Below are 144,179 nucleotides of genomic sequence, written 5' to 3'. Positions count from 1 at the left end.
GCAATTTAAATGTAATTAGTTTTGATTATTTCTTGATCATGCTATCACTCACAATGTAGAATACCAGTATTAGTTATCAGCTACACAGATGTTGACATCCACTTCAGGATAGTGCTTTGGCCCATTATTAACTGATTAATAAGAAAATATGCTGTTACAAGCTGTCAGTGGCCCTAAGGATAAGTGTCGAAGCCTCGTGAACAACTGTTTTAAAATACCTTGTTAGCATGTTGGTTAGATTTGCTGCTTTTTGGGATGAGAGCCCCAGGTGCAAATCCCGTATACAGCTCTAGTGCCCACGAGCAAGGTACTTTCCCTAAATTTGCTCCAGAAATGATCCAGTTGTATATATTGGTGAATTATTGTGAGTAGCGTTGGAAGAAAGTCATCTAAATGAATAAATATTGAAGCAAAACAAAGTGCAGCTAAAATCATCAGTAAAAAAAAAAAAAAAGTGCAGGTTTTGTTGTTAGTTTGATGAGCTGATGGGCATATGTTTCATCCATTGTCTAGGCGAACACTTATGTTTTGTCTGTACTTTAGAAAATAGGCTGAATGTTACAGATGGGAGCATAATAGCTGTTGATTCCTTCAGCAGGGTTCTTGGAATTTTCATCAGCAAATATCAAGCTTTAGAAACATAGGTGTTAAGCTGCAGACACAAACTGCACTAGATTCTCAATGCACCCTTTAATTTTCAGCAGGTCTGAGCGCTTGTTTGGTTTTTGTCATTAGACTAGTTCATTTTTGCTGCTGCCTAAAGAGCAGAGACAACAATCTGCAGCTGAGAATTGATGATGGTGTTTCATGCTTATGAAATTTTGCTTTCCCATTTCAAAATGAGGTATATATAACAGCCTTGTTTTCTTTCCTCAATAGCAGTGTATAGATCTTTTGAACGTGGAAATTATAAACAAACACCAAGAGCCATTGATGATCTCTACACCGTAGACTTCAGCATTTAATTTGGACAAAACTACCAACTACTAATTTTATTTAGCTGCAGTTGGTTATAAAACTCTGCATGTGATCCAACAATCTTCCATTAAAATATGATTAATTATGGTGAGCAGTTTATGTCATTTCTGCCACCATTAGGACAGTTACCAGATGTGAATTTCTTCTCATGCTTCAGATACTTGCTTATGACATTTCAGTTCTCTCTAGCTGATTGTCTAATTCCTCTTTGTGGAGAACAAGACAAATAGATGAATCAGAACAGATGTTTAGCAGAATACTTGGGTGTCAACTATGCACTTGCTAGTAATCACATCTATCTGTTGTGTTGGTATTGCTGTTGTACTGTTTACTGGCAAATGAATAAGATTTTAAGGGAGGAGGTAAAACTAAAACTTGGACTCGAATTCAGATAGATCTTTATTGTATCTTGTTTTGCAGCCAGTACCTCAGACTGTAAACCACTGAGGTTTCCTAAGCTTGGGGGAGAATCCATTACAGACAGAGATGAGTTTATTAGAGGTTGGATTGAGATGTTTGGCTCGTTTCTGTAGGCATCTGCACGAATCAAATTAGACCAAATAAAATTTGCTGCAGGCCTTGTCGGAGACCAGATATGCTAATGCGCTCGTACCAGCAAACGGTCCATCTTTGGAATCAGTGAAAATAAAAATTAAAGTTGAACGATTGGAGCTGAGGGCTTAAATACTGGCTCTTTCCTTCCTGCATGCAGCATTCTACAGTGATACATCAGGCCAAGTTGAAAATGAAATTCCAGCACAATTAGACTTGGGCCTGTTTATAGTCAGTGTGTTTTCCAGTTCAATAAAGGCACCCGCATGAGAACTGAAACATCCAGCTGTACCTTCTGAATACTGATCCATACTGTGCCGTAACATAGATTAATATAAATATCCTTAGACAGACTGATACTCTCTATTGAAATGTACCTTGAAATAGATATCTACTTTAATACAAAATATACATATGGTAGTGAGTTTGGTTGTGTGTTTGAATCTGGCATAGTCTCTGAGAAGTTTATACATTCTCACCATGTTTGTATGTTTCTTTTTTTTTTTAGCAGGGCTCCCATTTTCCTGACACAGTTCAAAGATTTCTGTCTCAGAGGAATATTAATAATGATGAGAATTAATGAACGAATCAATGGATGAATGAGTGAATGCTTATAGATATTTTAAAGGCATTTCAAAGTTTCCATTTCCCAATTTCAGTAATAAAAACACCAAGATAGAAACAGACCTGCTTAATGAAGGAATTAGAAACACACACACACACTGACTGAAGCCGCTTGTCCAAAGCTGGGTCGGGAAGAGCGGAAGCCCAACCTGGCAAGGCAGGGCACAAGGCTGGAGGGGGAGGGGACACACCTAGGATGGGACGCCAGCCCATCTCAAGGCACCTCAAGCAGGGCTCGAACCCCAGACCTGCCAGAGAGCAGGGCCCGGCCAAACCCCCCGCGCAGCTGTGCCCCCCCCAAATTAAAAAGAGCACGGGTTAAGGTTAGAAGGAATGTAGAAACAGCTAATTGTTTTATGAGGTGATGGATGCGTTGGTTCTCTTTTATATCCATAGGTAATCCAGTTTCTTTCAGCTCTTTGACCTATGATGCTGTGGTTTGCTGGCCTACTTGCTGTTTTGTTCTCAGGTGCAGGTTGCACCTTAATACTCATCTTTGCGACAGTGGAAAACGGCAAGTCACTTTAGAGAGTCGTCAAACAGCTTGCTGTGTTAAAATAAAAAAATAAAAAAATAAAGACTTTTTGATCTGAAGGTATGCTGGGATGGGAATAATCAATAGTAATATAAAACCTGCCTAAGTGCAATTTCTAAAGAAAAGCTTTGCAACGTTTTTCCAGTGATATCAAAGTCAATACAAATATAAATACACACACACACACACAATTGGCACTAGTCAGGATTAGTTTTTGCTGTATTTGCTCAATGCAAGTGCCAAGATTATGTGGAGCAGGTATGCTAATATGCATAGCAAAATGGGAAAAAGTCAATAGTGGGAATAAAAGATCCTCATTCAGTGCGACTGAGCAAGTTCTATTGATCTCGCACAAGTTAAAAGACAATATGCAGAAGATTGGATCCTTCGCATTCCAGAGAAGAGCTGCCTGCGGTAGAAAATAATTGAAATGTGCATCATAGAGTTCCATCCTCTGGCCTGTTTCGCAAGCGCACTTTGCAGCCAATCCAGTGACACAATTGTGCCTTAACATTCACACAAGCAAATGGAGTCTGCTGATTTTTCCATCTACTCTGGCGGCCTTCTTGGAGGGGGGTCCATGGTAATAGCCTGCATGGATTATCAAGTTCAAAACTCTCACTACGTTATTATTCATACACAGCGAATTGGCAGAAGGCCCACCGGTAACTCGATTCCTGCGTAGTTACAAAATGAATGACACGCAGACATACACCTGTGCTGTCCATGGGTGGCAGAGAGCTCCTCGTGCAGTAAGAGGTGACTGTGTTCTTATTTAATGATCTCTCATCTTATTTCAGAATGATTGCATTAGGGTCTATGTCAGAGAATTACTTCGTAAAGATGCACAAATGTCCAAGGGCAGAAAAAAGACTGTGCGTAGTCAAAGTTGAATGAATGAATAATTGAATAAATTCAAAGTAATTTATGTAAATGACATAAATCTATGCTGAAACGCAGAAACTACCTGCTTCCACCCAATGTGTCAAACACTGATCATAACATAAAATAATTAAAAGTCTAAATGCTAGATTTCTGAAAGACATATTAATTTAACAATACAGCAAAATGTTTATTTATTCTTAGCAGTTCTACAACAAACCATTCCACACCTGACATCATCTGCTAAAGGGAACACTCCTGGACGAAAGAGAAAGTAAAAAAAAAAAATGTGATAATGAACTTTGCACATTTTTAACACTTGGAACATAATTTTACTGTTGCTGTGTCTTTATTGGTTCTGTCACAATACATTTCTTGGAGTAATGAAACTATGCAACCTTCGTCATATTGCTCCATGATCAAGATTCCACTTTGGTTACACCCCACTAATCACGGGCACATATTTCTTTATTGAATGTATTGCCACTTGCAAAAGTTAAGTGCCTCTTGGACACTTAACATGAATCATACAATAAAGAACTAGGAGATGACCTATTCAGCTGGTACCTTTATAGTTTGGCTGGACTAAAAAACCTTGAATATGAAACCCTATTAATGAACAAGACAAAAGAAATACAGACAAGCATGCATAAATACATAAATAAATATATTTATAGTGAGAAATATAGGCAACTTCTTCATGATGGCTGGTCCCAAAAGCCCTGATGAAATTTTTTGGGACGTGCCTTGTCAGTAGAAGATACTGTTCAGATGCTAAATTTATCTGATCTGATATGTGTCCACTTCGCTCTTTTATTTTATGTGATTTCCACACCTTATTTTTTGCACAATAAACATTTATTACTGAGCTGATCTTGACTTTGTGTCCACATACCCAGACTGCTTCCTGACTCTTCTGTCCTCCACTTGTACAATAAAGTGTGAAAAATATCATTTTCATTGAGTCCATATATCTTTCTTCTGGTCTATCCAGTTTTACTTCCATATATTTTTTTGTGTCTTATGGAGGTTTGCTGCAACATGGTTCCACGTCTGAATCATAACTCTGATCAGTGCTGCTCATAACTATTGCAACGAAGGGGTTTGACACCTTCCTTTAGACATTTTCCAACCTTTTTCATTCTACTTAAAAAAAATATTCACTTTACTTCTGTCAATCAGATTTGAATAAACTCCATCTAGCTGTTGGTACAGCAATATAACCTGCTATCTAACCGTCCTTTTGTGTGGTAATTATTTATATCTGTTCTTCCCCCTTCGAACAACCCCTGTCTGCTCAGCAGATTCAGATGTGCCAACTCTCACCCTGATCTGCTGACGATCACCTGCCGACCAGATGGCAGGTGTTCGGACACCTGACTGCTACAAGACCTGCTTACACAGAATTAGCAGTTTCACTTAATTGCATAATATTAGGGTGGGCTGCCAGTTCACCTTGGACCCCCGTAGTTTTTTTGCCTTATGCCTTTATTTCACACTGGTCTTATCTGTGCGTTGTTGTCATTTTTAAATGTCACTTGTTGCATGCCCTTCTATACTTTTTCATTAATAAGATACACAAAAATGATTTCTCTTGATCTGACCTGAATAAATGTTAGGTTTGATAGAATAACTGTTGAACTGGTGATGCACATTTTTCCATACAAGCTACAATGTGTGAAAGCACCTTTTCACTGATTAAGATAAGGATGAAGGCGACAATATGAAATGTGTGATATACGTATTAGCGTAGAATATCACACCAGAGATTGCTGTTCATCTCCTCCTCCTTGCATGAATTTCATTCTGACTGCACCCTACAGCGCACGCAGTAAAGGATCTAAAGCCTGTTTTACAGGAGAAATACAAAAAAAAAATGTGAGAACAGAAGTTGGAAGGAAATTTGTGTTGCAACTGACTATTAAATGTGGAATTTAAATCAGTATCACAACCATTGTCATTGTAGTCTGACTACTAACTGCTGCTGCCTGTCAAGGTACCCTGCGGAAGGTTCGCAACAGGTGCGAATCGGTTTGGGCGGAGGCGGGTGCAGTATGTTAGCCCAAATGGAAGGACAAAGGGAGGCTGACAAACACACTCGCAGTTCCTTTGCTGTCGATCCTACCGCTGAGTGCTCCTCTCACAGTTTTGATTAAATCTTCTGAGACTGGCAATCTTCTCTCTGCCACCCTCGCACGCAAACACACACACCCTGTCTCTCTCACTCTCGCGGGGGGAGAAAAAGAGGAATAAATTCCCTGCTGCGATCACAGCTTTTCCCTTTCATTTGCCTTGACGCTGGCCAGGCCGACACCTCTCTGGTTGTCACCTCCTCGAGGGAGGCCCAACAGGAGCCATGAGTGAGCTCCAGAACATCTTGACCTCGTTGTGTATCCGGGTGAAGGCCTCTCTCTGCGACAGTATGACCTCCGCTGATGTTTTCTCCCTCATGGACATGTAAGGAAATATATAAATAAATGGACTTCTCATGGAAGATTGTTGCCTGTATCCTCAATGCCCATAATAACCCTAATCCACTCAAAGAAAGGATGGCATGCGCCAAAATTAGATTTCTCAATAGAATAAAAGGCACACAGACTACTCAGCTACTGGGTCTTGAGTTTTTTCTTCTTTCTTTGGCGTCTTAAAATGACATCTCACTGCCAAATCGCTCCTGGAGTTGTTGTTGTTTGCTCTACAGGGTGTTTGGGCGAACGAACACGTGGAAGTGTGCTCCTGCTGCGGCTGATCGAGGGGAATTGCTACAAAAAAGCCCGAGCTGGAAAATGTTATCAGAGAGCAGTCCCTGGATCAGTGTTAAGGTGTCAGTGTTATTGTCAAATCCTCACTCACATCAACCTCTCTCTCCTGGTGTGCCATTGGAGCGTGGAGTTACACAAGCTCCTTGAGGCTTCTTGATGACATCTGAGTAGCAACATTATGTGAAAACACAGTGCTTCCAGTGATGGTGTACAAGCTTACTGGAACAATGTTCATTTGGTTATTCAGAAGAACATCAACAAAAACTATGTCTGCTTCTAAATTCACAAAGAAGATTTTTTCTTTTTTTAATAGAGCTGTGGATTGTATGTTGTTTATTCATGCATATCTGCCGTGAAAATGTAGTCTACTGCTGTGGTCTACACCAGAACCTGCCTCTACAAATGTGTGGTTGACATAAATGTCTAACTTACTTACACTAGAAAATTTTTAATTTGAGCTGTATCATAGAATTTTACAAGATTTTTCTTTTTTAACTTAGTTGTTATATGGCCACTAGTGCTAAATAACCTTATGCTCTTTTGCTTTATATACCTGTATCTGTATGTAATTGCATTTACTATGTACAGTATATGGATTATGCCTGTTGAGGCCTAGTTCTGTTTTATTCTGTTGCTGAATAAAATAAGATAAAATAAAATAAAATAAAATAAAATAAGCACTTTGTTGCACCGTATTTAATATAAAAATAAATAAACAATAAAATAAATCAATCTACACTGGCCTGAAATGACTGTGGTCATCCTTTCTGAAGGGTTAGTATCTCAAGATCACATCATGGCTGTTCATTGACTAAAATTCATTTATATTTAAGTCGAAGGATTATGCTCAGTTTCCACCTTTGGGAGTGTGCTAGTAAGAATACACCTCTCCACCATCACTAATTATGATTAACACGTACAATATTGCCACTTGGCTTTTACATTAAATGCTACCTGGCTTCCTTAATACATTGATGCAATTGATGGACATATGCTTTGTACTACAGTACAATATACTCCAAAATGGTTCTGTTGCCTGAATTCAAACACTACATAATACAGCACTTAGTATTTCTCACAAAATAATTTAAATCTGAGTTGAAAGGAATGTGCCTTTTGGCTTCCTTTTTTTTACCTAAATGGACAATAAATTTGGAGGAGAATCGAGCAGAATTTAATTGAACTTTGACAAAGTACCTAATGTTTACTGTCATTAAGGTACATATTTCACTTATGGCATTCATTTAAATTACCCCATTAGCAATAAAATACAAGCAATCGTACCCATCCATGAATTACCACAATCTATTCTCTTGTTATTTCACTGTAACTTTACTGCAGACTTTCAGAGCTTCATATTGTTTTACAAGATTGTGTTCCTGGGTTAAAATCCATGCCCTTGTCTTCTCTCTTTTACTGGCTTTTGAGTGCATTGTCTTAATAACCTGCAACCCTGCTACATTTCACGGAGAAACAGGAGACAACAGATCATAGGCAAAACATTCCTTGTTGACTTTGGATTATAAGAAACAAGATGGACAGCCAGTGAACTGAATTTTAACTAGCTGGGGGGTTAAGGGAGCCGCGGAGCTCATCCCTTCTAATATGTATAGTGTGGGTGAACCTAAATGCTCAGATCTGCAAGGTTTTCCTGACCTTCTGAAACATCTCCAAGGCCCCAGCTGACTTGGCAAACATATGTTCACTTATTAGCTACCGTCATGGCTGCAGCACCCAACCAGAGGAATGCAGAGATTTATGCTCTGACATTGCATACACTCTATGCCTGTGACTCAAGGATCAGCATTTACTGATGGCAAAAGCCATATGATAAGCTGAATTGGTCCCTGTAAGTCTTTTTACTTGTTGCTGTCGATGTTAATCAACTGGTAAAAAATTAACTCAAAAGTTCTGTTGATGATGCCTGAAATCGTTTAGCTCTCTTTAAAGATTTTTATCAGACAGTCATCTGTATAGAAGACTGCTGATTCTATACAAGAGCGAGCTACCGCTATTACTGTTAGTTATTATTCCTTAGAGTGAATTACAAAAGTTTTTTGTTATTATTATGTTAAAATCAGCCTTGAGAGAAAATAACATGAAAACAAAACATCAGCCTTGGGGTATATTCATTAATTTTGAGAAACTCCCAAAAAAATGTAGCAACCATCTGTTACTATCCAGGGCACTGTTCCCAAGCCTACCAGTCGCCAATGTCAAGTTTCCTCACAGCTCTATAAAAAAGTCTTTAACTGTTACCCTACGCCTTCCAGTGGAATCTGGCTAACACTTTCCTGGCAGTCTCACACTCACACCAGACTGCAAGACACTGATCACGATTTCTTCGGTAGTCTTGGCTTCCGCTGAAACCCGGCTCTCAAGGCCTCATAGCTGACCGTGATGATGCTGCCAGCTCAGTCGTTCAGCAAGGAGTCCAAAACCTGACCTCCCTTGGTAATCGCAAAGCTTCCTTAGGGTCCATCATAGCTTTTCGATGACCTTTAATCGGAGCGGTTAAGTTGATTGCTGTTAATTTTTGCTCGGTGCCAGGAATAATGGCATTGTGGACATTAATCAGGAAAGTTGCAGTATCATCGGTTCTCCAGGGAGTTCAGTTACACAACCAGCAACACAGCGACGATATTTAGAAACTGCTTTCCATTCTTCCTGGAAGCTAATTTAGGAGCTGCAAGATGTGCAAGAGTCTGTTAAACCTCAACTTTTTAATTAAAGGGAGCATTTATATTTATGACTTAATTTACAAATGCAAATTACTGTTGGAAGCTTCACCGTTGTTATGTCTTTAAAATGAGTACAGTGTAAAAATTATTCAAACAAAATAAGATTAATTACATAAACCAGTTATCAGAAAAATTAAAATGTTCTTTTTAAAAAGACTGTTTAAAAACAAATAACTGAAACACCAAGTGTTTTAAAATATACTTTCCTTTATTTTTATTGATTAACATGCCTTAATATGTGCACTTCTTACCAAAATTAAAATGTTATTGAGCCAGGAACTTGGAACTGGAAGATTTCCACTTGTGAGTTATTACTGGTACATTTACAGTGTTGACTTCTTCAGTTTTTTTCTTTAAAGCTGATTATGGAAATAGAGCAGTAGTGAATAAACTGACTGCACTAAAAAAATAATCTTAATTGTACACAGGAGAACTTAAAATATGAGTTGTATAACACCAAGTTTTTAGCATCCCTTCTCAATTTTGTGATTTGAAAAATTTCTTTTTATTAATAGCGTGTGCCTCACGAAGGACAAACTGTAAATACAGAAAGTTGAATATTGGATTTTTAGTAATATAATGTTCCTTAAAGGTGGGGCTGCTAGGTGCAAGTGCATCATAGTATTTGTATGTGTTTCTGACCCTACCAAGGCCTATGGAAACCTCCATCATGTTTCCTTAATGAAGTTTTGTCTTAGATAGATGGCAACAGTAACGTTGTGTAATTTTCCCCTTTCCTGAACAGATAATCACATTTTTTATTTATAATGTCCCATTTACAATAACATTTTTCATACAGTAAACCTCCTTTATTCAAATCATAATTGCTGCTGTTAAAGGTTTCATCGGGATATTTTAATATCTTTCAAAATCTGTGTCCATACATAATGCTGTTCTAAATGCATTTTTTAACCGTACAACAATTGCTTTTAGTCATCTAAATTCATACATAAACAAAAAATGTGGCGTTTTTAAATTTGGGAAACTGACATTTTCCGCATATTCAAGCTTGGCTGGTGCTGTGAAACTGTTCTAAACCGAACTGGGGAATACAGTCTCTGAGCTCAGGCATCTACACCACCAACGGAAAACAAGGGAAGGTGAACTCTCTCTTGGCCTGTGGTCTGTACACATGAAAACTTTCACCTCTTTTCAGGAAATGGTCTCATTGAATATATGTCTTTAGGTGCCCTGGTGTTTTAAGGAATTGGGCTTCCTATTGGAGAGGGGTATGGTGGCATGGTGGGTTCACCTGGTGCCCACTGTGTGACAGGTCTGGAGTTGGAGCCCTGCTTGGGGTGCCTTGCAATGGACTCACATCCCGTCCTAGGTGTGTCCCCTCCCCTTTTAGCCTTGTGCCCTGTGTTGCTGGGTTAGACTCCGGCTCGCTGGGGCAAGTGGTTGTTGACGATGGATGGATTGAGGGTTCCTACTGGTGATCAAAAGTTGTCTATTCTAAATTTTATGCAGCTACTTGTGTGATGAACAATGGTGCATATAGTGGAAAGAAACAAACTAACCACTTAAAAATCGCACGTCTGCAACAATGTCTCTCACTCTGCTAATGTAATGCACACATTATATTCTCTGAGATGTACATCGTTTGGAGAAAAGCATCTGCTAAATGAGTAAATGTAAATGTGTGCTGCAGACTGCGGCTCTAGAGCGGGCCCTGCTGTTGTACATTTGACTCGGATACTTAATCTGAATTACTTCACTGAAAAATACCCAGCTGATCAAATGGGTACAAGAGTTAAATTGAAAAAGCTTGTTGCTTTATGAAAAATACATGTGCTGAACTATTTAACCAAAACCCAGATTTCTTCTGTTACAAATCATACATTTTTTTTGATAATATATGCATTTGTATGAGTTACTTCTTATTAATAAAATTAAAAAAAAAATACATTTTTCATAAAGTTTACATTTCTTATGATTACTGTATACACCAGTGGAGGACTGCATTGACGTTGTGTTGTCATGATTAGAGAGGGATGTAAAATAATGAAAACCTACAGTGCAATTGATATTGCTCTCCTGGGGGCATGTGCTAAATTCCCTGATTATTATGTTAAAATTCTGGTAAGTGTTTAAATGACAAAGCTGGGGGCTCAACTGTTTTATTGAATTAATTGCTTTGCACGTGAATTGTGTAATCAATCTGTGAATTTTATATATATACACACACACACACATTTTCAGAACCGCTTGTCCCATACGGGGTCACGGGGAACCGGAGCCTACCCGGTGACACAGGGCGTAAGGCCGGAGGGGTAGGGGACACACCCAGGACGGGACGCCAGTCCGTCACAAGGCACCCCAAGCGGGACTCGAACCCCAGACCCCGCGGAAAGCAGGACTGTGGCCCAACCCACTGCGCCACTGCACTCCCTTTATGTATATATTTTATATATATTTTATGTATGTGTATATATATATATATATATACACACACACATAAAATTCACAGATTGGTATATATATATATATATATATATATATATATATATATATATATATACATATTTCAGCACAGGTCCAGTTTCTTATTGATTATGGCATAGTTTCAGTGATTTTGTCAGGAAAGTATCTGTCTACCATAACAATATTTGCTGCATAATTTAATATGTCAGTTAAAATGTTTAATCACTGTCTGTCCATAGATTTACATTAATATTTCAGTAGAAAGCCCTTAAATCCTCTTTGGAATTTTTATGGTGATGCATCACATCTGCTTACCATACATGTGTAATTAATCAGGCTTAAAAAAATCCTAAAAAAGGATAAAAAAAAATGAATAATGAATTTTTTCAGAAGACACCTTTTCAGTAGCAATACAAGATATAAAATTAATCTAAAAATTCTAAAAATTCTTTTTTCTTCTGGTGTTTGTGCATCTGTATGTGCCTCACTTGGGCCTCACTTGTCAGACAAACAATATGAAACATTTTAGGGGCCTGTTAGTCTGAAAAATGTGTTTCGTGGCAAGCTGAGAGAGAGAAAAAAAACACTGAACAACAGGTTTTTAATCCTCAAGGCATTGTGCAAAAGATTAGCTGCCTAAAAATTACTGTTGTTTTATTTCCTCCAATAGATATAAACTAAAGTTAAATAAATAAATAAATAAATACACACACACACACACACACACACACACATTTTCAGAGCCGCTTGTCCCATACGGGGTCACGGGGGAACCGGAGCCTACCCGGCAACACAGGGCGTAAGGCCGGAGGGGGAGGGGACACACCCAGGACGGGACGCCAGTCCGTCGCAAGGTACCCCAAGCGGGACTCGAACCCCAGACCCACCGGACAGCAGGACTGTGGTCCAACCCACTGCGCCACCGCACCCCCTAAATAAATAAATAAATAAATAAATAAATAAATAAATAAATAAAAAAATCATGCACAAACAGAACATGATGCCAGGATTAAATATCATTGCATCAAAAAAAAAAAAAAAAAAAACTAACAAACAAACAAATAGAAGACAGATTAATAAATGGATAACTTTAGCTTCAGGTTTGTACAATTCACAAGGAATTTCAAGGTTATCCATTTATGTGATGACTTATATGATTGAGTTACTGTGAAAGGGGGTTGTAGGCTAGCTTCATCTGTAGTTCGGTTATACGTTTAATCGGTAGCTATATGTTCCTGTCAGGTATGTGGTCCTCCCAGTAGATTACAGCTGTTCTTACTCTAAATAGCTGGTGCAGTAATTAAGATAAATTTCTTCCCCGAGATTCAAAAGGTCGACAGTTTTTGTCTCATGCATGCAGTCTGTAGTAATTACAGCGAGAACCATGGGACGGAAAGATTACCGCTGAGTTTCTTGACTATCAGAAAATCCTCCAGTGCATTCTCAGGATGTTGTTACATGTCCAATGGGCTTACTTAAAGATTTATTATGTCTTAATAGGAAACAGTTTCTCATACATTTTTAATTCCATTTCCATGTCATAAACATGTTTCATTGAAGTATAGTGAATGAATTAAAACAGGTACATCTGTTTTTAAATGGCTTTACACTACCCATTAAGCATATGTTTTATAAGTGGACATCGAGTAATAACTGATGTGCATTTCTCAAAAATATATGTCAGCTTCATCTACTAATCACATTTGAAAAAAATGCATTCCACTTCTATGGCTAAAATTTCAATGAATTATGTAAATTATGATTCAATCATTCAATGTGCATAACTCCGTGATATAATAATTTGACAGAAGATTTAGTTTATCTATGTTGGGGTAGTAACTACCTTTTGAACAATAAGAGCTTGTGCTCTTTTGTTAAACACTATTCTCATAACAGCACAGTACTCTTCAGATCTCATTGCACGGTGTAGTAATTTTTATTGGATAAAACAGCAAGAAAAAAAGATGCCATATGAAAAGCAATGTAAATGTAAATTTCCAAATGCAAATTATAGATTGGGGACAGGCACATTACACAAAGCGCCTATTGCATGAGCAAACAAATTTAATTGGGTGCAGACAACATAGTCAGCATATGAAAGAGGGTAAAAAATGCAACCCTGTCTTTTTTTCTGGAAAATATAATTATTAGCTGCTGTGAAATCTATAAAACACCCTCCTAGATACAAGAGCAAGTCTGTTTTTTAATTAGTTTTTTGTTTGTTAGTTTATGTAAGTTTGTACGTATGCCTGTATGTATGTATTTTTCTTTGTGAAAAAAATTGTAATTTTTTCTCGCAGTGGTCAGGATAGATTCAAGTGTGCATATGACATGTAGATTTTCTTCTGACAGTAATAAACTGCCCCATTAAACATCTGTAACCACTAATTTCTTATACCCGTTACAATTAATATGGCATTATTCTGACCGTCAATGTATAAGTCACTTGTCTGATGATAGGTTTTCTTTGTTTGTGTGTTTGTTCACAGGGAGATGCAGAATAGATTGCAATATTCATAAACCCATGGTACTAAACTAATGGTACTAATGTTATTACTCCATCATAGCTGTATAATCTGTGTCATCATTTCCCAATTATATATTATATTAGCTAAGGAATAAGCAATAATTTTAAAAGAAGAGAGCTATAAATTAAAAGAACCATTTCATATTTCCAATTCAGGTATTTTATACCATTTGCATTATGTATAAATAGCACCATTGTGATGGACCAAAAACTGCATGCATTGTGATTTACGAAGACACCGTTTATTTATTTTAAATTTGAAAAGTAAAATATCAGGTAATTAAAACAGTGTTCCCTAATTTTTATAAACTGACACTGAAACCAGAACCAGTTCTTAAAGCATATTGCAGTAATGAGTGTTACTGATGAATATCTGTATTTATTATCAGCAAGAAGTTAAAAGCAGGGGCATGATGGTGCAGTGGGCTTAACTGGGTCCTGCTTTCCAGTGGGTCTGGGGTTCGAGTCCTGCTTCCGGTGCCTTGTGAGAGACTGGCATCTCATCCTTGGTGTGTCCCCTCCCCCTCCAGCCTTATGTCCTGTGTTGCTGGGCCAGGTTCTGGCTCCCCGCAACCCCATATAGGACAAGCGGTTTCAGAGGATGTGTGTGTGTGAAGAAGTTAAAAAGCCAAATAATTTAAAGTTTTATTATTTATTAGTAACATTTTATTAATCTGAAGTAAAATTAGGGGGGTGCGGTGGCGCAGTGAGTTGGACCGGGTCCTGCTCTTTGGTGGGTCTGGGGTTCAAGTCCCGCTTGGGGTGCCTTGCGATGGACTGGCGTCCCGTCCTGGGTGTGTCCCCTCCCCGTCCGGCCTTACGCCCTGTGTTGCCGGGTAGGCTCCGGTTCCCCGTGACCCCGTATGGGACAAGCGGTTCTGAAAATGTGTGTGTGTGTGTGTGTGTGTGTGTGTGTGTGTGTGTGTGTGTGAAGTAAAATTATATATAGTTATGTGATGTCACATTTTTTTTTTTCTTTTCTGGGTTTCGCTTCTTTTGGCTTCACTTTCACAACAGCAACTTTCTCTAAGTTGACTTTCTACAGTCAGGGATCAATACTGCTCTTGAACAGGTGATATGAGCACCGCAGCAATACCTATTTTATGGGGATGATTGACCGCTTGACCAGGTCAATCAATCGTGTGCTGTGGAAGTCTACTGAGAAATGTCTCAATTACACGATAAGGGAAGCGAGCACTGCACCAATCAATGGGTGTTTTATGCATCCGTCAGATGCGACTTCCAGGAGGCAAGGAGCTTAGCCGTCTGTGCCACGCAGGAGCATGGCCGTGTCCACCTCTGGGATTATTGTCTGCACCTGGCTGATGAGGGTCAGGTGAGGTGATGCCATTTAAATGGACAAACGGAGGACAGGAGGGTCTGCATTGCGGAGCTCGGTCCTCACTTAGACTTGAGTGCTGCTGCCCAGTAGCTCCTGTTTCGTTTATGTGTCTGTTTCACGGTTTGTCTAAAGCTTTGTAATGAAAAGAACTCTTAGTCATCCCGTACATGTTGGTGACTCCCTGAACTGGGCACAGACGGCACCATCATTGACGCCTCCTCAAAGATGCAGTGAATTACTATCAGAAAATATGTACCACTTAGATGTTTGTTTGCCAGGAGACCTGTAAGCAAATGAGGTTATGGGTTACTTGATCCAAAAGAGATCACTGTGGAGTCAGCTAAAACAAATGGCTGTATGGTTCAAATCATTGAAATCCTCCTGAATCATCAAGTTTGTGTTGATGACTCTGATCTGTAGAGATAAATTGCTGACCTTATTATAACTTTTTACAGTAATTATTTCACATTTCAGCCCACCTGGGGCTTTCCTTCAGAGCTGTCAATACCACTGCACTCTAGGTTGCTGTAAAGTTATGGATATGGGAATTTACTTACCTCCCCTCCCTTGTAACCCTCTCAGTAAATCACTGGTTGCGTCATGAATGACGCAAATGCACACGTCTGGAATACTTGTGAAATCATTTCATGACACTGGTCATCTTATCATACGTGTACGTCAAAATGGCTTCATCATGAGTATGAGATGACATGCATCCTTGAGATCGCACATTGTGCACAAAAGCATAAATTAGTGTTCCGCCTCTCTCCTTGCTATTTTACATCAGCTGAATCACCCTTATATAGTTGGTTTGCATTATTTATGCCCTGTTATTATTCATCTGTCAGCGTGCTGTGTGTTATTGCTGTATCGACTGAACTCTTAACAAATCCTCTCTCACTCTTTCTCCTCTCATTTATATATATAAAATGGAGAAGGACAGGTTTGTCTCACTTTCAGCACAAATAATACCTTATTTTGTTTTCTTTTTTGTGTTATTTCATTCCCACGTAGTTGAACAGATTAATTACAAGGGCAAAAAGAAAAAAAAAAGACCATTTGCTGTGGTATTCAGGGGTTTCTAAAGGAAACTGTAAAATTATGCTTATGTTTTGGACAATAAATATTGTAACTGTGATGATTGCTTGCCACTTCCAGGTTTAATGAGTGAAACTATCAAATACAGTGCTGATGATGGTCCAAAACCTGTACCTTAGTTGTCTGCTTCTAGATGAGGTTTCCTGATGAACGCCACAATATCTTTCCAGTTGAACTGAATACTTCTGATCTCTGTCCAACCAAGAAGCAGCCATTAACAAGTTTATCTGGGAATATTTTAGACTATTTGCATCTGGAGTCTGAACACAAACAGCCTGTGTGTTGAGAGTGATTTTGTCCAGTGATAGAAGGTATAGGTTCCTACTGTGAATCTTACAAGCACTTACAACCCACTTGAAGGCAAACGATGGTTTAAGAACCTGTCATGGCAGAAAAACTCACATGACCAGATGTTCCCAAGTGAGACCCAGTTTAGAAATTCCTGAGCACCATCAATATGATCAATGATAAAAGCTTTGAGAAGCAACCAAGCGTGGACCTGAAGATCTAAACCACAGTTGGGCACATGCATCAGTGTTCTGGAGAAACACGGATTACAAAAGTACAAGAACTGCCAGTTAACATGACTGCGGCAGGTGTGGGTAATATTATCACATAAGGTTCTGTCAGTGGATCACTGTTGTGAAACGACAAAGGATGGTCTAAACAAGGAGAACTGTATCAAGCATTCCATCCTTACAAACCAACCCAGGATGTCAAAGGATGAAGGTTAACAGATCTTTAAGCCACTGCCCTTGGAAATGACAGCCAAGAATTCCACAAATTCTGCACGTCCATGGAGCTTTGGGATGATATCTTAATCAGCGGCAGCAAATGAAATAACATATATCGCCAAGGAAATGGAATTGCATTTGGTTAGCAGTCAAGTCAGCAGCTATGATGCCAATAAATACTAACACCATATTTATATCTGAAAGTGTCACTGCGAGTAAGTGTAAAAAAGAACTACTAAATCACACGCAATGAAAGTGAAATTTAAGCTTTATTTATTGTAAAGCTGCGGGGGGGGGGGGGGGACAATATTTACTTATATTATTTATATATCTTTACTTAAAAAAAAAGAGCCCTAGTAACATGAATTGCATGTCATTCAACTGTAAGAGGAAACCCACACAGACAGAACATACAAACACTATGACCTGGATTCAAACCTATGCCCAAACAACCCAGGTACTAGGAGGCAGCAGTGTTACTTGTTGTGCCACCATTCCACCTAGTTTTTCACCCAAAAATATCTAAATAGACCACGTTTACAGCTCTACTGCCAAATTTCCTCTGGATTCTGTCTTCTACAAACACAAGTGAAATTGTCAGTGAAGAGGGTAGGAGACTGAGCAATGTGTGTGGATCCAGTTGCGGGATCTTTATTGTTGACACCCAAGGGAGCAGGCAAGAGTCGATCTTGGGACGAATCCGGAGTCGAGATCAAGGAGGCGATGTCCGAGTCGGGAGCCATGGACGTCGGGAACAAGGAACGCACCTGCTCTGATTTTGGGCAGGTACGGGCATTTGGAGCAAGGCTGTGGGCGTGACAGAAAGGAATGAAAGATTATGTACAGCGTGATATTTTCTTTTGTGTTTACCTGCTTTCAGTCCCTACTTTGAAGGATTTAACCAAAGAATTTTTCAAGGTCTGAGTGTATCCTACTTTACAGTCATTTTCCACTTTAGAAATCACATGTGGAGTTAGCATCTGTTAGTCTAGTTTTGCAATGACAATACTTGAGATATTGTTGATGCCAGAAGCTTTTCAAAGTTTCCAATTGTTCAATCACTTACAGTATTCCAAGCCAGTAGTGTAAAACTGTGTTACAGCTATTCCACTTCTGATAAAAAAAGGAAAGGAAAGTCATTTTAGTTATTATGAAGGAATGGCTCACCTCAGATTTTCTGGGACTCTCTATCTGATATCATTTTGCTGAAAATTAAAAAAAGAAAAACTTTTTCATTGGACAGCTTGTACATGTTTAATTCTTAAAAGTGGCCTCTATTGCATTAAACTAGAGCTATTGAATTATGAAGTAATCATGAATTAATTCTGACAGTCTCTGAGACAGGTTGTGTTAAATACATGTAATCATAAGTCAGAGAACAGCAGCGCCGTACATTTTTTATGTTTGGTTGCATTTGGATAAACAGCTTTGAACTGCTTGTAAGGCATGCATGTGCACAAATCCAAATGTAATTTCAATAAATTGAGTTTAGATTTATTCATTTAGCTGACACTTTTCTACAAAGTAACTTACAGTGTTAGGGTTACAATTATTTACCCATTTATACAGCCAGGTAATTTTACTGGAGCAATTCAAGTTAAGTACCTTGCTCAAAGGTACTACAGCAGGAGGTGAGGCTCAAACCTATGAGCTTTGGATCTAAAGGCAGTTGGTCTGACCCCTACACTACCAGCTGTCCCTCATTCCCTGGGCTCCAGGCAAGCACTGTCCAGGCAGGCACTGACAGCTACACCTGATAAATGAGCAGTAGGTGTGGCCACTTGAGAACTCCATTAGAGAGCACTAACTATGGTGATTGTGTAGTTTTTTTTTATTATTATTATTGCCATTCATAGTTGTTTTTCTTTTCTGTAGATTCTTCAGTATCTGATCAGACAGTACACACTTATCCTCCATTATCCAGTCTCCCAGCATTCACTTTTTCACTTATCTGGTTTGCAGTTATCAATAGCACTTATTTTTCCTCGGTCCAGATTTCCATTTATTCCAATCTGTGATATCCAGTCCAGGATGGCAGCATTATGTCTGATGTGATATATAGAGACCGCAGTTGTAAATTGCCCCAAGTGGGTGAATGAGAGAGACTGTGAAACACAATGCATTGTGGGAAAGGGGTACCCACACTCACAGTCTGGCACTCTGTGGTTTCACCTGCATACTCACGTGTTTGTGTTGGCATCCTCTGTTTTGTTTCAGACAAATTTGACTTCTTGTTTTCATCTTCCTCAAGCCATCTCACACACTATCACATGAAGTGTAATTTGTGAAATTATTATTTTCAATTTATTTTATATATGCATCCCTTCATGTTAACACAGTTTCCATAAATAGCTAATTGTTATCCTCTCAACCCTGTAAATCTCTTAATAAACACATACACACAATGTCTACAACCACCGTCCCTATGAGGGGGTGACAGCAAATCAGAGCCTAACCTGGCAACATAAGGCAGAAGGCTGGAGAAGAACAGGGCGCCAGCCCACTGCGAGGCACCCGGAGCAGGGCTCAAACTCCAGACCCACCACACAGCAGCCCCTGGCCAGCCCTGCTGTGCCACTGCACCCCTTCTTAATAAATAGCAACTATAAATATAAACTCTCTGAATTTATTTTACAAGTTAAAGTAGAAGAAAAAAGTTAAATATAATGAGTTAACAATAATTTTTTTTTTTTTTTTTAACATATATTTCAGTTATAGTCTTTAAAAAAAACCTGTCAGATTTACAGGCACACATGGTTCAAAAAAGCTTTGTGGATGCAATTGTATTGCAAGAAAAAAAGTGAGAAGTTTGAAAAAGTAATTGAAAAAGTAAAAAAGTAAAAGTGCTGTAATTGTTATTGTTTCTAATTTAATGTGTTGTACTGCTATCTCTTTATGATATTAGGCATCATTGAGAGTGATTTTGGATTTAACTTTGGACTTTGGATGGGCTTGGAAGGATCTGCAATTTTTCTTCATAAGAAATAATAGGAGAAGTAGTACTGTTTCCCTTTTTTTTTTTCATATCTGGTCCATTTCCCAGAACAAATCATTGCCAAATAATGGAAGATGTGTATTTTCTTATTTTATTGATTTGGGTTGTTTTCCTCTATCTTTAGTTTGGGTTTTTATGGGATATGACAGTAGTGAAAACCATAGTAAGTTCACCTGTCACCAGCTGAGTGGGTCCAGATGTATCACAGTACATTTTCATGCACGTGCGTAGCTCTGTAGGGTTTATTTAAAGTACAAACTATGCACTGCTGGCCCCACCGGACAAATTCTGTGTCTTCGATGAGTCAGGTGGGCTGAAGTCAAGCTAGAACCAGGACTGTGAGAAAAGGTCCAATAGTAGAATCCTGTGCATATTTTTAATTTTTAATTTATAAGCAAAACTATCTCTGTTGCATTGTTATTTGTGTTTGGTTGTTTGAAGGGCAATGTTTTTGTGTTTGTGTTCAGTTAATTTTTTGGTCTTTGAAACCCCGTGGTCTGTGTCACCTTTGGTGTACCCGGTAATGCCATTTATACAGACAGATTGGAAATAGTGCATTACTGATGTGCTCAACCTAAATAAAAAGTTTCTCTGTATTTCACACACAAAGTGAATTTAAAAGCAGCATTTTTTCAGAAACACCAGCCTCATGAAACACCCGTTTTTCTATTCCACCTACTGTTTTTGCATTACACTGTCTTTGTTTGATTACTTCTTAATTGCATGGTTTTTTTTAAAATTATTATCATTATTTTCATTTTATAATTTTCATGTACTTGATCTGCTTGAAAAGTGTCACTTCTTGAAACAAATAACACACAGCCTTCAACTCTTTGTCACAGCATGAAACTATCACCACCCAAGCTCTAAGAACGAGCGTTGTTTTTAAATGGCAAATTATTGTTTTCTGTGGTTCTGTGCTCAGATGTTTGTTTGTGCTCTGTGGGTAGTGCCATATTATTCAAGGCCTTTCCCTCTGTCTTTGCAGTAAGGTCATATTATAACACTGCAATACAGGGACACAAGAAAATAGCCCTTTAGTCACAGGGAACCAAGAGAGAATTCTGACCACAGAGGAAGCAGTAGAACCGAAAAGAGTGAGATTCAAGCCCCGAGGTGTGAGTGACATTGTGCTTGGTGGTCAACTTTAAGTGTGGAGGATTTTTCAAAATAAAATCAGTCCTGCCATTAATTCCCTTTTGCCTCTTTCGCAATGTGATATAAAGCAAAAAAACCTAGACTTAAAAGCTCTGGCTATGTTCCTTGTTGTTTCCAACGATGCTGCTGAGAACTAACATCTACCCAGTTTCTCTTCAAAGATCATTTGGGGACCAACATGTTTAACCTCAGAATACAGCAAGGCTACAACAGATGTGTCATTTTTTTAGATTCTTTTAGTCGTGCTTATGAACATTCCTTAGTCCTTGCACACATCCACTGCATTATGTGCCATCATGAAACTGATGGACAGTATTTATTGATGATTTCAGACGTATTCCGTCTTTGTAATCCCGCAGTTGCGTGCCTGACAGATGCTTGCTTGTTAGCATATAGCCACAGGATTTGAGCTTGTTATTTTCAGTTGTCATGGCGACCTTTCTCGGTTTCACCTTGAAAGCTGTCAGTCTACCATGAAGCTGCAGCAGCTTTATAGAAACTCCTGCACTTATTTATTAATGTGTTTAGTTTTACATCTTTCCACATCTTCATCATGGCCAACAGGTAAAAAAAGACAACAAATGATTCTTTACAGGAATGAAGGAGAACATACATGTGAAAGAAAACAAGTTCTTCCTTCAGCAAATAATTCCAATGAGAGCAGATTACAATGTGGCTGAAATTACATGCACTGTTTCTTGCTGTTTAGAATTGACAACAGTAAGTGCATTTGCTGCCTCTTCTCTGTTTCATTAATTCTGACTGTCCACCATCATTTTTTAAAACCAGTTTTGACGAGTTTATGAAATGCAGAATTAATCTGTAACTGTATGGCTTTCATACTATATTAGTTTTCACACCTTTAACTGTTTGTTGCATCAACCATATTCAGCCTAATGGACATACCTTGTTGATAAGAGTAATGCATCAGATATCAATTCCATATTATCAATATTTTTATGCTGTGTGGACACGCCATACTTTTAAAATATCTAAACTGATCTTTTAACCTGGCCTTTCCGTTTTTCACATGTTGCTCTTATACATAAATGATCAATGCACTGAAAGTCAAAACAAATCCTGTGAGATCTTCAGTTTGCTTTCCAGGGCAGAAATGATTTCCATCTCTTTCAGCTCCTCAGTAGTCCCGCTGTCAGCATCAGATCACTCCCAGCAGTATCTTCCTCTGGTTTTCAAAGAAGCTTCTCTGGTGAACTGCAGCCGTTAGAACTCTTCTAACTGTACGGGAGAAAAGTCATGCAGAACTGTACAGGAGCCACTGCTATTCAACCGAACACTTCTCCATGGTGTCAGCCTGGTGTTCTGGCTCCTCTTTTGCCCCTGCTTCGATTTGGATGTCAGGTTCCTAAACTCAAACTTGTGTAGGAAACTAAATTTGTGACCAGTAACCTACAGGTGTTAAAACCCCAGAAGGTATGCTCTGTGATACCTCAGTTCCTCATCCTTTCCCCACCACCGCTGCCCATCACTCAGTCAAGGAGGACTTTAGAAGAGAACCTACACAGGTGGTCATTGCAGAATCTTGTTTTGTGAGTTCAGGCTCTAAATAAAATCTCTGCAGTTGGGTTCATCACTGTTCAGTGTGTCTATGTCTTTGACAGCATGCTAAAGTCCTTGGAGGGATCCTTCTGTTGTAACCCTTAGATGAAGCAGTCTGAATATGCTCAGTATAAAAATATCCTGCTATAACCTGTATCCTATGCGCTGAACGTCTCTTGGGCCTCTGAGGATCTTCTGAGCAAATGAAATAGTAATGTTCACATTTGCACTAAAAGAAGCCCCAGTTTTCACTGACGTGGAGACGGGTTCCTCTGTGGCCTGTTGGTACTTAGCTTGCACTCCATAAGGAGGGAAAAAAATGCAGTAACCAGGGCAAACAGTGCTGCAGGTTAGCAGTTAACATGCACACCACATGGGGCTTAACGGGAATGTGCCAGCTACCAGCCAATTATTGATGCAGCTGCAGCCATGCATATCAATAATTGATCACGCCACAGACAATATGGGCAAGACTGCTCCTTTCCACTACAATAACCCCAAAACCTATTTTTATAAAATCTGAACAGGAAGATCTGTTGCAGCTCCTATTATAGATCGTCATTTTCAAATTTCAGTTCAAGAACTCAAGAAGAGTTCAACAATGAGAGCATTATTTGTAATATTAAGCAATCTCGTTGTAATGCTGCATGTTGCAATGATTGCCGCCCCTGATAAACAGACTGAAGAAGACCTTGTGGTTATTATTCAGTTGTGCAAAGTACAGGTCTGAAATACTTTTTTCTAGATGTCCAGCATGCAAAAGCTTGCTGATTTTCAGGGGTTCTTTTTTTCCCCGTGTTCATGCACATGAGTGAAAGTCAACGTTGCTCTGTCCACACTCCGCTGACACACAGAGGCAGAATCGGTGTGTCTGACGTTCTGCAGCATAACGATGCATGCTCATCACATGTGGGATGAGGGCGCCTGTCAGAACTGTCTGCACTGCGGTGCCCTCCTCTCGCTGCCACCGTCTGACATGGTCAGAAGCTGAATGCAGCCTCTCCAAAGAGACCTGGGGTTAGTAATTGCATCCCTTCTGTGGCCGAGCCTGGCAGCCTTGGATGGACTGATCAGCACAGACACGGACACCAGCAGCTGTCATAATTTGTCAAAACCCTTATTATTATACGTCTGCTTCCTGTTCAGGTGAATGCAATTGTCAGAGACAATGGCAGCCAAAGCAGACACCCTTAAAGGCATTCTGCGTCATGTTTTTACAATTTCTCCTGTCTTCTGACCATCGCTATCTGTAATCCATTGACCATCTTACATTCTGTAATTGGATTCCACTTTGTGATAATACCTCGGGCCATTTCCAATTACAATTTATGAGTTTGTACCGAATACTCTTATGACTTCCATAGGACAGCGTGCAGTTTGGAATTTTATTTAAGGATATAGAAACAAACTGTCTGGGATAATGTAATAAGTGGAAGATAAAGGCAATAAACTCAAAAATAATGACAATATTCAGGGATTCTTTGAATACTGCTTTATGTAAGACTAAGAGGTTAAGTCATTTACAGTATAAACAGAAAGTCTGCACAGATAAATTTCATTGGGTGTCATGAATAGCAGTTTTCATGGCTGTTGCGAAGCACAGCAATCCGTTACATTACTTATTTACGCAGCAGATGTCTTCATCCAGGGTGATTTGCACAGTGAGAGGTGCCCCAAGGTCTGTATCTGGATACGCACTGAGCTACTGAACATGCGCTGAATAAGTTGCTCAACATCAAAATAGTCAGTCTGAAGTTCCAACCTTCAGACATAAGGCTGAAAGGCTGTTATTTAAGTAATATGTCACTTGTTACCCCTTCATTTATTTTTAGAACCATTTCCATATCAAGTTTCCAGGTTACACATAGAAAGAAAAAAGTTCAGTGCCTTTACTTGATGCTTCTGTTCTTACAAGTGCATGGAGTTCTGCTGCTGTTTGAGCCTGCAACATCTCAGCAGGAGAAAAATGGCCAAGAATCTATAAATGTTGTCTTATTCAAAATCTCTAATTCAATACGGCTTTTGTATGAGCTCTCAGGAAATCCAAAATTACAGGTGCGCTTCCTGTACATAGAGTCACAACTAAAGTTAATATTGGCGGAGCCAGAAGCAAACTTGTGCTGCAAGTGTACAAGAATTCATTTAGAACTCCTTAACACTTCCCTAAACACACCCTGTGTTGTTTTTCTGTCCTCTGTTGCAACTTTATTGTTTCTTTTCTGATTAGGGTAAAAAATTAAAGGGTGGCATAGTGATGTAGCAGGTAGCACCAGTTCCCCAAAAGCTGCTTCGAATTTGGTTCAGTCTGTGCAGAGCTTGTGTGTTCTTACAGTGTTAACAAAGTTTTTCTCCATGTGCTGCAGTTTTTTTGCCAAATAGAAAGATGTGTTTCAGGTGAACTGATGTCTAAATTGACATTAGTGTTTCTCTGTGTATGCTGTACTGGGATGAACTAGTATCCAATCCAGGGTAGATCTGTCACCGTTGTGCTTCTGAGATGGGTTTCAGATCATTATGACCCTGCACTGGACAAGCAGTTGATGGGAAAAGAAAAAAGAATAAAAAGCAAACTGATGATATACAGGTGGTTCCCGACTTACGATGGGATTATGTTCTGCGTAACCCATCGTAAATTCAAAATATCGTAAGTCAAAACGCATTTAATACACCTAATACACACCTCTGCATGATAAAATTCAAAATTTGAAGTACGGTTTCTACTGAATGTGTATCGCCAGCTCACCATCGTGAAGTCAAAAAATTGTAAGTCAAACCATCGTAAGTCGAGGAACATCTGCAGTGTAAATGCACATTTATACACACTTCTTAAAAAGTCTTTAGAAGATTTACATTTAATGATGCACATTCATAAGAGCCACAAAACACAGTGAATTCAGGTCAAACATGCCAATGTTTGCCAACAAGCCAACAAGCTGAAGTATAATTACTGTGTTTTAACTATATGAGTTCTGCGTCATAGTAAGAAAGTTTTATGATAAAGAACCATGGGATTTAACAGGGACATTGTACTTTATATGTATAATGCCTCCTGAAAGAAAACAGCTGAAGGCATTCCCAGGGACACTTTGGATGCTGATGGGGCATCTCTTCAGCGATGGGTTTTCATACATATATAATATAAATATATACAGGATATAGTGGCACAATGGGTAAAGCTCCTTAGTGGAGGTTCGGTAGGTGTGGGTTTTGCATGTTTCTTCCCATGTTTGCATCTCAGAGAAGGTACTGTCAAACCACTTCCATCCATGATATATAAAATTTACGTTTAAATTTATTAATTTATCAAGTGCTTTTCTCCAAAGCGACATACATCTCATAGAAAACTACAGTGAGTGCATTACAGCAACAGAAAGAGAGACTTTATAATTTAAAATATAATATTTAAGTGAGGTGGGGGTGCGGTGGCGCAGTGGGTTGGACCGCAGTCCTGCTTTCTGGTGGGTCTGGGGTTCGAGTCCCGCTTGGGGTGCCTTGCGACGGACTGGCGTCCCGTCCTGGGTGTGTCCCCTTCCCCCTCCGGCCTTACGCCCTGTGTTGCCGGGTAGGCTCCGGTTCCCCGTGACCCCGTAAGGGACAAGCGGTTCTGAAAATGTGTGTGTGTGTGTGTGTATTTAAGTGAGTTGTTATTATTAGTGTCATTTGCACGGAGTAAAAGCTAGTAATTCGTGCACACCTCAATGGAACATGAGATGAAAATACATTTGGCTTTTGCAGCTGATGCTCATGAATTATTTCCCGCATCCCACATGCCATCAATCTTCGGGTGTCAAGCCTCACCAAACTGACTGATGTAACCATTTCCTTCAGTTTCATCCAACCAAATACAAGATTTCTACGGACTAAGTGCTGCATATTAGTTTTAGTAGATTGCTTCCCAACTGTGTGGTGAATTTTTGAATATGCCCACACGTCAATGCAATTTTATATTGTTTTGATACAGATTCCTACTAAATAAAACACTGTGAGACAGAGAATAAAGAACACATTATTAAAATTCCTTTTACTGATACAGTCTTGTTTTTGCATTTGGCAATGGAAAAACCATGTAGCTTAGATAAAGCAAATTGTACTCCAGATTACCTTCGGGCTATCTGTCATAATTGCATTGTTTTTTCTGCATTCGTATTGCTGTTCATAGAAAATTTTGTTTATTTTTCATTATAGTACAACTGGAGTTTTGTGATTCAGAGTAGCCAGAAGTCCACAAATTTATCACCCAATACACATCTTTTTCACCTTGATTCACATTTGTCTATGTATTGTGCCACATCTAGGAGGAGAAAAAAAAATTAAATAGTAAAACACTAACCAATGCCTGCAACCACTTGTCCTGAGTGGGGTCGCGGTGAGCCAGAACCTCCCAAAGACTGAAGGGGGAAAGGACACGCCTAGGATGGGATGCCAGTCTGCAGCAAGGCACCCAAAGCAGTGCTCAAACCACAGACCCACCACACAGCAGGCACTGGCCAAACCTGCTGCACCACCATGCTGTTTCAGTAAAACAATTTGTAGTCAATGAATTGAGATCAATTGGACTATTGTCCTATGGTCAGGAGGTCCAGGGAAAATAAACTGGGTGGTGTTTCCCTGGGTGAATCAGATGGTTTGGGTTCTCATGTCCTCATCACACTTGGTGACACCCATGGTCAGCCGGGCAACTACAGGGCTGAGGGCAAAATCGGGTGAATGGCTCTGTCCTCCAAGCAAGCTGCAGAGGATTGCCTGGAAAAACCTACAACCCGTACACTGAGAAGCAGTAGTTAGTTCACAGCAAGCACATCAGTGGAGATGGGGGACCACTGTTCGCCCACCCTGACTTTGTATGGGGTTCTTGCTTCGAGTGGGAGACACAACATTTCATTAAAAGATAAACAGGAAGATCTAAAGATTTAACAGAGTATTATAATCACCTGTCCTGCCTTGTCTTGTTCTTTTTATGCTTCATGCATAACTGACAGCTTAAAGCATTGCAATGGCTTAAAATGCATTATTTATTTCTTTATGGGTAGTGAAAATGTTGGCATCCACCTCTCAACCAGCATATTTATTGAAGCCATTAGTCCATCCAGACACATTTCTCATAGATTTCTCAAAGTTTAAAGTTATCATTTTTGTTTCGCTCAGCTAAAACGTATGCGGATGTTCAGACAGTCACAGATATCCCCACCTTCTTTGTTTTCACATTGACTGAATATGTTTCTTGCTCTTTATTTCTAAAAAACCTTTTATATTGAATCTGTTGAATCAGATGCCATTGCCATCACTTTTAGGTAACACCAAGGCAAAACAGGCAGTGTCAGGCATATGCACGACTGCTTGTGTCACAGACACGCCGACATTTGCCATTCAGACACGCCGGCAATGATGCAACAACCACGGATGGAATGAAATTAAACAAATCCTGTTCCAGGCAGAGACCCCTAAGGTGCATTGACTGCATAAGAGCACAATGTTTGATTAAAAGACAATTGCAATAGTTGCACAATGTGACATCAGATTTTAAGAATTTGTATTCAAATGCGTAAGCATGGCAAGAAGAGATAAACAGGATAAACAGGTCAAAAAGCAAGTGAATAATGATCCTTTTGAAAGCAGTGTTTGTGCACTGCAGACAAAAGCTGCATACTTAGTTAAGATCTGAAAGCATTTGACAATGACATCTTATAAGCATGATGGTTCAAATCAAAATAGCAATATTATCTGGACTTTAAGAATGATAAAAAAGACACTGTCAGGTTGGATAGTGGCCAAATCCACATTACAAAGAGACTGTCACAATGGGAGGCAGGTCATTAAATAGGAACAAGCCAAAGGTGTGGACAAGTCAGCAATTAAAGTCCATAAAAAAAACTTTTTTTTTAAAACAGTGAAGAGTGGAAATTTTTCTGTTTTAGAGGAAAGATTTTGTTGTTGGTGGTCTGGTGCGAGAACAAATAATGGCTGGTTTAGTGAATTCTTGACTTTTGTGTTGTTCACTGTGTTTTGTTTTTTTTCATTTGTGTTAATTCTCAGGAATTGTTATTCTCTTAAAGTTCAGCGAAAAAAACTCGTTGTTGCAGATTAATACTTTGACTCCAAATCTTTATGAAAAAGTGAGGTGGCTGAAATCGCAAAAAAAGAAAGTGAGCAAAACGGTGGGTGAGGAAAGCTGTCAGGAGGCCATGATAAACACATGTCCAAAGAAGCACAGGGGAAAAAACAAACAGTGGCGGTGAAGCTAATGATCAACACCCCACAAACCTGGATAAGGATTCTGGAGGGACATTGAGCTGCAGAAGGAAACTGGTAAAGTTAACTGACAAACACAGGAACAAGAAAAGGTGAGGAGTGATGGGGTCATGAAAGGAAGAAAGGAACTTTGTACCTGCAGAGAAAGACGTTGAGAGGAAGGAAGCTCACTGTCCACAGAATGGCGGTAATGAAGGCAGAAGAATTGCTCAGAACCATGAGGATGAGACCAGTCCCACAGTCCCAATGAGATGTGATGGTGAGTTAAGAGAAGGGCATGGAGGGCTCTTGGGTGGCTTCAACAGAGTTGCAAAAGGAGAATGATAGACCCTCAGGAAATGAAAATCAAAAGAGAATCAATGAAGATGCAAGAAGAGGGCAAAAAGTATTTCCAACAGCAGCGGGAACTTATAGTGTTTCTTGCCTGCAGTTTTTCTAAGTTGTCTTGCAACACTGCACATATGCCGAAGCTCACGTTCCTAAGGCAAAAACAGCTCTGTTTTTGTGAAACCTAAAATATGCCCTATGGAAAAACTGTGTTTTGCATCTGTCCAGAACTAATGGCTCCACAGAACTGATAGATCCAAGTCTGAATGTTCAACCCTGAGGGCATCTACAAACATAATTTTCATTGTTACTTTTTCTTTCTGCAAAGCATGTTTTCTTTAAAAATGTAAGAAAGTGCTGCATCACAATGTAAAGTGGTTACAGAGATAAATATGCAATGTCCACACATGTCATAGGGTCACAGGGAATAGCTTGACTAGTAAACAATCCCATAAAGTGTGTCTAAGTGGGTCTAAAAGAAAAGCAGAAGTAGCTTGAAATGAACCCCTGGGGTAGGCACAGCTGATGGAGTAGAATGGGCCTTGGGGACGGCTTCCTAGGTAATGTGATGAGGGCAATCAGCATCATAAGAGCTGAGCCACGAAAGAGTGAAAAGTGGGGGGGAGAAAAAAAATAAATCGGCATTTTCTACAACCAGCTGGAGAAAAAGCACCAGGAGCAAGTGATCCACAGGAAAGTGACAATCAGTGAGAAGGGGGTGTTCATGAGTCCTCACTGATTTGTAGCTGAGTGAGGGGAATGAAATCTAATGTAAAGAGGCTCAAGCAGAGAGAATGCGGAGGAAGAAAGAAAACACACAGGCACACCTGTTAGAGCGACACAACTGTTTCTTTTTTCTTTCTTTTTTTTTAATGCTTGTTGTGAGAGTGTGATTTTGTCTGAGAAAAGTCATAAATGCAAACCAGAATGAAAGCAGTAGATAAATGCAGTCTGAATCAAGGGATGTGTTAATAAAGGCAGAAATGAAAGCAATGGGATAATAAAGTGAAAATTAAACCATAATGAGGCAGACGATTGTCTATGCTAATGGAAGGACTGGTGACTTCAGTGGGAGGAGAATCGGAAAAGGAGACAGGTCAAATGATATGACCGAGAGAACGGAAAAACATTCTGTCAGAATAAACTCAGAGAGAAAATGGAAGGAAAAAAAAACTCTCGGGGGTAGATGCCTACCAACCTAAAAGATTTAATCATTCATGAGATTTTTTTCTGACTTCCAAAGAGTCCGTTATGTATCCTACAGCAAAAGAATACACACTCATCAAATAAAACAGATGGAAAAATTGGGAAAAATTTTAATAATCCAGTTTTTGTATTAAACATAAAGTAGCTAGTGTGGTAGTTAAGACACGTTCTGTTGACCTAAAGGTATTAAGAAATTGTGTTACATCTAGGTAGGAGAGTAATTAAGACAAGATACTAGAATAAAGAATATACAGTTTTATGCATAAAGAGATCAATAAGACATAAATAGATAAAACCAAAGCCTATGATGTCATACCTGAGCACTACTGTCATGCATGTAAGAAGAGAATGTAAATATCATTGAAAGGGTTAAGGGAAGAGTTTGGGCAAAGGTTGGGGTATCAATTCAATTCAATTTATTTTTATAGAGTGCTCTTGTCACGTAGTGACACAGACCGCTTTAACACAGGCATAAGGCAAGAAAAACAGATACAAACAAGGAAGACAGTCAACTAATGGCTACCATAATGAAGTACTTTTTATAGAGCTATAAGTATGCCTACTGGCCACCGTGGAAAGGAACAAAAACTCCCAACTGAAGTCTGAGGGAGAAAAAAACCTCTTGGGGTCCACGGGCCAGTGGTTGCCCACCCATTCTGGGCATTCTAGAAAGTAACAATTGTAAGACAGTGTGTAACAAGTAATAATAATTATGTTACTAAATGGCATCTTGGATCCCCAGCTCAGCATGGAACGTCTCGTTCGTCAAGGCAGATGGACATCATCCTCTGTCAGCACGGGATTCGTCTATCGTTGACAGATTGTAAATAAATTCAAAACGGTGGGGCCAACCACTCCTTTTACATCACTTTCAGACATTCTGTTTCACAGTCAGTTTTAGAAGCACAAAGTCTCCTTATAGTAGGGAGAGGATGAGCTATTGCGCTCCATGGGAATCATCCCTGAGCTCGAGTGTGTGTACGGTGGATCCCCGAAAGCGGCAAAGATGTCTGTCTTAGTGAGGACAGCCTTGCACATCTGTTGCAGAGTGTATTACTCTAAATCCAGCAGTTCTGTCACAGGCGGTGGATTTTAAGGACTCAGCGTTGTCCTTTCAGTGGCGTTTCAACAAATCCTGTTATTTTTCAGACCGTGGAAGCTTCCTGCGCTGAGTTACACCGTCGTTCTCAGCACGGCACTGTATATCTATGGATGCGACTGCAGATAAAAGTGTAGCAGTTTGTCCACCTGTGAGGAAATTGAAGAGACATTCTAGTTCTGTTTGCCAGGTCACACAATGGGTTCACAATGACCTGCACACTACGCTCACACCGATTCTGACAGCACGCTTGTTTGTAAACCAGCTGCCAACCTCTACTGACCCTCTAGAGAAAATTAGATTTTGTGGTTGATCAGCATTTTATGTTTGCCTGTAATCTGTGGCCGCACTGGAATCATGGTTCGGTCCCCTTTACTTTAGGGTGACAGAGTTGTGCAGGCTCCCTCAGTGTAAACCCTAGAAATGCTAGTATATTGCAATAACTTTTTTATTCTTTGGTGGTAAGTTTAAATTCTGCCCATGTCACATTCATTCTGCTAAATGTCATGGATAGTTCCTCACGAAGAAGTTTTAGAAATTTAATATCCTGTGTTCTCAGAGTTAACCCTTTCGAACCTTCCCAATTCTTCTTTCGCACTCATCCTAGGGCACACTTTCATAAGAGGAGCATGCGAACATCCTGGAAATATTTTCCGGGTAGAACCATCAGATGTCCCAGATAAATCGAATAGATTTAACGTTTTTGGGTGCACGTGGATGTGGCTGGTGCACGCTGCTTGGCGGGTCGGGCGTTTGAGTCCTGCTTGGGGTGCCTTACGATGGACTGGCGTCCTGTCCAGGGTGTTTCCCGTCCCCTTTCAGCTTTGAGCCCTGTGTTTCCGAGATAGGCTCTAGCTCTGAGCCGCAACCCCACTCGGGACAAGCGGTTGTTGACATTGGTTTGATAGTTGGTTCACATTTTTGGTCTCTGATCAGGGTGAGATGGTGATACATTGGGTATTACTGGTGCCTCAGCGCTCCTGGGTTCAGCGTTCAGGCATTGGTTCAAATCTGACTCAGTCTATATGGAGTTTGATTTTTCTCTCCATTTTCCCATGGGATTCCTTCAATAGTCCAGAGTTGTGCTTCTGGTTAACTAGTGACCCTATACTGTCTCTAGTGTGTGTGTGTGATTATCCTGTGATGGACCGACATCCTGTCTGGCGTGAACCCCATTTCACCCTATGCTTTCGGGATAGGCTCTGGATCACAGTGACCCTGCACCCGACATGTGGTAATTGATAAAAAATAGATAGATGGTTTGTGGTGGCATTTGTGAGGTATCTCCTCAAGGTGTTGTTCACTGGCCTTCACTGCTTCTTTTTGGGGAGAACAGGAACACCATTTCTTAATGCTTCACATGCATCTCTTTGCCTGGGAAATAACTGTTTTGTTTCATCCCAGAGCCAGAAGAATTGCAGTGTGTGCTCATCGCTTTTTGGATTTGTCCTTGTGTGAATCGCCTGTCAATGATTGATTAGTCCTCAGTCTGCGATGAGCACCTCTCATCAGGCCCCAAAAAGACAGCAGATTAGTTATTCTTGAGAGCTGTGAAAGAGCCAAGATTTGATTAATTAGTCATTAAAAACGGTGCTCCCCTCAATCCTGAAATGTGGTCCTGCTCCAGCCGAGCTTCTGATGAGAGAAGGTCACCAAAATTTTAGCCCTAATGGTGAATTTTGTGATTAATTCCAGCAGCAGTAAGAATTCCTAACTGGAGCACAGTAGTGGAGTCACAACATCGGAAGAAATATCCGTAGAGTACTCCATCACATTTACTTTGTAGTTTTATGTATTAAGTAAGCTCTTTAGCTAGATGGAGACCTAGAGGTGTCCAATTTTATGGTGGAAAGGGATAGAAAATAAAAGGCTGTACAGATTAAAAAATAAAATCTAGTAGAACAAGCAAAAGTAAAACATTTTATCAGGAATCCTTTAAATACTGCAACTATAGTATAGGGTCAAAGTACCATTTAATTATATACAGCAGGTAGCTTAGTCGTTAGATTACAGGTTTGAATTCGGCCTCCTGCCGTAAAACCTTTGATCATGGTACTTATCTTGAATTGCTCCAGTAAAAATTACCCTACTGTATAAATGGCTAAATTATTCTTGCTTAACTGTTGGTTGTTTTGGATAAAAATGTCAGTTAAATGAACATATGTAAATAAACTTAATGATTGGCAAAATAAAAACACACACAGTCTGAAACCACTTGTCCCGAGCGGGGTTGCGGCGAACCAGAGCCTAACCCAGCAACACAGGGCACAAGGCTGGAGGGGGAGGGGACACATCCAGGACGGGATGCCAGTCCGTCACAAGACACCCCAAGCAGAACTTGAACCCCAGACCCACCAGAGAGCCGGACCCGGCCAAACCCGCTATGCCACCGCACCCCCTATGCAAAATAAACAAGTAATTATTATTATTTTCTACACTGTCATACTTTGTTATTAATTCATTTATCATGTACATTTTTGCCATTTTTACTGTATGAGCTTAGGGTAAATAGCTTATGAAGGGTATTTCAGCAGGAGAGAGATTCAAACCCAGGTTATACTTTGCAAGACAGTCAGCTGAATTCATTTCAGTTGAATGGAAATGGCTGTAACCTCTATGTTACCTGCTGCTCCATGAACATACTGGAAAATAAGTGCATTCATCAAACACACTATAAAAATATCAACATAATGAAGATAATGAAGCTAATTAAGTAATTAAGCTCTGAAGTTGCAAAGGAAAACTTGGCCGCACAAAGCCTGCCAGGAATTCAGTGTGAGACCCCTAAATTACTCAATTAAAGAAAATCAGTGACATGTTTTTATTCCAACGTATAATTTTTATGCTAATTACTCATACTGCAGGTACCTATGTAAATGTTTTTAGATTGGACTTAATAAGGGGAAATAATGAAAATAATTGAGGCAAGGCAATGCTCAGAGGGTGAGGGAAATGAAAAAGGATACCAGGGGGTATCATTGTCTTATGGTTGTTATAAACTCCAAAATATGGTGCACAACAGAATCCATAAACAGAACTGTCTGTACAGCAGCACTACAGATGATGAAGAATTGGATTTTCTCTCCAGTCGACAGACGGACTAGCATGCATTATCGACAATAAGGTTTTTTTCTTCTTTTTTTTTTTTTTTCTAATTGAACAATTGCTGCCTGGGCGACAATAAATGAAGACTTTTGCTCGTCTCTCGGGCTGTTATTCAAAGCTCTGAGAATGATCCTCCTCGGTTCACTTCTTCTCAGTCTGTTTCTTTTTCACAAGAAGGAATTGCTGAACTCCAGTACAACAGGATATGTCCTTTTTTAAGGTCATCATCTTCACATTGTTAGTGTGCTGCTATCATCAGCAAGATGCATCCACGCTTTACTTATACATTTGAGCAAATCCTTATGAATGTTTCATTTTGCACAGAGAACCCCTGCATTTCAACTATGATTTCACTCAAATAAATTTGCTGCCATAAGCGAAAGGGCTTCTTGTTCTGTTACTGGATAAGTGTTCTTTCAGTTCCCACCTGTAATGGTGTGCATGAATGTGTATATATATATATATATATATATATATATATATATATATATATATATATATATATATGTATGTTAGAGTGAAATTATGATTGAAAGCACAGTTATTCTGTAACAGAACATGAAGCCCTTTCACTTATAGCAGCAAATTTATCTCAAAGTGAAATCATGGTTGAAAGCACAAGTACACACAGACACTTTCAGAACTGCTTGTCCCATACGGGGTCACGGGGAACCAGAGCCTACCCGGCAATACAGGGCATAAGGCTGGAGAGAGGGAGGGGACACACCCCGGACGGGACGCCAGTCCGTCGCAAGGCACCCCAAGCAGGACTTGAACCCCAGACCTACCGGAGAACAGGACTGCGGTCCAACCCACTGCACCACCGCCCCCCTCCGTACACATACCCATACGTATATATACATGCTGAAGCATCTTTCTCTTGGCACCTGGGGCAATTTCCAGCCTGGAAGTGATTGTAAATTGTGTATAAACTGACATCCTCACCACTGCTGTGATTTATGAATTTCAGACACTGAACTTTAAACCTTTATGTAAACTCTAAACAACGTGTAATAACTATTTCTTTTTGCCTTGCAGCTGCATTCCATTATATTCTGGCATATGACAGATGACAAACTTCATAAAATAGACAATACCTTAAAGACTTGCAAATCTCTCTTTATGATATGCCACAGCTTAACCAATAGTCTGAATAAGCTCTGGTCCTTATTAATACCAAATTGTAACTAATAGACATTTTGACAGAATTTATGAAGTTGCAACCAGTTTTTCTCAGTTTTTAGTACCAGTAATATTCATTTACTAATCCGTGTTTTATGGGTTGCATTATACTTTTCCAGTTACCTCTCAGTCAATGTAATAATGGCAGGTTTAATCTTTTAAAATCATTTCGCCTCCTAGCAGGTATGCAGTAATTCTCACAGACAGTGAATGCATAATGAGTAATTTGGTGTGTGTGTGTGTGTGTGTGTGTGTGTGTGTGTGTGTGTGTGTGTGTGTGTGTGTGTATATATACAGTATATATATAAATTTGACCATGAAATTTGTTCAGAGCAGAAAACATATTAATTAAGGTGCATTTGCGAAACCGCTAACCTTGCCACAAGGCACTATCGGGACGATTAAAAAACGATGCAGAGACATGTAGGTTGCAACCACACTCCGCCAGACTAACCTTGGTAATTTATTTGTAAGTGCTAAGATCTTATTAATTAGCATATGGTTCAAGCAGAAGGCAGTCCTATGAGAGTTTGCTCTGGCCCAACCTGGAGAGCTAAAGGTGAAGAATATGTGAGAGTTCATGTATAAAGCATATTATAAGGCCACCAGCAGAATAACATAAAAACTAACATAAAATTCTAAAAGTATTTTGCAGAAGATTTATTTTGGATTCTGCTTTCCACTTCACTGAAAAGATAAGTGTGATTAGATATGAATACATAGCGAAAATCAACCCAACGAAACAGCTGCTTTAAACTTACATTTATTCATTTAGCTGTAGCTTTTCTCCAAAGCAACTTACAATGCTAAGCTCCTTATAGTTATTTACTCATTTACAAGGCTGGTCAATTTTTCGTTAGTACATAGTTCAAGGGAACTTCAGCAGGAGGGGGAATTCAGAACTGCAACCTGTGGATCTAAAGGCAGTACAATTTTACCACTATGCTACCATATATAGGAATAATATAATGCATATTATATTTCTGTAGCTTGTTTCCTGGATTTTTTCTCAATTTTGTTGTAGTTTGGGTCTTTAGAAAGGTACCTTTTTGCACCCTTGAAAAGGATACTATACCCAAGATAATTCAGTTAAAAAGGAAATGTTCTATGTCAGTAATGCTGAACTAAGTCTCTTTTAATTAGATCACTGAATATTGATTATTGAACATTGATCACTGAACCTAGTAAAACAGGATCTTTTGCAGATGCTGGGTTCAGCATTTCAGAATTGTCTTGCATTGTTAATATGAGCAATTTTCAGATTCAGAATTCATTTTTAGCCAAATCCCACTAGTTGATGCTTTTCTCCATTAAACAGATAACAGAGTGGGTTGATACAAAGGTCTTGGCTTAATTATTTTGCAGGAGACAGACGCGTGATTCATTAGCAACCATTCCGTTTTAGGGCAAAAGAGCTGTTGGGAAATGTGAGTTTTCTCTGTTTAGAAGACTGATGCCCAGGCAGCTAGAATAATACAGTCACTCAGCTGTGCGAAGTGTCTTCATTTTAAGGAACATTACGCTCCAAGTCCTTCATTTATCTTTGCAAAAAGGGAATTCAAAAGTAGTCTTTCCTCTCTCTTTTTCCAGACTGTTCCAGGTGCCGCTTGATGTTCTGCAAAAACAAGAAATTACTCAGCATTTCAGTCTGCTTTAACTACAACGTTAAATGAACAAATAAATAAATAAAGAAAATACTCTTTTACAAACCATTGGACTGTTTTCCTGAATGAAATGGTGTGTGGATTATGGACAATGTGCAGCAGTCCAAATAAAAACTGACCACAAATCAACATTTTTAACATCTGTGCCATAAGAAAGGTTGAATGCTTAAAAGAGTGTGATTCAGCTTCACAATCATTTGGTGATTACAGAAAGATACATATGCACTGTATGCAAGTTTGTAAGAATGAAAACATTTTACTCATAAATAAGATAAATATAGTTTCATTTGATTTTTGTTGTCTTCCACTTGATGTTGACACTTGGAGCCCAAGAGTCCTCTTGCCAGGAAGTTTTGCCCTCCATTTATGTCCCTAGTTTTGAAAGGTGTTTATCCATTGGCACTGTGATTAACTCTGTCCATTTCATTGGTAGTCGTCCTCTTCTTCATTGGCCTCCAACTTTTCCAAGCATTACTGTCTTTTCAAGAGAATCCAGTTGTCACGTAATGCGTTCAAAGTATGAAAACTTTAGTGTCATCACTTGTGCCTGCAGTATCATACCATAAAGTGTTTCTGACTATACTGCAGCTTAAATATATTTACATATTTGTAAGTGCCCTGCTGGGAACCACTGGCGATATATATAAATATATATGTATCAGATGAAGGCAGGAAGTAGCGTAGTAGTTAGAACTACTGCCTTTGCACCCAAGGGTCAGAAGTTCAACTTCCACCTTGAGTTGTTACACCCTTGAGCACAGTATTTACCCTGAATTGTTCCAGTAAAATTAGCCACTTCTATAAATGGGTAAATAATTGTTGCTATCTTAATGTTGTAAGATGCTTTAGGGAAAGAGTCAGCTAAGTAAATAAATGTACATGCTAAACTTCTCAAAGTTCACCAGAGACAATCCATGTACCCACATTTAATTACCGCTAGTCTTGAGCAAGGCTGAGGTGAAACAGAATCTATCCCAGAAGCACTGGGTGCAAGACTGAGGGGTGTTACTTTCTAGAAAGGAATGGCAGTCCATCACAGAGTATTCTCAAAGACCAGTCTTACGGTGTAAACATGGTCGCGGTGTAAACATGAACAAGCCTGCGGTTAATTACTGATTCGTGAAAATGGTCTCAACAAAAACAGTATATCTATAAAATATTCTGTTCTTTTGCTCTGGTATTTGTAGGCTAACAATTTTCAAGTGTTAACCAATGCATGCAGAAGAAATTTCCTTGGCGTTCTCACGGAAGGCTCAGGTTACTTTTCTTACATTTCAGGTTACAGTATTCCGACCTGCATTGTCAACAGGGCTGCCTTTGTCACTTTTAATATCCACCTGGTTCCTCCACACGAGTTACCCTTTCATGCAGGTTAGGGGAAGGTGAAGCACAACATTTATACGAATCCGCACTGTGAAAATAATGACATCCATTAGAAGCGGTGGGTCTCTAGCGATCTCTTTCAATGCAAGGAGTGTGGACATGGCTTTTGCAGTCAGTAGTCATTTAACCGGTTACACCTGTATATAAGAAAAGCATTATATTAGTCCCAGTACATGAGCTGGGCACACATGGTGTACAGATAACAATGATTGTGACCATTCAGGTACAAGTCATACTGTGGAAAGTAGTTATTCCCATGATGGCGATGAATCGGGACCGGAGGCTCAGCTTGAAAGAGAAAAAAAAACTAACTGTTTTTTTAAGATCCATTTGTAACCCGTGGTGCAGGACTTTTTATGATTTTGTTTTGTTTCTTTTTATTAAAAGAACCAGACAGCAACCTAGCCAATTACCTGCAATTGGATAACTGGTCCCAGGCTAGCCTGTGCATTTAAATCGATTGCATCTGCACTTAGGCACACGTGTGATACCATCATCCTACAGCAAATTAAGTACAGTGCATAATTTATCATGTACACCTTACCATAAAGGTATCAGTCAGACAAGCCCAGTATTGCTCTGAGCAGTTTAGCCAAATTATCCCCTTGTCTAATTGGCTTTTCTTTGAGGCCCATATTTCCATTGAACCAAGACTTATTCCATGAAGATTTTCAAACTTTTTTAGTTTTATTTTTACTTTTATTGGATAATTTTTAATTGACAAGCCATATAGGAAACTCTATTCTTGGAAATATTCCTGGCAAATTAATGGTATGAAGTGAGATATCAGTGACAGTCAGACAATGTAATACAAAATGATAGGGTGACAGTTGAGTGTTGGAATTATACTGGAATCATACTTTATATATCAACCTAAGAGACACATCAGGTCTTTGCTGTTTCTTCCTAATTCTCAAACGGATACTGTGCAAACTGTTTTAGTGCAGACAAATAGTGACTGTGTACTGACCTTTCAGTGTTCCCTCTGGTCTAAACTACCAATAAAAGGAAAAACCATTAAAAATCCAATAGTTGGAAATGAACCTCTGAACACACTTGCCAGGAGCTTTAAAGCAAATTCTCATGATGGCACAGTTTCTCCAAGCGTTGTGCATTAATTCAGCCCAAATGGATGTGGGATCTGAACAAGGACGTTCTAACCAGTGCACTCATTGTAATCACAAAATTCCTGCGATGAATTAAACATCTTATTTGATTAGGAAGTAGCGATTTGGGCGATCTTTTTTCCTTTTCTTTTTTCAGTTCAGCTGCCGTAATTTAATTTTCCATTCAAGTAAGGAAGATCTTTTTATCTCAGGGTTCCTTTTGGGTCTCTTATATCTGTGCAACAAACCAAGTGAAAGCATGTATTGTGCATGAACATGACTGGAAATGCTACAGTGTTGTATGTCCTGTGGCACATGCAAAAGTAAGCATCTTACATGCATTTTGTAATCCTGCCACTGTTTTCTTGAAGCACATATGTGTTTAGATGTCATCATTAAGTGCTTTAGTCTGAGTGAGAATAAAAAGAAAAAAGAAAAAAATCTCAGTCTGTCAATGTACTGCATTCAGTGGAATACATGTCAGAGTCAAGTCAATGCAACATAAATTTAAATGTTTTTTATTATCCCCCCTCAGCTCCACCCCACCACACAAGAATGGAACTAAAAGGCTCAGTCTCCAGGAAACCAGCATCACTGTCTAATGGAAAGTATCTGTTAGTACCTATGTCTTTCGACAAAGTAGTCCATGTCATCCAAGAGCTCTCATTGGTATAATTTGCTCACGGACATCCATTTTCTAGTGTGTTTCTATGGTTCTATTGTGAATGTGAGCACCGGACCACAGAATAGGGCCCAATCTCGTCTGATGGTGTGGGAATGCATTTATTTGACTGATGGGATGCTATTTTAGTGGCACACCAAGTATCCTTTTCATTCTGTTTTCGCGTGTGTGGGTTTGTGCATATGGAGGCTGAGTGATAGGGATAAAAACAGTTTCAGATAATTATAGAGAACGGGAGCCAAAATGTACACTTATATCAACAGCAGGGCACTGCGGAAGAATCAGTCATCAAATTATAGCATAAATCAGGACTCTCTCAAATCATTGTTCCAAAGTAAACAGAGACAGGTGTGTTCTTTCACACACAGCAGGAGACATGATCACAGGTAATCTGTTTGTGGTGATTATCGCTTTGCTTAGCTGTTGATTTACACAAAAGCCGCAAACAATTTCACTTATTTTTACGGGTCAGATATGTTACCACTGAAGTCTGACTTAAGCATTTAGTTCAAATGTGCTCATCTTGCTCAGATTTGCCGGAATAAGGTTATTTATTCCATGAACTTGACACTGCAGACTTAAAAAAGCTTATTACCTTAATTACTCTACTGATATGTTTGTTTGGGTGTTGAGAAACCACAAGTTCCTGCAAGGTGATTCTCATTAAATGATTTATCGCAGTAGAGCCAAAGAAACGTCACAATGCAGCAGGGTAAGTAACAATATCTAATTGTTTCTAGCTTGTATATAACATGTACATGGAGAGGCCACCAGGTAGTATTGGGATTAATGGTCCTCCTGTTGTAATACTCTTGTTCAAGGTACTGTCCCTGAACTGAAACAGGTGAGTCATTGTAAAGTTGACTATATAACCACTTCACACTTCTCCACTTACCTTCCCTCCTAAGCACCTTGCCATATTAAGCTACTTACAGTTATTTAGCCACTGAAACATTCAGGTAATTTTCATAATATCAGTACCTTTGCTCAAGTTTAATAAACTGGGAGATGAGACTCAAACCTCGGTCTTTCAACTGCAACGCAGTAGTTCCAGCCACTGGGTCACCAGCTGAGATACATTTCGTTTTCAGCTAAAAACACTTTGTAAAGTGGTGGATTTCAATATTTTTCAAAGGTTAACGATCAATAGCATTAATGATTGCTAAGGTTAATGTTTTTTTTTTTTTTGTATTTAAGAAAAATGAATCAGCATCACCGTATATTGTCCTTGGAATTGTATGAAAAGTATTTATGAGACATGGTAGATGAAATGGAACTATGGAAGAAAATAATCCTGTCAAAACACAAAACACAGCAGAGTGGTTTCACAGAAACATGAATGTCCTTGAATGACCCAGGCAAAGTTACACCTCGAATCCCACTGAGCATCTGAAAAGTCTTCAAAACTTCTGTCTGCAAGTCATCCCTAAGCACCAAGAAAGCTTGAGCTAATCTGATCAGAACAATGGGCAAAACCTTAGTCTGTGTTCAAAGCTGGGCAGAAAGTTCCCAAAAGACTGCATTTGCTAAAAATAATCAAATGATGCAGCGATGCCATACATGCATTCAAATTTGAAAAATTGAAATGTTATTTGTGTTGAAATTAATGACCATCACCAACTGACCATAACCAAAAAACAAAAAGGAAGAAAGAGAAAGGATGATGCTAAACGACACTTGCATTGGGAGCATCGCTGTGTTAAACTTTTAGTTTTTTTTTTATTGTTTTGATGTAATGAGGTATGTTTGACAAACGTATTTGAATTATTTTCTTTGCGCTCAGCAGTTCTTGGAATTAAGTGAAATTAGCTTAGTGTGGTGGTGCATTGGGTTAGACCACAGTCCTCCTCTCTGGTGGGTCTGGGGTTCAAGTCCTGCTTGGGGTGCCTTACGATGGACTGGTGTCTTGTCCTGGGTGTGTCCCCTCCCCCTCCGGCCTTATGCCCTGTGTTACCGGGTAGGCTCTGGTTCCCTGTGACCCCGTATGGGAGAAGCGGTTCTGAAAATGTGTGTGTGTTATTTGTATAAATTTTAAGTATATTATTATTATTACAGCAGTATGCTGCACTGTGGGTCTGGACGGGGCAAAGAAAAACACACGGATGGTTCATCATGAACATTTATTGGAACACCGGCACACAGTGACAGGTTTCGCTGCAAACCAATGGAATTAATGTTCTCTGTCCAAGGACCCCTTTCCCTCAAGGACCTGCACCTCAAGCCAGCCTTCCCATCCTCCATAGCCCTTCTCAAGCTTTTCTGAACCCTTCTGACTGTCCAACAGACATCTCATCATAATCCCTGTAAGCCCCCACAGCGGTTGAACAACTATTTCACATTTTACCCACAATTCTCAACTATTTACAATAAACATCTTTTCCCACTCAAACACAACACCACTCAGTAATGCAGGTTGTTACATTAGTATTATTATTATTATTATTATTATTATTATTATTATTATTATTATTATGGGGGCGCGGTGGTGCAGTGGGTTGGACCGGGTCCTGCTCTCCAGTGGGTCTGGGGTTTGAGCTCTACTTGGGGTGTATGGTGATGGACTGGTGTCCTGTCCTGGGGGTGTCCCTTGTGCCCTATGTTGCTGGGTTAGGCTCTGGTTTGCTGCGACCCTATTAGGACAAGCAGTTTTGGACTGTGTGTGTGTGTGTGTGTGTTTCTGTAGCCAGACCTGAATGCACTAATGTATATTGGTGTAGTGCCTGTAAATTTTATCGTCATTCCATTTTGCAGAAGTAAATAAATATTGGGAAAAAAAAGAAACAGACAGAGTTAAGTTGCTCCAAAAACACTGTCAGAGTTGGTGGAAAATCATAAATGCCAAATAGGCCCCGTTAATTATTCAATACGGGTTGCGTAACACAGCATATGTACCAGATTCTGCATTTATTGTATACTGTATGTGTAAGGATACACAGACACATACGCACAAATATAATTACATACACAGCTTGCGGCCAAATTTAAACTGTATCTTCCACTGAACAGATTACATACTTGTAAAAAGATTTAACAGTGTAGAATAATAATGTTAACATTTCTATACTGATAGAAATTTTATTGAAGTACATCTAATTACTAGGGGAACACAGATTACATTACTGCCTATGAAGCTGAACGGAAATCAAATGATTCTCAGACAACATGAATAATTTAGTTTGTTTAGTATTTTTTTTTCTTAAAAAAGGGTACTTTGTAACCTCTGACAACTATGAGAAGGAATGAAAGATAATATATTGGTTTCGTTCTCAATTAGATTTTTTTCTTGAAGATCTGTAGATAATTTTTTTTTCATTTAATTAATTCAATTTCATTAGTGCTTTAACTGCATGTGTCTTCATCCTCCAGTCAAGACATTTAAACATGTCATCATATGCTAAGCAAAATATTTGCACTCCGAAGAACCTAGAATAACATATGGAAAAATTACCTGGAAAATACATTGCTAAGAAAGCTTGTCAGTACCCAACAAAGAAATAAACAGTACCAGAGTATAATAAAGCAATAAATTGTGACTCACTGTGGAGCTGGTTACCCAGGCCAGATGTGATACTATTCTGCCAGTGGAGGATGGGTAGGTCTGCACCTCCACATGAGAAGGCACAGATGCCCTCTTCACAGCACACTGACTGGAGCAATCTGAGAGTCATGCTGTTTGCACAGCACCATTCCCCCGCAGGTCAGTTTTAACTTCCAGAGTCTCGTGGTGACACCTCCCTGCAGCATCGGTGACTTACTCTGCAGCTGATGAGGCAAAAGAAATCAGTTTTTTTTTTTTTAGTTTGTTTTTTTTTTTTCTTAAAAAGTAAACACACAAATATGTTTTAGTAGTATTTATTGTGTATCTTTGCATTATTCCCTGTGTTTCTGTGTATGGGTAACATCTCTGGCTCAGAGGAAATTTTGAGAATATAGAAAAATTCTGTTTTTGTCCTGGGCGCTGTAGTCCATGAATGTGTGTGTGTGTGTGTGTGAGCACAGATAACTACAGAGTGATACATTGTTATGATTGTTACTATTCATATAAAGACAGAGATCTTTTTTCTGTAGTCTGAATATCTGTTCATATGCACATCATTCCTTGTTTTGTTCATGATTCGGCATCAATATTTGATTTTTAATTGCAACCGTGATTTTTAATTGCAACCGTTGATTCTTTCTCATAACAACCTTGTCCTTCTACTCAGGTTGCCTTGTAGCTAAGTCAAGGAAAGGTCTTCCTAAAACTGTCCATCATTCCTTTAAAAAAAAAAAAAAATCAATTTGCAGTCTTACAGCACTATCATTGTGACCTTTACCAAATATGACACACAAAAAAACAAGAGTTCATCATCTTCCTCTTCTGAGATGACATTAAGCAGAGCGGAGCTCTGACAGGACACCCCGCCCACCACCCCCTGCCAAGCTCCACATTTACTTCTGCTCAGATCCAATTTGTCCCAGTTTCCTTGTCATGGATTTTGGATTTGACACATGTCCCTAATAGACAGTAGAACTGAGTCTGTGTCTGGTGGAGGCATAATGATGCTGAGGCTGGCTGATTTTATCAAGAATAATGCCACCCAGTGTAGCAGGAAGCTGAGGCTATTGCAGGGAAATTTATCAGGATATTTCACTTCACGGGTCACAGGGCAACGCCATCCACTATGTCTACACTCTAAAGCACCTTGCCTTGACTTACTTCTGAATGAGAAAGAGCACTGTTGATATCTACATATCATTGTAATGTAAGGTGGTCATGAGTCTGCAAAAAAATAATTATTTATTTACTTACTTATTTATGTCATGTTTCTACAAATTCAGAAACTAATTTGGTTTTCAAAATCGAGAGCTGTATCTCAGTCGCATCTTTCCCCAACCTCTGGATGATAGCTGGAGTCAGAAACACAAATTCGCTATCATGCCATTTCAAATAGTCTCCATGTTGGAAGCAGCAGCAGATCTTATACTCAGATTCAACAGCAGACAGAACGCTCGTTTAGCTTCCTCGCTCATCAGAACACGGGAGGCCAACCTCATCCACGTGTTGGCGCTTACGAAATTACTCCGCATTACTCATTTTCTTAGAACGTGCCGTCGAAATCCTGCTCGCGTCTTAAAGTGATTTGTGCGCCAGCTAAGCTGTTTAGCAGCGGAGACGTGATAGCTGAGTAGCATGAAATTGGCTTCCCTAGACATAGCGGCTCACTTAATGCAGGGCACCTGCACAAATAATTCCGAGTGAGTCTGGGTAGAACACTTATCAAGTGATCATGAGAACTAAATATGTCACCGTGTCTGTGATGAAACTGGCGCACGCATGACGCACACCCACCGTCTTGCTGTGTGCAAGGTGTACTTGCTGGGCCCGTACACTGGAAAAAGTTTGGTGCGAGAGAAAGAAATAAACTTGAAAATAATAATTGTGACCAAATGCATAAAGAAGCAGAGATCAACTTTCCTAACCTCTGAAAGTTAAATACAATTTTTTCTTATTTAGTGCTGTCTTGGAGAGGGACCCATAGCACATTGACAGGGTTACAAATAAAGCAAAATAAAAACCATTTTATGCAACACATTTTTTTCATTCTGTTATAAATTAGTATGTGTAACTACGATGATCAGAACAAAAGGAAACTAACAAAGGACAGTTGACAAATTTCAGTAAATGCAGTACACAAGGTTATATTTCTGTTAAAAATCCCTGTAATGATGAAGAAGTGGCCAGCTGGCAATAAAGGGGAGGAAAACTAAAATTCTACACTGATGGGAAAGTCGATTATGCTGTTTCAACTTACGCTCACCTTTGTCCAAGGTGACTTACAGGGACATGTTATACAAGACAAACCAATGCTTTCATGGTCAGAGTTCACACTTATTCATTTAGGTGATAGCTTTATCCAAAGCAGCTTGAATCTACCTAGAATTATTTACTAATTTATACACCTTAATAACCTTTACTGGAGTAATTTATATTATTTTATTTATATATTTAAGTTCTATGTATAACAGCAGGACTTGGGATTTTAACCTGCAACCCTCAAGTCCAAAGGACTCTAATATGTTTATTTCCTGTTTCTATTTTTATAATTATAGTATAGCAATATAAAATTATTGTTAGGTGCCATCCAGCTGATGTAGAGTCTTGGTGACCACATAAAGTGCTTTGAATGATCTCTCTTCCATTTAATTAATATTAATGATCACTATACAAATTGAAATTAAATTAATTGTCATACTCATTGGTACATTGGAAAGGTTTAACCTTGTTTCCCATTTAGAAACAAGGTTAAATGTTTTTTTAATGACTGTGCGGGCTTGGTGTGACATGAGAAATTATTCTTGTATCTGAATTCAACTTTTATCATGCATCTGACCCTTAGTATATTCAAATCATATTTTAATTGGTTCTGGCCATTTTGGGAGTGGTGATAATATTGTCTGCAACATTCATTTGTTGTTCTTGCACAAACAGCCTCTTTTCATTTTCACTTCCCTCCGGCTTTCCCTTTCCCAGGCTTCCATAATTATTTATTCCTGTGCAGTTTTGTTAATCGTGTTTTTTCTTTTCTTTTTTTTCTCCGCTTTTTTCTTTCTTCTACTCAAAGCGGAGCTTCTTTGCATTTTTGCCAGATCAGCATTTTTCATGAGCAGGAAATAAAAACCTTTCAATTTCCCCGTTGAAATCTTAAGAATCAGAGTGACACACTATCTTTGTTGTGAAAAAAAACAAATGGATTTGTATTTTATTTTAACATTGTAAACAGCTACATTGGCTTTTGTGGTATAAGACCTTATTTTGGAAGTATTGAGTCACACAGAAATTTACATTGTATTTAATAGTAGATGTCAGCTGTGTGCTTCATTCATGGTTGGTGGCTTTTCCAAAAGCCGAATGCAGTCCTCAGTATAAAGAGAGAAAGTCTAGACATGGAAAATAATGAGCCATGATCTTTGTGTGTTGGGCTATTTGGCGCCGCCACTCAGAAAAACCCGAAAAACACACCAAGAAAGTGCAAAAATGTGTGTGGTGGCCATTTTATTTATTTATGATTCCATTTGGACAAGGTGGCAGAGATGGAGAGAGGTTATTTATGTTGCCTCTGAGGTGGACGGGTGCAAATACATGGCCATCATGTCGCAGTAACAGCAACCTTTCAGCGGATTGCCACGAGCAAGGCATACGTCACATTGCATGAAAAAAATGCTGAAGATTTCTGCCTAAAAGCCTCCATTCTTACATGTGCCATTTAATGATCTAGGGCATCACCATCTCCACTCTGATAGGAAGAAAGGACAAGATGTCAATCTTTTCCTCTTCTCGGGAGCAATATGAAGCACTCTTTATGATGTTAAAGCATAAAGTAGGAAAAAAATTATTGATTCCTTAATGAGTACGCTCGATATTTCACTGCTCAAAGGCCATCTATACAGATAAATACAAGACTTAAAGGGAAAGTGAATCACATATCAAGTACACATATCAAGAAAAAGACAAATGTTATCACTGTTTAGGGTGGTGTTGCTTAGCCTGCAGAAACAGCAATTGCTTTAAATTGAGCTTAAAGTGAAACAAAAATTCTGTATAAGTCACACAGATGCAACTTTCCCTTGGAGGCATTACTGAACTGCAAGGCCACTGTTGTTTCACTGAGTCAAGATCCTAGCTCAGTTAGAGAAAAGGGATCTTCTTGTGTCAACATCAGCTTGAAAAATCACTGTCAGAGAGATATAATGATGCAAACAATCAGTGATACACCCCTTATAACTCTCATTCATTTCATCATAGCAACGTACATACAGCTGGAACAATTTAGGATAAGTACCTTCCTCAAGGGTACTACAACCAGAGATGGGAATCAAACCTGCAACCTTTAGATCCAAAGGGAGTAGCACCAACCACTACACTACCACCTGTCTACATGGCTTTACACAGTAGGGTGACTTTTATTGCACTAGATCAGGGTAAATAACTTGATAAAGGGTACTGTAGCAAGAACAGGAGTCTGAACCCAAGATTTTCAATTGCAATGTGACCATTCTAGTCACTATGCCATTTCATGCCCCTTGACATACTCCATCAAGAGTGATGTAAGTGTGTGTGAATTACTTCCAACAGGAAGAATGGCTTTAAGCCATTAAGTTCCTTTTGGATAAAAACATGTTAATTTTAATCATCACAGAGCACAGAATATAAATTCATTATATACTTTTATCAGTGAGCTTAAAGGGTATTTAATCTAGGGTATTTAATTAGATTTTAATGAGAAATATGTTTATAAAGTACCTCTGGGAAACAAACACTAATATTAATTTAATAACTCCATTGGGTGAATATAACAGCTTTTTTTACACCAACATTTTTATTTTTTTTTCTGTAAAGGACCACGACAGCCAAAACTCATAACAGTGGAAAGAAGGTCTGTACTCCAGGTATGATTCCGAAATTAATACAATAAAAATAACAAGTCCTTTGTCTCTGAATTAATGCATTTTGACATATTACAATTTACTTGCTCATGTATCATTACCAATTACAAAGAATGAGCTCATTATTTCTGATTAAATAAACAATTGTTTCAAGCTCCAAATTCTCCTTGATGGAAAATTCAGTAATGCCAAGCATTGATAAATACAACATTGCAGATATTAGCACATTGAAATGGAAAAGAAATGGTTCTGCATATCACTGAATATTACTGATAATATCTCATCGAGACTTCTGACATTTTTTTCTTCATGGATGCTATTAATATATATCCTATTAATTTTCATATATGTATGTAACTTCCTCTACATTAGAAAATGCAGTTCCATTAGAAAACCCATCTATTATCACAGAGTAGTTGTTATGGATGTATGAATGGTTCAAAAAAATATTTTAGGCGCCACATGATATCACATTAGAAACACTCTTTCATATAAAGAGCTTGCATTTTCACTGTTCATTTAAACATAACTTAATCTGCTGTCCCTTTTCTCTTATCCAAGAATCAGTTCTGCTGAAAGCTTGCTCTTTCTGTTTCATTTTTCATCTATCTTTTATTCTCTCTTTTTCTTCAAGCTTGCCTGGCTTGGGGGCATAAGTATCATAATGCTTTATGACCACATCTGACACTCCCATAAACCATTTCCTGAGCGTGACAATTGATGCCACTTAACATTCAGTGCATTGACATTATTCATAAATCCATCACAGGTGTTTTAAAATGCTTAATATCAACCTGTTAAAGTCATAGCTCTGCTACATGATGCTGCAAAGAGGTGTAAGCCAACTTAAGGCAAGACTTACACATCTGCAGATAGGCATCAGTTGCACTTATGGAAGAGAAGCCACTTCTGCATTCTTATGATTTGTGCTTGACCAAGTCGCCACTTATGTTCAAAAGACTCACTTGCCTCATATCATAGTCCAGTGCTGGTGAGTAACTTACTGCAGTACTAAAAAATACAACTGTGATTCTAAAGAAACACTTATAAACCAATTAAACTATTCATCAAACATTCACAAATTAAGTGAAAAAAAAGAGAAAATATTCTAGATTTTTAGAAATTATGTAAATCTGTTATTCCACTTACAGAACTATTATTGCCTGGCACTTTGTCATCTTTCCATTCTACAGTAAACAATTTGATTTACTAGCACACCTGGTTTTTGATACACACTGGAATGGGAATATTTATGAAAATGCATTTTCCAGACAGCCAATTATATGAAATTACAAAAGAAGTTCCTCACAAAGGAGAAAAATCTCATCATAACCAATATTTGAAGCATGTAGACTTGGAAGACTAGGACTTTTTTCACTGATGCTAAAAGGTATATTCAGTTCAATTATGAGAGAAGTTCTAATATGTCCAGTTTGTCAGTGTTTAATAACATACCAATGTGGTCATATTTTCATTGCTAATCATAAGTGTAATTGTTCAGCTACTAGAACCAGTGCACAATTATCGCTCTGTGCATTAAGATTGCCCAGATAATTAGCATTTCTTAATCAGCAACCCCAGGATATCTATATGAGTAGCCTGTGCAGTGTCTTAATTAGCTCCATTAAATCACATTTCCATAGAGAACTTAGTGCATGTGTGCAACATGGGAACAGGAAAAAATAAAGCACAATGGAAACAAGAAGATAAGCATAAGGGAGCATTACCAGTACATGAATATACTGAATTGCCACTGGTAAACAATAATCTTTTCAGGTAACAACTATGACACAAAAGAGAATTACTATATTATTGTTTTCACGCACCAATGAGCTTTTTTACTGAATGTTATATTAAACAAATTAACTACCGTAAATTTAACCAAATGAAAATGATAGCACAAGACGACATGGCAGACACTGTATATTATTTTACAACAAATCGAATTTTAAACCTCTGCTATGGACCTGTCAAGGAAATATATAAAAAGGAGCCAGGGACCATTAAGTTACTTGAAATTAGCTCAGCCAACACTAAGGGCAGTCTTTTTCAGAGCAAAGGACTGTTTACCCTCCAGCTATAAAAAATTTTAGTTTTGGCAGAAGTGTTTCCCGTAAAGATGATTTTTCTTAGGTGGGTCGATAAAACAAGGTTGAGTGTTTTCCTCAATAAATAAATAAATAAATAAATGAATAAGGAAAAAGAAAGAAAAAAATTAAACCCCCCCCCCGACAGTTATTTAAAAATTCTGAAGCCAACAGGGAGGTTCATATACTGTACCTCAGGGGCAAATTCCATACAGCAGCTGGGTTTTATGTCTATCTAAAGTAGCTAATAGGGCACCGGGCTTCATTTAGCCCTTAAACAGCCATGGCAGGAATTTGAGGATTCATTCTCACGGGAAACCAGACACTTTGAAGAAGACAGGCATTTGCATCTTCAATTAATGAGAGGAGGCTGGAGGAATTTATGGATGCTCCACAGTAGCTCAGGCCATGGATCTTAAATGGGTGAACCTGTCAAAGGTGAACTCCATTCCAAAGATCAGCATCACAAAGAGTTTTTGCAATGTGTTTTGTGTCTTTCCTTGATCCCACCCTGACTTTCCTCCCATGTAAAAGTTGCATGAGTTCCCAGCAGTCCATGGGGTCTTGATTAACTCTACCTGTTATACACTTCCAAATACAATTCTGTTAAAAACAGTAATATAATAACTGGCATATTTGTTTATTATTATTTTTTTATGTTTCACCTTATAGTACAGTTTAACTCAAACAGTGGTACAACAGTAGGTTCCCTTCTTGAGCGTAATGACTTAATCTTGGTTGTCCATTTTTTTGACAGATTCCTTTTGTCTGCTTCAGCATCCTGGCTAATTTAGGAGAGGGAAAAGGTCCTATTAGTTGTGGCTTTAAGAGGAAACAGGTGCATGGTCAATAAAGGATGGAGACACACAGGTAATGGATCCTACAGAAAATTGTTTAATTTGTAGCTCATGTGAAGCAGCTTTTCGGCAAAGAGAAGGCTGAGGAAATTTGGCCGTCTAGGTGCTGGATTAATCTGAATCAATTCCACTCCTTCGTGTTTTTAGTCACCAAATAGGTATTAGGTAGCTTTCTTACAATTAGCAATGAATTAAATATGAAATCATATGCTTCTGCCAGCACAGTCCTGGTTAACCAAATCTGTTTTTTGGCACGGTAAGATACGCTGGCAAAAGAAACGTGTCTTCACATGCTTTGTTGCATCAATTTTTGAAAACACCAAAGAAAAAAAAAATTCAATGTAATTTGTATTTGAAAAATATTTTCACTGAACAAGAAAAAAAAAACTTTGTTGAAGGTGCCATTTTTTTAATTAAATCCTGTTGAGCTTCTAACAGCACACACACGCTTTCTGAACTGTCTGTCCCATACAGGGTCACGGGGAACCGGAGCTGACCCGGCAACACAGGGCATAAGGCCAGAGGGGGAGGGGACACACCCAGGACGGGATGCCAGTCCGTCGCAAGGCACCCCAAGCGGGACTCGAACCCCAGACCCACCAGAGAGCAGAACCCGGTCCAACCCACTGTGCCACCGCACCCCCTGCTTCTACCAGCATTGGGGTAAAATACCACAAGCCACAGATATGGCCAAAGAAGGTGGATCCCTGCACTTCCTTGGCGAAACCGAGAACCATCAGGAGGTAGGAGGATGTCTGGTGAGCAGACCAGAGGAAACTTGTGGAGTCCTCTCATCAGGCACAGTGCCAGCTACCGTGAGGCTCCAGGAACGTGTGTCCAGGAAACAGATGCCAAGCTCAACAGGGGGGTCTGGGCAAGCCTGGCCCCAGGAGCAGCCCATCTGGCTCTTGTGCTGCATATTCGTAATGAGGGCATTGGAGACACTTTCTGCTCTGCTAAAGGCAAGGTATCGCTGTGTCATTTGCTACCTCTATTGATCTTTTAATCCTGATCATGCCCTACCTTCACCCATGCATTTTACTGTAACCATATCATGTCACAAATATGGTTTTAAAACAAAGTATCACACTTACATAAGAATGTTGGAATCGAGTAACATTTTTAAAAAGCTTCATAATGAGATAATGATTTATTGATCCGATAAATGTTTTACCAGACTGATTAACATTTAAATTACAGTAAGCTTTTCCCAGTTATTATTTCAGCGTTATTTACTATTGCCAGACATTTACCCATTAATTGTCGACCTGCAAGAACTACTGTGTCTCAGTATTTTTCTCCTTCTGATTGTGGGTAGATTATCTTTCCTTGTTGGCCACACAGATATTGTTGGCTAATTTTTATAAATGTATGTTTGTGTGTGGAGCAAATCTTCTAGGAGAAATTCAGGACAATTGTTGTTATTCTCCTCTTTATGTGATATGCTCAGGAAGAACCAAATTTCAGCTCTCAGGGCAACTGCAATTTGCCATGGCTGCTTCAAATTATATAAAGCTCCTGTAAAGAAACTAAACAGCAGACAGAGAAAAATATGCATATTATATATCCGGCACAGTTCCAAGCCAATGCTCTTATGATTGTACCGAAATTTAATAAAAATTTAGCGCTAATTGCATTATGGCATGACTGTGTTAATTTCAGATACCAACACAGTTGATGCACTTTAATAAATTAAGTCTATAATGATTTAAGATGGAAAAAAAAAATCAGGCAACTCTGAATCCACAAAACTTTATATTTTAATTGAAAAATAAATGAGAAAAACATTACTAATAAAAGACACGATAATTATAAGTCCAGGAACTGAACTGAGCACTACACATTCAAAACAATACCACGGTCCTCTTTATAATCTTCATGAGGTCTTTGTACATCATATGAGATTTACGTTTTGCATCACCAGTAACGTTGATGACAGTGATTTCTTTGCTTAGTAAATGTCAAAACAATGCATCTGTACAGATATATTTATAATTTTTACAATGCCATGACTTGTTTCCACCACAAAGCACTTTATGACAACATTTGTAAATGTCTAAATACACAATACCCCTTGTATTGTCACTGATGCATGAATCTTATTTTTATTTGATTTAAGTAGAAATACATACAGACCCTCCATAATTTCTAAAGCTTCTTAAACAAGGATTTCCTTATTGTTATTTTATTTACATATTCACTTCTGCTGCATGTGAGTATGAATATATACGCACATACAGACAAATATACTCTTTTTCATCTCAACACATTCTGAAATTTCAAAAAGAGCTTCAATATGAAACAGATTAAACATCTTGTCACTGGTTAACTTCATAATCTTTACTTCTATGACACACATTGCCAGTTTTAAAATAAAAACTTTGTTATAAGTTGTTGGGTATGTTGCTGGCTATGACCATTTAAAGTATCGACTACAGGATAGCAGTTGGCATTTTACAAAAGTGATTTGATTTAGTGGTCAGCAACCCTTTCACAGTATTTGGAAGAGTTTATTGCAAAGTTCATGGCCTTTCATCTCATCTTGCGCAGCCTTAGTCTGTTCTCTTTGTCACGTTTTTTCAGCGCGTTGACAAATTGATTGAAGAAATGTTCTTGATCTTTCCGTTTCTGAACCAGCTTGAACCTCTGGTCTCTACCGTGCTTCTCAGAGAACTCCTTAAATGTCGACCTGCCCGGGCGAAAACGCCCATTGAGAAAGAATAAACAGGGTTATTTTTTCTGGATTTCTTGACATTTGCATGCTTTTACTTTACTTGCACTGTACTTAACATGGAACGAGAAACTGTGCTGTAGGGGAAGTATTCACATATTCATTAAGCGTTCCATACATGAAATACCTGCAGCTCACCTCCCTCTCCAGAGCCCTGGAATTTTAATCACACTATCATTTGGTCTAAAGAGTCTGCCGAAAGCAACCGAGGTTCAGCACTCTGCTGGAAGAGGAGCTCACACACAAAGACCAAAGAAAGCCCTCAGTGAGGAGGAGGAGGGGATCAAGTGGCAAGTGAGGACCTTGAACAATATTTTTGATGATTTTCACTTAAAGCAACTGACATAAAGACCAAAGAACTGAGTGTAATCTACAGGAATTTAGATATTCTTACTGCATATTCTTATGACCAAATGTTTAAACATTGGAACTGTAGCACAACAGCACCATTATATAATAGAATTATTACTCTGAACAGTCTATTTATACGAGCAGCAGATGGCATAGTGGCTAGAGCCTTCGCCTTGCAGTCAAAGATCACAGGTCCGAATCCTTGCTCCCAGTGTCGTGCCTCTGAACAACATCCTTACGCTGAGTTGATGCAGTAAAAATTACTCTGCTGTATAAATGTGTAGCTCCTTCTAAGTGGCAAATGTGTGTGTGTGTCGCTACTCTATGATGGACTGGTGTTCCATCCAGGCTGTACATTACTTGCACTCTGAGCTTCTGGGAAAGGCTCAAAGACTAACACGACCCTGTCTTGGACAAGCAATTAATGATAGTGAGCAGGGAATGAGTGAATTGTAAGCAGCTTAGTACACAAACCTAACACTGCAAAGCTGCTTTGTGAGGACTAAGACTAATGAGTTAATATTAATTTTGAGATAAGAGTCCTGAATCCAGGTCATACATTTTTAGCTTAAGCATAATAATTGATGGAATTCTACATGTACAAAAAATGATGCCTACAGCCTACAGGAAGAGAGAATATTGTACACTTCTGAGAATTCAGCTTGTCTTGTCCCATCCCTGCTCCATGTCAAGTACTGTTAAACCCATTTCAAGATGACAACACAGCATTCTGTTTTGGTATGTATCTCCCATCCCATGGAGCATTCCCCTTTTTGATCCTTTAACAACTGTGTGTACCACGGTTCCACACACCGGCCTCAGAAAAGTACTGCAGGAACTCAGAACCCAAGGCAAGTTCAGTAAAAGCAGGCCAGTACTTCAGAAGAAGACAAACTAAATTTATACTTGCATTTTTCTACCGTCTCTGAAGGGTCTCAACGCCACTGTTTTCCAACAAATCCACGCAAACAGCAAGCAAAGCGACATCTGTACTGTAGTGTTTTTTTGTTTGCTTTGATCATATTTCATCTTTTTAATCGTTTGTCTAACAGCCTGCAAAATTTCCCAGAATCTCTCTTATGTAAAATCAGTCTCTTTTACTTTTTATTTTGTTTATGTTTTAATCGGTTGTGTTTGATTTCCAGTGACTTGCTGTTTAATATTTTTGGCTCTGGAAAGGCGCTATGTAAATAAAATGCATTATTACTATTATCATTTCAGTTAAATGACAACTCCTGGTAATTTTCTTTCACCACTGGAATAAAAATCATAATGAAATATTTAAAATATGCAGGTGGATAGATTCTTTCTACCTGGATGTGATCTTAGATTCCTCAAGAAGTTTGCGAAATTCCTCCTTGGCCTGTTGCAATTTGCTCTTTTTTTCTTTATATTCTTCTTTTATTCTGGCCTTAACAAACTGGTCAAAAATCTGGAAAGGGAAACACACATAATTGTAAATTCATACTCCAAAAAGACCTTGAAGGTTTACAGCCCTTCAATATGTCTACATAAAAGCCAATAAAAAATTTAAGTGAATTGCTTCAGCAAACTGCTGTTACTGAAACACGTGCAATACAGCGAAGACCTTGGAGAAGGAAATCTAACCTGCTTTCGTTCGTCTGAACTGAGCAAGAGATAGCGTGGATCGAAGACTATTTTGTGCAATTCTTTTTCCCAGGTAGAAAATGCGGACACCTACATTAAAAAGAGAAGGATAAATTAATTAGTAAATATAGAGTAGGACTAGGTTTTCACATTAAAAATAAAAAATGAAATAAATAAATAAAAAATACATTTGAAAAAATAAGGTAGGAATAAGTGATCTCCTTCTTTTGAAAGAGAGCTGAATTCTTGATGTGAAGATTGTGTCTTGCAGGCATGGTGTATGCATGGTTTGCAGATGCAGTGATCATCATTCGACACACTGCGGGACTTAATGTATGTTACCTTCCCCAGGCCATTGCAGTCATACAAGGAAAAAAAAAAAAAAAGTCTCTTTTATAGTAAATGTTACTCACTGAAGAAAAAAAAAAGAAAAGAAAAAAAAACGAACTGTTGTTTCTTTACTCCATTTTTTGGCCAAAATTTCGGTGACCTTGGTTGGACAGTGGGCCCCCAGCAAAGTGCACTATGAAGTCCAGAGTGGTATTACCCCTCGCTCCAAAAGCATGTCCCTGAAATGTGCGATCCGCAGTTCCAGTGGGAGAATCGTAAGATGGCGGGCGGTTTTGGTACACTTCTCCTCATTTTTGTTCTTCTCTTGATCAGAGGAAAGAGAGTCTTCCATTCTTTTCCCAAAAAAATAAAAAAAAACAGTCAGACCTCACAGACCAGAGTCAACACACCAAATTATCCCTCTTCATTTTTTTTTGGATTGGGATTAACAATAATTTACCTAGGTAAACTGTACATTGAAAACGTACGTGTGTGTGTGTGTGTAAGATTGTGCTTGTATATATTTTGTATTAAGGTACCAAGCAGTTGTTCAGTGGGACTTGAAGGACCTGCACTTTCCACAAATAATTCCTATTCAAGCGTTAACATTCAAATTGCTCTCTGCCTTCACCTCAGTCCTTTGCCACTGGTCCCACAAATAAATAAATAAAGGTTAACTGTTTTGGTGAAGGGAAAGTTTGTGGAAGTAACATTTCATAATTATCTGTTTCATAACTGCAGACATCAACTAACGCACGGCACATGTTAACCTTTCACAGCTTGTCATCTATATCACTTTGCCAGGCCGACTGGCAGGAGTTTAATGGGCCGCGTCTAAGGCCATGGGCCTTCCTCAAGTAATCATCCCTCATTTCCTGCTGTGGTACCTTTAAAGACTCAACACATTCGGTTCAGGCTGCTTCAGGCTGAAATACCACAAACGCTGCTGTGGGCAGCATAGTGAAAAGCATGACCCCAGAGACAGAAATACACATGATGTATGCAGTTTTATAGCTTTCCTCTAAATTGTCTGCAAACCGAAACCTGGCTTTCAAAAAATCCAAGTGGTCTACTCTGTGGAGTGTGTCTTCAGCAACAAACTGGGGGGAAGCACTTCTGTGACAGTATAGCCTTACAGGCCCCAAACGCTCCAACAGGTATATAAAAGCGTGTCCATACTTGTTCCTTTTGGTCTTGCCATTGTGTCCCTCTGCATCGTCCTCATCAGCTGAGAGGGAATTTAAACCTTCTTCTGCTGAAAGAAACGATATGGCAAACAGTCGACATCAACAACAGAAATGAATTACTCAGAGTCCTTCTAGCTGTGAAGTACATTCAGCAGAATTCAATCAACTCTGAACGAGTGCATTTCACATGGGGAGGATCAAATTAACACTTTCAAAGTTGTTTTAATTCCAGCGATAACATTTTATGTATCTTTTTGTGTATAGATAAATATTTTGTAGATACATACATAGATAGAAAGACTGAATTACCTGTCCTGCTTTTAGAGAAACGTTCTCATGCAACCATTTTATTGAAGGTTTCAAAGTGTCTATTAACAACTTTGAGCAGAATGCATTTGTTTTCTGTGATATTCATCAGTACCCAATAAATTACTGGCTGGGTAACATCAATCGGCAACACTACCAGAGTATTAATTATTTATTTGCTAAAATATGTTTAGATTACTGTGAAGTTTCTGAGATTACAGGAAAATGACAGTCAATGTGTATTAGCGGGACTAGAATGAGCACCATGCATTGACCTTCATCAAGCAATTGCTGGAATTTCATTTCATGTGTCAGTTCGCTTAGGTTAGGATGATCAACACTGGCACGTAACTGTCTGACTTCTTGTGTCATTGCTTTCACTAAGATTAAAAAGCTCTCAACAGTTTATTTAAAAAATTTTGACCAAAAAGACCTTGTTGGAAAGAATCTACACAGTAATGGTCTGTGGATCTACATTCAAACGACTGGATGACTGGCTGCTCATAAACCACACTTGGTGCCTCATGTCGAGTCAGTCACAAACTAATTTGAAATATTACAAGACGAAAAATCAGAAACATTAAAGATTGAATAGCTGCAATGTCTGAGCTGTGAAGTTCAAACGGTGTAGGTCATCAATATGTAATCTCTTAGTAACTGCAATGAAGCTAAATCAATAAAGACAAAAGAACCTTTAGGGAAATCTAGTATACCAGATAATAACTTGCCAACAAGATCAAGTGTAATTCAATATTTACACAGCTAGTCACACTGTGAGTTCTTCCGATCAAATCTTTACGAACAAATATTAAGTACTTTGAATAGCTTCACAGATTAACCATTATCATTAGTATGGAAATAACATAGGCAGGTCATGAAAGTTTCAAACATTTAAAATAGATTAAAACTGATGGACTAGAAATTACAATGAACAGGCTGACACTGTAAATCACAAAACTTCATTAACAGAGAACTTATAACCTTAAATACTAACACCACTAAAATTAGACTCAGGAAGAAATGTCTCTGTTTTATTTCCATGCTTTACTGGAAAAGGAATATTATTTTCTTACGGGATAATGAGCCCTTCTTCCGCTTGTGCGGCGGATCTTCGATAATTCTGTTGAGGTCTCCACGGCCTTTTAAATCAAGGGGCTTCTCCCAAACAGAGAGTTGCATTGTGGGATTGAAGAAGAACACCCTGTCATCCCCTGTCCAAACTACGCACCTGTGAGCCAAAGAGAAGAAGGGACAGAGAAAGAAAGTCACGATGCAAAACGTCAAAGGTGTTTTAATGAAATCCCAATAGCTTTTTCACTTTGCCTCCCTGTATTCAAATACAAACTGGTGAAATTCTGAATTTATGCTTTTCTTGCTTATTTTCAGTGTTGGGTCATTTGTATTTCTATGAACAGGTTGAATGCTTCCTTCACTGGTAATGATATAGGCTAGGTTCTGGCCATGGTTGTTCTGAAACATCAGTTTTCTTTGCTGTTCATGGGGCTTCTGATGTTAGAATAGTTAATTGAGAAAAGGGTTCTTTTTGTTTGTTAATTCTATGTGGGGGGGATTGCACTTGTTCCTCTGTAGAAGAACAGGCTACATTTAAAAAAAAGAGAGAAAACCCTATAGGCTTTACAACTGCAACAAAGGTTTAATTTTTTTTTTTTTTCTTTAAATAGTGAGCTGACTTTTTCAAGGGACTTACAAGCTAGGGAAAAAACTATGAAAGTCGTTGTAGACTGCATTCACACTCATTTGTCTCTTTTTTCCAAAACAACTTAAAATGTTAAGCTCCTTACAATCATTTATCCATTTATACAGCTCAGTAATTTTACTGCTGCACTTTAAGGGTAAACTGTGGAAGTTGGAGTTCAAACCTGCAACCTTGGGGTCCAAAAGCAGCAGTTCTAACCACTGTGCTACCCTCATACAGGAGCACAGACCACACCCACCTCCTGAATTATGAGTTGCCAGGTGTGCCCATAGCAAAGGACTCATGTATATTAATAATCCATGTCATACAAGTATGGATATATTAAAGAAAAAAAAAAAAAAACTTGAGCCACCCATTGCCTTCATAACAGCTTAAATCTTTCTTTAAAAGTGGTAATACAACCACTGAACCGTGTATAGTTTGATACTGAACCATTCTTCAAGACTGACACCCTGCAGTTCTTTGAGGGATGAACTTTGTGGAAATCAGCTCTGCATTCTGCACTCCAAAATGAGAAGCTCAGTGATATCCGGTTACTGAGGAGGCCACAGAATTGTTTGCCATGGTCCTGGTGTTCCACTCCTGAATCCATTTAGCTGTGTTCAGGGGGGCGTTGAATTATTGTTTCAAATTATGGAAAAATCACAAAGAAGCAGAGTTTACACCATAAGGGACACCGGCTCGCCAAAGATAGTTTATTTGTTGGCCATTACAAATGACCATATATTGAGAAATTACTGGATCCAAAGACTCCCACAGGACTCCTACAGCCTATACTGTACAACCAGTTTAGTAGTCAACAACAGACGTTGTTGATTGAAGGCATTCTTTGGCTTTCTCAAAACACAAACCCATCCATTGGTAGCAAGACAGAGTAAAAGATGACTCATCAGACCATGCAATGTTTTCTACAGCTCAGGGGTGCAAGTTCTGCAATCATTACTCCAGGTTATGCCTTTTTGTACCTTGGCCTTGTATACAAGCAATCACTAAACAGTACCAACACCATAAATTCCAGCTCATAGCCTAGTTTTTCCTTCAGTTTGGGGCAGCAGTGTTGATTCAGTTCTGCTGTAAATTTAGAGCTTGCTGTTTTGTACGTTTTAACACCTGTCCTGTTAAGTGTGTGCATATCCGTCTCGGTGGGCTTTGACTGCTTGTTTTTTTTTTGCAGCACAGTTTTTACTCACTCATCAGACAATGTCATAATTTGACACAATGTTCTTCTTGCTGCATTAAATAGTTTTGCAGTTGCTGTAAGTGCGGCGGCAGCAATTCAGATGCCGGTGTTTTCTCTTTCTCGCCATCTCACCGTGTTGCTTTGGAAACTGTCATATTAAAGTGTCAGAACTCTTTTATAGTGGACACACTGGCCATTTTTATTCCAGTTAATAAGACTCACCTTGAGTGGCTCCCTTTGTAACTGCGCTTTAGTTGGAATTGCTCATCATGTCATGGTCATGTTATTTCAAATACTCTCCATATGTGTGTCTCTTTATCTGCACATTCATTTTAATAACATACATTTAACAGCCAATGAAATGTCTGCCTGGAGCCACTATGCTTCCCATCTATACAGTTTTGAGAAAGGTTGTTTTTTCTTCTTCTTCTTCTTATTATTATTATTATTATTATTATTATTATTATTATTATTATTTAGTGGCACAGTGAATTCTGCTGCCACCTCACAGTCCATGGATGGTGAGAGAGGATATTTCTTCCCAAGTCTACATGGGTTCCTCCTAGGTGCAACAGTTTCCTGCCACAGTCCAAAGACATGCAGTTCAGGTCGATTGTTCACTCTTACATTGGCCATTTGTGTGTGTGTGTGTGTGTGTGTGTGTGTGTGTGTGTGTGTGTGTGTGTGTGTGTGTGTGTGTGTGGCTACCTTGCAATGGACTCGTGTCCCATCCGGGGTGTGCCCCCTTCAGCATTGCATTAATGCTTCTGGGATGGGCTTTGGATCACCGCAACCCTGCTCATGACAAAGTGGCTATTGAAATTGCATGGGTGGATGGATTATTATTTAATAATGATCTCTTACTTTTAAGATAATGAAAACTAAGCTCCTTGCAAGGCACTCCACCAATCCCACAGAGAACAACAAAGCAAATTCTTGGGTGGGCTCACCACTCATGAAAAATCACAAATAATTCAAAGTGACTTCACTCCTACCACTGGAAACCAGTTGTGACATTTCATTTAGAATTAGTTTCCCTGCATCACCCACTTCCGATCCAGCTTCCTGTGGGATTGCTATATATCCACTGTATGATCTTAGAGGTTTTGTAATCATAGTCCTTATAATCCAATATTCACACATAGACAGATGGCCAATAGAACTGAAATTCTTTAGCTCCAGGCAATATAAGCTTTGTGTCTTGCTCGGTGTCCTAATAAAATAAACATAAAGTATAAAATCTCATATTTTCTTGATTTCCAGTACCAAGAAATATTTTTCATATCACTACATCAAATGGTTTTTTTATCTACCGAGAACAATTGAATGTGGATTTCCACTTGGTGTTACAAATATGTAGACTGTGTTCTTCTGTTTCCAATGTGTGTTTTGGTGTTTTTTTTCCATATTTATTTTTTCAAGGCCTTTCATGCCGAGTCGAGAGCAGCTGACAAACGTATAGCTATTACCTGTGAAGGAGAACCAAATACGTCGGATGGGTCCTGGAAACAAACATGTCGGGGTTTCAATAAAGCAATGATCCTTAAAGAGATTGTATATTAGGTGGAGAGAATGCTTGTTGTATCAATAAGGACTTCCAGGCCATATTTCAGGTCCACAGTCACCTGTCTTTCCATACCTTCTGTTTATACCAAGATGTCAGTTTGTGAGGTCATCTTATAAAAAAGTCTCCCACATATCAAGTGGCGTAAAGTTAAAAGAACTAGACTTTGAGTAGGAGACTTTTAGGATCAAACCTCTGAATGGGGTATTTATGCAATAGAAAGACACTCAAGCTAATCATCCTAAATGGAGAATGAAGCAATAACTGACGCAGGGCATCTTCTCTCTGTAAAAGATTTGATAAAAAAAAACATTTATCATTAAGAAACCACTGGTGATGATTACAGTGGTGAAGTGTTGTATTATACTCTGCACTGGCAAGAGCTGCAAACCGTCATTTTATACATAATTTTGCATCATGAACACAGTGGAAAATTGGCTATAGAAGAAATGGTTAAGAAATGATGAACTCACCTATATTTATATTTGTGTTGTCTGAGGACGGTTATGTAAAAAATGTTACATAAACACGTTGCAAACAAATTACCCAGCATTTCAACCCAATGTGTTCAAATGGTACGTCTGGAGAAATTTACCATGGCGATCCAGGAACGGGGGTGGATGCAACTGGCCGTTTGTCCTTTGGGGCACTTTCTTCCTCTATGGTGATCTTGAGTGGCTCTTCCTTTAGGAGCACAGTTGCACAGAAGGTCCATTTAGTCAAAAGAATCAAGTCAATCATTTTCGGACTACACCTTTTTGAACAACATCCCTGTCCTGTCAACCTCACTGGACCAGCCCGCGTTGTACTAATACGGATTTTTGCTTAGTTACTCTTAACTTCAACCACTTGCACTTTATGGTCTTATGAATCAATAAGTGATTATTGGGGTACAGTACATTTAAGCTGTGGTCTGATTTCTGTTACTACAGCTACTCTGAGGACAGTGTTTCAATGTACTGTTTGCTGTCGGTGTAACTTGTCTTTAATACACGTCTTAAGATGTATTAAGATGTGAGAAAAAAATGCAAGATAACAAGAGAAATAATAATACCAAAATTCTCACTAAATAACAGTACATACAACGATCACTTGGAATCTATCTCTCCTTTTACAGAAATGCTCTGTATGAAAAATCTGAAAGTGAGGTCCATTTCAGAAAAAAAGGCAGTTCCTTCAGCTGTTTCGCAATTGCACAGTTTCTCACTCCACTTTGCGTTTGTACTGTTTCCCTCATGTTGCCTCATCAACAGGGGCGGTTCAAACAATAAAATATTCATCAAAGCGTGAAGCACAAATGTCAATATGCCTATGGGACCAACTTGTGAACTGGAAATATGATTACCTTTTGAATACAGTCGATCACACTATAGACACATAAGCGCTTATCAGCTATAGAAGCAGGCAGAAGCACTGAGTAAATAATCCTAATAAGGTAGGTCTGAACAACAGAACAAGAGAATAAATAAAAATAGTTAACACAAAAGTGCATGCGTTGGTAAAATACCAAACACGTATCTTACTTGAAGGGGTTTGCTTTTACTCCTACTGATGTGTAAAACCGCTGAGAATATAACAATTTCTGGAATATTCATTTTTATGCATCCCCAATAATTTCATAAAAAAGCACAGATTGTTGCAAGATAGCCGGTTTAAACCAGTAAAGCCTCTAACTCACAGACTGAAAAAAATAAATAAATAAACTGAATTACAGCACCAGTGCATGGCCAACCACAGAGATCACCGTCTGTGCTCTGAAAGGACTGATGGGTAACAATTTAGAGGCATCTTGCATTCATAGTCATATGGATGAAACTTCTGGGAAGTTTTTGGCTAATTAGGATTCCAGGCTTTTTTCTACAGTTACTGAAAGGGGATCAGACTTTATGTACAACATATGCTAAAATATCCTACATTTTCCCTTGTCTTCTCTGCCCATCGCTCTGCCTATCCAGCTGTATAAATCCACCAAGTGGAAAAGAAGATAGAGCTCCGCTTTTTGATTTTGTTTGCTTTTCATTTTGAAAAAGTAGGATTCGAGTCACGGAGAAGATGACATTGATATAAACTGGCGGGATGTGATACAAACCTCATTTTTGTTTTCAGGCGATGGATCAGCGTGCAGGACCACTGTCCCCGTACAAGACGTTTTCCTCCTATCTAAGCTTTTATCTGCAGGCACAAAGACAGACAGTTTAATATGTGTTTGACATTGAGGCTCAGTCTCAAATCTTTCTTTTTTCTTTTTATCCTGTATAATTTCATATAATCCATCAGCGGGGGAAAGAAAAAAAAAAAAAAAAGAGTTTGAGTCACCCGGCAGAGAACCAAAAGTGTGTGACCGCATTAGTCGTGACTAGAAATTTTGAAACATCGTGAAGGGCTCAAACACTGTTTGTCGCTCCTGGATTCAGGTAAATGGCTGTCATTTTTTACATTCCCTAGAGCTGAAATGTCTGAAGACACTGCTGCCTCACTGCAGCAGTTAAGACTTGACGTAATGAATTTTCAGTGAAAATTGACAGCTGCCCTTGTATTTATCTGGAAGAATAGCGAAAAAGGTTATGACCTTCTCACTTCATGGCTGCAAGTTCGAATCCCACACCTACTTCTGGCACCGAGTCTAAAATTTAGGATCCAACAGTTATTCTCCGGAAGGACTTTCCAAAAATGTAATATAATGTTTTGAATGTCGGCCTTGTGGACAAACTCCCAAATCTGGACTTCGGGAGTTTTTTTGCTTTGATGAATTCTGGCAGGCTTTGACCACTTTTATATAGCTGCACGCATCAAATGGATTCACAGAATATATTTTAAATGGGCATGTATGGTTTTCAACTCACTCTACTGGCTTTAGAAATTGCCTTCAGAACACTATGTGCAGTGCCCTCAAGCTGTAAGTTAATATGGTTTATATGTAATTGCTCCACTCTGTATCACACTGTGAAATAAATGTAATATTAGACTCTGGGGTAATGCTGGCAAGAGGAAGCATCATCAAAACTGCAAAAGCCAGTATTGGCACTCATGACTGCATCACTTTAAGGCGGTGTGTGGGGAGGGTTATGTGTGTGTTGTCACGTCACTGGGGAGAACACTAGCAGTAAAGGTAAATTACAAATGCGTGTTTTCTCCATCAGGAAGTCATTTTTTTACTGCATCTTCACCACAGTTTAACAACAAATGCGCATAACATACAAATGTATTAGTTTCTTTTTTGGAATGCTGTAAATTATTTTTTTTAAAAAAATATATATATATATAAGATCAGGCCCCATGAGAACAATACCAAGAATCTGAAATATGAACTATAATAAAACATAGTGTAGGTTCAAACATCCAAACTTTACCTGCTGCCATTTGTTCTGTCAAGTCTCCGGCCATGACGGTCACTGCAGGTGCTGACAGGGACGTCACCTTGGCGATGGGCACAACAGGACCTGCCAATCCCTCCCAGGGTGTCCGGGCTCCAGAGGTAAAAGAACACAGGACCACAATACAATACGACGCAGTTAAATTGCACTTCACACTAAATTTCCCACAGTGTGTGACTGTGTGCATGTGTGGCTAACCTGTGATGGTCTGGCATCCCATCCATAAAACTGAAGTTAAATGACTTTTCAAGGCCAGAGTATCAGCTCTGCCACCCCATCCCCATCACTTCGAAAGATGCTCGCTTTACGTCTACGTCCGTAACCCCCACTCTCCCTATTGCTCATTTTTTCTCATCTCAACAAGTTCTCTGGCCATGGAAGGAGAAGGAGAGACTTTTTTGTTAGTTAAACAAATTTATGTCAGCCAGAGACTGAGATGGACCTTGACGACTCTGAACACACACGGCTTATTGCACTGGCTGTCTGGCAAAACTGCCTCACTCGATTTTCTCTAAGCAGTAAAAAGCCCAGCAGTACATAATGCTCTCCCCTTCACAACATTCATTCCTCCCAGCATCAAGCTTGCGAGCACTGCATTATTTTTTAATTGCCCTTTTATTTTCCAGATCAGCAAATGTGCACCAGAAGACATCATTTCCCTTTGATAATTGTCATTGCTTCCAATGGATTCTTTTACTCTCATTAACTGTTTTTGAACAACAGAATAACTTTTCAGACAGCTGTAAAATCTCAGGTGGTGCGGCGGGCTTGGCCAGGTCCTGCTCTCTGGAGGGTCTGTGGTTTGAGTCCTGCGTGGGGTGCCTTGCGATGGACTAGCGTCCTGTCCTAGGTGTGTCCCCTCCCCCTCCAGCCTTGCGCCTCATATTGCTGGGTTATGCTCTGGCTCACTGTGACCTGTGTGTGTGTGTGTGTGTGTGTGTGTGTGTGTGTGTGTGTGTGTAAAATCTTAGGTGACCAGATAATTAGCAATCCGGTTACTCAGGTCCTACACAGTTCTTGATGAAAAATGTAAAAGATCACAGAAGCAAAGGGTTAAAATGATATAAATGTGATATGCAGTCAGAATAATAAAGGAAGAAACTGCTCATTTCCTGTGCTTGAAAAATCTGTATTGTGATCAGTAAGTGACCATCTGAAATAAGAGCAATGCAGAGTCCTGCCATTTCACTGCAATAAATATCACATTAATTAAACATTAATTTCCTAATGAGTGCTGCACGACTCAATGGAAACTCAAAATCGTGAGTGGTTTTTATGTGATCGTTCTGCTGCTGAACTATTACCAAATCAGCTCATGGTGTGTTCAGCATCTCTGAGTGCTGTTACCATTTTGAGTTCAAGGACTATGGTTAAAATAAGGTAGTGATGTTTGTGTTTCAGGCAGTCAGTTGGAAATGTTACCCAGTCTCTTGAAATCACCATGATCTAGTACTGCTAGCTAATTTACAAAAATATTTACAGAAAATAGTGTTTAACCCAAACAGCCCAGTCTCTAACATATAATATCACTCATTTGTACACTAAGTTCAAAGGTAGGAGGATACGGTACATCCTGGACAGAATGCCAGTCCATCACAGGGTAGCCACACACAGTGCATGCAACTTACAATACCCAGTTTACCTGCACTGCATATCTTTGGACTGTGGGAGGAAACCAGAGCAAAAGACAAGTAAATTTCACACAGACTGAGCTGGATTGAGCAGCACTATCCACTGAACCTCCATGGTGCTCCAATCTTGGGATAGTTTCTATAAATTTTTGTAAGTAAAATTTCATTTTTCTGTCATAGGTCAGAATTAATAGAAGAAATTTGCAACATATATGTTATCAAATTACATGGACCACATACACTACAGTACCCGCATTTGTTCAGTTTGACTTAGTTTCATAGCTTTAATTCCAAGTTTAAAACTTCAGCTGAAATCTGAAAAAAAGAAAAAAATATATATATGAAAACAAGTTTGGGGGTATATTCTAATTCTTAACCTCGAAAATGGTTCTGATACAGAAAAAAATTTGATTGGGTTATGCATTTTGACTACTGTAGTACAACTGATGTGTATTCAGGCACCGTTGGAATTTTCAAAGTGATTTTTTCCCAGCCCTGAGAATTCAGGATTATAAACAAAATGAACATTAAACATGATAACAACCATTTTTTTATGGTTTTCAGACAAATCCTATGGGCTGTAGCTGACTAAAATGTTTATGGTGGATTAAAATAACTGCACTGAAAATGCCTAGAGGCAAAGCACCTTGAGTTCTAATTATATCAGTCACTGCAAAGGAAAAACAACAAAGGAGGGGGAAAAAATCATATATTTTATTTTTTATGGTCAACTGTTCAGTCTCACGTTTGCACCTAGTGGAACTAATGTCATATAGCTTGTGATAGCAGTAATGGCATTCTTAAAAAGTCTGAAAGTGAGGAATAAATATTTCATTGGCAGAAATTAGTCATGTATTTTCTCACACTGTTAATAATAATAATAATAATAATAATAATAATAATAATAATAATAATCATCTGTTGGACTGTTTTTCTCCAAAGTTACAACGTTAAGGTACTTAAAAAATACAAACCTATTTAGAATATATAGCTGGGTAATTTTTTACTGTATCAAATGGTTAGTGCCTTCAAGGACAGTACAGCAGGAGTCAGGGATCAAGCCTAGGCTGTTTAAGTGAAGGGTGTGGCTTTAACTACTGTGACACCCATTACCCATCCATCCATTTTCAATAACCGGTACCCGTTCGGGGGTCCAGAACCTCTCCCAGAATCACTGAGCGCAAGGCAGAATGGAAAACGTCCTAGACGGGACATCAATCCATCACAGAGTAACCACTCACGCACCCTCCTCTTCACACTCTACAGACTGTTTGGCATCAGCAGTGCACCTGAACTCCATGTCTTTATACTGTGGCGGTAAAACAGAGCCACGAGAGAACATGTAAATCGCACATAGACTGAGCCAGATTCAAGCCTATACCCCAAAGAGCTCAGGTGGTGTGAGGCAGCTGGGCCATCCTTATACCTGCAACTACTATCCTTACAATTAAAATCAAAGTGACACAAAAGTAATAAACATTCCCAAAAATGTGCAAAATGAATAAATAGATAAACAAAAATGTCAGCACTGCAGGTGTTTCATTATTGGGCTGCATGATGCATCACAACCTATATTTTCCTATTGGAATGTGGAATGCTTTCAGATTAAATACAGTTTGTTCTAGAAAGGTTAACTGTGTTTGACATCATTGCAGGGAGGCAGGCAGTTACCTTTAAGTGTGTTAATCCACTCTCTCACTGACATGAATATGCGTTTGTTGTGTTTAATTGATTTTCAAATAAAAGTACGACTTTGGCATGTCACAATGCATGCATAAAGAGCTTATTAACTGCAAAGTCATCAGCGGTAAAGGCATGTATTCCAGGATGTGGTTCTCACCAGCATAGTTGTTTTTTTTTTTTTTTTTAAGTAAACATTCTGTGTGTTCAATAACTGAATTTTGCTTTTGCCATTTTGATAGCAGTTAGGAACTGAAAGTGCAAGTGTTGTTTATTCAGAGGCTTTTATGTCCCTTTTAGGAGTATAAAATTTGACTGAAATTGCAGAGAAGATATGCAGAATTTGGCTGCGCATTTCCTGAAGGATAACACGACTCATATTGTGGTCTGTAGGCGGGTTTTCAAAGATGCTGGACCGTGAATGGTGCCGGAGGAAAGGATTTGTATCAGATTGACCCCATTTTTAATGAAATGACAGCTACAACTGCCTAAGATGAATCTCTGCTACTTTGGTCACTGAATGTACACCCCCATCACTTCCACCCCCACTCACCCACTTCAGAAAAATTCATCTCAGAAATCCGTTTGCCAGAACACATTTAAAAACATGGAAGATCTGTGAGACTCAGCAAATGAAAATGAGTGAAAAAAAGAGAATCGATGTGCAAAGACATTTTATAAGAGGAAATCAATTCATCAGTTGTGTGTGTAATACACTTCACAGAGGCTTTGATAGAATAGTCTAAACATTTGCAAATAAGCAGCTGTATCACATAACAACCAAAACAAAAATGTTGACTTTTTTCACACAGACGTTCTGCAAATTTTAAATATCACTTAAACAATCATTTATAGTTATAATAATTATGAATTAATTAACTAAACAGCTTTCAACTTTAATAGCATGAGTGGGTTTCGTACACAAAAGAAAAGAAAAAATCTGAAGGCATTATTATGGGATTTGGTGATATTTTAGCATAAATCAGTGTTAATGTTGGGTGTCAGAGATGCATGAAAATTTTTACCATTGAAACTAATGGTAATTACTTTTTCAATTAATAATTCACCATCAAAAGATTTTTTTCAGGAGTAAATTATGTTCATAAGCCAAGGGAAGGCTACTTTTTTATGTCTTTAGAAATGTAAGAAAATTAAAAATCTTTCGGCAATGCTAAATCGATTACAAAAAAATAATACAATCTTCAGGTGGAAGTATAGTACAGGTAGAAATAGACAAGACTTTTAAGTAGAAGTGTATTTCATTTAAATATATATGGCAGCACTGTAAACTGGCAATGCAATGTACACAGTTTGGCTCCCACATTAGTCAAACAGTTAGTATTGCATAGTAGACATGTCTTTGTGTGATGTGCGACTGGGGACGTACCTATCTTCCCCATACCGTGGTAGTCGCATTGGTTACTCAAGAGTTGTCACCCCACCTATAGTTCCTGCATTTTTAGGTGGTGGATGATGTTAGATTTAATTTTCTATGTCATCAGCTTTTCCTGCTCCTTTTTTTCACTTGCTTTAGCCTCCCTGCTGGCTTCGATAGTTTTCTGACTATGGATCTATGCTTCTTCTTCCAACATTTCAAAACCAGCTCACACCAGCCTAGGTCCTCCCTCACTGAGCCTATTCATCAAACTTTTCTTTCAACTTTACAAGATGATCACTATGAAATGACCTATCCTGTGGAAAGTCATCCCTTCTATTTTCTCTGCCCATGTATTCCAGTTAGATATCTGGGAAATTGCGATAATTGCGATACATAAAACATGCACAAGTGCCCCATTCTGGCAAGCGTGCGGTGTGAGAATGACAATTTTCCATTCTGTTGCACACATGTCACAGATAGATTGCTGAGCACCATCAGAGAAGACAGGTGTAGTGTTCGAGAGTTACAGGGTTATGGTGCTAGCTTTAGAGTGCTACGTGTTACTAATCCAAAAACTCCTATATTTATTATTAGAGCTCGCAACACATTATTGGTAATGTTGACCCAACACGTCATGCCACTCGATTTCTTTTCTCTAGGACTTTGCAGGCCAGATGGGAAAAAGTTCATGATTATGACTGCCTTAAATGACGCATAATCGACTGTTTCATTCAAAAAGCTGTTGCTCAGAATGACAAGGAATGTTGGGAAAATAACGTTTTTTAAGGCAGAATCTCCCCCACCCCTTCGTCGCACTCACACTGGCATTAATTGGATTACATAAATTGGACACCTGTTAGCTTTTAGCGCCGCAACAGTGAATCTGCAAGACAGGGTGTCAGGGTCCTCATGCAGTTGTGCCACTGCACACTTTGTGCAGTTTATACATTTCTATGGGTTCTTACGAAATGGCATGACTGCATCTGCCCATGGGTTTGACATCGGGACAGATGAAGTGCATGGAGCTTCAGGCAGCTGTCAAAACTGGAGAGCGAAAAGAGCGGTGTTTAGAGCCTTGATGGCAACACATTGGTATTCCAGAAGGGCCCTTGGATGTTGCGCTAGGAAAAATGCTACTGTTTAAATATGTAAATTTAATCTGTGTGTGTGTGTGTGTGTGTGTGTGTGTGTGTGTGTGTGTGTGTGTGTGAGAGAGAGAGAGAGAGAGAGAGAGAGAGAGAGAGAGAGAGAGAAAACTGATGCTCCATGGACCCTCAGTATTACTGAATAGCAAATCTCAATAGTCACTCCATCAAGTTCCCTAAGGGATGTTTATCCTGAATTACATCTCTAAACATATGCAGCTGTTTAAATGTGTCCAGTGGGTAAGCCTTTCCTGATGATGGCAAAATAAGAAGGAATACTAATAAATTTGTCAGTTTATATCAATTTATTGTCCACTAACTGTCTTAAATGTCAAAACATTTTTTCATTGAATGAAACGGCCTCTGAGAGATTATGAGTAGCATAGTATCTGCAGCAAACACTTTGCAATTAAATGACCTGGGTTCAAATCTCCACTCTTACTGCAGTAGCCTTGATCTAAGTACTTACCCTGAAATGATAGCAGAAAAAGTTCACCCTGCTGTGTAAATCATTTTAAGTAGCTTAGTGTACAAAACAAATGCTGTAAGCTGTCTTGCACAAAGGTTAAACCAACTAATATCAGTCTCATGAACTGAACAATCAGTAGACAATGATAAATCAATATGTGCTTCATATAGATGTCTTTAAGTCGTTAAAGCACAGGACAATTGTGCATATGTCTTGAAATGTGCAGTTGCATGAACTGAAGACTTGAAGTGAATGGTCTTAGGTTTCAAGTTGATTACAAGCTGCCTATCTTGTCATAATATCTGCACGCCAGTGTTGACCTTGCTATAGAAGCACTCATACACACACACACACACACACACACATTTTCAGAACCGCTTGTCCCATACAGGGTCGTGGGGAACCGGAGCCTACCCGGTAATACAGGGCGTAAGGCCGGAGGGGGAAGGGGACACACCCAGGACGGGACGCCAGTCCGTCGCAAGGCACCCCAAGCAGGACTCGAACCCCAGACCCACCGGAGAGCGGGACCTTGTCCAACCCACTGCGCCACCGCACCCCCCATAGAAGCACTCTTTCTTCACAATTTAACATCCATTAAGCATTCCAAGTTGCAATGTCTCAGCATCTCTTCTGCCTTGAGGCCATATGACACATGAGCCCATGACAAGAGCCAGACCAATAGGGAGGGTGGAGAAACACCTGGAATTACTCAAAGGACGGTTTTGAGAGTCAACGAGGTCTGAAATGATGAAGGTAATTTGATTCAAGACAAGACAAGGTCATTATGTGTACACTTTTGTTATGATAGCATTAAAAAGACAGCCTGTTTCTGTAATATCTGGCCGAGTAAACCGAGGCCAAGGAAGACAGCTATGGTTAAGAAACACTTAGGGTTACAAGTATCTGGGTATGATGGTTAAATGATGTAAACACATTACGTGTATCTAAGTCAATTGCTGTTTGGCATGTCACAGACCTTAATCAATCCTTTCGACTTGTGTGTTTTGCTGTTCTAAATGCCAAGAAGCTTCACTCACCTGCAACTCCGAAAGTCGGAAAAAAAATCTCCCTCTCCTAAACTGGTCAGCAGAATTAGGCCATAAGTTTGGAGACATTGGCCAAAAACAATTCCCCCAAATTAGTATTCAAAAATTCGCACTTGGTCAGTATCGACCTGGAACTTCACTGACCTTAGAGCTGGGTCATTAGCAGCAAAACAGCATCAGAGGCAAAAAAAAGTAATTGCATGAAGAGATGATGCCGCTATTTCATGCGATACATACATACTCAGTTGATTTTGACGTAAAAGACACACCTGATGAGATCACACTCAGTCACATGAAACTATCAACTAATGTCTTGGTCAGTGTCTCTGGGCAATTCTGCCCTGATTACATGTGAATGGGGCACTGGAGTGTCCCTCATTTTGCTCGGGTTTATTACCACGGCAAAGGTTAAATGAGTTTCCATTTAGATTAAGACACAACATTTCGGCCACTGCATTGTGAACATTATTCTTCGTAACGGAATAATAAATCTGATCAGTTTAAATCTAAATGTAATGTTTTTCTCAATGTATTATGAATACTTCATTTTTGATCTTTTAAATGACAGTTTTCTCCTTATCACCATCTACAAAATTAATTCTGATTCAACTTTTGATTTTTACCATAATTCCATGGTAAAACAATTCCAATTATGGTCACAATGTAATTAATATCACCTCATTTACAATGAAGATCAACTCAGTGAGGATGGACTTTGCACGGAAGCATTACATTTTAGCGTCGTCTATCACAGTGACACACTGTCTGTCATGTACCATCAGGTTCCAAGGAGTAGGAATTTTGCAGTCACTTATTTTTGAATGCAACAGTTTTCAGAACTGAGGGAAGAATGCTCTGACAGTACTGATTGCTTAAAGCACCAACTTGGACATTTTAAGAGGACATCTGGCCTCCCTGCCGTACTGCTGGGTCGATGAAAGTTCACTTCATTTCTCCACGTCCTTCCCATGTTCCACATTTTAAACCTGATCATAAGCATTGTAATTCTGATTTGTCCTCGACCCAAGAGCAACTATTCACTTTGATTTAACATTAGCTTTCATGTGAAAACATGCAAATTAGGCTGTATAATTAGCCCAGTTTGATTATTCAGGTGTTACATTTTCTGTTCTTGCTTGGGGAAAAAAAAATGAAAAAAGAAACTTGGAAAGGGTCATGGAAGCTTGCACATCAGTTCGCGTCATGATTCAAGCTAAGCCTTATCCAGAGGGTTTTAACGTCAGCTATAAGTAAATAAAAATATATATTTTTCTGTTAATGGTTATTTAGCTGACACGTTTATCCAAGGGGAATTACAATGTTAGATAAGCAGTATTATAATGATTTATCCATTTATACGGTAGGACATTCTTACTCTGCAGTAGACTGGTGTCCCATCTAGGGTGCACCCCCCCAGCCTTGCACCCCCATGGTTCTGAAATAGGTTCTAGATAACCACAACCCTTTTAGGATGAGCAGTTATTGAAATTGGATGGATGCATGGAATTCTTACTGCATCAATTCAGGGTGAGCACCTTAATCAAAACACTGTCATCCATAACCCTTTTATTCCAATCACACGTATGAAGCATCTAAAAGAGTCAAAAGCATGATATGCAGGAAGAAGTGTCATAGATAAATAAATTGGCTTAAGACTTTTCCATCTGACCACTTCACAACCTACTGCAACAAATATTCTTCTAAGGAACAACAATATGTGTATATATTAATTGTATATCAGCTACAGATTCAACTAGGAAGGGGAATCTCTCTGGTTTTTTTCTATACACCTTTTGAATAGGCTGAAATGTGCTCAACATCAGCAACCTCTGCTGCATTAGAACAATCGCAACCATACAATGACATGTTCTCACTTCTAGTTGACTCAAAAGGGGTTTAGAGAGCAATGCTCTAACCCCATCTCTCATACCATGAGCAGTTCACCAGTTTAAGCCAATTAGCACTTCAGATCCCAATGTGGTAATTCTGTGCCCTTGAGTTTATTTTTTCTTTTCCTCGACTGTTCTTAGAGTCTCACAGTCTACTGAAGTTCTCATTCCCAGCATCTCAGCTTGCAGTTTTCCTGTCCTTCCATGCACTTCAAACCCATTTCATGCCAAAGAAACAAAGGGAATCAAATGTGACCTATTTAAGCCTGGCGATGTAGCAGACTAAAGAGGAGCTGTGCACCAGAGTCAGTGGGCAGAGACGTGCAGGGAATTTGCAGCAGCATCCACTCCTTGGTTCCAGACCTTCATCAAACTATAGCAAAAATTAGTCTTTGCTCTTTGAAAGAGACAGCATCAAGAACTATATGGAAATCAGGCCTATGGGTATACGTCTGTCTGCAGGGGTGAAACGGAGTGCTAAAGGAATTAGGTGGTTCTTTAAACACACTTTGGGTGTGTTCGGTTGGGAAGCACTTTGAAAGCCAGAGCAGGTCTTCAGTCCCATTGTGGACATGAGAGGCATACTGCCTGCTCTGGGCTTCTCTTTTATTCAATTACACATTAATTCAGTACTGGGTTATTTATAGTTTTGTAAGAAGAATGAACCTCCCTTTCGATATTGTATCATTAAAAATCATTCCTGAAAATGTAATGCAGTGAATAAGGACATTATTTTCTATATGCATAAACGTTTTTGGGTGGCGTGGTGGCACAGTGGGTAGTGCTGGAGCCTCACAACTTCATTTGTGGGTTTGGACATGGATACAGTCTGTGACAAGTTTGACGTTCTCTCATGTTCTTGTCGGTTTCTGCCACAGCTCCTGTTTCCTCCCACAAACATGTTTCCAATTAATTGCTGATTCTAATGTTTGTCTGAGAGTGAATGAGTGTGGATGTACCCTGCCTCACACCCTATGTTTCCAGGGTATGTTTTGGACCTCTGCCACCCTACACTGGACAAAAGGTTAATGATGAAGGAGGAATGAGTGTTTTCGGCTTATCATTTTCCTCAGGGGCACAGCAGAATTTCAACTCAACTACCTCTTCTTGGCTAGTTTCTACAAGAAAAAGTGAAATATGTGGACAATGCAGAAATCTTCAAACAGAAATCCCCAAAAAGAACATCTTGAACAAAATGTTCAAGTCATCTTTAGATAAACAATAATAACACCCCCATCACTCAGATATGGATCGCTTGTTTGCAATCCGAGGAAGGATAACAGAGCATCTGCAATTTTGCAGCACTTGATATTTATCTCCTTGCAAATGGGCACTCAAAACTATAAGACAAATAAAAAGATCAATACTTTGGTCATAGCACCGAGAAGCTGCAGTTCAAAATAGAATAGAGAAGTACTTCAGTATTGAATGGAACAGAAGGAGTACTTTTCTGGTGCTTCAAAGCAATAAACAAACCATTACCATCTTTGTTGTTTGTTTAATGATATAACGCACGGAGACTTAAAATTGCTTTCAAATGCTAAACAGCTGAGTTATGTTTTTGAAAGGGCTCCATTGTATCATGATCTCCATTATTCACCGTAAAAAGCAGAAGCCTGCAAACAGAAATATAAACACACACACACACACACACACACACACACACACACACACACACACACACACGTTTCGTCACAAACCAGATTCTCTCAAATTCTGCCCTTTCAAGTCCGGACTGAGTTGCACTACTCAGGGGCACAATGGACCACCATGCGTGAAAGGGGCCCTGTAGGGACCCAGTGGAGGCATCTCACAACACTACAAGGGTTGTATGACCCAAGGAAGACATGGGCTAAACAAAGAGAAGTGCACTGTGGGTAACTCCTACTGCAGAATTTAGGCTTTAATTCTTCTAGAAAATTCTAGAACTTTACAGCGTACATCATATTGGTTCACAGCACTTCACATGACTGATCACTAAAACACAATGTCACAAGACATTTGAATTTTGGCACACAGAGTGGTGATCAATGAAGCATGCAAGATGTATCTGTGATTGAAAAGGTTCATCTGAAATATTTCATCCTTTATACAGTAAAACATGGAAAAATAATAGAAGATTAAGAGGTCTAAAATGTGTACCATGGTGAATGTATAAAAGATGGTAAATGGATTAGTACCCTGACAACTACAGGATCTGATCAGTCCAAGAAGAGCACTGCACTCCTTCACCTTGGGCTGCTTTATGGTCCCTTTCCTGAGCCTGCTTTCATTCTAGGTCCACTGCAGTGGAAGAAACACATTGTATACCTCAGACCTGCTGAATCCCTCTCAGCTTTCAAGAAAGGTGTCAAACCCATCTCTTTCACAGCCATGTCTATATCTCCTGTCAGCTCCACAAATGACTCCAAAACCATCTGTTATGATGTATTTGTTATCTGAATGTCACTTCTATAGGAGCTACCGGAGGGATGTGAACTAGAACCATGATGGTATCAGACAGACAAACTGCTTTGACAACTGCATGACTGTATCTAAGTATCTTTGTCTGTTGTTGATGCACTTTTGTTTAGTTAAAATTGCACAATGCCTTGGAGAAAAGAATCTGCTAAATACATTGAATTAAATGTATACCTGCCATCATACGCAGGGACTAGCCAAAAAACACATAATGCTAGTACAAAACAGCGATCACCGTGGCATGATTTTGATAAAATACAAAAGCAGAAGAGTCTGGTATTATACATGTTCACAAGGAACAAAACAAGTAAACCAACAGAAAAATTGAGTTGGTGGTAAAACTGTCAAAGATTTTATGTTCTTATACTTTCATAGCTCAACACTTGCAATAAACTGCAAGACAGAAAGTAAAACAGATGTGGGGATCATGGTATGTTCTGAGAGAAATGGATCAGTCACTAGCAGACTTGCCTGAACCATGGTGAGTTGAAATTTGATTTTGAGACAGAGACCATATTTCAAAATTATTTTAAGCAGATTCACAGCTGTGAAATTGCAATTTTAATTTCTCTTTAAGTCTATTATACGATAACGAGGGTAGACAAGCTGACTTCATTGTAGTTTTATCCAATGTAACTGACAGGTTCTGCTCTAATCAAACTAACAGCATTCATTATAAACATGGTTTTATGATAGATAGATAGATAGATAGATAGATAGATAGATGACAACAGCACTGAGCGAGTTATTTATATACCTCTCATAATAGTTTGGACGTATGTGTGGCTGACTTAATGAGCTCACACTCAGCTGAGAGAGTCCGAGTTGCTAAGAGCTCCTGCTTAGCTCACACAAAAATGCACGTTTTACACTTGAAAAATGTGTTTATAGTCCACTTGTTAAATGCATAAATGGATGCATGGGCCTGTAAACAATCTGCATGCAATCACATTTGAATAGAAACCACTTGGAACGATATATTTCTCATATCTATGTCTTGCTGTTCCTACTTATCGGATAATGCAACCAACAAAAAAAAAAAGGAGTTTTATTAAAAGCTAGGAAGCGATTTCCAGAACAACGTGAGATCATCACAGTAAACAATCATATTCCATGTTCAAAGGGATCTTATTATTTAAGCAAGACACCTAATGTCTAAGATTATTATTTACGAATATATATATATACTTTTTTCAGTTTTCTCTTCATTTTACTCAATCACTTGTCCAGTGCAGGACTGAAGTGTTCAGAGCCTGTTTTTGAAGTGGAGGAGATAAGGTAGGGTACAGCCTGGACAGGACATGCATAACACACATTCATGTTCACACACTACTGGCAATAAAGAGTTTTCAGTATTTTTGTCATTTAAGGTGAAAATAAATTGCTACACCAGTGCCATTGCTATGCCTGGATAAAGAATAACTTACAGAATGTTATGGAGCAAACGTATGTTTGTATATTTGTCAGTTTTTTTTTTCTTTTAATAATCCCTTTTTCATATTCAGGAATAAAATATTTACAACACATACAGTTGCAAAAGAAAGTTTCTGAATACTTTGGAATTACTTGAATTTCTGCATTACTCATAAAATGCGGTCTGATTAAACTGTGTTTTTAAACTAATAACACAGACAATTGTATTTCTTGTGATTGCTGATTATGTCATTTCGCTTTTCACTATCCAGGCTGGAAAAAGTATGTGAACCCTTGTATTTAGTAACTGTTGGAACGTCCTTTATCAGCAATAACCTCAGCCAGATGTTTCCTGTAACTGTGGACCAGACCTGCACAACAGTTAGGAGGAATTTTAAACCTTTTATCCTTACAAAATCGTTTCAGTTCAATGATATTTCTGGGATTCTTTGTGTGAACAGATCTCTTCAGCTTGTGGCATAGCATGTCAATTAGGTTGAGGTCTACACTCTGGTTGTGAATTTTCCTCTGTTTAAGCCACTCTGTTGTTGATTTACTCCTCTGTTTCAGGTCATTGTCATTTTGCTTCACTCAATTTCTATTAAGCTTCATGTGACGGACTGCTCCTCTGACATTCTCCTGTAAAATGTCTTGGTACAGTTTTGAATTCATTGTTCCTTATGTGATAGCCAGCTCTTCAAGCCCTGAGGTATCAAAGCAGTCTCAAAGCATGATGCTCCCTCCACCATATGTCATGGCTTGGATGAGGCTTTAGTGTCAATATATAGTGTGTTTTCCCACCTGAGCACAACACTATCCATTTTTGTTAGAGTTTAACTTTAGTCTTATCCTTTCACAGGACTTTGTCCCAGAAGCATCATGAAACATCAAAGTGGTCAACTGCAAACTTAAGTTTCCATGAGAGGTGCAGTACAGTGGTTTCCTCCATGGTGTCCTATGAAAACCCTTCTTGTTCAGTACTTCTCTTATAGTGGGAACAAGAACAGAGAATTCAGTAAGTTCAAGAGATTTCTGCAGGTTCTTAGCTGTTACTCCAGGGTTCTTTTCCACCTCCTTCAGGATTGCATGCTGTGCACTGGCTGTGATCTTTGCAGGACACCCACTTCTTGGGTGAGTAGCAACAGTGCTGAATTTCCTCCATTTGCGGACAGTTTGTTTGACTGTGGATTAATGAACACCCAGGCCTTTAGAAATGCGTCCATGGCCTTTTCTAGCTTCATGCAGCTCTCCAATTCTTCTTCTAAGGTCCCCTGAAATTTCATTTTATCTAGGCATAGTTCAGATGAACAGATCTTTCTTGAGAAAAGCAGACTGTCAGTAAGCAAACTTTGTGTGCCTTTTTGAGAGAAAAGGGCACCTCCTAACTCGTCTCATTGATTGGACAACCTGACTCAAATTACATTTTAAGGATGTCATTAGCTAAGAGGTTCAGATAGTTTATTTTCTTTTTTTTTCCAAACTGGACTGTAATTGTTGAAATAATACATTCACTGGAATAAATACAGCTGTTTGTGTGTTATGAGTTTAAGTACATTGTGTGTATATTTTTAATCGTGACAGTTAAAATTTAAACACATGTAAAGTAAGTAATGGTAAATCCAAGAAAGGTTTAGAATCTATTTTGCAACTGTATATACTAATATAAGCAAATATCCCATGTATGCACACTAATCTAATTTAGAAAATAGTCCTTAATAAGTACCAGAATTTCACAGGAAAATATCACACAAGGTCAGTATAGATTAAAGAGGTCACAGCAGTCAATTAAAATTAAATGTCAGAGTGTTCCCCAACAGTGAAGATCACCTTTCTGTAAAGGTCAACAGGTGTGTGTTATGAGTGAGTCCACAACTCTGAGTACTGAACAAAGGAGAAGAAAAACTAAGGGGTGAAGTTGAAAATTCTGGAATATTTCTAAATACAAGTAGAAAAATTCTTTCTAATGTTTTGATCAGTTGAGGCTGTCATTGCCTACCTGGCCACATTTTGTGTGTGTGCGTGTGCGTGTGCGTGTGTGTGTGTGTGTGTGTGTGTGTGTGTGTGTGTGCCTCCATCATCATCATCATCATCATCATCATCACTCTAATCTACTTACATTTACATTTACATTTATTCATTTAGCAGATGCTTTTCTCCAAAGTGACGTAAAACTCATCCAAAATACATGTTGTGCATTACCATTACTACTTTAAAAATCATTTAAATTGAACCTGCCTAGGAAACTTTCTCAGATAAACATATCTCTATTCAGATGTAAAAAATGTTGGATAAGCCATCAGGTTACTTTTTTTTTTTTCCTTATTTGAGCTAGAAGAAATGAAACAGTAGGTCACAGCTGACAGACATTGAAATTATTAAGATCAAATAAATTAGACATCCAAATACACTGAATATTCCCACACATCATGCTTTGAAGAAAGCGCCGAAAGCATCTCAATTTTCACGTTTTTAATCAATTCAGGTTTATAATAAGAGGTGCCCAGAAAGGATTCCATCGAGCTGAATTTCTGCAATTCACAGTTTCACTCTGAATAATTAGGAATCTGTCACAGTCCCTTCGAAAGTGAGAAGAGTTTCCAAAATAGAGAACACACTGTTTGACTCAAAGGTAAGTTCAACATGGTTCACATTTAATCAAAACAACAAACTCATATTGTCAATGAAAATTATTTCTGGAAAATTATACGCACACACCCCTCCGTGAACCGCCACCTTACCGTGGTGGAGGGGTTTGAGTGCCTGAATGAGTCCAGGAGCTATGTTGCCTGGGGCTATACGCCCCTGGTAGGGTCTCCCATGGCAAACAGGTCCTGGATGACAGACAAGACAAAGTGCGGTTGAAAAACCCCTTATGAAGAAAAAATCAAGGCTTCCGTTTACCCCGCCCAGTATGGGGTCACCGGGGCCCCACCCTGGAGCCAGGCCTCGGGGGGGGGCTCGCATGCGAGCGCCTGGTGGCCAGGACTATGCCCACGGGGCCTGGCCGGGCTCAGCCCGAAGCCAAGACGTGGAGCCGCTCTTCGGTGGGCTCACCACCTGCCGGAGAGACCGTAAGGAGCCGGTGCATTGTGATTTGGGCGGTGGTCGGGGCCGAGTACCTGGCCGACCCAAACCTCGGGCGCCAACTCTGGTTTTTGGGACTTGGAATGTCACCTCACTGGCAGGGAAGGAGCCTGAGCTGGTGCGGGAAGTTGAGAGATACCATCTAGATATAGTCGGGCTCACTTTCACTCACAGCTTGGGTTCTGGAACCACTCTTCTCGACCAAGGGTGGACTCTCCACTATTTTGGCGTTGCCCAGGGTGAGAGGCGGCGGGCGGGTGTGGGCTTATTAATAGCCCCCCAGTTTAACCGCCATGTGTTGGAGTTTACCCCGGTGAATGAGAGGGTCATCTCCTTGCGCCTTTGGGTCAGGGAACGGTCTCTCACTGTCATTTGTGCTTATGTGCCTAGTGGCAGTGTAGAGTACCCGGCCTTCTTGGAGTCCCTGGAGGGCGTGCTGGAAAGCGCTCCCACTGGGGACTCTGTCGTTCTACTGGGGGACTTTAACGCCCACGTGGGTAGCGACAGTGACACCTGGAGGGGCGTGATTGAGAGGAACGGCCTCCCTGATCTGAACCAGAGCGGTGAGTTGTTATTGGATTTCTGTGCTAGTCACGGTTTATCCATAACGAACACCATGTTCATGCATAAGGGTGTCCATCAGTGCACTTGGCACCAGGACACCCTAGGTCGGAGGTCGATGATCGACTTTGTAGTCGTTTCTTCTGACCTTCGACCATATGTCTTGGACACTCGGGTGAAGAGAGGAACTGAGCTGTCAACTGATCACCACCTGGTGGTGAGTTGGATTCGATGGCGGGGGAAAAAGCTGGACAGACCTGGCAGGCCCAAACGCATAGTGAGGGTCTGTTGGGAACGTTTGGCGGAGGCCCCTGTCAGAGAGGTCTTCAACTCCCACCTCCGACAGAGCTTCAACCAGGTCCCGAGGGAGGTGGGGGACATTGAGTCTGAATGGACTATGTTCCACGCCTCCATTGTCGGGGCGTTGGTTCGGAGCTGCGGCCATAAGGTCTCCGGCGCCTGTCGCGGCGGCAATCCCCGAACACGGTGGTGGACACCAGAGGTAAGGGATGCCGTCAAGCTGAAGAAGGAGTTCTATTGTGCCTGGCTGGCTCATGGGACTCCTGAAGCAGCTGACGGGTACCGACGGGCCAAACGGACCGCGGCTCTGGCAGTCGCCGCGGCAAAAACTCGGGCTTGGGAGGAGTTCGGTGAGGCCATGGAGGAAGACTTTCGGTCGGCCTCAAAGAGATTCTGGCAAACCGTCCGGCGGCTCAGAGGGGGGAAGCGGTGTTCCACAAACACTGTTTACAGTGGAAGTGGTGCGCTGCTGACCTCAGCTGAGGATGTCCTCGGGTGGTGGAAGGAGTACTTTGAGGATCTCCTCAATCCCTCCGACACGCCTTCCATAGAGGAAGCTGAGGCTGGGGACTCGGAGGGGGACTCGTCCATTACCCTGGCTGAAGTTGCTGAGGTAGTCAAAAAACTCCTCGTGGCAAGGCTCCGGGGGTGGATGAGTTCCGCCCCGAGTTTCTCAAGTCTCTGGATGTTGTGGGGCTGTCTTGGCTGACACGCCTCTGCAGCATCGCGTGGAGTTTGGGAACAGTGCCTCTGGACTGGCAGACCGGGGTGGTGGTCCCTCTTTTTAAGATGGGGGACCGGAGATTGTGTTCCAACTACAGGGGGATCACACTGCTTAGCCTCCCTGGGAAAGTCTATGCCAGGGTACTGGAAAGGAGAATCCGACCGATAGTCGAACCTCGGATTCAGGAGGAGCAATGCGGTTTTCGCCCTGGCTGTGGAACACTGGACCAGCTCTATACCCTCACTAGGGTGCTGGAGGGTTTGTGGGAGTTTGCCCAAGCAGTCCATATGTGTTTTGTGGACCTGGAGAAGGCATTCAACCATGTCCCTCGTGGCATCCTGTGGGAGGTACTTCGGGATTATGGGGTTCGGGGCTCGCTGCTGCGGGCTATTCGTTCCCTGTATGACCGGAGCAGGAGCTTGGTTCGCATTGCTGGCAGTAAATCAGACCTGTTCCCGGTGCATGTTGGACTCCGCCAGGGCTGCCCTTTGTCACCGAATCTGTTGATTATCTTCATGAACAGAATTTCTAGGCACAGCCAGGGAACAGAGGGTGTCTGTTTTGGTGGCCGCGAGATCTCGTCTCTGCTTTTTGCGGATGATGTGGTCCTGTTGGCTTCATCAAGTCAAGACTTGCAGCGTGCACTGGGGGGGTTTGCAGCCGAGTGCGAAGCGGCGGGGATGAGAATCAGCACCTCCAAATCCGAGGCCATGGTTCTCAGTCGGAAAAAGGTGGATTGCCCCCTCCGGGTTAGGGGGGAGTTGCTCCCTCAAGTGGAGGAGTTTAAGTATCTCGGGGTCTTGTTCACGAGTGAGGGAAAAATGGAGCGGCAGGTTGACAGACGGATCGGTGCGGCATCCGCAGTAATGCGGTCATTGTACCGGTCTGTTGTGGTGAAGAGGGAGCTGAGGCGTAAGGCGAAGCTCTCAATTTACCGGTCGATCTACGTTCCTACCCTCACCTATGGTCATGAACTCTGGATCATGACCGAAAGAATGAGATCGCGGATACAAGCGGTAGAAATGAGTTTCCTCCGCAGAGTGGTTGGGCGCACCCTTAGGGATAGGGTGAGGAGCTCAGTCACCCGGGAGGAGCTCGGAGTAGAGCCGCTGCTCCTCCGCATCGAGAGGAGCCAATTGAGGTGGCTCGGGCATCTGTTCCGGATGCCTCCTGGACGCCTCCCTGGGGAGGTGTTCCGGGCTTGTCCCACTGGGAGGAGGCCTCGGGGCAGACCCAGGACACGTTGGAGAGACTATGTCTCCCGGGTGGCCTGGGAACGCCTTGGGGTTTCCCCAGAGGAACAGGAGGAGGTGTGCGGGGAGTGGGAAGTCTGGAGGACTCTGCTCGGACTGCTGCCCCCGCGACCCGGCCCCGGATAAAGCGGAGGAAGTTGGATGGATGGATGGATGGATGGATGGATGGATGGATGGATGGATGGATGAATGGATGGATGGATGGATATACGCACACATCTTGTTCATATGACAGTTAATAACACATGTACTGCAAAAATTTCCACATATAGCAATATATAGGTATTTTCTCTTCGTTTTTGTGACTGCACTTGCAAATGGGGAAACATTTTAGTTGCAGATAAAACAAATGCACAACCTGGGAGGCAGCTGATTTAGAATCTGTTACTAAGGCTTGTCTGTTGATAATTATAATATGCAGTTACAGCAATGAGAAATTATTTATGGAGTGATATGCCTACCATGAAAAGAGTTATTTGGACCCTTAGCTTCTTTTATATTCTTTTCAACAGCCATTTTAACAATTAATCTTATTCATGCAACCTGGCTTCCAGCAAAACCTTCAGTACTTTTCCCATTGATTTTCTGATAGTTATTTGATCTCAGTGAAGAATAAAGGAATCTCTTGCATTTTTAAAGTGTTTCATTACCAAGACAAAGTAATTTTGCCAAATTTGCCCTTGAACAAATAAAAAAAGTAATAAATAATTAAAACAAAGAGGCATTTCTTAGCCAGGAAGGGGGTTGCAAATATTGCTGATTTGTAAATAGAAGTAAAGAAATTGCAATGACGGTAGTCTGATTGAACATATTAAGTTTTACAGTATTATTCCTTCAAACAGTAAATCAGTAAATTTGTTGAAATAATAACCTTGTGAAACAATACTGTATCTGTTTGTTGTGAACATGTGGAGATACTGAATCAGACTTTTTTTGATTTGGATGTTGCCTTCGGATGGATGAAAAGGATTTAATGGCGCTTTTCACCTTATCACTGACTCTCTCCCTGACAGTAAAAATTTAATAAGCAATTTACGCCAGAGGAATTAACATCAATGACCCAGCAGAACCGGAATGCTACACGGCAAATTTCCTTTGTGCCATCTAATTACTTGATCACCATCCTTGTCCTATCCCCTGGGTTACACTCTGCCGCTACAAAAAAGACTTAATAGCCCTCTGCATTTCTACTGGAATGACTCTTCACATTGTTTACAAATGGCATTACTCCAGCATACTTTATTTAGATTATTGATTGTTATGTTCCAAGACATGGTCTTTGCCCATTGGATGTGCGTTACCTTAAAGTAACTGTAATTAATGAGATCTCAGTAGGAGGGCATTCCTTTAGCTACAGAACACTTAAATTTTGGAATAGTCTGCCAGTTACTGTCAGGAGTTCCCGGTCTCTCAGCCTTTAAATCCAAGCTTAACACTTTTATGTTCACTCTGACATATCAATGACCAATGCAATTCCTCTTTGCTGTGTTGTTTTTCTTTTTTTTTTTTTTTTTTTGATACTGTATAAAACTCTCTGATATCATTATGTCATCAGTTACTAACCCTTTCTTTCTTGTTAAGCATTGTTTCCCTATGATGAGACCCAAGGAGGCTTGGCCGTGATTCCAGCATCCTACACTGACAGAAGCTGATACTGCCTGTCATGGTGGACGAGATGAATAGTAGATAAATAGGTGTAAATTGACTCAAAAGTCTTTTTTACTCAAGAATTCCCAGGAGAGATGGCAACCAGAGGCACTTGGACCCCTAGAGGTTTATTTTCTCCCTTGCCTTTCAGTTGGGAGTTGTTAGTTTTTCCCCCCATGGCCAGTAATCTTACAGATTTAACAACTGCACGATTATTGTAGTAATTTAATGTATAGCCAGCTATACATTTGTCTTATGCCTTTCTTCAACACTCTGTGTTACTGTGTGAGAAGAGCACTCTGTAAAAATTAATTGAACTTAATTGAATATAGACCACCGCACTTTTTCTATTTTTGCATTTATGCATATTTAATGTTTCTCTGCATCTATGATGCTTGAATAAATATCTATGAAGACTGCTCTTGTGCCAGGAAACATTTCAACACAGCATAAAAACTGTCTACTCTGTTGCTGTAAAAAGTAGTGTTGCTTATAATGCTTCTCTCAGAGTAAACAAACAGGTGGGAAAAACAATTACTCCTGAAGTAAACAAACCAATTAAATACAACAGCTCACACCACATGGATTTATCCAAGCAACATTACGCATTTTCCGGTGTATACTTTTTTACTACTGAACTTTAATGAGTTAACCTCATTAGCTCCCCCTTGAGATGGATAGCTTAGCAGGGCGACTTTTACATGCAATCGGCAGATGTCTTTAAATCAGATTTTGACTAGGAGATGTCATTCATGGTCCTTAGATGAGATTTCACATGAAACCACAATGCAAGCAGTCATCCCAAGACTGCGATCTATGTTGGTTCTGACAGTCTGCTAATTCAGGGTGACAGTAGCTCAGGGCAGCCAGTGCACTTATTTTTTTGAAAAAGGGCTTAGATCTTAGGCAAAAAGGGCATTGTCTCAGCGAGAATCCGTGCTGCTGAGCTTTTTTACCAGGATTCAAAGCTGCCATCAGTGTTGGAGATCTAGAGCTAAAAGCCTATCAGTGATTCATTAAATTTTAATGAGGTACAGTTCCATCTCACAAGGGAGGTATGTGTGTGTGTGTCTGGGGGGGATTAGACACATTCTTAGGTGAAAAGCTAAGGGTGGAACAAGTGTAGAAAATGCCTAGTATAATCTTTCCAGAACTGTCACACATACACACCTTCTTCATATCAAGAAGATAATCTTTTTTAGAAAAATCCACAGTTTGTGATGAACAGTGTAATGGGTAGCAAATACAACTAAAGCAAAAGATAAACTGTCAGGTTTGTTTATTTATTTATTTATTTTAAAGCTTTTTTTTTTTTCTTTTGGACACTTAAATAGTAATAAATTAACTTAAAAGAACTTGAAAGATTTATTAATCCAAATTTATTGATATATGATAGATTGCAATCATGAAATTAGCATAAATCAGGGCCACAGTCTTTTACAAGAAAATCAGAAAGTATAGAGTTGTAAAATTTAATAATTCACTTTGACAGATTGAAACCTTGCGGTTTTGCTTCTTTTTTTTTGGATCAGGGTTGTCAGCAAGTAAAATTTTGGGAACTGGGGGTAATTCCCGAGAGACTTAAGATGTCTGCCTCAAACTATATATCATTTCATCAGTTGTCTGTCATTAATACAATCTGTCCTAAATCCTAATTCCAGTCCTTCTGGTTTACATGGTTTCAACCAATGGAAGGCTAATTCCAGTCAATAATGGCAAATTAATAATAAGGTCAGAGCAAACAAGGAGCAGCCCTGGGGTCCACTTCACTGCTGTGCATTAGATGAGTAATGCTTTCCAGTTAATGTCAGAAAGAGATCTGGTTTGGAGCCTATGAATGTTATAAATGTCAGCTCTCATTTTTTTCCCCGAGTCTCTCACTGCCAATTTGATGGCTGTTCAAGCTGTTTGCATGAGGACCTCTTTCTCGTGCATCAAAAAAGTGGTATACAGTGGAGATGACTAACACCTAAATAACCTTTATACAACCACTAGAGCAAATATTTAACACCGACAAATGCTTACCCCTGCTCAAACTCTCACTGAGGTTCAATGTGTCACTTGTTGTATCAAAGTGACATCAGACTGTATATGGAATGAGGTAGCTTTAAACTCTCAAGCTCTTCTATATGTGTACCTAGCGAGAAAAATTTCAGATCTATCTTTACTCATTGACAGTGGTATGTAGTGTATGGAACTCAGACTGGTATTCAGTTTACCTATTAACCAAGTGCAAAACCAGTATTTTTAATCACAAAGTGGTAGATACTAACATAACCCATATATGCTCCACACCTGGATCAATAGCTGACCCTGGTAGGAACTCAGTAAGAAGTTAAGTGAAACCAGTGAACCTAAATGTCTCTCACACACACATGCACACTCACACACACATATTTTTGTAGGTTTGTCACTTCTTGAGGGGTGGGGTGTGTGAATGTTTGAGGTTGTTTGGAAATTGACTTTTTGTTGGTTGAGCTTGTATGCTTTTGACATTCCTGTTTTCTGTCTCCTAACAGGGTACAGGCGGTCCCCGATTTACGATGGTTCAATTTACAATTGTTTCCACTCTACAATGGTGAGCTGGCAATAAACATTCAGTAGAAACTGTACTTTGAATTTTGAACTTTGATTTTTCCCCAGACAAGCGATACGCGGTGCAATACTCTCTTGCGATGTTGGGCAGTGACAGCTATCCGCATCTCCCATTCTGTCACGCAGAGCTGTGTATTAGGTGTATTAAATGCATTTTCGACTTAGGAAATGTTCGACTTATGATGGGTTTCCCAGTTTTCAATCCAGACCTGGCCTGGCATGTATCACAGAATTACTCTATATACTGAGTCCTATTTTGGAATTTTTCAGATTTTTTTTTCAAACAATTATAAGTGATCATTGTATTCTTATCACAACTGTACCATTAATTCAAAATTTTGAAGTGCAACATGAATGAATTCTTAGAATTAGCAGCTGCCTTCCCAAGTCAAGCCAAAATACTTCAGACACATGGTTATAGATTGTCTGTCAAAGAAGATCCAAGTTGTGTTGACTGAATTGAAAAACCTTTTTTCACATGGTAAATAATTTAACAGCAACTGCCTCTTGAGGTCAACTATAAATGGTGAGGAGATGTTCCTCTGCATCTTCTTATATGTTGTGAGGTCCTAGATGTGCCATTAGCACAGGGAGTTTTAAGAAAAGTGTTCACAGCAGCAAATATGGCAGTAAAATGAGTCACAGATGCTGATCTTGGCCAACATAAGTATTCTTAGCCCTTGGAGAGTTACTGCTGTTTACCCTGTGAAATATGTCCAATATGTGTAAACGGAGTCATCTAACCTGCCACAAATCACATTTGCCCAGTCACTTTATACTGGGTTACCCCTGCTTCCTACAAAGAAGTTCTCATTTTGTAAAAGTCACAAATGGTCCTTTTCAAACCAGCGCAAGGTTTGCTGCACAGCCCCAAGAATTACAGGCACAAAGTTCAGCCTTTGATGCCAAAAACAAGAGATGGCACCCTTTTCTTAAACACATGGATTTAATATTCCATTTCATCCCTTAATCCTTCTGATATATTGAAGGAAGGTAATGATAGGTATTGAAATATGTTTCTGTAGTTTCTTCCCATTTGTGTCAGTAGCAGAATATTGACATGATTTCAACAATTACATCTCTTACATGTTTATACATAATATATATTTGTATATACACATATTCATCTCAACAATAATCATTAAGTAATTTTTATTACTGTCTGTTCCGTAGGTATTCTATTACCTGTATGCTATAGTATTTAGATGTTATCATTTCTGTAGTATTTTATCTATTACTAGCTGTAGACAGCTGGTAGTGTAGTGGTTAGTACTGTTCTCTTTATTTCTAAAGATTGCAGGTTCAAATCCTACCTTTATCTGTAGCACTATTGAGCAAGGTACTTACCCCAAACTGTTCTGCTGAAATTGTTCACCTGTATAACTGGGTAAATAAGTGTAAGCTGTTTTGGAGAAAACCAACAGCTAAATGAGTGAATGCTTGCATGTTAAAGAAACTTTTTTTTTTTTTTTAGTATCAATATCAATATCAGGATTTCAATAAATCAACAGAAATCAGCATGAGCATATATATCAGTACATTTGACATCTAGACATGCAGTGAACCAGCATACACAAGGACCTCCACAACCAAGAAATCTAGGATCACACTTTTAGCATCCACTAGTTGGTCACTGAGGAAATTACTCTCCAGACATTTAAAGATCCAAGACAATAAATTAACTTTACTGCACATACTGAATAAAACATTCAGCAACCTTACTGCGGTTGTAAATAGAAGGTTCTGCCATGTTCTACTGAACACTTGGTCATCTTTGTTGTTGGGTTGCTCCACCTGATATTTACACATAGAGACTAGAGTGCTCAGATATCACAACTTTCCATGTAAAACAATAATAGGACGTTTAAAGTGGTCTAAGAATTGAGAGCGTCACATCTGACTGTAGCGTAGTGGTTATGGGATGCGATCACAGTCTCTGCTGTTGCACCACCGTTGTAAACTGGTTTTGGACATTGCTGTGTGGTGAACAAAAGATGAGTGTAATAAAGAGATCTGGGATTCTCCTAGCTTCTTGGTGTCACAAAGAAGAACCCTAACCCTAACCTCAACTCCTAACCCAAGTCTCAGACTGACCACCAGAGCCCCGTGCAGGACTCCTACTGCTAGAATCCAGCACAGCTGTGTTCAAATAAGCCTATAAAAGAGCATGCTTCAGCACAAGCCTTGCAGAATCTCTTTAGAAAACACACACTGTTCTAGTAACTCCATGACCTTGAGCCTTGGTTTAACCCCCTGTTCTGACCAGGACCTTGGCTTTGACTCCCACTTTGACCAGAACCCTGGCTTTGACCGTCCATCACTGATGATCACGACCTTGTCTAATACCACAAACACAGCAGCTTACCTCATGTCTGTCCTCCGCATAACCGTCTCTTTAAAGTTCTGCCCCCTCATGCCCTCATCTCCTGTAGTCCACAGTGGCATCCAGTCCAATAACTTCTGTAACTGGGTTCACATTTATAATCGCTACATGAACATGATACTTGGGCTACAGTGGGTGGTTGGGCAGGACAGCAGATGGTGTGATTGTTACCACCACTGCCTTGCATTTGGAGGATCCATGTTCAAAGCTTGTTGTACTACCCTTAGTAAAGGTACTTACCCTGAATTAATATAGTAAACAAATTACCAAGCTGTGTAAATAGTTACAGTTTTGCATTGTGAGTTGCTTTGAAAAAAGTGTCAGCAAAATAAGGGTGAGCAGGGTTTCTGAAAGCACCTGTACATATTTTGTTTGTGTTGTGTCACAAAAAGGAAATACCAAATTATATTATTGACTTTTAGCTGATGTTTTTTTTTTTTTTCCAAAGAAGCTTACAGTGTTAGTCTACTCACAATTATTTATCAAGCTGTACACCTGGGTAATGTTACTGGAGCAATTTTAGGGTAAGTACCTTGCTCAGGGGTACTACTGTCAGAGGTGGGGATTGAAGCTGCAGCCTTTGGGTCCAAAGGTAGTAGCACTAACCTCTACACTACCAGGTGTCCCCACTTCTTTTAAGTACAGTGTATTAAGAAATAATGCATTTCTATTACTAATGAAACGTGTTAATTGGCACTTTGAGAAATTTATCTTCAAGGACCAATGCATTGGTTAGTATAGAGATGAGTACTGACGAATATGAAACACATGTACAGAAGAGTTAAAATAAGTGCAAAAGAATCATACAACAGAAATCTGTCCACGGATTCACCACTTTTGAAATGAAACCCGTGTTCAAAAGCAAACTGGTTGAATTGTGGTCTTTGAAGTGCTCCCTGTCCTCAAACTAAGAGGAATTGAAATGACTGACAAGTAAAGGCCTTAAAGAAATGTTTATTCTGGTTGGGTCTGTTTTTAACTGAAACATTAATGTATCCCCTTTACTTCTATGCCATAGTTAAAAAAAAAATAATAATAATAAAAATAATAACAAATTTTGGAACTGTGTTTGTCCAAAACAGAATGTTTGGTCCATGCCTCTTCCAAAGTGTCTTGCCTACATTGCACCAAGCTACGTTTGTTGTGTGCTGAATAAATAAATAAACAAATAAACAGGATGAAGGTGACATTCTCCAACGCAAGCTGTTTACTTGGACCAACATCATGTATAAACAACCTATTTTTGTACTTGTCACATTCCGGCCCAAACAACATCCGCAAACATTTTGAAGTTCTTTATCTTCGTCCTCTGATATTTATCATTAGATTTCGACATTGAGCTCAGTGTCTGTCATCTCCACCTAAAATCCCTCTGTGTTCTGTTTGAAAAACCGAATCAGCGCAACTCAGTTCCGTTGCGGTGCTCAAATTTAGTACTTATAGAAATTTTCAAGCATGGTAACTGGTCATATTTTTGTACTTTAGGGTTTAAGACTGTGCTCTGTGCTGTGGAATGTAAGATCATTGCGTGAGAAGCAGGCTATACCAGGCACTAGGTCAGAGGTTATCTGATAAAGGCAGGCTGCGGACACCAAGAGCATGTCACAAAAGGCCGGTGGTCCTCCTTTGCCTGGAGCGAGGTCAGTTTAAGGCTAGCTGCATGATGGGGTTGGGATGATTCAGCTTTAGGGTGAAGAGTTTTAAGAACAGAGGAGCAGAAAGTTACCAAGCAAAAAGGCGGGACAACACTGAACACACCTGTTTTAACGCCCTGGAATGGATTATGTATGAGCCTGGCAAATAAAAGCAGGCAATAAAGACTGATTGGGGAGACACTCAATTTTAGGCGATCTCCCATTGGCCGATGTTGTCAGGAAAAGTCTTTGCGTGTCTGAGTGTATTTCTTTCAATGTCCCCGACGGCTGAAATGGGAAAGGGAAAGATTTCTTTCACGCCGTCAGTCATAATATTCTGCTGTACTTTTTGGTCCAATAAATGGTAGCACAATGACAAAATTATTCAAAACCCTGGTTGAAGAGCATTTGCAGCACTAATCTTTTTTTCTCTGCTTGAAGGCTAAAATGTAGAACTCCAGAGATGCCGGATGGTGCAGCAACGGTTGCATTTGGTGGGAATCAAAAGGTGGTCTGTGGATTATCCTGTAATCTCTTATGTTCATAAGCAGCCTATGCTATTTTACAAGAGCCTCTCAAAACTGAGCTCTGTTAGAAGAGTCTGACCACTTTGCCAACTCCTCTGTATTTACAGACAAAGTAATGTAATACTGCACGCTTATCATCCGTCTCTCATCCAAAAGTCCTGTGTAAATTACGCATCCAAATTTAATCAGCTCAGCAAAGCTATGGATCTAGGAAAGAGCTAATTTTTGAGACATGAAACAATTCGTGGAACACGACACCACATTGATCCCAAATGATATGTTTCACTTTGGTCTTAAATCAACCTTTAAATAATTCACAGTCAATTACCTCTGTTGAATGGCAGCAGGGAAGTCTGGGAAACTTACCCTGTGTCTGTGTGGAATTGCTGGCTGGTTCCATCCATTTCTGTGTGTGCCCCTATGTCATGAGGATGAGCCTACAGCTCTGTGTTTGATGCTCATTAAGTCAAGACCACATAAAGGATTTACATGCAGGGCAAAGATTGTGCCTGGTGAGCCGGCTACTTTGAAATGGTCTGGTTATGTCACAGCAGTGCAAATTTATGGCAGTGGAGTATAGGCCTATCTGACAGCTTCATGAGTCTCCTGTCCTCTGGCCAAAATGTTACAGTTTGGACGAAGTCAAATCAGCTAGTGAAGAGTGAGAGCAGATCTTCAACCGTTTTCAGCATTTTTATAATGCATTAGTTCATAACTTATAAAGTAGACTCAATTCATTTGTGAGACGCTGGTTTGTTTGTTTATTTGTTTATATGTATGAGCCAGGTTTTCTTTGGAATGTGTTAAATACTTAGATGCAGTACTGGGAACAATTAAGACGCTGATTTAAAAATAACACCGGAATGATGTGATCTATTTATAGTGGATATCAAAAGTCTAACCGCCTGTATTAAAAATTTCTGATTTTGTTGACGTACAGAGAGAGTCCTGACCTCAGCTCTATTGAGAATATTTGGACTGACCTAAAGATATCGTCTCGCAATTCAAATGAACTTGAACTAAGTGGATAGAGACCCATCCAAACAGACTTACAGCTGTAATCAAAGCAAAAGGTGCTTCCAGAAAGTATTAGTTAAAGGCACACTTATGCCATTAAAGCGTCGGAGGTTTTTTTATTATTACTATTCTAAATTTCTTCCCAGAAGACATCCTTTCATTTCTCTCTTAAATGTTGCTGATTTTCAGATCTTATAAAAGGTTAAAAATACATCAAATTCTGAAAATTTAGTAAAGGTGTGCAGATTTCTGATATCCTCTGTAGTTGGGTTAGGTGTGCTTTGGTTTGACTTGAGTTTAAAAAAAAAATTCTAAGGCTTGGGCTAACTCATGCCTGAATTACTAGCGGCAGTGGAAATGCCACAGTGGTGTAACGGTGACTAAAACTGTACAAATCAACAATGAAAGCGCAGTAAAAATTTTTTAAAAATCGACAAAATACTGGTTTTCTATTAAAATTTAAGCTATCAATCGGCAGTGACATGGTCTCTGTCCTCCAGGTGCATAGAAAATTCTCAAAGAAAGCAAGTGTTCTGTGAGTTAAATTTGAGTTAATGTAGATGCTCTGTATATTGAAAAACATATTAATGCACATTATTGAATATGGATATGCTTTAGGAATACTTAACATTTCTGGAAGTAAACAGTGGCAGCAGGTAATGTATCAATGAAAGAAAGTCCATGGTTCTGTTGTAGTACCCCTGAGTAGGGTACTTACCCAGAACTGCATAAGTAAAAGGACCCAGCTTGTACATATGGGTCAAATCCAATGCCACTTTGGACTAGAGCATCAGCAGGTAATTAACCAATGAATATCATATTCAGGGCAACAAGAATAAATTTTTATTTCAGTTGATTTTGAGTGCCTCAAAAGTATTACTAATTTTCTCTGACTCAATATCTTTTTATCAGTGCAGCCTGCACTCTGCTATGACAGGTAGTCCCTTCTGTAAACTAAATATTAGAAAATAGCTGAGCAGATATCTTCTGGGTGGGCAGGTGATGTGTAAACAACTCAGCATTTCTGCTTTTCTGCCAGCTATTCCTCCAGATACTGGAAAGCTGAAATACAAGAGATGCATTAATGATTTTACACCTGCCACACAGAGACATTTTGATTTTGTGAGATGCTTGTTTGGAGAATGAATTTGCAGTTACTCGTGATTAATTTTTGGTCACATGCATGTTTGGGTTTAAAACTTTGCTGTATCTAGCCGACTATGACCTAATAGAGAAGAGCTTAAGAACACTTTCAGGAACACCATCACCCGGAAGCGGAATACAATGGAATAGAATAGAATAGAATAAATTATTAAAAAGAAAACATTGTTTGTGCTGATTATTTCTTCGCAGAGTAGATGCTCCAAATATTCCATCTTTGCCTACCTGAAGTACAATGTAGTGATTAAGAAGTATAATCATTTATAGGTAGACATGACTGAACCTCAGATGATTACCCATATAATATAAGAAAAAACAAAGTTGAATAGGATGGATTACGTTGTTACACAAAAGAATGGAGCCTCATGCATTCTGACAGCAGATCAGAGGAACAGCCGAAGAGCTGAGTGCAAGGTGCTCTTTTTCTAATTCATCCTGATTAAAATTTAAAAGAGAATTTTTAAGTGAATTGGGCAGAGGAAGAAAAAAATATGAGAAAAACAGTACGAGAAAGGGTTAGGTGACCTTTATGAGGAGTCTTGGAGATACAGCCAATAGCTCTTTCTTATGCACTTTCAAGTAGATGTAAAGTCACACTCGTGCGGCCGCACAGCAATAAAGTGTGCTGCTGTCAGGACTGGTAATGAGCAGCGGTACGAATACCCCTATTTGGTCAGAACTGTGCGCCACTGGTGAAATATTAATTGACTGAGTTCACAAAGTTGTCCAACCAACTTTATGGGAAGACAGGACAGTGTATTGAAGAAGAGCTCCATGTGGTGCTGAATGTCTGGCAGACTGTCCTTTACATTAAAAAAAACACTATTACTTATTTACTTGTACGTTGTACGTTGTTTCTAGTCAAACCCTCCATATTCTCCACAGGTCCCACATTTCACAGTCTAGGTGGAGCATGCATGAAGAACACACAAAAGCATTATTGTAATGTTAGTGCATGGTTGTCATGTGATGGACAGGTATCCCACCCAGGGTTAACCATGTCTTATGCCCTGTGATTCCAGTACAGGATCTGGACCACCACAACCCTGATATTTAATAAGTGGTCATTGTTAACAAATGACTGGAGGAATAGTGCATGATAACTAATGAAGAAATATGTGGGAAATGCATGTAGAACATAGAATCATTATTCATTTAAGACCATCCGCCAAAGGCCCCCAGTTTGACGATAGCAGAGACAAATGGGAGACGAAATGTAGGTCTTTGCACATATCCCAATCGAAAGGGAGGTGGACTCAAAAGGCTTGGAATATCCAAGGCGATATGGTATCCTTTAATAATGGCTCCAAAAAAACACCACCTTTTTTACATTGTTTCATGGGGTAGCAGGTGACATGCTAGCAGTGGTTAGAGTCTTGCAGCTAGAAAGACCCGGATTTGAAACCCCTTCCTCCTATTCAACCCTTGACCAAGGTATTTACCCTTCACTGACACAGTAAAAATCACTCACCTGTATAAATGCCGAAATCATTTTAAGTATCTTATTATACAAACTCCTGTAAGTCACTTTGTTGAAATTATTATTATTATTATTAATAACATCAAAAGCTGGCGATTCGTGATAGTGGCAACAAGAAAGCCTTAAACTTTTCCAAGTATTTCTCTACCCAAATATTCATTTTCAGAAATTTACGCAAACTGAAGAAAAAGCATATTACTCTGTAGGCACATTTCAGTTTCATGGCTATGTGGTCCAAGCAACGCATTTTTTGGACAATTACGCGGTGGTAGTGTTCCCCCCTTTGCTGTTATTCCCACACACTGATGAAGAACACAGTACATGGGAGTTCTCCTAGGAATGTGTATATGGCTTACAAATATTATGGTTTGTAATACTGTATTTTGCCTTAAGGCATGATAATATTCAATTTTATACACTGTAATAAAGGGAAGTGATTTTCCAGCTTTCACAACAATACCTTTGAAGCTCTCGCTAGTCTCATGCAAACTTCACAGGGTAATGAAAACGGCACATTCTGCAGTTTTTAAAGAACGCACTCCTTTCGAGGTTTTCTGTTTCGAACATTTGGGAATTCTCCTCTGCCTTTCAAAATGCATTTACACATGGCAGAAATGTCATGGGGATTCACAAAATCTAGTTCAGGCAGCACATTGGTGTGTCCTGAATTGGTAACACCGTGGAACAAAACATGGTACCGCGAGGGCTTACACTGGAAAACATAATCTAAACCCACGGCCACTGTGCAGAGACAGCAAGAAAATGTGAACTGCAGGCCCGGTGTAATTAAAATTCGGTGCTGCCTGATTCAGGTCCCTTCTACTTGCAAATTTGCAGCCGTCAATACTGAGTGAAGTGTTAAACAAACAGTCCTTGGCTTTGTGCAGTTGCTGTATGGATATCAGTCATCCTGAGTCTTGCTCAGTGTGGATCGATGGAAATTGCACTTTAAAGGGCATTGGAGTGGGGCGCTGGAAATGAGCTGTCCTAGTTCTGTCTCAAGGTTTTGGCAATGATCACCTCCAAAGCATCGCTACATGTGGACTAATTCTGAGATGAATAGTCTCATCCCCCACCCCTCTTACAAAGAACATATGGAAAAACTTAAATTTAAAGTAATAATCCTATTTACACGTATGTAATTAATGTTGAATTATTTAGCCAGCAAGTTTATGCACACTGGTTTTTTTTTAACCTATTTATCATTCATCACACATCAGCTAAAGAAAAAAAAAAACACATAGGAGCACATTTCATACGAGTAATTCAGGTCAAGTACCGTGCTCAAGGGTTCAACAGCAAGGTGAAACTTGGTTATAAAAGCTTGCCCTGAACGGTAGCACAACCTGTAGTCGCTGTTCAGTTATTCACACTTTCTCCAGAGTATCTCGCATCATGCCATTTCATAACTCCATGTCTATAAATTAAATCTAAGTAACCTTTCAAAAAAAAATGTATGGGTGTACCATGGACTAATTAGCTGTTTTACATGGCTTTGGTATTGGCATTAATGGACTCTAGACTCAAAGGGTTTTGGGGTCAAAATCCCAGCTGGGACGCAACGGAAAAAACACGCCCTTGAGCAAAGCACTTTTCAACCTTTAAATAATTCACAGACCGTTACCTCCCACGAATCTTAATAGGGGAGATTTGAAAGGTTTTCCTTGAGCTCGCAACATGCTCGGGCACTGACCTCCTCGCCGGCCTCTGTCCTTTCCTCAGGTTGCTCCACTCGTCTGTCATGCAACACTCAGCCATCGCCCCCCCCCACCTCATACTGTTTTTTGTTTGGCCAAGATCGAATGAAGCACTTACGCTAAAGTGCAAACATTAAGGGTGATTGCGAAATGACAACGCTCATCATCACGTTTGGAGTTTTACAGGTGGCACGGCGGTCTACGCACTGAAATTAAGCAAGCTGGTAGGCCATCGGTTCTTGTCGCACACTTCAACTCATGGTGCATCTTTTCTTTCAAAGTCCTGCATTACTCCATGGGTTCTGTTTGATGGGCCAAAGCGAGGCAGACGGTGGAAGTCGATACTGCTCAAGTTACAAGCGGTTTGTCTGCCTAACGTGTGAGGTAGCCACACTTAGGTTTCATGCTCTTGTTTACCTAACTACCGTCATTTTTGCTCAGTTTTAAATGTTTGCTTTTCCAGGTCTTTTCTTCACTTCAAATTCTGTGTTTGTTTTCAGGTTAGGAGTATACTGAAGCATTACAATACCACCCCTCACCCCCCAGACAGATCTCCCAGTGCTTCGAAAGCATGTTGAGCACCTTTCCAGTGGAACACTAGAGTAAACACAGTATTATGAACTCAGTACTGAGACACTCTGAAGATAGACCCCTGCTGTGGAATCTCAGGGTCCCTGTATCACACTTGGCTCATGAGGAGGCATATTTCTCAAGCGTCAGACTTCGAACGGCGGATATCCTCACAATCGTTTGCCTGTCACGCTTTCAGACCTGTTTTGTCTTATAAATAAATACATTCAAATAAACTCCAGCCAAGGCCAGGAATGTAGAAACACTCATTATGAGCTGTAGAGAACTTCCACAAATCAACCACAGAGGACAAAATCCCTGGGTACATACCACAGTAGTAAAAGACCAGAGCGACCCGTTTCCGGAAAGGCCGAGTTCAATCAAATAATATTCCTGCGGCAGACAAACACCTAGAATCACAGTGTAAGGCTATCTTCATTAAACATGTTCCCATACTTTAATCACGCCATACATGGGAATTCTGAGCCCTGCAGGCAAGCCGTATTCATAAGGGTTTCTTTGAACCTGATTCTTTGAAATCTGATGAATTGCTGGCAGAAGATTATCTGGTAGCTGCTGCTGTATACTAATGCTTCTGAAAGCAAAAATGGAAAATTAAATATTAGATATGTTTAAAAAAATCTGGAATACACACACTGAAAACATGTCAAAGAAAGTGATGGTGTTTTCCATGTAATTCCCTTTTCCCTTTAATGTGAAAGAGATCATGTGTCATAATCTTCTTGCACTGGTTACATGGTCAGGCCAGACAGTATCAGATTCAGGCTTAAATGTACTTTATTGATCGCTAACTCCTGGACTGTACATTGCATTAATACTACTGTAGCACAAGTAGACTGAGTCCGGTTTAAGCAACTCCACAGTGATCGATAGCCATGGCGCAGAAGTAAAATCACATGAGCGTCACCCTAGTGTTCAGAACACCCCAAGTAATGAATATACAATTTCTCAGCTCTGTATGATTTACAGACCATGTTTATTATATACTATCATGACTACTATATAATCATGAAGATGAAATATAATGTAATATAATAACAGAGGCTGCTGTCAGTATTTGTTTCTGAAAGTTTTATCATGGGGGGTGTGTGGTGGAGCAGCAGGTTCAGCCAGTGCCCCCTGTGTGGTGGGCGTGGGGTTCAAACCCTGCTTGGGGTGACTTGTGGCAGACTGGCTTCCCGCCCTGGGTGTGTCCCCCCCCTCCTCCAGCCTTGTGCCCTGTGTTGCCAAGCCAGGATCTGGCTCACCGCAACCCCACTCAGGAGAAGCGGTTGTTGACGATGGATGGAATTTTTGTCATGATAATGATGAGAAATGGGCCGAAACTTACTGTGGTATTAGCCTGAAGTGTCTGCAAACATTTATTTAAACTCTGTCTGTGAATCTCACCTGAAGTCCTTAATGTCATGTCCTGATACACACACTACTCACACACACGCACCGAAGCATCCCTGCCCTGCAGCTTCCAGGAGAAAGGCCTCTTCCTCTCCTTTTCTCGCTTTCTGCCAACGTAATGAACTATTGACACACGGCTTTCGGCGAGCCGGCTCCCTGTGCCCGGGCCGTGCCAGCGCATCTGGCCAGAGGTGCTTGCTGACTGTTTGTAAAGCAGATGGGAAGTGCCAGTGAATGGGGCAGCAGCCAGGCGGTCCCACATGTGTTCGGGGGAAGGCAGCTGGCGGGGGGGTGGGGGTGGCTCCAGCCGCATGTTCCATAAATAATCCCATCAGCTCAGTGGCTCGGCAGGGGGTTGCCGTAGGTCGAGGTCGTGACCACGCAGAGGATGCCTGTCTTTAATTATGAAAGATGACAAGCAGCAATCCGAACCTCTCCAATTATAAAGCCCTCTACTCCTCCCATTAAACCAGCCGCAGGGTCAGCATTAAACAGATAGAAGGGAGTAAAAAACTGTGACATAAAAAATTGGAATACTTGTAACCTGAAGGTGGTTTGTTCAAGTCCTAGGACGGTCCCTTCTGTTGTACTTTTGAATAGGCACTTATTACGAACTGCTCTTGTAATATACGCCGCTGTTGTAATGACTTATCTTGTCGGATAAAAGCATAGGCCAGATAAAAGAAATAATAAAATGTGTCAGAGTATAAGACACACAGTTAGACTGTCAGATCATATATATCTTCATTCCACAATTCACTTAATTTCAAGTGAACCATTTAATTAGCCGGAGTCTACTCATTTCGTCTTTAAATACGGGATCAAAAGCATATCAAAACTGTAGAGACTTTTGTCAGCATGAAAGCTATCAAAATATCACGGTACCAAAGAGCATAACAGAAAAAGAAAAAAAAAAAACTGAAATAAATGAGAGGAAAAATATGAGTCACGTAAACAGCCTTGCCTTATTCAAGGCTCAAAAATGGTTGTGAAAAACATGAACAAATAGATGATATTTTTTCCTTAAAACAACCTTTGAGATAGCAATGCGCCAAAGGATCTTAAAGAATGTCTTTGTTTTGTTTTGGTAGCATATTTTTTTAGCAAATTGCTGAAAATATACAGTAGATGAGGATGCCTATTATAGCATATTGGATTCCTGCGGCATCACAATGTCATGAAGGGTAATGAGAATCCAGGGCCACGCCACCGCTTCTGCACTTTTAAATGATTGTTTTCACTTTCTCTTTTCCCCTTTCCAGATCTTTCCCAACAAACAGTGCACAGGTCCATTTGTTTTGAGGCTGTAACCCTACTTTTTATGCAAATTTTAAGAGCTGACACCATTTCAAAGTACACTTCATGCGCTGGAAATGGTACAGCGGATTTGATTTAAGGCACTTAAAGAGTGTTATTTTAAGCAATTTATGTCACTTAATGCATGTTGTTAGTGCCCTGGCCCCTGATCAGGATGGGGGGAATGGGGCTCTAGTGCTACGAAGGCATTGGAGGTCCTAATGAAACTTTAAAAATGAACCACCTGACAAAGAAACAAAAGTAAAATGCGACCATCTATATTCAATTCACTGCTCATTTTAAGTTTTCTTGTTTCGTTAAAAAGTTTTTTGTAATCTTATAAAAAAAAATGCAAAAAGTTGTAGCTTCCTGCTTCCAGGCTGTTGCTCATACCCGTTACACAAGGACATGAAAGCAATCTATGGCCCAGCAGGTGATGCCCTGCAGGGATCAGTCAGCTGCATTGTGACCCTGCAGGGCTCTTGCTTCCCTGAATATTTTTGCACAAACAGCCCAGAACCATGAAGCTAGTGGGGCTGTGGGTGGTCTTCATTCTACCCAGTGCCTGGGACAATCTGTCAACTGACACTGCATGAAGAAGACCTTCCAAGGGCTGCTAGTCTCCCATTGCCAAAAGAGCAACAGATTGACTCATGGTCGGAGGGTCTTCCCAAATCAATCCATGCTACCCAAAACACACAGTGTGTCTTGGGGCACCTTTGAGGAAAACGCAAGGTTGCACCTGTTTCAGGAGGTGGATGTGGGTGGCATTAAGGAGTAGTGAGTCAATAAGATAGACACGCTACCAGTAGAGGCTAGAGATAGAGCAGCACCCTAATTTTTAACACACTGTTCTATCAAATGTTCTATCAATGATCTTATATGGGTAAAAATCTGGTGGGATGTTTCCCATAAGAGTCTTTCATCAGGAAACTAAAATGGGAGGTAACATTTCAAGACTCAAAGATCAACAGCTGGCTAATGCTGATTTGCATAATCAAGGCAGAGAATGCAGCAGTCAGAATTGAGGAAAAGCAAACATGTTCAGACATGCAGAACAAATGCTTGTGCTGTGATTCAACAAAGGTCACTTGAGATCATCAGAAGGGCTGTGAAAATTAGCTTGCACCCTCACAAGGTGCATCATTTACCTGAGCCTCTGGTTGATAGAAAAGGGATCTTGATTGGTGACAAGGAGAGAAGGTGGAACGGCTGGGCCGAGGCCCCCAGCGGTCCTTGAGCTGTCTCTGATTCCATCGCCATCATGGCAGCCGCCGCTAGGGCAATCCTCTTGTTGCTGCCAACTCGCTTGATGGCCACAGGACAGGCTGGCAAAGAGCAGAATGCATGGTTACCAATTATGCCCCACTCTACAGCTCTGTTTCTCTAAAGTAGGAATAGCCATCACCCTCCTGGAAGGAACGCTACATTTTCAGCCGTAGCTGGAAAGTGGGGAACAGAGATTTATTCTGTCAGCATCATGACATGAAAATGTGTGTGTGCTTTGTTATGTTCTCCTTTCACAGGTCCCACCTCAAGAGCCATTTACTCAGAGTGGTCACAGATATCCAGACACTAGACAGGTAGTCCTCAACTTACAACAGGGTTTCATTGTGACGATCTCGTTCCCAAATCCCTTCATACTGCACCATATAAACCATACATGTAAACAGCCGATATGCATGAATGCTACATTGTATAATAAGGCTCTGTTATTTTTTCACTAATTTCATACGTTATTTGTTGTGAAACAGTGCTAATAAAAGAATAATAATGTAGAGTGCAGCATTACAATTTTATTTTTATGCTGCACTATTATTTTTACTTTAATTTGCAAACCTGATTTCTTTTGCTTTTTCTTTTCTGCACCACCAGAACAGTCGTGTTTTGCCATTCTAAAAAAATTAACTTCAGTGGAATTAAAAGCGAACCATTCGGTAAGTGAACATTTTTTGCAAATAAAACACTCTTGCTGACTGACACACTGACTGAGTCAATAAGAAATATGGTGCCTCACGGCAGTGAGGTCATCCAATGTTATTGTACAGCAGATGGAGCATCGTTGTTAAACATTACAACCAAACGTCGGGACTCAAAAAAAATAATATGAGGTTGATGGGATGGCCTTTGTATATCCAGGGTGTTGAAAGTTGCATATGTTGTGAGGGCATGACTACCTATACTAGGAATCATAGGTCATAAAGTGTAGGGCACCCTGGACTAACTGCCAGGCCATCTCGAGGAACTCGCACACTTAGCGTGTTGCATAATGACCATGTTACCTCAGTAGGGTGGAAGGAAACCAGAAAACCCAGAGGAGACTCATAAGACGAACATTCAAAATCCACATATTTGCCACGAAACCTGCAAACCTGGATCAGAGATGAGTGCTGCTCTGTGCACCGAGCATGCTAGCCGCCTACAGCGTGTTCTCTAATAACATTAAAATCAACAGTAGGAGCACTGTGATCAGGGGAAGATGGCACCGAATCCTTACAAAAAAAAAGTCAACCGCATCAACAGCGCATTACGAAACGGTTCCCTTTCACTGGCGACAGCCCTGGACGTGCAAGTGATTTTCAGCTCCTGGCGAAAGCAAAGCCCCCTCTTTGTTCTTTTATTTAACTGGCTGCCAACAGGCGTTTTCATGGTTTTTGCCTGCTCTTTTCATCTTCTGCTCACGCACCGCGCAAGTTCCACTGGATCACAGCCATCCGGGGTGCCGTGGTGGAGGGATAATCAAGCCTACATGCAGGAATCTGTGTCAGGAGGGACGGCAAAGACGTGCACATTCTCACGAGCGCTCGGAAGCTGTGACATGTTTTCGGAAAAAAAAAAAAATCCTTATTAAAAGCTGAAAATGAGAGCCATTGAACTTGATCACCGTTTCTGCACTATTTCTCTGAGCAATTCATTCCCCTTCAAACGCATAGCAGATCTGCTCATAGCATTTTGTCTTCTACAGAGCAGGCCACCACTGTGTGGAAAAACTGCTGTGAGAGCAATAGTCTTGGCAGCATTCTGCAATAATCACACCTACATTTTTTGCTGGTAACCCAAGGCAGAGGCCTGAGAGAGCGCAACATTTCATTTGACGGCATTGGGTGAGAAGATATGAGGGACAGATCTCCAAAGTATCCAAACTTTCCTTTATAATGGGGCTTCCTAGTAAGCATTTTCTCATATAATTTCTGTACTTCACTTCTATCTATATTTAAAGAAACACATGTATTTTCATCGACAAAAGCATCAACAGGGCTCCAGAAGCTGGACTTTGCTGTAATGATGAAGACTTCCAGTGAAGGTCCCTCACTATGAGGACAGCCCCAGTTTTTCCCAAAAGGCCTAAGATCTTCCTCCAGGACCACACTTTCATATTATAGATAAGGTCTGAAGTCCTACTGTTTGAGATGTACAGGTAGAAAGTAAATGAAAGGGCACAGAATGTGCTTAATAATAGACAGTTTAATAAATACTCATTAATACATTTATCAGAGTACAAAAGAAATGGGGTATAACCAGAAGAAAGGAGGTGGAAGCAATTTTATATAAAATAAACTCCTATGGTCCAAAAAGTTGGTAATTTGGTTGCGCGAATGACAATCAGAACATTTAGAATAGCAGTTCAAACAGGGATTTAATAAAAAATTAGTATATTAAAAAAAGACAAACAGTGCAAAAATGACAAAAATAAACCTATCATCAGATTGGCAGATTCAACGATACCAAAACACAAAAATGTTATTTCAAAACATGTATTACTATATTTTCAATTTAGCAACATAATTAATTTTGTCAGCAGGGGGTAAAGCAATTAAGTGCCTCAACTTGTGCGCAAGTTCAGATCCCAGGGAATGAATTCCATCATATTTCTGGGTGTGTAATTATACGAGTGGAGGAGTGGAAAAGAGGCAAGTGAAGTATGAAAAAAAAACACTGTTCAGTTTACCACAATAAATGCATTTGCAAAATCTATTTATTACTTTATTTTCCAATATTTAATATGTAACTTGTTAAAGCATCATTAGAATCAGATTTGTGTTAATAAAATGAAAATAAAAATGATGGTGAACTTCAAATGATGCTGATGGAAAACTAATAATTTCAGATGTTATACACTCAACTAATACAGCCAGTATGATACTGTAAGTAGGTTAATTAAAATCCTAGGGCACTGTTATAAAAAGCATATGGGAGTTTGTCTGAAACACAAAACACTGTGTGCTACTAAAACTGTGTCCTGTTTAAGCGTTTCCCTTTCTGTTGCTTAATAATTTTTCAGTGAATAAAACAAGACTGCATTGGTTGCAGTACTTCTTCCCAGTAGTGATGAAAAATTCTGATCCAAAGTATTGACATAAGCTGGTTATTAAAAAAAAGGTTTCAAAATAATGAGTTCCGAGATGTATAAGAACATGGCAGTTTGCCTTCTTCTGATACTAAATTTGAAACCATAGCTACAACTTGACAAGTGAGTGAAGATCATCCGTCGTCTTAGCAATCATGGAACATGTACCAACTTCTGAAATCCCACAGAGATTATGACAACACGACAAAGAATCCAGAATAGTAAGTATGATGGTCAAAGAGAAGACGACAAACATTACTGATGGCAAGGACTAAATATTGAAATATATCTGTTCTAAAATTATTTTGTTGAAGTCTTCTTGTCGGGAATCTTTCGAGCGCTGAGACCTAAACAATCGTGTCTGTGTTCTGCACCACAATGTGCACCACAGTGGAAATGTGTACCTCGCTGGGCTCCAACACTGTTTCTCATGGGACTGATACATACAAGGCTGCCCTAGAAGCAACTAAAAAGAAATGTATTAATAAAAAAGTAGTGCATAACAAAATATAAATCATACAAGCAGGGCTAACGACTTCCCTACAAATACAAAATATCAAACAAGATAGTAAATAAGAAAAAGGGCCAAATAAACTCCATAAAAAATGTATAACATCGTGGTCATGTCTTGTGGCACAGATAATGAAACTGAAATAAACAATCAATGAATGAGGATTCTCGGATGCCATGTACCTTTTTTTCTGGCACTTTCTCCAATCCAGCACACTACGCTTGAGTCTTCCATCAAAAGCCCAATAAAACCTATCACGAGTTGCAGGTTGGATAGTTAAGACAGCAATAAAACCTTACATAGTAGCATGTGAGCCTACAAACAGGACAATGCTGACCTACCAAGAGATTTTTGAAATTCACAGCATGGATGGAACGCAAGGCAGAGTGAGTGAAATGGAACGGGGAGCAGGACGGGCCTGTCTCTTCCCATCCGCCTGCTGAAACAGCAGGCCAAGCTCCGCGAAAACCGCCCGACGTTTTTGTCACACGGTACATCTCCGCACAGCTCTCCCCGCAACTGCATGTAAATTCTGGAACCGCATAGTTCCTCCTGCCACGACACAAGCTTTAAATATTCCCAAGGTGCCATCTTCCCCTTTATCATTATTTATATCTAACAAAATTGGCTACTTCAGCCCATTTTTTTTCCATTCTTGTAAGGACATATTTTTGCTGAATAATCCTTTTTCTCCATCCCATCCTCATGCACCATTATGTTTGTTTTTTTTTTTTTGCTAAACAAAGCCAGTACAGTATCGCCAAAGGGTTTTGTTTGCACAGGAAAATGGCTCAGCACAGCCTACTCAGGAATGAGCATTCCCACACTAAACTATGAGAGGAACTAAAATTCTGTCGTCCCCCCCGCCCCAAGGGCCCACTTTTGCGAGACACGGAGGGAACAGATTATATTCCCTGTTCTTAGCTTGTAAGGCCCGGAGCGGCAGCCATGGTTTCTGCACATCTGGCCCCGTGGAAGAAATATCTCCAGATAAGATGAGCCCTTGGCCAGCAGAGTTTGCTCCGGCCGTCAAAGGTGACTCGGTTTCATTAGCTCTTTGTCTGATTTTTAACGCCTTTCTCATCAAAGCCATCGCTGGCATACAAGTGCAGTGCTTGCATCTGATGTTTGAACACCTTTGTAAAAATCTCTCCAAATATCCATGGTAGATAAGCCAAAAATAAATGGAAATATTTAAGAAGCCATCGCACCGAATATGTGAATAAATTTTGCAATGTTTGTATTGCGCAATTCCCGAAGACCCTGTCCTCACGTGTATGACTTCTGCAACCAGAAAGAACAAGTGCTTCTTTTGCTAGGCCTTGCATTCTCTTCTCTTACATTATAAATGTGGGCTTGTCAATTCAGCTGCTCAAATTGCAATTTGATCACTCTGCCTTTCATCTTTTATGCTTGCCTTTTCTCCCTTCCAAGAGAAACTAAGGCTATGAAAAGATACATGCAAGAGAATGTATTTCATGGCTGATTATATATCCACAAGCTTCATAAACCACATCTTCGCAGGAGAAGATCAGTTCCTCTGGAATGGTTCAGCAGTTCATTCAGATGGCCTAAATCAATTTGGACTTTATTTTCCCTCAACCCAATTTCTTCAACAGAATCATCTGCAAGTCCAGGGCCCCCTCTGCACATTCCATTAAATCTCTTAAATGGCTTCTGTTTCTGATGCATGAGGAGAGAACTGCAACCGATGGTCACATTTGAGGGAGATATGATACAAAGGATAAAGGTCTCTATTTCCATTTTGAGACTTCTACACGTAGTAAAACCTAATCGACGAGTGTATGAAAAAAATGGTACGCAACAGTTTGGTCCTGACAGTTTCATTAATGGATACTTGATTTTGTAACATATCAAAAATGCAAAAAAAAGTGTAAGACAAGAAAGAGCTAGAGTGTGACAAATTTAAAAAGGGTGGTCAAGTAACATCGCCTTTGTTATCTACGCTTAAGGGTGACCTATTACTTCACATAAATGTTGCGTGATAGTCCAAAAAAGTCCCTTGCTGTTTGGAGCTTTTCTCGGTAACGTAGAAGTTTACCATGAAAATTCCTGGATAAAGCAAGTTTATGGCCATAAATACTTTATGCCATTGTATAGCTAGTCTTTGAAATGCTTTTAGGCAAGATGATCCACTTAAATTATAGAGTAAGCTCACACTTTTGTTCTCCTACTACATGTGGTTTTGAATTACTTGCAGTTCGTACATAAAATGCTCCTGGAGGATGACCACAGTTCTGTTTTATCATGGGAGCTTATATACTACTGATAAATTTAGCTCACTCTGTGTCTCGCTATGTATTACTTGGGAATAAAAAATGATTTACTGTTTCCTTTTAATGGTTCTTTGAAATAGGCTGTTGGTGGGGCAAATAATATATCTTCATAACCTAAATGCTGGAACTCTATTAAGTTTAAGTAAACAGACCCATTATTTATAATCATTATAAAATACCATGATCTGGTCGCACTCTTGGTAATGACAGGTAACCTACTTTTTTATTTAAAGCTAAGCTGATATGTACACAAATAGGTAAGATCCTATAAAAAGCTTCTTGGTGTGTGATATGTAGTTTCTTTCTGTTGCCAGCAGTATTGATTATTATTGCTGTACCTGCCCTCATCAAAACAACTGGATGGAGCAATGCAAAAACAGATCAATACTCATTCTAACAGTGAACATGTGGAGGTCACCTTCCAAATGACTTGTAAAAATTCCAAAATGATGGTACCAACTTTTGTGGAGTACAATAAGAAAAGAATTCACCCACAGGGCAGCTGAATTCATGAAACTGCATTTATAATATTTTCTTGTGGAACAATAATAATGTAATCAACGGGGGGGAGTATACTGGCAGTGTTTTTCCACTTGTTGTGTGGCTGGGGGGTAGAACTTTCGTAGAGTAAGTCAACAATTTTATAAGCATACATTGTCTCTATCAGTGGTCTTTGAGGTATGCTATGTATCAGTGAGTAATAGGCAAGTGCAATGGTTGGAGATGTAGTGTACTGGAATCGCCTACCTTTAATATCTCCATGGTGATGAAGGAAAATCTAAGAAAAAATGTTAATGAGCAAATTGTATCAGTTTTGCATACATTTACAAAGCCTATGTGCTGTTAACAACCTCATTTACATTACTTCATTTAGCTCATTTATATTTATACTGTATATGGTGGCAGTGCTGGGAGAAAGACAAGAACTTGAAAGCTGAAGGCATCCAAAAATGTCATATGAAACTGAGCAACATTTATTGACTATATTATAAGTCACAAGCAGACAAAGGGAGAAGTTGGACTGAGGATGTAGCATTCACTACATTGCCATTAAAGCATGAGCTTCGCAGTAAACTGGTGGCAAGAGAGGAACGCTCCACGCTGAAAAGGAAGGGGTTGTTTATGACTGATACGAATAAAGGCATCAGTCTCAGGAAGGTACATTATTATACCTGAAAAAACATGAGTTTGTCACAAGTTCTGTAAGACTCAACCTGCTGCAGCGGGTTCTCAGAACAAACTGAGTGTACATGGAACAACTGAAGGTTTCTTTTGCGAGAGAAAGTGACAGGGAGAAGGAGATGCAATACCAGTACTTGAAGTTAAGAGCTTGTCAACATCTACATTTAGCAGAAACAGTTTTCTCTAAAGCGACTTACAATGTTAAGCTACCATAAATTATTTAACCTTTGGGGTAATTTTACTGGACCAGTTAAGGGTTACTGGACCACCTTTCTCAAGGCTACTACAGTGTGTGCACGTACACACTAAGCCCTCATAAAACAGTGTCCAGTAAAGCACAAAGTTGTTGCAATGGGTTATGAAAATGTACACATTTTTTCATACAACAATCTTATTATTCAGTACAACAACATTTTTACACCATTATTTTACTACCGCAACAAGTGGGAAAAGAGTTGATGTAAGAAGGTCAATGAGCTTTGCTTGTCATTTGCTGTTATTTTGGCTACTAACAAGTCTTTAATAATAAAAAAAATCAGACACACTGTAACATAGTTGCTATGGAGCTTTTAGCATACCTTTCATAGTGGCAAAAGTAGCTAAAAGGGAGGGGAAAAAATTCATTAAAAAATGCAGGTAATAAAAATTACTAATAAAAAACTTCACTGGACTGTGCACTGAACATGTGATTATTGACAATGAATGAATCAATGAATATATAGAAATAAAATGTCACAAATATTAGATATATGCTGGCATTTTTTGCATGACAATGCTATTTTTTGGGTATCTAAATTCTTTTTAGGTGATATTTGTGTCTAGGAATGTATATTTTTGTCATAAGAAATTGAACCAACTAATAATGGGAATTTATGCACTATAAAATTATCTCATTATGTGAGAAATTGTTGTATTTATTTGTTTTTTCAATCTGTTAAATGTTTTGATTGTATAAGTGTGTTTTGGATCTATAGTTCCAAACGCAGTTCAAGAAAAGCTGTAATTTGACTTGTGGTACCCAACAGTTGACATGGTGATAAAGGCATCTTCCTTTTGAGCTTAATGCATCCAACATCAAATATTTTGCAGACAAAATCCCCTGCCTAACATGGAAATGATGCTGCACAGTGTCTGTAGTACAAGTAAATAGCTGGGAAAAAACATTGAATAGAACAGGACAGAAAAAAGGCAAGTGACACCAGCACTGTATTAATCATGGATCAAATTAATGTAAATTAGATTTGACATAAAAATAAATAGCTTGCGCTTGATGCTAAATAATCAGCTCCTGTACAAAGCCTTTAGTGAAAATAAAATGCTGAGGCTCCTGCACAGTGTCTCTGAGAACACCAAACCCACTCCAGGGTGAAAATATGGTCTTGTTTCAACATGACCACTTATTTACAGGCCCAGTATAGTGATGTTCTTTTAGTGAGCAAGCTGCTGGATAAATAGCAGCATTGATTTCTGGATTCCAGACAGAAGAAAAAGAAGTTGTTAAATGCCTAACCAGGTGTGCACTGAGATAGTTACCATTTACTGTAGTCATTTGGTCTGTGAAATTCATTCTGAATTTAGTGTTACTGTGGATAAAAAGTTTATTCTATATTCCCCAGCATGTCCCCAGTGCCTACTGAGACGTGTAAAGTAGCTTACTTAGAATTGACGCTGTCTCTTCTTTCATTTGCACAGATTGGCAAATGACTCATGCTTATAAATTTACATCTGAAAGGCATCAACATAGAGTTGCACCTCAGGAAAAAAAGGCTCCTTGGATGAAGACGGGTTTGAAAGTCCATGTTGTGGAGAAGTGGGAGATAATGCATGGTTGCATGTTGATGCGCAGTATCAGTCACTAGACAGGAAAGTATGCAGAATTGTCTTATGCATAAATCAACACAAAGGCCCACTGCAGGTAATTATGATGTACAATGTCCAGACCTAAAGAGTGTGGGGGGGGTATGCCACCTTGGTGAATAAGGTGTGTCGCCTGATAACACTACATAGAGTTCATTGGAAGTAGCTTTGGAGAATAGCGTCTGCTAAATAAATGTAAAATGTAAATGTAAATACTAAGGATGAATTTAAAATGCTTTGTCCTGCTCTCCGGTGGGTCTGGGGTTCAAGTCCCGCTTGGGGTGCCTTGTGATGGATTGGCGTCCCATCCTGGGTGTGTCCCCTCCTCCTCCACAAGCGGTTTAGACAGTGTGTGTGTGTGTGTGTGTGTGTGTGTGTGTGTGCCTAATGGTCCAACAGTGACAAAGTGATTGGCATCTAGGACAAGATTCCTAAATCTCTGACATCTCTGACAAGGTAGTGCATGGACAAAATATTAACTAGTATCAACACAAGCACAAATAAAGCAGCACAATGTTAATATGCACCTGAATAGAGCTGGAGGGGTGTTCTAGGAACAAAAATGTTTCTGCTTAAATAGATATTCTAAATCTGGAATGCAAAACGTAATCCATGTCCATATTTAGAGAATATTATTTTTTTAAAAGTTGCTCAGCAGAGGTTTTAATCCAAAGCCATTTACACAGCTGAACATTTTATTTTTGGAGCACATAAGGCAGAATTCTTTCTCAAGGGTACAACAGCAGAGCCTATGTTAGGAAATGAGCCAGCACCTTCCGGGTTATTAAGCAAAAATCTTCAGCACCATGCCACACTTCCTACTGTTGCAGAGCAATAAATCTCTTGCACATGGAATATTTACAAAAATGAGTCACGCAACAGAAGCTGGCAAATCAGTAGTGGTGGGGTTGGCAGGCTTCTTGTGAGCCTCACCACTAGGTTGCTCCAATCTGATGAGGTGTTCCTAAACCCTGCAGCAAATTAATTGCTAACTGAAAGGTAACCTTAAAGCTGGCAGGTCTTGTCACCCTCGAGAACCTGCACAATACTACGGTATAATAGTGCAGCCTAACATGTTTTGTTCTCATTTTCTGTGATCAGAGCTGTCGAACTGTAGTTTCCTTCAGGTTACACCCATAGGTACTTATTTAATCAGTTCTAAAATTGGATAAATAAAATGTATTTAATGATTACAACTATCTGATGGATATTTTGGATGTAGCACATCTATACTACGCTTTGGAGGAAACGTATTTTCAAAATCTTACTTTCCTTAACCTCTCATCCAAGTCAGGGTCCTAGCACCTTGGAGCCTCTCCCCTAATCACAGGGTGCAATCTATATAGTGTACATACTGGAAAAAATACCAGTCTACCACAGGTTAGTATCTCTCTCACACACACACACACACACACACACACACACACACCCTACCGGCAAGTAAGACTCACCATTTCACCTACAACACATGTGTTTGGACTGTGGAACAAAACCCAGTGAGACACGGCAAGGACGTGCAAACTCCACCCAAACTGAGCTGGATTCGAACCTACACCCAGAAAGCTCAGAGGCTGCAAGGTGGTAGTTTTACCATGTTGCCCCACATTACCAACACTCTGGTTTCAGTTTTTATAGTATAAAAAATATGTAATAAAATGTATTTTAATGCTATGGCCAACAATGGCTGGTCCCTCCAGAAATATAGAATTTCACAAAAACTAAAATATGGATAAAATGCAGCATTGTCTATATAACAGAACAATAACTCCACTTTCAACAGGTGTCCTGATAGCACCACTTCAGGTCAAAGGCCATTGCCTGGTTACAGTTACATATGCTGCGTAAATGTGGTTACCATGGCAAACAAACCCTTACTGTTAGCCTAATAGCAGTATTTTTCTCCAATAATAGTCCTGCAAAATATTCCTATTGTGAAGCTCTATTTGCATGTGCTTAACAACCAGCCACATATGAAAATGAGTCATTAGAATTTTTCATGTATCGTAAAAAGAATCAGAGTCTGAAGCAATTAAGTCAAGTCAGGACAACTTCCTTCGAGAAGAAATGCGAAGACTAATTGCATCCTGTGTCCATCTATCCATTGGTAATGATCCCGGACCTTAAAAAGCATTTTATCTAATTAAAGCACTTCAGAACACATAGGATAATAAAATAGCTGATTACAAATTAAGTCCATTAACTACTGATGTTTGCTTCACGGAAAAAGGCAGCACTGAACAGCATGTTTTTCCATTAATATGATTCAGCCATGGCCGTTTCCTCTGATTTATTTCACGCTCAAATAAAAGCTCTTGGTGTTTGTTTATTTATTTATTTTATAGCAAACACTCTGTGACAAAGGATAAAAGGTAAAAGTAACAGGCTTAGCACCCCATTTCAAACCACCAAACCTACATAAAAATTGTGAAAAGCACTGAAACATTTATAGCACGTTTTCTATAAATATGAGTTATACTGTATCTTTGCTGTTTTTGCTGTTAAGAGCAGCTGTGTTTCAAAGCAGACCTGCTTCCACAACTTTTTCCTTTTGTTTCTTGCTTACATTCAAGCGTTAACTCTACAAAGACATGGAGATAAGATCATTGCTAATTTCATACATGAGTTTAGTTATCACCGGCCGTCCTCTCTCTCTCTCTCGCTCACTCCATCATTTTGAAGCCTTTCTTCCAAGATACAAATTACCTAGGGCTTAAAGTATACCTTTTTTCAGCATTCAAGGCAACCAGATTAAAGCTGTACAGCATTTTTTCAGATGCAAAACACAACTGGTGTCTTCTGCTGCACCTGCTTGGGGGCAACCTTGTACCTGTTGGGTTGGATTGGGCTGAAAGGGCAGACGGTGTTTTGAACTTTAGTGCTGCCTTTTGCATATTTATCATATTCTCCGACTGTGTTGACTATTGAGGACAGCAGGTAGCATTTCGGGTTCAAAGTCCTTGAGGAACTCTGCTGTCATAACCTTGAGCACAACACTTGAAGGCCACGTTTTTAAGATCAACACAAGAGTATATGGAGAAGACACGATAATACAATATGTATGTAACCAAGAGATAACATTCAAATTGCACATCCAATTAAAGCAATAGTGATTATAATGGACTGCTGGCCACATCGGGAGCAATCAAACCCTGAGTCTTATTGTTTTATAGCAGTATTTAGTGGCACAGTTTCAATTTAATAGTGAAATATTGGCTTAGCTCAGATGTTGGCCCCTATGTGGCATGCATGACGCACGTAACACATTTGATCTTGTAGTTAACTCTTTTTTCCTGGAACTGTAAATTTTACTTAGATTTTTCATGCAGCATCTTCACTGTTTTTTGGACTGTATAGAATGTATGAAAACCAGCTGCATGACTTGAAATTAACTGAATTGCTTAAATTTAGAGAGGGGAGCGGTGGTGCCGCAGGTTTGGCCAGGGCCTGCTCTCTGGTGGGTCTGGGGTTCGAGTCCTGCTTGAGGTGCCTTGTGGCGGACTGGCATCCTGTCTGGGGTTTGTCCCCACCTCCTCCAGCCTTGCACCCTGTGTTGCCAGGTTAGACTCTGGTTTGCCACGATCCCGCTTGGGACAAGCGATTTCAGCCAGTGTATGTGTGCTTAAATTTATATCCAGTTATGTACATCATTTATGTTCTGGGAGACTGACATTCCTACAGCTAACAAAATAAAAGAAACCATATGGAATTCAAGGTCTCACCGCTAACATATGTTGCTCATTGAGTCTTTCAACGTCACGGCTCTGCATGTTTAAAAATTCATGAATTCGTGCAAAGCCCTCAACTGCCGTCATTCCTCAGGTGATGCAGACTTGCACTTTAATGACCAGGTCTGAAAGTGCACCTTCAGAATACAGAAGGTCCAGCACACCTTCGCAGCCATCCAACCTTTATTTATTAATCAGGGCAGCCTTTTGGGAGGAGGAACTGTAGATGATGGGTGGTTTCTGGGTCTTCTAGCAAGATAGAAGCAGGATGTATCATGTATATGGACCCAACCTCGATAGCCTTACGAGGAACACCCCTTATCTCCAAAAGATTGTGGATTTGTTCAGCAGAGAAATTTTCAAGATTTCCATCAACACTCTTTTTACAAGTTAAAAAAGCAAAGCTTCATGGGTAATTTCTTCTTTAACAGTCTAAACTGAGTATGTTGACCTCCAAGCTCACCCTAACCCTTTCTCAACCCTAACCATAATAAATGTGTCTACAACAAATGCAAGGACCTCATTCTCTGTATCACACAGCCACCTGTCCTATATGCTCCTTCACTCATTCCTACACTGTCAGGATCAACCTTTTCATACATTCATGACACACTGAATTACTGAGTCAGTCTCTATACTGTAAAGATGTCTATATATTGTTGTGTGGTTCTTTACTGGCTCATGAGAATAACAGTGAATCACAGGCTGTAAAGCAAAGGTCAAAATCCACCCTCGTTGCCGTCCCAAATAAGTGTGCGGTGAGCAGACGTTTACAGTTTTAGGAAGACCTCAAGAGCTCACACTGGCAGCCTCTCTTAACTTTTTTCATCTACTCAACACAGAGAATTAAACTCTGGAGAGCAGGAATATATTAAAAGAAACTGAAAGAGGGGAATGGGGGAAAAGAAGGCACAGCCAACACCTTGATAAATGGAGTCTCTTCAATGGGCCGGGTTGCAGCACAGGTGCGAGTAATGAATTCTAGGTCTCACCTGATATGCGCTGGGGTGACACCAGAACGGTGGGGAGGTTTCTGGAGGCAGCAGCTGGCCTAGATATGCTCATTGCCATCTGATTTGTCATCAGGAGTGGCTTTTCCAGCCTCTGGAGCATCCCTGTTTCTTCAGGACTGATCCACGCCGAGTCCAAAGCCAGGGCATTGTTCAAGTAGACCTTCAAATGTACAGTAGCAGGGTCAGGACTCTAAGATCAGATAAAAACTGATCAATACATTTAATCTCTGCTCTTATTCACATTTATTCATATTCGGATTCCAAGAAATTTAGCTCTTAAATCAAAATTAACCGATGATGACATAGAGGTAGTGGTGTAGGTCCTGGCTGCTGCTCGATATGCACTTCCTGGAAAGGACTCAAGACATCTACACAGAGTTTTGCTTCAGTGACGAACAGGGAGGACTTCCTATTTTGAGGAAGACTCTCAAGCTCCATGGAAAAAAGAGAAATTAAAGTAAAATTTAAAAAAACACCCAAATGCTCACTCTCAAAATTCTGAGCTAAGTTAGGATTCGAATCTACCATTTAATAGCACTAAGCAAATTAGAGCCGGTACTGTAAGTACTGGCATCCATCCCTGCTTACCTTATGATCTGGGAGCCTCTTCTCGACCCACCCTTTGCCGACATGGGGGGGCAACACTGAGTGGTACATGCACGGAAAGACGGGGACAAGGTCCATGCTGGCAGACGGCTGGAAACCCATGACAGCAGGTCTTGAGGGAAGCTCCCACTGGAATGCACCATGGCAACAATCACAAATCTTAGCCCCTCCCCCAAAAAAATGCAACACCCTCCACTGATTCACGGGGACAGAATTTCAAAGTCACGGGTTTGAATGCTGACAGAGCCCACTCTCCAGCTCCCCTAATTTCTGCCGTGTCCAGGGAAAGCTTACTGAACATGAGGGAACAAGACCTGTCACCACAGTGAGTCTGAGAAGCTGACCAGGGACCGTGTTCCACAGCCCCCTCTGGTTCCGAGTTACACATTAACATCACTTATCATTACTACCGCTGTCCGTCTACCTCCTGATCCTGTCAACAGAGGGCCACTTTGGATACTAATAATAAAAATTAAAAAAAATAATACTAGGAATAACAATAATGTGTAGAGACAACAAACATGTAGATGTATATCTTAATATCTTAACGTTTTGTCTGAAGTGCATCTATGACATTTAAACCTGTTTACTTAAGTCGGGACCTTCTGTAATAATATCAATGAGAACCTTAATTAATTAAATCAACAGTTGTTTCCCAGCTGTCTGACAGATACATGTTTAAAATATATATACATATACATAAAATTAAAACAAAAGGCCCAGTAGGGTGTTCAACAGGTGAAAAAATTAACGAAAATGAAAAATGGAGCTTTCCTACATCAATGTTGCATTTAAGTAAAGTTGCACAAATCAGTGTCACTTATGTCTAATTTAGCAAGGGATTAGATGCGTTGGTGGAATCCAAAACAGACGTGCAAAAAAAAAAATTATTCCACTAAAAGTGCTTACTCATCTCACCAGATGTTTTACGTGATCATGATGGGCTAGACAAGAGACTGAGATGTGGCACTCATGGGATAAGTGATGTGCCGTCTGTGCAATAAAGGCACAATATGAGATCGCAATGAAATATCAATAACAGAAAGGCCAGTAATCTCAACCTGCCAGCGGTTGGGTGATCATAAATGAGATGACCGAGCAGAAATGTGGCAGGATAGGGATATAAAAAAAAAATCAAATAGCATTAACCCAAGTGTGTCGCTAAGAAGCATTTCATGTGGAAGAGAAGCTGTGTGTTGTGGAGAAGACCATCACCATGGCCAAACTCCACTGCACTTTTCCACTACTCTCCCATTATGCTAGTTTCAAAGTCCTGTTTTTCAGATGTGCACACTCAGCTCATATCTCACAATAACAGCATTTTAAAGGTATAGTGTATTATGGCCATGTGAAATGGACCTCCTTCCTCATATCCCCCCCCCCCCCCCCCCCCCCAAAAAAAGGTGCTTTCTTAAAATGCACTCATATTTTTACATTTACATTTACATTTATTCACTTAGCAGATGCTTTTCTCAAAAGCGACTTCCAATGAACTCTATGTAGTGTTATCAGCCAACACATCTTATTCACCAAGGTGACTTACACTGCTAGATACACTACTTACACTGGGTCACTCATCCATACATCAGTGGAACACACTCTCTCTGTGTCACTCACACACAACATTTTTTTTAGATACTCAGGACATCACTGAGATGTTCATAGAAAAAAAAGATCAGTGCACTGCATTTTTCCTTGCTTGCAAGTCCCCCCAACCCCATCCTCACTCCTCTCACCCCACCCCAATTACCTAACCCCTCAACCTTCACTGCCTTCTCAGGAGTAATGGTCTGAAAAGTCAAGGTCTACATCAGTGCCAATATGCCTTTACCACTCTGATAAACCTCCGCCTCTTTCTTCTTTCAGATTAAATGTCAGGCCGCGTTTGGGCACAGGATAACAATCAAATGGGAAAAGCAAGAACTTAATTGTGGAAGGTGCCCTCTAGTGGCGCTGGAATCCACTACAGGCTACGCACAGACTTCATGCACGGTGCTGTATTAGTGCAGACTCTAGAGCAGGTTTGTGCAACATAAGCACAGCCTGAACTTAATTTTAGGAATTTAAATATACCTCAGGGCATCAGTTTAGTGGAAAAAACCAATAAAAAATTTTCCATGTAAGTTTTTTTTTCCTTCATTTTGCACCAAATATGCACCCTTATGTCCACAATATTCCTGCGGCTGAGTTTGACGGTCCAGGGAGCTGAAGCACAGTTTTGCAGCATATTGTACAAATAAAAGGGAAATTGCATTCGTCCAGTGGGCAGTTTGCACAAGCGTGCAACTTGATGGTGTTGTGCCATGGTATAGCCCTGTGTGACCCCAAGCGGGTCCAGTGGCAGCGGATACAGGCGTACCTGGATGTTCATCAGGGGGTAGGGCTGGATGGCGGGTTCGGCTGAGGGTACTCTCATCAGAGGCAGGAAGGGCTCGCAGGACAGCTGCCAGCTTGAGACGGCTTGCAGCAGCGGTGGCGGCGGCGGGTGCGAGGACAGCAGGAAGGGAGCGGGCGCGGCGCCAATCCTGCAGAGCCCGGAGGTGGCGGGGATCATCCACACCCACCCAGGTGGCTCCCCACTCATGTGCCACAGCTGGGGTTGGCCCTTCAGTCGCGGGATGGGGAGCATTCCTACATCCTACCAGGACACCCGACCACCCACCCCCAATGTCTAGCAGACTGCGAGATATCCTTGAGGGGGATTGGGGGGTGGAGGAAGGAGGGTGGGAGGGGGCACATGGTCAGTTAAGATGAACACCTGCTCTCGCTCAAACCCGGCTCCAAATCAAGAACCCCAAGAGTTAAGAGTCGTGCATGATGCTCAACTAACACATCCCTGCGATCACCCACCGCAGCACCCTCTTCAGAGAAATCTTTTAAGAAATAATTAATGACAAATTGAATAACAAGTGGAAAATAAAGCGCATCGATTTCATTTGCCCGAGCACGTGCTGGAAGCGCGGAGCTGGAAATTGACATCGAAAAGCAGAGCTGCGTCTGAGAGGCATAATAAATGTGCGATAAATGGCATTCGCAGTGGAAGTAGGAAATGCCCCCACGCGCACGTGGGGACGCGCCGCCGCGCGTTTATTGCACAGTTCCACAAAAAAATGTAGCGGCAGTAAAAGAAAAAAAAAAAAAAAAAAAAGAAAAACAAATGTATTGAACGGGCTTTTCTGTCTCGCGCGCAGTACCCGCGCGTCTCCTTTACTCTTAACTCCCGCACAATGTCTGCTTCATCAAGGAACAATACAGCATGCTGCTAGATACTGCATGCAAATTAAGAAATATGTATATGAATAAATAAATCAAATCTCATCTTTTCCTCGGATGCTTTTCGGAAATGTGTAAAGAGCGCGGAGCCTCACCTTCCGTCACTCTGCAGCACAGACCTGCTTTTAAGAAACAAGTCGTCAAAATGCCGTATGGATTACAGCTTGTGGGGGGGAAAAAATACAACGGATGACAAGTTAGTGTGGGGAAATTAACAGTGCAGAGCAAAGGGATGACGTGCAGTACAAATAAATCAGCGCAGTTTGTCAAAAGTTCATTTATTCTCTCCTCATAACTGGTTATAAGAAGAAGGAATGAGCGCGATTCTCACCTCAGGACGAGTCTTGTTGGCGGGTACAGAGAGCAGCTCAAATCCTGGTTTATCCATAAAATTGCTTTATGTTCCCCATATGTGTTTCTGTTTTATTTTGTCTCGGTCTAGTCAGATATCCAAGTGTGATCTTTGGTTTGTGGTCCAGATTTCAGGAAGGGTCGGACGCAGATGCGCCTTTTCCCAGAAAACATCCCCGACCGGCTCGTCCTCGGCGGAGACTGGAGATCCAGGCAGAGATTCTCTCTTTTCGCTCTCACTTATTATTTCTCGCCCCCTTTGCAGCCTCTCTCCCCCCGAACTCCCCCCCCCCACCCCGTGCAAAAGGACGCCCCCTTTGATGCGGGACTCGACCGCAGAAGCAGCTCCGCGTCCTTCACTCCATCCCACCGCGCTGCTTGTTCAGCTACACTTGCTCAGGACCGGAACGTGCCAGGATGGTCCACAGTGCGGGGTTTTGTTCATATTTATCACATATGTGGAGAAAGGAGGTGGCGGGGGGGGTCTCTCCCATCAGCACCGCCCAGAAGCCCCGAGACGGAGATCCAGTGAGCGCGTTTCAGCACCACGGCGCTGTCCGCTTCGCCTCACTCTGGGCAAAAACGGCACAAATTGTGACTCTTTGAATTATTTCATGTTTAGGGAATAGACAGAACTTCAGTTTATTCCACTTCCATCGAACCACTTTCACACAGTTTATTGGAATTATTCATTAACGTGTATTCAGGAGCTCCACACTGGAGAGTTACTGTATCTTCCGTCCTTCTGCTTTCTTGCACCTGAATCCTGTGTCAAATGTACTGTTTTTCTTACCACTAGGGGGGACGTGTTGGTTTTGAGCCTACAAGAACATTAACACACTTAGAAAAAAATATACTGTTATTATCTGGGCAGCAAGTAATGTAATGGACAGGGCTGTAGCCTTGCAGTCCGATTGCCGCTTCAAACCCCACTCGGCAGTTGTGCCCTTGAACTGATACAGTAAGAAACTCTGAGGCAGAAAAGCATACATATTACAGAAGTCGGATTATTGTTTAGTTTACACCTTCGTCCAGTTGTGGCTTGCAATGGTAGGATTAAAGGATAAAATCCTTATAAATTCATAAAATAATGAGATGATAATTCAGGATGGAATTTTGTGTATCTTAAGCACCAGATCTCTCAGGGACTACACTAGTCTGCAGAAATTTTTTAAACAAAATTAACATCAATAAAGGAAGGAGCTGGTAGCACAGGGGATAGCGCTGCTGTCTTTGGAGCCAAAGGTGGCAGGTTGGAGTGTCACCTCCAGCTGTAGTATCCTTGATCAAGGTACTTACCCCAAATTGCTCATGTAATATTACCCAGCTATAGAAATGGGTAAATAGATGCGAGAACCTTAACATCGTAATGAAAATGTTTTGCTTTGGAGAAAAGCGTAAGCTAAATGAATAAGCATAACGAAATAAGGCAAGAACAGTATAAAGGCAAATCAATGACATCACAAAGAAGGTTAAAGACAGTGAAATACTACAAGAAAGGTCATGAGACAGTATAGAGCTCCTACCACTGCACCATGATTAAACAGTCCACATAAAAGCGTTTAAAGTGGTTGGGATTGTTCAGTAAACCTTATGGCTGGCAAGGAATGTAAAATGAAAGACTGATGAGGTTATGCAAGTGAATGTAATCTGTAAGAATGCCTCCACATTTCACACCAAAGAAGTTTCTGCAGGCTTCAAAAGGCATCGCTTGCAGGTATTTTTTTTTAACAATATATGTTTTCAGCCTGTCTGCAGGCACCTGCGGGTTAAAGCAGATTTATGAATTTTTGCTTCGGCCTTATCTCCGGACCACATGCACCTGAATGGTCTGAGTAGTTTATTTTGGAGATATTTCAAAAATCATGTAGTGAGACCGCAACATTTCCATTTCATCTGGATGTTATTTCAGAACTGATCAGTGCAATTGTATAAATCCATTACGGTTAACTGAAGGTTGTAGAACTAGAATATTTCTGGAAAGTTCTTTGGATAAATATATTATACCTCTTTAAAATTTTGTACAGGTGAAATCCCAAGTGTTTTTCCAGAAAGTTAAAAATAACTGTGAGGACAGTAAGACAAACAGGACTAGACTCCGCTGAAGAGAGCTGACTTAAGCAGAGATTAAAACGGAGGAGCAGTTCAAAGCTAGTCAGCTCCCCTTTCCATTCTTCAAATTTAAATTTATTTACACAGAAGAGAGCAGAACTCGTATGTTTTGCGCTGGTGTTGTCCTTGCTTGTAAATTTAAATTTGAATAACTATTCAACAGGCATGTGCCGATCGGATTTTTCATCTTGCAAATCTGTAGTCTGAGTTGATTCACCAAATTATAAGCATCGCATGCTACCTGAAATCTGAAATGTTCAGTTTATTTAAATGTTTCATGACTTTTAAAGAGTCAGGTTGTAGGCTTTTGGAAATGGCTTTATTCAATATGTACAGGCATGTAGCTTTGCCACACTAGGATCACAAAAAACCATTTAGTTGTTAAAGGCTGATTCCTTGGCAAATATGTCAAAGCTGGAGATTTCAGTAATTGATTTTGCAAGAAGAAAGTATTTGTACTGTGGGAAGAAAAGTAGCTGATCCTATTTGACAGCAAATATCAATGCTGGAGAGAAAACAAATTAAATTAGAGGTCATTACCACTACTGACATCTGGCAGACAGAGACAGAAGAGAGCCTTTCGTTAGTGAACAAAACCTTAGCATTGCCTACATTTGCCATTACTGTAAGATACTTCTATGAAAAGGACAGGGAGGAGAGGAAAGAGCTTGCAAAAAACTGGCCTTTCCAGTGACAAACGAGGTCACAGAAAGTTATATTTAGATGTGCAAGGAATTGTCTAAGAATGGCTTTTCCACTTGCCTAGCAAAACTGTAAGTGTGAACCTGATTTACATGATGATGCTTCGTCAAATTTCACGGAGCTATCCGGATTATTTTGGTGTCTTTGGGCATGTATATGAGTATGCATGCATGCTGTTTATGACTAATATATGATACATGCACTCTGCATTAATTTATAATTAGTGGCTCTCTAATGCCTGCATTTATCCCAAGACCCCATATGTACAGTATGTATGTAATGTTACTAGTTTGCAAAAAAAAGTTTGCACTAACTCCCTTGGCCTAGTATGAAGATGATAGATGAAAGTCTTTTTTCCACAATGCCTAGATTGCAAATTTTCTGAGCCATTTAGTTTTCCTCTCCAGGCTCGCTAAGATGCTTTGTGTCCTTAAAAATGCATCAGTCTTTTCAGTTAGATGTCCAGTAAATAAGCCACAAAGGGCCGACTTCAGCTTGACCGCCGGCACCTGAGGCATTCAGTCTGTGAATCACAGTAATTGCTTGTTCATAACTAGAAAGCTCCAAATCAGAGCAGGGCCTTGCGGTGTTCATGTTAATAATGTCAGTGGTGATTCTGGGAAAACTCGACCAGCCCCTTCCAAACACACACGCGGGGCTTTTTCTTAAAAATCTGACTATGCGAATGGTGGTTTAAGAATATTCCCTTCTTCTTTGAGCTATATTTCCAAGTTTGACCAAAATGCTACATAGTTGGCACTTTCAGTAAATTCAAAAGTGACTGTAAGCCAATTGTAGCAAGGAGGGTACCACAGGTCCATCCATGAGCCAGTATAGACCTCACGGGTCAGGTCCAAGTCCTTAACCACTGTGCCCCCTGCTGTCTTGGCCACTCAATAAGTTTCAGTGCAGTAACTCATTTCGTAACAGTTGAGCTTTTCATGTCCACCTTCATTTTGTTAGCAAAATGATTTGAAGCATTAAGTGGGATGTTAGAGACTCCATTGTGGAGGATTTAGGAGGAATCGTCTCATCATTTCGAGCAGAGAGCCCTTCAAAGTGCATCTAGTGGACAAGATTAGCTACAGAGCATTACAATCCATGTTCAAATCTAACAGCAAGATTGTTAAGGAATGTTCCAGAGAAAACAACAGCACAATAATCCAACGAGGCAAGAAAATGAACTTCAGCCTTAATGTGCATATTAACTGTACCACCAAGGTGTAAATTTTTGCAGATGATTTGGTAAAATGCATTTATATTGAAATGTTTTTAACAGAACACAACATTCACAAATGGGAAATCAGACAGGCATTGGGAAGGGGGATCTGTTTGTTGTTAGAAAATTAATGAGAGGGCTCATTGGTTGTGCAGTTGCCTTTGAAACCTATTGCAAATACAGGATATGATCCCCACTAGCATTCATTTCTTGGGGGTCTACCAGACTGGTGCCCTGAGTTCATGGCAAACTATGACTATTGCTGTCCATGTTTTTTTGGCCTTCAATTTCCTCCAAGATTTCATGCCAGAGTTGGAAGATGCCAGGGATGACCTGGAGCTTAGATTTTCTATACACCAAGCTTTAACTGAGCTACAAATAAAATCTACATCCTATGCATGTTGAAAAATAAAAGATAACATTGTGCCGCTACATTAATAATATTTTGCTTTTACAGATAATTTAAAACAATTAAATGTAATTTGATAGGTAGAAAAGGCAGGATAAAGATATGTGAAGGTAGAAATGGTTTGGAAATACAATATTAATAAAGCTGTCATTTGAAGGCATGCTGGATTTAAAGACTCCACTTCTTTCAGATTGTTGATGTGCATAATTTATACACATTGTACAGGAAAGAGGACTTTCAGGGTTGCCCTATCAAAGAAAATTTTTTAAAACATCCTCCACAGAAAACTTACAAATATGAAAAAGATATATATTTGCTATAAATAGAAATTCCTCTACTAGCAAACTGCTCAACAAGAATCTTCCTGTGCCAGTCATCGAGAGTTGGAGGATACAAATTTATTAACGGAACTGCTGAAATGAAATGCCCAGATTCATCAGTAAAGACCCACAGCAATTGTCATGCATCTCTGGGGGGTTGTTTGTTCCACTTCTCTGTGCTGGAGAAACCAAAAGGTGCTTCGCTGATCATTTCATGAATCAGTTCAGTATTATCCAAACACAAAACTTCATCCCCAGACAGCAGGAAAGTCAACAGCAATGGACATCCCATAGAGGATATTTCAGAAAAATATAACCATAACATCTCACTAACAGCAAGATGGTCAAAATGTCCGATAATATTTTTATCATTATTACCAAAGTAATTTTCTGCAAACATTTTTATACAAAGTGACTCAGAGAGCCATTAATACAACAGCGTAAGTATTCCATTTAATGGTACAATAATAACAGGGAATGATGCTTGAACCCCCAGCTTTCACATTAGAAAATCTTGTCATTAATTGTCCCACTACTACAGCACACCTGTGTATGCAAAAATATTAACAGCATGTTTGTGTCCATCATGATGGGTATTGTGCTCACATCTACAGGAAGACAGAAGTGTAGCAGGCATTATTCATGTGAAAATATTTTCAGTTAACAGCATGAGCTACATTTATCCAACACAACATTGTTACACTACATTTTTTTCTTCATTTCGATTCGTATTCCTATAGTGACTCCTCTGCACCTGTACTTTCAGCCTGCAATGACTAGTAACAAGCACTTATTTCTTCTAGAATAACCAGCAGCAAATTCTTAATTTGTTTAATTTTTATTGCTGTTTTTTGCTGTTCTGTATTCATGTTTTACAGATAATTTAAAACAAGCTGCGTTGTTTTTGCTTCGTACACTTTAGCACAGTAGCAGTTTAAGACGTCACCTTGTACTTGAAGAACGCAGGTCTGAATTCCTCTTCCTGGTGTAGCAGACTTCATCAAGGTCCTTACTCTGAACTGACTGTAAAAATTACCCAGCTATATAAATGGGTAAATAATTGTATCTTAATATACAAACTTAATATTGTAAGTATCCACAAAAGTGTCAGCTAAGTGGATCAATGTGAATCTGTTGTTAGTAAAACATCCAGGCACGTTTTACATGAAGACATTTCTGCATTATCTGTGCTATTTACTTGTATTCATTTCACAATTATTACATGACTGAATCAGCACCATATTCTGCAGGTGCTGGAATTCAACAGGATTTCAGCATGACATCTGGACTGCGGTACAACGTAGCTCAGCTGTCCCTGGCGGCAGGTGGATCTTCCGCACATTTCAGCTCTTTCTGACAACTTGAGCTGTACCATATGCACTCGAATGCAGAATCAAACCGATCGTCCTATTTCATTACAGTTAATCTCCCAAACAGGTGCACATTTTTTTTCCTAAAGACCTGTTTTCTGTAGAAAAATTTGACTCATGACTTGAGAACATCTCTTGCTGGATGCTCCTGCCATTTTTTTTTTTTTTAAATGTAATCAACAAAATTCCACCAGCTGCATTCAGAAAAAAATCCAAAGACTTCAAGTTTCTTCTGTATAGTTTTTAATATATTCTACAACCCAGTGTCTTTGGAAATATATCCTACTGCTACAGTGTTGAATGTACAAGTGAATTCCCATCTGCCCATTCTCAGATGAATATGGAAGGATATTCGTGCCATAACTCAAAATATAAGACAAATACAGCTTTCTCATGCTTGTCTTTCACTCTTTATGGTACACACCTGCTGAAATATGAATGAATATGGAAATGTATAAATTATATTCAGGATTCATTGTCTATTTGATGGACTTTTATTGGAACAGTACCATGCCAGTGTTGTTGGATTGTCAGGATTGAGATGTACTTTGGATTTATACACATTCTTTTCTGACATCTAGACTGATAAAGCATGAGACTCAAGTCTTCTGAGGACCTGCTCAGCACAAAAGTTCTTCAACCTAACTGATGCTTCAGGCAAATACAAAACATATACATTGTTGCGTACTCCCATTCTGTCAGTCCTGTCTACTCCGGAAGTACCAAGTTGCTCTCAAAGCTGAATTATGTTGCATTTTCTGTTTTTCGCCCCCTCCTACTGCTCAAGCCATGAACAGCTTTCCCACACCCAGCAGATTCTTAAACAGGAAAACAGTATCATTCCTAAAAAAAAGAAATAAAAAGTCAAATATATATATTTATTTTTCTTTAGTATTTTAATAGGGTGAGTGGACAGTCCATAACTATAAAAGTGAAAATCAGTGCAGTTTTTCATTATACTGGAACGTTTAAGGGCATTAGCATTCCTGCATGATCAAGTCTGAGCCCCTCCACCTGCCCATCTTCATATTTTCCAAAGAGAAACATTTCAGTCCCTTTATGTAAAGTACTTCCTTATCTCCACTTGGCTGAGCACCGTTTCTGGACATTGTCACACGAATAACCACAGTCCATTATGCTGGCAACTGGCCATGGAGCCCTGCACATTCCAACACCACAGTGAAAGAAGACAAGACCAAAACAAAAAAAAAAAAAAAAAAAAAGACCTTACTAAAGTGGGAACTTGACCTCATGCATCTGAATTCCCCCAATATGTTCAGATTCAATCAGCCATGGCACCCCCCCTCCCCAAGGTCTGTCAAGACTGATTTTCGGGAACACCTCTCGCTCAATCAGCATTTCATGCTGAACTGAAGAACTCTCACTTGCTCCTCAAGCAGACCTCGCGACATGAAGAAGCTTCAGCGCACAATCAGCTTTTATCTTCAGGGACGAGGGTGCAGGTTTGTCGCTGTGTTTGGCTCCTCTTGGGCTTGGCATAATGAATGCAGTACAATTTCTATAGCTGGTTGCAACTGTCTTCCCACTTATTCTGGAAAAACTCCTTTCAAATTTATGTCAAAAAACATTCTGAATAATACGATTCAGTGCTGTCTTGTCTTTCAACCACTTCCTCTTTTAGGAAAACTGCCAACAATGTTAAATTCATCACCCACACACACACACACACACACACACACACACACACACACACACACACACACACACACTCCTGCGCCCGTGCACACTGACACACAGAGACACGCACCTCAAAATCTGGCAGAGAGGATTTTCATCAGGCCCAGGACAGTGCCAGTTGAACGCAGTCACGGTAATCGATAATGATAATTCCAAGCAATCGAGGGCCCGCATTATCTTCCATGATTGTCTTGCGCATTCCAAGTCCGTAATGAATTTGGATTCCAGACGTTGTGAGTCCCTGCAGACAACATACGGAATGGGTCTCCGATGCAGTGCAGTTGTGAGCTTACCATTGCTGGCATCTACAAAAGTCTTGTCTGAATGCCTTACACTTTCAGAAGTCAGACTAAACAGATGGGTGACCTATATTAATTAAAATGAATTACCCTTATCATGGCAAATTATTTATTCACTCACCTGACTTTTCACCTGTGCTACTTACAAGATAGATTTGTATACCTTACAATTATTTACCCATTTATACAGCAGGGTAATTTTCACCATATAAAGTCAGGGTAAGTACCTTGATCAGGGGTACTAAATCAGAAGGCAGGATTCAAACCTGTGCCCCCCCCCCAATTTCAAGACCACACCTTTAATCAATAGGCTACCAGGAGCCCCACATACATTGTTATCGAGGACACAACTACAATGCATTTTATACATTCTCCTGTTTTATTATTTACTTTTTAAATCACAACCTGTCAAGTAAAGCCTATAATTAGAGTGGACATTTCTTAATCACCTTAACTGGGCCAGGAAAGAAAAACACACAATGAGGTTCAGCTTCACTGACAAGTATGTAATGATGTAAACACTTCAGACGGGGGAAGAGAATAAAAGGATTTTGTGGGCCTAATTCCCTGGGGTATAACTGAATGGTTAAAACACAGCCTTAGTTCATCAGTTCATTTATTTTAAGCCTTGCATTTGGGTATTCAAAGGATAATAGATTTTCTTTACACTGTTTTCTTTTGTCCTTTTTTTGGAGTGAAACTGGAGAATCCCAAACCCAGCAAGATCAATGGAAAGACCATGCTTCTGGGCATGAGCAAAAACAGTTGTAAAGGTTGGGAAGGAATACCTGCTTCTGGTGTTTCTGTTTGGTCCAATAGAAGAACCACCAGCAGCAGCACCGTACCAAGCCTAGCAAGGCACAGTTACATTTACATTTATTCATTGAGCAGACACTTTTCTCCAAAGCGATATACATCTCAGAGAAATTTCAATTGCATCTACCTGCTCCAGGTACTTAGATCAAAGTTCACTGTCTGCTCTGATTTCTGGTTATTTGTCCAGTTGAAGAATCTTTTTTCTATACTGACTGAAAATAAACTCAACAAAAAAAGAATTAAATATGCTTAAATAGTAAGCTTTATTATTTAACATACTGCAGCATCCCCCCATGGAGCTACTAGACACAGGTTGAGAAAAAGTGCTCTTTATTGAACACATATTTTTTTCTTAATTAACTTTATTTAATAAAGTTGTTAATACAATACACAATTAAAAACAATTATCAACCAATTTACAACCAAACAAATCCAAAACCACCACATTTCCTGTAGTTGGTCAACAACTGAACAATTTTTTTTTTTTTAAATAATCTTTATTTAATAAAGTTATGAATAAAATACACAACAAAAAACACACATACACACACATTTTCGGAACCGCTCGTCCCATACGGGGTTGCGGGGAACCGGAGCCTACCCGGTAACTCAGGGCGCAAGGCCGGAGAGGGAGGGGACACACACAGGACGGGACGCCAGTCCGTCGCAAGGCACCCCAAGCGGGACTCGAACCCCAGACCCACTGGAGAGCAGGACCTGGTCCAACCCACTGCGCCACCGCACCCCCTGCAACAAAAAACAAACATCGAAAAATCCACAATCAAACGAATCCAAAACCATTTTCCTAAGGTTTGTCAACAAAACTACTAAGCAACCATTACATAAAATACATTGTCAAGACAGAGTGTTTCCCATAACAATCCCCTTCCTAGCTTCAAAAAATATAACTGACCCATGTCTTCCCCACACCAACATACCCACAAAAGGACCGTCCCCCAATAACAGCTCAACCGAAGTCATCATGTCATATACATGCATCCTTCAAAACACATAAAATACTTCTAAATTACAGTATAAAACTTGATCATACCCTTAAAAACAGACAAATAAATAAAACTGAACAAATACATGCTTTTAAATAGCAGTCTTAACAAAAGCACAACAGACAGCACAAGAGAGTTCCCCCAGATTCCTCTGAGCCCCCTACTCCCCACAATGGTTAGGGGGTCAATACCTTGAACATCCCAGAATCCCCCAGAGACACAGTGAGCATGAGTAAAGTGACAGCCAATTAGAAAGGAAGACAGGAAATGTACAAAAATATATTCCCCATTCTTCCTCCTGTTGTCCCACCCATAAACAATGGGCCTAACCCAAAATTCTCTAGCAAAATATCAGATGTATAGCTTTTGATGATGCATTTAAATTTTCTGTGCAGCATATGCAGAGTAACAAGCGGACTTGTCAAAATAAGGTAAATGACCATCCTTGCCTTATTCCTCATCATAAAGTATCTGTATAGTAAATAATCTTCAGACACTGACAGGATGGGCCTATATTTTTGCACACAGTTACAGAGGAGATTTAAGCACAGCCTGAATGGTGAAATAAGACTTGACAGTATGATTTGAAAGGAGTAAATCCGCCATGTAATTTCATCACTTTGATCAAATTAATTCTTAATCAGCTTCCAAGTAACCTTTGCCTTGTGCAATGATTTAATCAGTGTCTCACTTCTACCCCAATATGCATGTTGTCTGTACACAACAAGCCTGATGAACACTGACTGGCCCAGGCAAGCAATGAGTCAGCTTTTTTGGCACCTTTAGCGCACTTGGTTTACAGTGTTACAGTAACATGACTATAACTGCATGGTTACCACATTTTTGTGAATTTCTCTTTTCTTTGTTGGTACTTTACCCACAAATGTATTCCATTCTTTGACGTAGTTTTTCTAACCAGATTTCATCAAAACAGTACAGGAGTAAATCCCATATTGGGTCACTTTTTCTCCATCCCATAATGCCATGCTTCAAGCTTAATGTCTTGTGCCAAAATGCGAGCAGGCAAAGAATGAAAAGCTGAAATCAGATGAATACTGATATCCAGAGGAAAACCATCATTCCAGTGTCACATATTTAATGCAGAGAACTGTTTCTTCATATTTCCAGTGTTAATCTGAACAGTATCACACATTCAAGTAGATAGTAATGTTACCTTGCAGTCCCTAGTCTTGACTTCAAATCCCTGCTCCAGCTGCAATACCCTGAAGCAGGGTATGTACTCAGTATTGCTACAGTAAGACAATAGCCTGCTGTATAAATGGGTTATAACGTAAATACATAATTCAGTTCAATTAAAAAATACTAGCGCTGAATCTGCTATTCCAGCTGTGATCGAAACAAAACATTTGTATTCCCAAACAAATTATAAATGTAGGTACTCATGTAATAAATCCTGGAGGGGGGGGACAGTAACATTGTACTTTAGGAATATTAAATTTTGGTATTATGGTACTTTGAGAATTTTGTATCTGTATCTATAGCTCTTTGTTGGCAAAATGATTTTCTTTACTCTCAGTTGTATGCCACTTTAGAGAACAGCATCTCCTAAATAAATAACTAAATGCAATATTTTATTTACCATAATCAAGTGTTTTCACTCATGAATATTTTCAGATAATATGGTTATTAATGGGGGGGTGCAGTGGTGCAGTGGGTTGGCCTGGGTCCTGCTCTCTGGTGGGTCTGGGGTTCGAGTCCTGCTTGGGGTGCCTTGTGACGGACTGGCATCCCGCCCTGGGTGTGTCCCCTCCCCCTCTAGTCTTATACCCTGTGTTGCTGGGTTACGCTCCGGCTCCCCGCGACCCCGTATGGGACAAGCGGTTCAGACTATGTATGTGTGTGTGGTTATTAATGATTAACATACTGTTAAAAGGTGTTAATTTCTTCAGGAAAATCATTACAGTACTGTTTAAAAGTTTTAGCACATACCAATCTATAAAATGAGCACTACCATAAACGCCAACATGCAGAACCTTTTTCTTAGTATGTAATTACACTCTGATACCATTAACCAGAGTGGGATCCTCTGCATCCCTATCACATGCATCCTTATTGCACCGCTCAGGAAGATCTCACGTCATCCCAGTTTTGGTTAATCGTTACTTCCAAGGTATACATAAAATGGACCTGCAAGAACTGCAATTATTACAGCCTACCTGGTGCAGTTGCTCACCCTCCCAGCCCCCTGCATTCATTGATGGATCACGTGTTTCCTTGAAGAGTGGTTAATGAGCATAGGGGCAGGTGTTCCGGCAGTTTAGCTCATTCCAAGTCCAACGCCATGCTTGCTTCCTCTGTACTTTTGGACATGCAAACATTACCCTTGATTGCTGACTTAATGGCTATTTTGATAAACGTTGACAGTGAATGGGCGTATCAGGTATTTGATAACCCTTCAGCTGAGGAGTTCTCGTGCGCTGAGCACTTGGATCCCATGAGTCACTCATTTCAAAATTGTGCCTCTATCATTACAAGAAATTCAGATGGCATAAAATGTGCATATTTAGTGCTTGTTGTTCTTGGACAAAAGAATATTTGCATGTTTTGTATTGTGCACTTTGGTTTTTGATTTTTGGACAACCTCCAAATGTTAATTATTGAAACTGGAATTCTGACAACACAAAACAAGCCCAGTTTTGGCCCCATTAACCACCTACCGTACATATTCTCCACTGCATGCATCGATAACAGCCTGTATGAGCTCCTAAATGAAACTGCTGAAACAGTTTAAATCTTTCCTTTTAAGTGTGTTCATTAAAATAATTCCAGTTTACCAGGTTTAATATACAGTTTCACACTAATGTTCCTCAGTAAGGGTAGTGCTGCTGGAAGGAAGAAGTACTGGGTGTCTAGGATGGCAAAGTCGTAGATGCAGAAATGCACTGTCAGTGAAAGACTAACGGCCTTGTGAGATGCACAGATTATTTACAAGTACAAATAGATAACATAGTACTCAACACAAAGGACAAGAGCTGTACAACTATTCACCTTCACCATCAAAACCTTATTCATCTCATCTCTCCTCTCCTTCATTGTACTCAAGTCTGTCTTATCATATGTGCCCCTCCCCTCTTATACTGCACCATGTTTAAAACAAAGTAGAATACATTTACTTATTTAACAGACACTTTTCTCCAAAGCAACTTCCAATGAACTCTATGTAGCATTATCAGCTCACACACTTTATTCACCAAGGTAAGTTACACTGCTAGATACACTGCTTACACTGGGTCACTCATCCATACACCAGTGGAACACACTCTCTCTGTGTTACTCACACACTTAGGAAAACCTGAACAGCTTGTCTTTGGACTGTGGGAGGAAACCAGAGCACCCAGAGGAAACCCACATAGGCATGGGAGAACATGCAAACTCCAGACAGACTGAGTGTGGATCAAATCCACATCCCCCCACACCATCTAGGTGCTGTGGGACAGCAGTGCTACTTGCTCTGCCACTGTGCCACCATTATCACATCTCATTATTAGATTACATGAATACCTCTAAAACACAGTCCATGTAGATATTAATTTGGCATGTTGAACATAACCAGATATCCCAGAAGACACATCAATCCACATTTCAGACCTCAGTTACTGCCAGCAATTGCATTTCAACACCCCAGCTATAAAGGTGCATTCTCAGGAACGTGTGGCCACTTCCCATGATGCACTATAAAGCCAGTCCAACTCAGCTGCTTCTATTTGGCAGTGAGGAAACAATACTTAATAGGCCAAAGAGACACTTTGGAAAAAAAGCAGAAACAAAGGTAAGTGCTGCAAATGTACATGGTTACTGAAACAGCACTGGAATTTTTCTACCTAAGTTTTGAATAATGAAAACTCTTAAATGTAGCAACATGGTCTAACACTTTGTCTGTGACAACACAATGTTGTGATCTTGCCAAGAGTTGCCAATACAGTGAGAATGTTTCTGTGTTTCTACAAGTAGCCATACTGGCACAGCTTTGTCTGTCACATACATTTAATTAAGACTAAGGAATCTGCGAAAAGAGGGGGCGGCACAGCGGGCTTGATCAGGCCCCACTCTCTGGTCGGTCTGGGGTTCGAGTCCTGCTTGGAGTGCCTTGCAATGGACTGGCGTCCCGCTCGAGGTGTGTGCCCTGCACCCCCCGTGCCACCGGGCTTGGCCCCAGCTCACCAAAACCCCACTCAGGAGAAGTGGCTTCAGAAAGAGTGTGTGTGAATCAGTAAAAAGAGATTCTGGAAATGAGTCAAGAAAAGCATAATAGTAAAACTATTATTTGAAGAGGGATTCATGAAAACACATGTTTACGAAAAACTGGGACATTTATCCATTCTACTCTGCTTGTAAACTCTGAGCGTTATAAACTTTTATGCATTCATAAAAATACTATAGTAATTAAAATTTATAGGCAGGGAAAAGTGAACACTTGGCAGTCCTTCTCCCTTTCAACATTTACTTCATACCACACTACCGAATAATGCATTGCCTTTAACAATGACAATACTACTTCTACTACCACTACTACTTCTACTACTAATAATAATAATAATAATAATAACAAATGTGGTACAAGAAGTGCAACCTACAAAACCAATGCATTAAGTTACAGTGGATTTAGGCAGTTGTCAGAATGGAATTCTATGGGATAGTGACACACTGTGATATATTACCATGTCAAAGCGTAATCACAGCAAGAGCCCGGGTCCGAGTAGGCGGAAGTGCTGTCACAGCAACCTTGTCTCTCATTATGTAACAAAACATAAGACCAATTATTTTTTTTTTTCCAAAGTGAAACATTTCATGTGGTCAAAAGCTTTGTTAACTGCAGTCACACCCAGTGTGTTGCTGAACCATTATACCAGGAAACATTTATCAAGAGGGGTTAATTATTATTACTGTAGATGACAACAGAGAGGCGGATACCGAACCTGCCTCAGCATGTAAGCTGTGTACTGCAATTTTTTTTTTTTTCCCCCCCATGAGGTTACTAGACAGCGGACCTTGTAATGCGAAAAACTGCCCGCCGACTCTATGGACATTAATACAGATTTGATCAGCAAATATGATGACTTTTCCTTTAGCCCTTGCTGCTGTACTGTCTACAGGACCAGCAGTGGTGTGATATTTTCACCAATTTTTCTTAAAAAAAGGATCTCACAGTTCAATGCAAAAGCCATTTTCTGTTTTGAAAAACTTGCATGATGGAGCATTGATCACTGAGTAACCAAAAGTGACGTTTCATTATAAGCAGCTGCAGCACCGTGACCCAAGAAGGGCCACATATGCATCATATGAATTCCGAGAATTCCTTCATACAGCTTGCATCGTAAGTGGATGAAATGTACATTTGCAAAGAAATGTGACCCAGAGGAATTTCATCAAAATGAATAATATTTATTTATTTAACACACTCAATTATTCATTGATTTGAGTCTAATTCTGGTTTCTTAATTCACTTGGTGTTGGTTACTGTACAGTAAAACTCAAAAGCTGAGTACATATTAAATTCCAGAAAAGCATAATTATCATCTGAAACAGTTGGGTGTGAAAAAAAGGAAATAATACAAAATGCAAGAGAGTTCACTGCTTTGCTTTCTGCGTTTTAATATGTTTAATACACGGTATCAGGGTTGTGTGGTGGGATCATGTGCAGTAATCCCATTATTTGTCTTCTCCTGTCAAGAGCTTATGAGCTGTCCTCTTGATCCAGCACCTCCAGCCTCAGAAATATTCACGTCATCCAGGCAACTCGTGACCTTCTGGTATTTTCAAAGGTTACAGCGTTTAAATTGATTTAATTAGTTGAGAACAAATACGATCTGACCAGGACAGGATTACGTAGCAATGTGTAATTTAATTAAACTGTCAATGTTCCAGATGTTTCTGAAACAAGCTGGTTGTGTGCAAAATTATTAACTTAAGAGGACTCTTATAGGGAGCAGCTGCCACAGTAACAGTTTTAATGGCTGGAATTTGTGTCTCAGCCATTCTTGAGATCTGGGACAATCCAAGATTTTTGATTTAATTTGATTTTTTTTTTTTTTTTGCATCTTGAAAGGCTATGGTTTTGAGCATCAGATTTGATAAAGAAACAACCTCTGTCTGAAATAATCTTTCTTAAAATCCTAAAAATTCTGTCATGAAGTGGACAAACACACATCCTCTTTGCCACGTTGAGGTTGTGAAAGGGTATTTGGGTCATTGGGGTATAAAAAATTTACTTTCCCATTATGATGTTCAGAATCCACAATTTGGGCTTTGCATTTGAAGGAAACTATGAAGGAGCTGACTAAACTACAGATGCTTGTCTGACATGCTATCTACAGAGCAGCCATTCCATTTCATCCAATTTAGGCAAAAGTCTCTTTGAACACATATACACTTTCTGAACCACTTGTCCCATACGGGGTCGCAGGAGCCCAACCCGGCAACTCAGGGCATAAGGCTGGAGGGGCAGAGGAGGGGACATACCCAGGACGGGACGCCAGTCCGCTGCAAGGCACCCCAAGCGGGACTCGAACCCCAGACCCACCGGAAAGCAAGACCCAGCCCAACCCACTGCGCCACCGCGCCACCGCACCACCATGCCACCACACCCCCCTTGTCTCTTTGAACAAATGAAACAAATTATTTTAATAAGTGATCTTTTTTCTTATTTAGAAGACAATGCAGCTGATGCCTTTGCAGCGACAGGGGCCTTTTCAAAAATATTTTGTTACATTTTTCAAAAAGTAAAAAATCTACCAGACCATGAAGAGATGTGTCACACACAATGAAGCCAGGATGTAGAAAAGGGACCCTTTGGATATAACTTCCCCTTTTTATTCCAGATTGTATAAGTAGTTTGTAAAAATTGAATGATGATGCTGCAAAATTTCTGAGACACCGTTTACAGAAAAAAAAAAAAAAATCTGTCATGTTTGGCTAAATATAAACATGTCCTTTCCATCAGTCTATGTAGGTATTTTATTATCACAAGAGATTTTTGCCAATTTGCAGTTGCAAACCGTGGTCTAAATTGGGGCCGTTTCAGGTTTTCCTTGATTATGAATTTTTTTAAAAAATTGCCCTATAAAAAAAGAAACATAGATGTATAGAAAATAATCCCATTGACTTTTATTTATTAATTCTGTAACCATATTACTAGACTTTATTGGCAGGACAAGTTTTGCCCATATTCTCAGGAATGTTTGCTACAGCATGGAAGGGGTGGTCTTTCACATTTCTGTGTAACCCTCAAAATGAAAAGATGGATGGATGGATGGATGGATGGATCACAAAAACCAATGAATGGATGTTCTGTACTACTATTTTAAATTCCTTAAAATGTTTACATTTTTTTAGATGATCTTATGCCTGTCTTTACTGATGTGTCAAACATGATCCTTTTTCAATGTACATCGCTCATTTGACTTTTATTAATTTCAGCAGAATTTGCCTAGATAAATAAATGACACATAAGCAGCACCATCTCACCTGAGCTTTCTCTGCTTTTAAAGAGTAATTAACACTAAACCTAGGTGGAATCGCTACCTTGCAAATGTGGTGGCAGCGTTGGAAAATCTCTTAATTATATCATCTAAAATTCTCTCCACTTTTTTAAACTGTGTCCTTCAGATTTGCCAGGACCAAAACATACCAGTTCTTTGCATAACCTGTGGTGGGGCTACTGGGTTGATGTTATGAGCTTTTTCAATAAACCACCTCAGTAACAGACAAATTATGTTGTAGATGCTGGGAAAACTTTCAGCTTCCAGCTCATTTTTGTTTTCCTTCTGAATTCTGCACAACAAATGAAATATATTACCCTTTAAACTACGGAATGAAAAGGAAACAATTTAACCTGCATGATTTACTTCTGGTGTTTGATTTAGATTGTCAGAAGGCAGATGCATGGTTGCATACAAACAGGTTTAAGAGTCTTCAGCTGAAGTACATAGGTATGAACAGACAGCAAACTGTACTTTTAATACCACAATTCAGAACTCACACACACACACACACACACACACACACACACAGAGACACACACACACACTGTCTGAAGCTGCTTGTCCCAAGCAGGGTCACAGCGAGACGCAGCCTAACCTAGCAAGACAGGTACAGTCACTGATCTCTATAACTGAAAAGTTAAGATGTTTGGTGGTAGAAAAACACTTACTGTATATGGGATTGATATATCATTTCAACTAATTCTGATTTGGAGTTTGAACCTGGTAAGAGCTCTCTTTGCAGACATCCTCTCGGGTTCCACGTTCACCGCCTCTTGAGCGTGCACACCCGAGGAGGGAAACAGAGCGTGATGCTGCAGTTGGCATGCCAGTGACTGACTTCCACTCCCAACAACTCACTGCCCTTTTTGTGGCCAGCTGTAACCTGCAGAAGTGAGAGCAGCCAGTCCCTACTACTCAGAGTCAGTCTGGAGGATTCGGCCGACGGCTCCCTGCACGGCAAAGTGATTTCAGCTCAATGGGTTGAGGGCAAAGCTCTTTGATGTCTCTCTGAGTGACAGCATCCTCCCTAAATGTGTACAATGCATGTGTACTATACATGCTGCACGCCCCAGAAATCTCAGAATATTACTGCTGGAAGATGTTTTGCAATTCATAAAACTAGTAAATGTATGGTAAATTCCTTGATTTTTCATTTATGCCATTCAGTTTATCTGATGTATCTCCTCTCCTCATCTCTCCCTTCTGACTTTCTGTAGCTGCCTGTATCAACTTCAAAACCTGGGTTACAATGCGAAAGGCAGTCAAACGGCTGTCATCCCAATACCAAAAGAACCTGATCCATCCACACACTCCAAAGGCAGTGCTATTTTCCTCCACCTCTGGCTGCATTGTCATCCTCATCGAATGATGTTCAAAATCAAAAGTTCATTGGTTCTCTGTCCTCATTGTGGTGTTGTTACAACCCCAGCCATCTAGGAATGGCTGGAGCGTAACATCAGGTGAGTGGTGATGATTGCTAATAAAGGGGCAACAAAAACACATGTATAACAAGGAAGTGTTTAAGTGCAAGATCCAGGATGCCCGAACTAACCTACTCTATCTACCAAAAAGCAAACATACAGGGGGTGGCACCCTCCCCTTCCCTAATGTGTCAAGTCAGGCGGCTTAGACCTAAAGGCTGGATTTGTAGGTCACATGGTACGTTTACCTGTCCGCTTTTTTCCTCAAACCAACAACACAAAGTCAATAGACAACAAATCATAATAAACCAAAGGCAGAACAACTAAACAAACACATAGAATGAGAGAGCCAATAATCAAAACACAAGCACAATGAGACAAAAGTCTGGGTTTCTGGGCAAATGCTGGAGTTTTTAAGCTGGCAGAGTCTGGTGGTGATTGGTCCAAATTGGGGAACTAGCAACAGGACTGATGATGATGGACACGGATGGCAACCAGTGATATACAAAGGACCGATACAGGGAGCAAAAATACACAGAAAGGAATAAGGAAACAAACTGAAAACCTGTACAGAGACCTAACAGGTGGAATGAGCTCCCTCCCTCCCTCAGAACTGCTGGATCCCACTCAAAAAGCGCTCAAAAAGGTTCTCATCTCTTTCAGACTCACTTCTCTCCAGAACAGCAACATCCATTCACTTCACACCACCTGTCAAGATCACCTTTGCATGTCTGAAAGGATATCAGTTCTACTGACAACTACTCATGTCGTGTGTGCTGGCAAAAATGGTGGTGCCAGTCAAAGAACTGCTTTGATAATCGTATATCTACACGTAAACCTTTTTCTTGAGAAACGCACTTTTGTGCACTCTGAATTGTACATGGCTACGGAGAAAAGTGTCTGTTAAATGAATAAATGTAAACTTAAACGTCATTTATTTGAGGTTTGCTGACGTGCATCCGGGGTTTATAAATGATCAACAGCCCATTACCTCTGAACAAACCTCACTGGCAGCAGCACGTGGGATGATTTGAAGCTCATAAGCCGGCGTTCACACTGTCAGAGATCTTCAGCTTAATCTTTCTTGAACACTGCAGAAATGACACTAATGGTTTCTCTCAAATATCTGCTCAATATGTGGCTGAAGCGAGAAATATCGCTCTGTAGGCCTTGATCAAAAAGACAAGGCGGCCAGTGCATTTCCAACTTCTGAAATCCGTTTGCCTTTGCATGAATGTCTCAAAAGTTTAACTGGCCTCTCTGGTCAGAGTTTGCCATGCTGTAAATGTAATAGTTACAACGGATTTCTTCTGCAGTGTTTCCACAGTGCAGAGAACATCTCACAGCACAGAGAAACATGAAATAAGCACAAGAAAATATTTGGAAAAAGAAGTGCTGCAAAACGCTTGATTGGTTTGGCATGCGAATATTTGTTTAGCCAAGCATTGATGCAACAGTGCCGAGGTTGTTTTGAGCGCTAAGAAGAAAATTTTAATTAATTCCCAGAAAGTGCAAGATCTAACATTAAATCTTTTGTTGTCTGCTAAATGGTTCTGTGACTTCCATATTCTCTCTCTCTTTCATACTTACGTACTGTATATATACACACACATACATAAACACACACAGAGGGGCATATCCCCCATAGACATACATCCATTTCACTGACAAGATTTTGAATTTACAAGGAGTTTCATTTAATTACCATACCTTTAGTTTACAAGATATTTGCATTTATGAGGACTGAATTTCGATTTTGTGTGCCTCCCAAGAGCTGATAAATACAAGATACTCTGTATCTATTTACATTTATTCATTTAGCAGATGCTTTTCTCCAAAGCAACATATTACAATCAAAACTAATATGTACAGTCAACTCTAGAATTATCAGCACTATTCAGGAAAATGAGCAAAAATTAATATAGGTATCCCTTGATTTTCAAAATTAATCCTTTCCTGAAAACAAGGCAGATATTGAAATTTTCGATACCAAAAGTTTATTTCCCAGCCCATCAGGAAACCCCAAACCAATTTTCAAAAACATCACTTAAACACTGTAAAACACTTATATAACTATCAATCCATTATTTCAGAATGATATAAAACACTTGCATTTACATTTGCATGTTTAGTAGACCCTTTTCTCTAAAGCAATGTACATCTCTGTTACCTTTGCTGTCCTGCTTCCAGACCATGCTTGAAAAACAGAACAGTTTTCTCTCTCCCGCTGAAAACTCAGGGGTCAGAGTTACTGCTCCAGGGTAATTCCCAAGTTTTCTTTTTAATTAATTGGTTCTTCACATGATTAGCAAGAAATCAAGCAGGGATACACTGAGCACATTGTGTTTATTGTGAACAACTTCCTGAAACTGCACACTGACAAGTTTTGTTCTATAGATTTTTTTGTTTGATAAATCAAAAATTGGGTATCAACAGCATTGAGCCATCACACTGAAATGTTGGATAAAAAGAGTTTGTAAATCAAGGGATGTCTGTACATAAAATGAACCCTAACAATGGGCAATATTTTGGGCTTGAACATACGTATGAGAAGCCATATATTTTTAACACAATATGGTATTAAACATAAACTTTTTTTGAGTAATGCATTTTTCTCTGAAAAACATGGGATTCAAAATTGCATGGCATCCCTATGCACCAGCGACATAGGCGCTCTGCTGGATAGCACCCCCATGATTAATATTTGGTTAAACCTTCCCTGGAGAGATAACAGCACTGAACCTGTAATTTCTGACAAGGTTGGAGAACACATCACCCATTGCTTTTGTTCTTTATTGTATATATTAATTTTTGCTCATTTTCATGAAGGATGCCACTAATTCTAGAGTAGATTGTATATATGTATATATCTATATATTCATTTTTGAACTTGTGACCCATACCATGTTTATGTATTCTTACCAGCTTTGACTGTAGAAAACCTATGAAACCTATTTCATAAACTCCTTGCTGGTTCTAGATTTTTCCATACTTTTAATGAAGCAAGAGGAGGCTACCTGTCAAAGTGAACAGGACAGGACCCCAAAGAGG

General features: G+C 39.8%; 1 protein-coding gene across 2 annotated transcripts; it reads right to left on the bottom strand.

Moving 5' to 3' along the window:
- Positions 1–54,428: 54,428 nt before the first annotated feature.
- tcerg1l (transcription elongation regulator 1 like) lies at positions 54,429–121,261 on the bottom strand. Of its 2 annotated transcripts, none has more exons than XM_029248913.1 (13): positions 120,992–121,261; positions 118,615–118,761; positions 118,006–118,186; positions 104,245–104,421; positions 66,611–66,727; positions 65,350–65,432; positions 63,856–63,944; positions 59,873–60,027; positions 58,486–58,561; positions 57,524–57,659; positions 56,977–57,066; positions 56,682–56,800; positions 54,429–54,975 (listed from the first exon to the last, which is right to left on the bottom strand). In XM_029248913.1, exons 1-13 carry the CDS (start codon positions 121,259–121,261, stop codon positions 54,819–54,821), a joined length of 1,797 nt encoding a protein of 598 aa, XP_029104746.1. In that variant the 3' UTR covers positions 54,429–54,818. The 2 variants fall into 2 exon arrangements, with proteins under 2 accessions (XP_029104746.1, XP_029104747.1); XM_029248914.1 differs by having other exon boundaries at positions 58,486–58,558.
- Between the last annotated feature and the right edge of the window lie 22,918 nt (positions 121,262–144,179).

This window comes from Scleropages formosus, chromosome 24 (genome assembly GCF_900964775.1).
Source record: "Scleropages formosus chromosome 24, fSclFor1.1, whole genome shotgun sequence".
NCBI lineage: Eukaryota > Metazoa > Chordata > Actinopteri > Osteoglossiformes > Osteoglossidae > Scleropages > Scleropages formosus.
The sequence above is the reverse complement of the archived record's forward strand: the minus strand, read 5'-3'. Positions and strand labels throughout refer to the sequence as shown.

Bases quoted from the DNA above. Each gene is read 5' to 3' on its own strand.
- tcerg1l (XM_029248913.1), bottom strand. From the start codon at position 121,261: ATGCTCCCCATCCCGCGACTGAAGGGCCAACCCCAGCTGTGGCACATG. The intron at 60,028-63,855 runs GTAAATTTCTCC...TTTGGCTCACAG, and splicing joins CCCGTTCCTGGATCGCCATG to GTGCGTAGTTTGGACAGGGG. The intron at 58,562-59,872 runs GTAAGAAAATAA...CGTTTCTTTCAG, and splicing joins GAAGAAGGGCTCATTATCCC to CAGAAGAAGGTTTAAATTCC.